General features: G+C 37.0%; 4 protein-coding genes and 2 pseudogenes across 6 annotated transcripts; 1 reads left to right on the top strand and 5 right to left on the bottom strand.

Moving 5' to 3' along the window:
- LOC132121900 (growth/differentiation factor 2-like) overlaps positions 1-590 on the bottom strand; it is a 649-nt pseudogene extending 59 nt beyond the window's left edge.
- Positions 591-1584: 994 nt separating this feature from the next.
- LOC132121910 (growth/differentiation factor 10-like) lies at positions 1585-6552 on the bottom strand. The gene is made up of 3 exons (XM_059531644.1): positions 6201-6552; positions 4670-5535; positions 1585-2132 (listed from the first exon to the last, which is right to left on the bottom strand). Exons 1-3 carry the CDS (start codon positions 6460-6462, stop codon positions 1941-1943), a joined length of 1320 nt encoding a protein of 439 aa, XP_059387627.1. The 5' UTR covers positions 6463-6552; the 3' UTR covers positions 1585-1940.
- Positions 6553-27796: 21244 nt separating this feature from the next.
- Positions 27797-42252, top strand: LOC132121911 (mitogen-activated protein kinase 8-like). 3 transcript variants are annotated; one of them, XM_059531646.1, is made up of 12 exons: positions 27797-27983; positions 31104-31283; positions 31384-31513; positions 31909-31967; positions 32087-32225; positions 32661-32826; positions 36662-36733; positions 38457-38639; positions 39326-39450; positions 39517-39580; positions 40185-40262; positions 42084-42252. In XM_059531646.1, exons 2-12 carry the CDS (start codon positions 31162-31164, stop codon positions 42197-42199), a joined length of 1254 nt encoding a protein of 417 aa, XP_059387629.1. In that variant the 5' UTR covers positions 27797-27983; positions 31104-31161; the 3' UTR covers positions 42200-42252. The 3 variants fall into 3 exon arrangements, with proteins under 3 accessions (XP_059387629.1, XP_059387628.1, XP_059387630.1); XM_059531645.1 differs by lacking the exon at positions 36662-36733 and adding an exon at positions 36949-37020 and having other exon boundaries at positions 27799-27983; XM_059531647.1 differs by lacking the exon at positions 36662-36733 and adding an exon at positions 36949-37020 and having other exon boundaries at positions 27799-27983; positions 42079-42229.
- A 4074-nt stretch (positions 42253-46326) lies between these two features.
- On the bottom strand, positions 46327-66627 carry LOC132122568 (rho GTPase-activating protein 22-like). Its single transcript, XM_059532945.1, has 10 exons — positions 66301-66627; positions 61372-61556; positions 57623-57710; positions 52467-52589; positions 51144-51351; positions 50929-51061; positions 50672-50745; positions 50472-50593; positions 48722-49430; positions 46327-46886 (listed from the first exon to the last, which is right to left on the bottom strand). Exons 1-10 carry the CDS (start codon positions 66341-66343, stop codon positions 46664-46666), a joined length of 1908 nt encoding a protein of 635 aa, XP_059388928.1. The 5' UTR covers positions 66344-66627; the 3' UTR covers positions 46327-46663.
- Positions 66628-73377: 6750 nt separating this feature from the next.
- LOC132122559 (leucine-rich repeat-containing protein 18-like) lies at positions 73378-74014 on the bottom strand (annotated as a pseudogene).
- A 6261-nt stretch (positions 74015-80275) lies between these two features.
- Positions 80276-96658, bottom strand: LOC132122569 (V-set and transmembrane domain-containing protein 4-like). Its single transcript, XM_059532946.1, has 8 exons — positions 96546-96658; positions 93140-93538; positions 82902-82955; positions 81846-81953; positions 81075-81108; positions 80869-80990; positions 80699-80763; positions 80276-80576 (listed from the first exon to the last, which is right to left on the bottom strand). The coding sequence occupies exons 1-8, from the start codon at positions 96604-96606 to the stop codon at positions 80460-80462; spliced, it is 960 nt and encodes a 319-aa protein (XP_059388929.1). The 5' UTR covers positions 96607-96658; the 3' UTR covers positions 80276-80459.
- Positions 96659-144179: the final 47521 nt, after the last annotated feature.

A 144179-nucleotide genomic window follows, 5' to 3' on the forward strand; every position in this document is an offset into this window, starting at 1 on the left:
TTACATTACTTCCCATAGAGTGAGTGAACAGCCTCAGCTGGACTGATGTGATCTCTTCATGATTTGGGATGGAAATGTTGAACAGCAGTCTGTGTTGGGTTTTGTTGCCCTGTCTAATGGAATAAAGAACATCTGCAGAGAACATGAAAGAGAGATTAATAAACGTTAATGAACAAGTCAAAAACATCATTTTTGGTATGGAAAAAGTCAATGATCTGGCTTTGGATACAGTCCCGACTCCTCGTCTTCCCAGAATCTAATGCATCTGCCTCAGAGATCGTAAGCTATGCACTTACCGTGTATGACGAAGCTTCGAATGACATCCGACCGAGGGATGGAAGTCTTGTCAGAAGCATATTTATTATAGAGCTCGATCATGAACTGAGGAGGCTGAACCTTTCGGTGTTCTTGCGGCATGCCTGATAAATTCAGCTTTCTCAAAATTCTTCCTTCATGAAGCCTAAATAGTTCTCCAATTTGGAGTTGAAGTCAATATTTCGCTCTTCTGCCATTGCATCTTCCAAACTGGCGATTTCGCCTAAAGATTTCCCCTCGCAAAGCCCAACTGAAGTAGCAAAATTCATGGACATCAGGAGGAACAAATATCCCAAACCCTGCATCCTCGTTTAGTTTCTAAAATGAATCATCTGACTTGCCTTTGTGGACGATCTTTTGAAATCGGGGTTCCTCAGGTGCACTCCCATATGTCCCACACTCTCTGGAAACCAAAATAGTAGCATAGCTATTCTTATCTTTGACACCGATGTCGTAGTTTGAGCCTAGTTATCTTGAGGAAGCTTGTAGTTAAAGAGGATTCTGTAAACACATACTTCTTAAAACCAATGCCTTATTCACAGGGTCATACTTAAGGCTGTTCTTACAAAAGCAACTCCATCATGTGCTTGTGTGTGTATTTAAGATGCTTCAGCTAATCATCCTCGGATGTGATAAATATTAACATTTTAGATTCCAGTGCTTCCTTCATTTATTCAGTCAAGCTCCCACTAAAATTCAAAAGCTGGGATCTGGTTGTGCAAGGGTTAATGGGTCTAAGTTGAACTTTGCTCTGTTGTTGCAAACAATCTACATTCCTAATACAACTCATTAAGTCTTTATTCACAAAAAGTCCTCCAGGATTTCAGAAAAAAAAAAGTTGTTTGCATAAAAAGTTGTAAACAATACAGTTTGGAAAATAAATAATTACAATCGACATGTAATTGCTTTGATAAAGTATCACAAATCATAACATCTGGGTTGTTATTTATTTTAAAACGTACTAATCTATCACTTAATTCCTTTTCTATAGACATGGCTAATCAATTTATCTCTTCTAATCTAAAAGGTCTGTCCTCGAAGGGGAAACTTTAATCACGGAGCACTAGATGGCAGCATTATGCTGAATTTCGTTCATATTCTCACAAATTACCAAAAAGTTTCTTTCCATTCAAGATTCCAGGTGTTTAATTCCTAGGTAGAAGTTTGGAAACTTTACAAAAATGTTTCATTTGTTAACATTAGTTAACTACTTTAGTTAACATTAAGTAACAATTTATTTATCTTAGTTCATTTATACATTGACTAACACGAACAAACTGTATTTTTATTAACAAAATATATTGCTCATAGTTCATGATGCCCAATGCATTAACTAATGTTAACAAATGATAGCTTAATGCAGAGTGTTACGGGATTTATTTACAGAAATGCATTATCAAAATGAAAACAGTTCTGCGTACTACATGTTACAATAAGGTTTATATACAATTCATTCAATAAGAAAGACTGGAAAGATGATACAATGTTTGTGTGCAAAGAGAAATCCTGTATAATTTGAGGTGTTCAGGTTTTATTCGCCGGGATTAGTTTTCTTTGAGTCACATCAACTTCAGCTGAGTGTGTTGTGATTTGCAGGGTGTGAATATTTATGTCCGTTAGCTGGTTCATCGACAGGCACAGGTCTCCACAGACATGCTGGGATAGATCTTCAGGACCATGTTCCTGCTGGAGTCCAGGAAGAGCACAGTCAGAGAGCTCATCTCATCCGGGACGCAGCACGGCTCAGGGACTCCAGGGACGATCCCTACGGCTCTCACTATACTCTGGATGGTGGCGTGATTGGATGGATTAACAACCTGCATTTCAATGTTGGAGAAAAACGGTTGCCTGTTAACAAGACAGTGCTACAATGACTGAATACCTTTCTTAAAGGGATAGTTCACCCAAAAATGAAAAGCTCTCGAGTTGGAAAGCTCTCTGATTTCATCAAAAGTATATTCATTTGTGTTCGGAAGATGAACGACGGGTTTGGAACGACATGAGGGTGAGTCATTAATTTTTGGGTGTACTATCTCTTTAAGGCTGATGATACACGGCTAGCGATTTCACCAAGTACAACATGTTCCTGGATCAACCTTCCAATCAACCAATCAGAATAGAGATATAACTTTTCAGGAAATATCTGTTTTAGACTTAAAATCAGAGTTAGGTGCTTCTACACCCTTGTATATCAGCTATCATTTCCCACTGATTTTAGGAATACATTATGGGTAGGGATTTGGTTAAGTCTATATTTTTGGACAATAATGTTGATCCAGGAACAAGTCTTACTTTGCAAAATCACGGCGACCGATGATACACAGGGTAACTTTTTGAGCACTTTTGACTGGGCACCCGTTGACAGTAACATTAACCTTGCAACATTGCTCAAAAACTTGCCCTGTCTATCATCCTAGGACCCATTGACAGCAGGAACGATCACTATAAAGAGAACTTTAACAATAAGCATATTAGTGACGACGCACAATAAGGTTCTGCTGCAGTTTTGTCATCTGCCACTATAAACGCTCGTTTTTAAAGTCTGGTGGATTCTGATTGGCTGGAAATTCATCAGCTGGAAAAGAAAACGATATTGTTTCTCTGTCTTTATTTGTCTTTCACTATTTTTAAGACACTGTGTCAAGTTAAAATTATTTAAACTTTTACAGGCAACACAACTCATCAATGTCAGTTCCAAAACAGTGGACCAATCAGAAGACACGGGAGGCGGGGCAAGCATTGCAAGTTGGCATGGCAACTGTTTTATTTGATTGCAACACAGTGGAGGAGGCGCTCTGTGCAGAACTAAAAAAAAAAAAAAAAAAGCATTCCTGAGCATTGCATCTTGCATTTTTAGATGCAAAGACACATTCTGTGTGAATTGCCAAAGAGGACCTGATCCCATTGGCTCAAATAACTTCTCAAATAACACTCTCTTTAAGGCCTGATTGCAATTCCTACTAAATCACCTTATGATATATGTCATCTAAAACTATGTCACGTTTCAGTTACCTTACATACTAGCATTGCACACAGATTTATGATTAGCCTGGTAGTGAATTCCCTTACGAATATTAACAATGGTATATGGTAATAAAAATAGTAATCATATTGCGCCAAAAAACATGGTTACTACAATAAAACCATACTTCATTTTTGGAAGGGTTAGCTTATTTGAATGTACAGAAAATGTAGTGACTGTATTCAGTGTAATTACAGGTGTTAAATGTCCAAATACTCTCTCATACGTGCATAATCATTTATTGATTATAGTGAAAAGTAATTTTAAGTGTTAAATGACCCGTCACAAAAACCTGTCCTCCTTAGTTACTGTTGCTATGTCTGACAAGCCATGCTGCTCTCACACTTCACATCATGTTCTCATGCAATAATAAATACATCGCGGAGCACAGAGGAAACTGACAACACACTGCCAGACAAGACAGAGCAGGTTACTTCTGGAATGAAACAAGGTCATATCATTCAAATTTGGTAACTGTTTACAGAAATTTAAACAATAAATATTGTCTTGTGTCTCTTTAATGTGTCGTGACAGATCACTGTATTGCCACATGTGAACTGATCATCTTTTCATATGTGACTCTGAAAGCTGAATATATCATCTCTCCATTGATGTCTGGTTTATTAGGAGGACAATATTTGTCTGAGATACAAAAAAAAAGTTCTCTTTTTCATTTGGTGTTTTGACACAAACCTCTCGTGGGGGCGGGGTTAACAGTGATCTACTCTGATTGGATAGTGAGCTCTTGATGGACAGGTGGTCTCTGACCGGGAAGTACAGACGTCACCCAGTGGTGCGCATATTAAGCTCTCGCGGTGATTAAATCTGGTCTCTACCGCAACAGATTCTTTTTCACAGATAAAGTGAAAGACATTTATTTTAAGCTCATACACAGGTTCTACCCTGTAAAGAAGTGTATACAAAGATTTAAATCTGACATTGATCTTACATGCTCTTTTTGTTCGAGTTCTGAAGAAACTGTAGGCTACACTTATTTTGGTCATGTCACTGCACTCAGAAACTTTGGGATGATATCGGTGTGTTTGTCAAGTGTAAGATTTTGCCAGGCTTCTCAGTACATATGAAAAACATTATATTTGGGTATTATGACTCTGACCCCACAAACGAAAATAACCGTTTTGTTATTAATTAAAAAAAATTCCTAAACAAATTGTTGTCTATTTCTACAAATATACCCGTGATACTGATGACTGCTTCTGTGCTGCAGGGACACTGATATACTTAATGCATGAAAAAAATTATTTCAACCGAGGAAAGACGGCAATGCTCACTAAGTTTTAGTTCTCCAAAGTTGATCTACAACACACTGACCTTCGGGATCGGGAATCCGCATGCTCCTGCGCAGTAGTAAGCATCAAATGCTTTCGGCGCCAATATCCATTCGCTCCAACCGATGTCTGCGAAGTCCACCCGCAGGTAACGGCGTGAACACACTCGAGGCTCACTCCACTGCTTGCGTCTGGCTTTTTTCATGGTCTTCTCGTCAAAGCTGAGCTCCCTCGGCCCTCTCAGTCCTCCGTGATTTTCCTGACCTTTGGACAAGGATTTGGGCTTTTTTACAAAGAAGACGCCGTCCCATATCTCCCTGCTCTTGAGATCATTATATGGGATGTCAGGTAGGTAGTTGCTCTGCAGGTGATCTGCTTCCCTTCTGATTCTAGAGTTTAATGAAGATGGAGATGCTTTGGTCCTGGTGTCCTCATGCACAGGAGATGGACTGTATCTCTGTAGACTCACAGCAACACTGTTGGGCTCCGTTATTGCCACGTCATCGGCGTATACAAGAATGAACGGCAGGCTGTGAGGAGACAAGCGATCCTGACGTCTCTGATGCTCAAACTCAACAGTAATCAAGAGCTCGCCGTTCACATGGGCTTGTTTGACAGCTGATGATACATCTGTAATCTGCCAAAGTCCCTTTCTGTTAGGAGACAACGTGATGTTGCTCAGCCTGGAGGGGACCGCAGCGTTTGGCGATGTTCCCTTCATGATGAGATGTGTGATGGTGGGGGACCGAAGGAGCTGGAGACGGCATGAAGCTCCTCGGGAACGCCGGCAGGCCCAAGGCCGTTGACGAGCTTGTTGGTCAAGAAAGTGTAGAGTTGACATCAGTATCACCTCCGAATCGGGGATAGAGGTCAGGTTGAACTGGAACACGAGCTTGTGGTGGGAGATCTCTGAAATACGACATTAAAACACGGAAATTGCTGCCCGTCAATGTAGCGTTGGTTTTACGCTCATGCATGCATGTGATTGACCAGTAAAGTTTCCAGACAACATCCTCATAAACAACACATTTTACACATTCTAGATTTAATATCCGACCACATTCTGTGGTTTACGAGGCAGTTTAATAAAAAGATAAACATGACTCCCGAATCAGTTTCTGGACATATGTTAGTGTTTAGTGAGCGATTCTCAAGGTCTCTTTCTTTCTTTTTTTCTGTTTCCACTAATACACTCTCAGTGTTTTAATAGTGCACTTCCAGTGGGAAAAATAATGGGAAAATACTTTCTGTGCATGCATTCACCTATGTTTATCATATATAATTGACTTTTAATCCAGATGCATTTATAGCATTATAGATTTATGTAATGCCGGATTAAAGGTCATCTTTTTTTTTAAGTCTAAGGGCTTGAAATATTATAATTAACTCACATAATGAATGCATAAAACCGAATTATATTATATTTGAATATATATATATATATATATATATATATATATATATATATATGCAGCACAAAATCCTGTTATATCAGTACAAACATTTCTATAATGTACATAGTTTTTTTAACAGCAGTCTCAGCGTTTCAAAGGTTTTTAGATCGTTTCTCTCACCTGGGACTCCTCTAAAGCTTCGGATTGTATTTATGTTCTGTTGTTGTTGTTGTTGTTGTTGTTGTTGATGATGATGGTGGTGCTTCTTGCTGTATTTATCATAAACTCTGTACATATTAACAGTCATCATGTCTCGAGCAGGACTGTGGAGTGAATGCTGGGTTGCAGGAATATCTCCGTTCAGTTCTGACGAGTTAACCAAGTAAACTCTGACGATGTTAAGATAAAGAAAAACGCGTGCCAGCGCATAAATTGATGCCATTTTCACACTTTATCCCCCGCGATAAACATGAGCTGAAGCGGAAGAGTGCTGCTAGCTCGGCTGTGATGCTGAAGTCCGTGTGTGTGTGTGTGTGTGTGTGTGTGTGTGTGTGTGTGCTCATACACTTGTTTCTCGCTGCTGAAGTGATGATGATGATGATGATGATGACAGATGCTTGATGACGCTGGCAGCCGAAGACAAGCGAAGCATCATCCAAACTCCTCCATCATTGCAATGGACTATTTACACATTTCCATTTAGACTTAATGTGGTTTCTATTTAATAATTTTAATAATAATAATAATCATAATTTTAAATGAACGCGATGCATAAATGATTGTTTAAACACAATATGCTATACATTGCGGCTATATAGACTAAGCAGCAAACAAATAATGATTTATAAAAAAATATTTGTTGTTTTGTCTTCCCTTTACACCACATAAATCCCATAGACAAGTTACTTCAAACTTAACAAGTAACTTACGCATTATTCAACTTACTTGTTTAAGGGGCGTGGCCATGTGTACCTTAAATGTGCGCGACTTCCGGTGACATTTTTTTATTTTATTATTATTATTAAACATAGATTACAAGAACTCATAAAGGTAACATAATAGAATAAAACCAAATAAACTAACCTTAAGGGGATCCACATTACATGTAGCCTAAGGCAAAGAAAAGAAAAACACTTCTGGTGACATATTTTGCTTTCAGATACTTCAGCTGTATACTCGTGGTGCTTTTTCTATGATGTTGCAAACTGGTATTTTTATTACAGTATTTTCATATATTGTCGTAAATAAAAACACACTGGTTTGTAGCGCAAACAGTTTTACATTTACTGCAGTTCTTGTTTTTGTTCTTTACCTAGCTGCTAATAAATCAGAAGTCTCGCACATTTACATAAAACACACACACACACACACACACACACACACACACACACACACACACACACACACACATGTTTGTTTCTGTGTAAAGTGTGTTCATCCCATAGGTTTAATGGTTTTTATACTGTACAAACTGTATATTCTCTGGCCCTACACCTAACCCTAACCCTCACAGGAAACTTTCTGCATTTTTACTTTCTCAAATATTGATCATAATCTTAGATAATAGATACATTTGGTTGCTCACAGTGAAAATACGTCCAGCTGCACTCTTCAGCACAGTTAGGGGTTTCCTTTCACACTGGGCTCTACATGCCCTCATTTTCTTCTTAAGTTTGCCCCTCAGTAAACGATGAAGCAAAATGGTTTGTGATTATATCTTACAACACCACATCTATTTCTGCACACCTTCACACGAGACGAAACAGGCTGAGATGCAGAGTATGGTAGACTTCATCCATTACTTCACCTGAAAAGAGCTATACATGCCATAGAAAAATGTTGTATAATGAAAAACATGTGTGACTTTATGCATCTTAAAAGAGCAAAACTCAAGTTTGCAAACTCAACTGAAAGGTTAAATAATATATCTGATATATTGATTTGCATTCATTCACTTTTCATGTTTAAATGATGTACAATGGAAAAACAAACAAACGCCCAGATCAAGAACGCTTCAAAGTAATAAATGGCTGCTAAACTATTCAATCTTTCCAGTGTTTTGGTCTGAAAATGACAAATGTGTCTGGTACCCTGCTGTAAACCTCTGCACTGAACGCTCGCTCGCTCTCATTATTGGGTTTTCTGCATTGAATGATCGTCTTAACTAAAAGATAGTGCAAGCCATGTTGATCTTGGACCCTCACCAACCTCCCACTTTTTTCATTTTGCTGGCTCCATCTAAATGACCATTCTGACCGATTCGGTCATGGATGTCCGTGGGCCATGAAAACCTCTGTGAACCGTCTCGCTTGTGCCAAGATCCATCAATGTTTGGCTTCGCCTCTCTTCTCTTGTGTGGTGCACATCAGCGGTCTGCTTTCTGACAGCTCCAGTCTCTTTTAGAAATATCGGGACGGTGACCAGTCATGTGCAATGGGTTGATGAATAAAGCTAAAATGAACTATACTTGCATTTTCTGAATTACTTACTAATGCCTGCATAGAAAAAAAGTGATTCATAATTCAGATCTGCCTTAAACTTGACTGTTGCCCCTGTATATAATTCATGATTCAAATATTAGTGCAGTCTTACCAAAAATGCACAAATGTACTTTTTGAGAGATTTCAAACTGAAAAAGCATAAACATTTCTAAATACCAAAAATAGATATCATATCTAATTCTAACTTGTTTCGAAAAATCTAATTAAATTAATTGTATTTGTTTATCGAAAATAAATCAAAAAATAAATTTCACAAACAAAGCTTAAGTCTATAGTCCCAGACTAAAGTCTGACTAAAGTCTGTAAGTCTGAGCTGTTTCAACTGAAACAAACTTGACTGATCTTAAAATATAGCAGTGCTTTTGTTTCATCTCAAAGTTGTAGTGTTATAAGAGATGTTTTATTATTTTGTCTTTTATTTGGTCACTACATAATTTTCGTACTTCCATGTTGCTTCAAAGTATTGAGTTAAATGGAGAACATTTAACAATTTAAGTCAATAGGAGATTTTAATCAGAAAACAAATACTACATTAAAATATAAATTTACATTACATTTACATTTACATTTATTCATTTAGCAGACGCTTTTATCCAAAGCGACTTACAGATGAGGACAGTGGAAGCAATCAAAAACAACAAAAAGAGCAATGATATATAAGTGCTATAACAAGTCTCAGTTAGGTTAACACAGTACACGTAGCATGGGATTTTAAATAATATAATAAATAAAAACAAAACAGATAGAATAGAAAAACAATAGAGCAAGCTAGTTTTAGAGGTCTTTACACACACACACACACACACACATATAAATATATATATATATAGACACAAACACACACACAAAATTTCAATGAAAAAAGAAAAGAAAATAGATTACAAAAAAAATATTTTTTTAAGAATAGAATTAGAACAGTGAGTGTTAAAGTTAGAGAATCAAATAAAGATGGAAGAAATGGGTTTTAAGCTGATTTAAATACAACTACAACAAATACAAATACAAATAAGATATATTTTTACTTTCTTTTTTGTTGTCTGAAGCACAGACGTACTATATTACTGTAATCTATTATGAGTTTATTCACCTTCATGTTTGTAGTCTTGAAGTTTAACACGATCTGTATGTTACAGGTTTGCTTTATAAAATACTTCCTTCAAAATAAGGGCTAAAGCACAAAAAATATCAGATAAACCGAACCAAAATTACATTTATGTACGTGTATATTTGTATATAGAGAAGGTTAACTGTGTCAAGGTCCCTTGTGTTTTTAATAAAAAATTGCAAGACACTTTTTGTCAGTTTTTGGATGTGATCAAATGGCTCAAGTGTATCACAGTTTTTGTGGAAAAAAGGGATATGCACTTGAATGCAATCTTTGGCTAGTAGATGTGTTTAATAGCAGATAGCTCTGATATGCTTTCTCTTGTAAGTCTGTAAATGATCATTATCATCTCCATTAGAAGTCTGTGGCTGTATAACAGCTGTTTCTGTGTCTTGTGGGAATGTAATGCCTTTCTCTGCACTCACTCACTCACTCACTCACTGCCAAAACTGTGAAATTATTTTCCCGTTTTTTTTCTTTTGCTGTTTGTTTCTGTGAGCAGTATAACTTCACAGGTTTTGGTAATGTAAAAAAGATGAAACACAGAGCTCTGTTTTCTTAGGGCTCAACAATTACCACAATATCTTGTTTTACCTGAATTATTTCTCTATTATCCTGTGGTATGTTGCCGCAGGCCTTTGCTGATTTCCAAGAATTATTGTGTGACCCTTGGATGAACCCTCAGCATTAAATCATTGAAACGTGAGCGTGGAGCGGCGACTGCTGCATTTGTCATTAAGCTGAAAGGTGCCGCACAGATTCAGTGCAGTTACTGTATGTTCCTGTTTCCCGGTGTCAAGAAACCATTCAGTGTTCAGGCTCCAGTACATTTTCCTGTAGCTGATCTCTTACAGCCTAAAATATCAGGAAGGGATATTAACATAATAATATTAGATAATATTAATTAGATAATATTAACAATTAATCTGATTCCTGCCACACTCTGTGGGAAACTCAGCTTCTCTTTTAATGACTTTTTAAAGTATTTTTTTCTAGGCTATTTAAAAAAATGTTTTATATTTAAAGAATAGTAGCTACTAAAAAAAAACAATGTTTAAAGACACAGTATGCGACTTCTTGCCCTCTAGCGGTTGAAGCATAAAACTACTAGAAACTTGCGGAGGAACATTGTTTTGTTCATTACGTGAGCTGTGCTTCGTCTGCGCTGTTCTTCGTGGATGAATCAAATGTTATGAATGTCACCGACCACATCAAAACTTTCCAAATATCCCTTACGAAAAAGAAGTTTATTCAAGTGTGCTATTAGTATACTTCTTTTAAACTACAAATAGGAAATTACGCTTTTAGTTTACTTTTTATGTACTCCTGTACTATGTGACCAAATAAAAGACAAAATAATAAAAATGTCTTTTATAACACTAAATATATTTGAGCTATACTTCAATGAATCTGTGTTTGCATTGTTATACAGTAGAGGGCGCTAGTACACATCTTCTGCACAGAATTTCCAAAAAAAATCACAAGTGAAGAAGAAAAAAGAAACACCGAATACTAACACATGCAATCTAACACGATCATCTGACATGAAACAGCATCAAAACTGTAACATTATGGAATAAAATAAGGTAATAATTTCAGTCAAGCTTTGGGGTGTTGATTGACTCCATCTACGTTTTTATTATCATTCTGAATCCAATTCATAGTCTTTTTTCAGCTTTTTGTTCAATTTTTTTTTTTAATGAAACTTACCCACATTAAAGTGTTTTAAAAAAGAATGCATGGAGCTAGAATACAATGTTTTTGTTTACACGCAGATACCCTGTTCTTTATTTTGATGTTTTGTATGTTCAGATATTCATATAAGAAAATATATACAAATTAAAACCTGAATAGGGACATAGTAGTATACTTAAAGTATGATGTAAAGTTCACTGAAAGAAAACTTATGAGTATACTTGCTGTATAAAACTACTAGAAAGTGGGCCAATTTAGTCCCAAGGAGTATTGAAACAGTACACTTACAAGTGTTCTACTAGAACACTGATGTTTGTATGCTTGCTACATGAAGTATACTTAAAAATACAGTTGAACTTAACTTAAGTATTCTTAGTAAAATAAACTTGAAGTATGCTACTTTTTGGTAAAGGATAACAAAGGTATATCTGACAAATATATACTGGTATGTGGCTTACACTGTTGTTTTGACTTGCTTAAATCAGTTTTCAGAAACTGAGTGACAAGTAATGATTTTGTGCAAAAGCAGTTACAGTTACAGAACAAAACACTGGTCACGAATTAGAAGCACAAAATGAGGATTAGTAAAGAAAAACGCTGGAGGATTTGGAAATAAGCCAAGAGGAGACTGGTTTTCTTTTGCTCCTATACATTTCCCAGAGGCTCACACGACCCATACGTCTTCCGTCTTCCTCCTAGACGTCTTCTGCATCCCAGAGTCAGCAGATGTTAAAAAAAGTGTGTATTATATTTGAAACCTGGATATTTATCTATCAAAAACGCATGGATTCGCTACAGGGGGACTTTATTCACCTAGCATGGTTATTTTTATTTAAACGCATGAAAATGCAAATCCTGTTGTAAACAATGGTGATTTTTGTTTTTCATCATTTCTAGACATTCAGCGCTCCTCCTCAACCTCATTCTCTCTTTCTCTTTCTTCTCCTGCTCTTTCTCCCTTTCCTCAATGAATTCTGTTGAATCGGAGGCCAGCAAAAGCAGAGGTCCAGCCAGCACATGTGAAGCTGATCAGACATTTGGGCAGAGATGATGAAGACTGTTGCTCTTCCCATTCAGCGGCTGTGAAATACAGTATGAATAGAAACACAGCACCTGATATATTTGATTATCATTACTTTTTGAGATTCCCCAGAAATCAGGCTCAGGTTCCCAACCACTGAGTCAGTCATTTATTTGTCTGGGGATGGATAACATTCCACTTCTTCATTTTCATATGGATGTCTGTTTCGCTTTTCCTTTTTCTTTCCTTCCCGATAAGCATGTAATATTCAGACATTCTCTTTCCTTCATATCTGCGTGGGTTGTGTGTGTTAACAGTGAAGTGTGAGATAAGTGATTGTTTAAACAGCTCTGGCGCTTCATCAGAGCGATGACAATGTTTGTGCAGCGGCCATCAGTCAAGTGCACTGACCAACTCAACCCAATCCAGTAAGCCATCCATCTCTTCAGCCAAAGCACGGACTGCTTTATTGCATCGTGAAATTTTTATGTGCAGAAAAATAACAAGACGGAAACCTGAGCGCTCTTTTTTTGTTTCAGGGGAGGTATTTAAACAAAAGGCTTCTGTTGTTACTAAATCAATGTTAATTTGTGACTTGGCAAATGTTCGGTCAGAGGATGCTTGTGGTTTTTCTTCACATAGCTATCTTGTGTCTTTCTGTAGTCCAAATGCTATACTTACAATCAACATGACCTTGTAGATATGAGAGGAAATGCTTGAAACGTATGTCATGGCATAGGTTTTATTAGATCGTGTTTCATAGCTAACAATGAAGTACAGACGAACATCATCATAACATCTGATGGTCTTTTCTGAACATAGGATCTTGAGGAGCTGCTAAAGATTATACAAGCGCTGCTGCCAAACACAGCTAGACAATACTAATAAAAATAACATTAAACAACAATTACTAAAACTAAAATTCTAATTCAAAATAAAAATAAAACTAAGCACATACATACTCTACTGTACTGTATTTATGTTTGGGTCCTTAAATGCATTTTTCAGGGACTCTTTCTGCAGTTCACATTGTTGCAATCCAAGATGGCGCCGCACATGGCTGCTTCAGTGCTTGGCTCTCCAGTGTTTGTACTGTTTTTGTTCGTTTTTCCTGTTTTTTGTTTAACAAACACGATCAGTTTCACCAGGGATGAACTGCTGAACATTCGGCAGAACACACCACATGATATTTTTCCGGATTTCTATTATACAGACGTTTTACTGAACATTGTTATCGGAGGAGCAGCGGCGCTGATCAAGCGCTTCAGGACGCGCAGACGGGGAAAGCGAGCGGGAGCGCTCGTCAGACTCAGGAAGCGCGGATTTCAAACACCGTTGCCTAGCATCCATCTCGCAAATCTCCGCTCTCTACCCAACAAAACGGACGAACTCCTTCTGCTTTCTCGGACAAATAAGGATTTCTCTCACTCTGCTGCTCTGTGTTTCACGGAAACCTGGCTGAATGACGCCATACCGGACAGCGCACTCCATCTGCCGGACTTTCAGCTGTTTAGAGCGGACCGCGACGCAGAATCAACGGGGAAATCGCGCGGCGGCGGGACATGCTTTTACATCAATGAACGGTGGTGTACAGATGTAACTGTGTTAAAGAAGATGTGCTGTCCTGATCTAGAAATGCAGTTTGTCAACTGCAAGCCGTTCTATTCGCCGCGGGAGTTTCACTCGTTCATTCTGGTTAGTGTTTACATCCCTCCGCAAGCGCAAGTAAGTCTGGCTTTACAGAAACTCGCTGAGCACATCACAGAGACAGAACAACAACACCCGGACTCTGTTTTAATCATTCTCGGGGACTTTAATAAAGCCAATCTCTCCTGTGAACTGCCAAAATACAGACAGCATGTTACCTGTCCCACCAGAGACAGTAATATACTGGATCACTGTTACACCACAATAAAGGATGCATATCACTCTGTTCCACGAGCAGCTTTGGGACGTTCTGATCACTGTCTGGTTCATCTTATACCGACCTACAAGCAGAAACTTAAATCTGCTAAACCTGTAGTAAAGACTGTGAAGAGATGGACCAGCGAAACAGAGCAGGATTTACAATCTTGTTTTGACATCACAGACTGGAGCGTTTTTGAAGCTGCTACCACCGATCTGGACGAACTCACGGAGACTGTAACATCCTATATTAGTTTCTGTGAGGATATATGCATTCCTACCAGGACTTATTTAACATTCAACAATGATAAGCCATGGTTTACAGTAAAACTCAGACACCTTCGTCAGGCCAAAGAGGATGCCTACAGAAATGGGGAGAGGGTCTTGTACAATCAGGCCAGGAACACACTGAACAAAGAGATTAGAGCGGCTAAAAAGACCTACGCTAAAAAGTTGGAAGACCAGTTTACTTCCAACGACTCTACTTCAGTTTGGAGAGGACTGAGAGCCATCACAAACTACAAGACACCATCCCCTTGCACTGAGGCTAATCAACGACTTGCTAACGACCTGAATGAGTTTTATTGTAGATTTGAAACCCCCAACACCCACTCTGACCATCTCCCTACACAACCATTAACACCTCCTGCAATCCCCCTCTCCATACCTCCTGCTCTTCAAATCTGTGAAGATGATGTGCGCCAGGTCTTCAAGAAAACAAGAAGAAAGGCACCAGGCCCAGATGGCATTACACCAGTCTGTCTGAAAATCTGTGCTGACCAGCTGGCCCCCATCTTTTCACAGATCTTCAACAGATCTCTGGAGTTGTGTGAAGTGCCTTCCTGCTTCAAACGCTCCACCATAATCCCCATTCCAAAGAAACCCAAGATAACAGGACTTAACGACTACAGACCTGTGGCTCTAACGTCTGTCGTCATGAAGTCGTTTGAAAAACTGGTTCTGGCTTATCTGAAGGACATCACTGGACCCTTACTGGACCCCCTGCAGTTTGCGTACCGAGCAAACAGGTCCGTGGATGATGCAATCAACATGGCATTGCACTTCATCCTGCAACATCTGGACAAAACAGGGACTTATGTGAGGATCCTGTTTGTGGACTTTAGTTCGGCTTTCAACACCATCATCCCAACAACCCTCCAGACCAAACTGACCCAGCTCTCTGTTCCTAGCTCTATCTGTCAGTGGATCACCAGCTTTCTGACAGATAGGCAACAGTTAGTGAGACTGGGGAAATTCATGTCAAACAGCTGCTCCACCAACACTGGTGCCCCTCAGGGATGTGTTCTCTCCCCTCTGCTCTTCTCCCTGTACACCAACGACTGCACCTCTAAAGACCCCTCTGTCAAGCTCCTGAAGTTTGCAGACGACACTACAGTCATCGGCCTCATCCAGGACGGTGACGAGTCTGCTTACAGACAGGAGGTTGAGCAGCTGGCTGTCTGGTGCAGTCTTAACAACCTGGAGCTGAACACGCTCAAAACAGTGGAGATGACTGTGGACTTCAGGAGAAACCCCCCTGCACTTTCCCCACTCACCATCATGAACAGCACTGTGACTGCAGTGGAGTCATTCAGATTCCTGGGAACCACCATCTCTCAGGACCTGAAGTGGGACAATCACATTGGCTCCATTGTGAAAAAAGCCCAACAAAGGTTGTACTTCCTTCGCCAGCTGAGGAAGTTTAACCTGCCACAGGAGCTGCTGAAACAGTTCTACTCAGCCGTCATTGAGTCAGTCCTGTGTACTTCAATTACTGTCTGGTTTGGTTCAGCTACAAAATCAGATATCAGAAGACTACAGAGAACTGTTCGGACTGCTGAAAGGATTATTGGTGCTCCCCTGCCCACCCTCCAAGAACTGTACACATCCAGAGTGAGGAAAAGGACTCAGAAAATCACTCTGGATCCCTCACATCCAAGTCACCCCATCTTTGAACTTTTGCCATCTGGCCGGCGCCTCAGAGCCGCAAATACAAGAACAGCAAGGCACAAGAATAGTTTCTTCCCCCAGGCAATCTACCTCATGAACAGTTAAATGTTTCCCACTTAAACTTATGCAAAAATGTGCAATATCCTTATATTTATTTGTTACCCCTCCATCCTAGAACATTCCTGCATCTCACTCAATCCTATTCCATTATCATTTATAGCACAATTGTTTATACACTTATTTATTTGCCAATTTGTAATTCTCCTGTAAATTTTTTTTTTTTTTTTTGTCTGTGTGTTGTTGTCTCTGTTTACTGGAAGCTTATGTCACTAAAACAAATTCCTTGTATGCGCAAGCATACTTGGCAATAAAGCTCTTTCTGATTCTGATTCTGATTCTGATAAAGCCATCAGGTGGAGACAAGTAAGATTCATTAGTCAATGAGTCAATGAACAATTCACTCAACTGATTCATTCAAAACACATTCAGGAAATAAAAAAGACGGCACTTATGAGTGAGTCATTGTATTATTCACTCAACCAATTTGTTCAAAAGCACTGATTTATTCAGGAACAAGAAGACTGGAGACATGTTGTAAAGGTTTTTTTGGGTCTGGTTTATTCAAGTGACAAACCTTGTTCAAATGGTTGTTCTTTTTTTCTGTTTTCTGTCCGTATTTTTATAATGTATTACTGAAAAAAAAACAGCTGATCTTCCGGTTTGTCTGCAAATCCCGTGTTAAACCAGCAAAGCTGACCAGACTAACCAGCTCTGGCAGTCTATAGGGAACCAGATTAATGTGGGTTTTCATAAGAGTAGCAGAAGTGTTGCCTTGTTTTTATTTATCTTCGTTTTTTTGAATCGCCATGACTGGGCTTCTTTAAGAGACAACATCTCAACATAAAAGATGCTAAATAAATATTGTAAGTCATCTCATCTTTAGTCTAGTTTGATCTGTTTTCTACATTTACTGCAAATCAGATATCGTCTTTAAACAGGAACATATGAGGTGAGTGTGAAAGAATCTGCGTTTATTTACAAATCCGTCAATACTTCTCTTTCTATCTCTCGTGCAATCCAATATACACATGTTAAATTAGCCCTAAAGGGAGTCTTACACTCCAAAACCCAGGTTTTGATTTCTGTGCTTTGACACAAATTGAAAGAGGCACAGTTCACTTTCCCAGTGATGGTGATCCAGAACATTGGTATTTCTTCACTCGGCTGTCTCACATCTGTCTCTGTCTTTATCCGAGTGATTTACTGCGGTGATGTTGACATCTGCAGATCCCATACGAACGAATCTAGCGTTTCATCACAGAAACAAGAATCAGTCAAGATGGGGTTCTTCAAAGCTGGAGACTGTGTGTTGTGAGAAAGCTTTCTGCCTGTAAATGGATGACTTCAGCTAGTCGATGGATGGAGGGAGTTGTGTCGTACAGTGGTCTGTATTTTGAGTTTTAGGAATTGTTTTGGAAGTGCTCGGCCAGTCTGCGCACATCTGGCGAGACGCGAGGGTTTTTCAAAAGCTTTGCAACAATTCCTGGCAGTAAATAACGGTGTGAGATTGTATGACGTGTCTCAGGCTGATATTCATGCTTAAGACATTAAACAGCTCTTTAAAGCAGAAAGCTGATGGACAAGCTTGTAATCAAATCTGCCTCATTACAACCACTCTTCCCCATCTCAAATCCATAACTGTCACATGATTTCAATAAAAAAGAGGATATTTTTTCCTGCTTTTTCCTTTTCCTTTGCAGTAGAGTTTTATGAGTTACAGTACTTGAACAAATGTTTCTTTGTTTGCAGGAAATGTCAGCCATACAGGCTATTCTCTGGCATTGTAAAACTGAAATAATTAAATGAAATTTGGCAACCCCTGCGTGACAGAATTATTTCTGTAAGTGTTTAGCACCAGTAATGAGCTAAAGATCAAAGCATGGTTGGATGGGAATGAACTCAATGTGAGGCTGAGGTTTTTCATAAAGATGTAGTACGGCGCAGCAGCTTGTTGTTGTCGTCAGTGTTACTTTGAACGAGTTTAGATGCATGAGTCAACACCTAAATGTAATTCTTAAAGAAAAAGTTCACCCCAAAATATAGATTTGCTGAAAATGTGTTCATCTTCAGGTCATTCAAGATCAGGATGAGTTTGTGTCTTCATCAGGTTTGTAGAAATGTAGCACTGCATCGGTGTCTCATCAATGGATGCTCTGCAGTGAATGGGTGCCGTCAGAATGAGAGTCTGATAAAAACCTCACAATAATCCACATATACACAGTAATCCATCCAGAATGAAGGCTGTAGGGAAGGCTGTTCCCATCAGGAAGCAGTTACACAGACACAGGGATATTCCTGTCCTCCTGTGAAGGTTTTATTAGTCAGTCTATGGGTGTGTGCAGGTTACAGTACTCACCCCTCACCACAAAACCAAACCAACCTATACGTGCTTGGATTGAAGCAGACATGGCGGTCCAACAAGCTTCTGTGATTAGACAATATCAGTGATAATATCAAGCTTTTAAAGCTCCGAAGAGCCTTGGATCAGTGCTGGTCTGTGGGTTTTTGGGGTCCAAGGTCAATTCATGAAACACAAGAAAAAAATAATAATAATTTGAGGTGGGGGGAAGATCCATTCAGCAGCGCATTGTGATTCTTTCTTTTATGATTCTAAAATGATCCACAAAATGTAACTTGGTTCATTTTCACTGGTTCTGCCACTAAAGATTAAGTTATTATTAATATTATTTTAAGCTATTATTTTTTATATTGGCTATACACTTTTTTTTAAGTTTACAAATTGTTTTATTCACTAATATTTTTTTCTTTACAAAAATAAAACAAGCTGAAAATTATGTAACTATGTATATAACTGTGTAAATTCATTCATGCACTTTTGCTGAAAAAATTATGTAAAACATTATTGATTATTGTGTAGTTTAACACATTCTTACCAATACTTTCAATCATTATTATTATTATTTTTCAAATTTAACAAAACCTAATCTATATTAAGATAACACCATATTTACAAGTAATTATTATTTTGATAAATCAATAGAATTTGGAGCCACAATGTAAACTTCGAACTAATACATCAGAATATAATAGCCCATATTTTCAGAAGACAGGTTTGCTGTTTTCAGCCAGTTTTTTTTATGAAGTGCCTGTAATATATGTTTATGAACACATATTTGTTTATCTGTCTGCAAGAGTAAGACAATAAGTAAATAAAATAACAATATTATGCATCATACAGCAATGCATTCCAGTGGTATTTAACCATAATAATCCTCCTCTCTCATTACTTTTGAGCCCGGTCTTAAGAAGTGCTTCTGTTGGTGCTTTTTTCAATTCTTTTACGTTACCTGACAACATCTGCATTATAAATATATACATAGACTCTATAAATGTTTAATGCAACAAAACCAGAGTTAACTAACAAGAACTGGTGCAGAATATGAGTTAAATCTAAAGTGTGTATTACTGATACTTTATTTGAATAGTCGTGGTTATTGTGATTTAATGTGATGTTTGACCGATTGCTACCGGTGTAGAAATGGGTGAAGTGTCTTGAAATATAAATCTTCACATTTACTGTGAATCATCTCCCGGGGCTCCAGGAGTCTGAACGTGGACGTGTTCGCTTCAAGCAAAGATTTAATAACTCAGAAGCAATGTATGGAGCATGTCTGTCATCCTTCCCCTCCTCTGTTATACTCCTGAATAATACTGCACGTACGGACAGACCGTTTTAGCCGTCGATGTGAATAACATGTGCTTGCTCTGACGTCAGCGAGAGGAAGCTGTATATTGAGTTGGCTGTAGAAACCAGTCAGGAGATTGAACCCTCCTCTCAACAAGCTCACACTCTCGCTAATCTGGAAAAACAAGGAGCGTATTTCTCGGCTTTTGAGTAAAGTCTGCTGTTAATAATGGCACACTGATGTGGTTTGGCTCCTTCACACTAATATGTCACTGTCTGGACGAGGCTTAACGGGTGTTTGTGGGTGACGAGTGGTGAAAACTAAGATCACTACTGAATCTCTTGGTGCTGCTTCTCTTACATGCCTAGATTTATCCTCTGAACTCAGCTTAGACCACCAGGTGAAGAAACAATAAGCCAAGTGTGAGATATTACGACGGGAAAGCTTCCAGAAACTCCCAGTTCACACCTACTCTGGATAATTTTCATGCGAGCTTGTTTGTCATTCTCTGTCTCGTATTTCCCCTCCCACATTATAGTTTTCAGTGTTGTGCTCTTTCTTTATGGCTTGACTTTGCTTTTGTAAAGTCTCTGTATTTTCTATTTCAGCACTGCTGCTGTTTAGTTTAGTGTTAGCTATTAAAATATACCACCAGTTATGCCAAAATCAAATCATTTCTATCAAATCAATCAAATTTATGGCTGGTATCACATCACTTGTGCTCAATCTCGAGTCTGTTCAGTGATATATGATATTTTTAATGCATGCATCAATTAAACTGCAGTCAATAAACAGGTGAGGGGCTACAAATACGCGTGCTTTTGGGTTGGGAGTTAATGCATTAGAAAATACACACAATATTTAAATATTTACTGAAGTCATGTGATGGAAAGACCAAAATGCAAGTTCTTGTTCATGTTTGCAAATGCTCCAAGTTTTATTTGCATTCGTGCTTAGATTAAAAATAGCATTGATTCTTGCATACAGTATGTTGCAGTTGATTGTGACATTCAGTCTTAACTTAGAGACTCCTTTTGGTCTTTTCCTCTTCAAAAAGTTATTGCTTGACTGCTGTCAATATGGACGTCCAGAAAGAGCATCACAGTAAGATCTCTGTAGCGGAGACAAAGCAGATGTCTCCCTGCTGGGAAGTTGTCAAGGCAGGAGCAGGAATTTGTCCCCAATCACTCTGTCATGTTGTCACTTCCCTCGCTGGGAATCAGAAGAGAAACAATACGGCAACTGTACTGGAACAAGTTTCAGCAACTACTACTTCAGATCTCCATTTCTGTCTTAAAGGGCCAGTTTACCCAACATATGAAAGCCTTTATAAACCTGTATGAAAAAGTGCAATGCAGTGAAAGACAATCAGGTTGTTTTGGACCCCAAACACAGAAGAAAGTCATACAGATTTGGAGCTATATGAGGGATATAAATCATCAAAGAGTTTTTATTTTGGGGGAAATACCACAAAAAGGAGTACACATTAGCATACATGTAAAAATATTACTTATTATGGAAGTAACAGAATATTAAGTGCAAAGTTCATATTTAAAGTTGTTGGGCACTTAACTGCAATTTAATTTTACAATTAAATGGAATGAAATCAGTTAAACTATTTTACCCACTTAAGTATGTTTATGCATTTATTGTACTAAAATATACTTAAGTGTCATGTTTAATTGAAACTACTATGCCATATTTAAATATATTTGTAATTAGTAATTATTTAGCAATTTAATTTAAACTATTTTAATTGTAAATGTTATATCAAATAACACTCAACAGTTAAAATTATGATCAAGTACTTTGGTATATTAGTCGACACGTCAACATATTATTAAAACATATTGATTTAAAGTGTCCTCTGTAGTACAACATTAGTTTGGAAATGATCTTAAAGTTTACTTTTTAAAAGTGCACTTAAGTGTGTTAATAAATCGTCATGCACGTGTGTTGTCCCCTTAAGTGATCTTTTTATATCATTAATATAATATTTTTTCAAACACAGTTTTAAATATATATATATATATATATATATATATATATATATATATATATATATATATATATATATATACTTTTAGGATTTGAAGTACGTCCAATACACTTAAGTGCATTCCCTTTAAGAGCAGTGTTAGCGGTCATTTTAATATGCCAAGAGATAAAAAGCAGTGACCAGAGAACCAGCTCCAGGTCATTGCTGTGTTTGCAGTAGAAGCAGTGATTAAAAAGCCCTTCAGTATATATTTAACATATCTCTGCACACAGAGAGAAGTGGACAAAGAAAGGCTTGTTTTCGTGAATCATTAAGAGCGATGCAGCTGGCATGTAAAAGTTGCTTTCTTCCTTTGCTTTGTCGCGTTATTCTGACAGTCTTGAGTCATAAAGTCTTGTCTCTTTTTTTGTCTTTACAAGCTTCTCTTCCCTCCTCCATTAAACCATCTCTCCTCTCCAGATCGTTCTGCTCGATCGGACATGAGCACAAAAGAGCCACGGTCGCATCGCTGCCTGCTTTCTTGCCTGTTGAAAGGTAGAGTTGGCTCTCAAAAGTTACAGTCGCTGTCATTCAGCTGTAAAGAGTAGATTTAGAAAGCGCCTGAATTTGCCTTGAAGTAGATTTATCATGTAGCCTAGGCTATAGTATATTTCACAAAGCAGCAACACATTTTTAAACAAAATTCAATCACTTCCGGCTTAGAAAATAACCAACGCCGTAACCTAAGTGGGATTTTTGAGAATAAACAAGAGAAAGAAAAACCACAGCATTACGTATTTATCTGTTTATGGGAAATCTGTAATGAATAACAGCGATCATGTGTTGCTGGGGAGTTGATTTTGCATGCATGAGTTTTTAGAAAGAGTTGATTCAGAGCCACAAACTGTTTGACGTTTGGCCAGAAGTCGCCTCAGGCTGGTTTTTTTTTCAATGAGAACTTGCATCGCCCATTAACTCGCAAAATTACACCCAAATTTGAGCATAATTGTTGTGATGGTGAGTGCATATTTTGTGCGCAGGATGCACACCTCGTGTTTACGGTTTCCCTCGTTGACGTGATGTTTTGTTTCTAAGCCGCCAGAGCACAGCTTGAGGAATGGAAGTGTGTAATGTAAAGACAAAGGCTGTTTCAGAGCTGTTTGTTTTTGGGGAGCAGCAGGGGTGTGTATGCGGCCCGGGAGTTTTCCTCTTGACCACCCACACCCACACAGAAGTGTTCCCCTGATAACACAGAGCAGCACTGCCATATCATGTGAATGTGTGGTGATGCAGTGCGTGCTTTTATTCTACTCATTTTTATTTTGCTGTTGTTTTTATTACTATTATTAATTACAAAAATATATATATTCGTTTTGTTTGTCCTTGCTGAATAAATGTATTGATGTCTTAATAATAAAACATCTTACTGACCCAGACTCACAGACTAAAGCCATAACACGAGGAGCCAGACGTACTGCTGTAGCTGCCATGTTTGACATGTTCTCACAATCTCTCAGATAACACAGTGACAGAGAGAAAGAAACCATCTCCTTTCTGTTTCTTCATTCAGGCGCTTATTAATGTTGTTCTTGGAGCTTTGGTCTTTTGAGAGCTTAAAGAACATCATGCTGGAACGAGGATGTTGCATTCATCATAACGTTCAGACTTTCATTGTGAAAGTTTATATATAGCCCAATGTGAGGAGAGATATTTGCATCAAGTTCAACCTGGAAATAATATGCTATTGACTTTCCTTCAACAAATCAAACGGTTGGGTTGACAGAAAAGTTCAATCAAGAAGTGGTAAACCTTTGGACTTATGAGAAACTCAAAAGAATATAAATATATCCTGGCAGCATTTTTACATTTAAAGGAGTAGTTTACTTAGCAATGAAAATTTACTGAAAACGTGCTCCCCTTCAGTTCATCCGAGATCAGGATGAGTTTGTTTCTTCATTAGGTTTGTAGAAATGTGTCACTGCATCAGTGTCTCATCAATGGATGCTCTGCAGTGAATGGGTGCCATCAGAATGAGAGTCTGATAAAAACATCACAATAATCCACAACACTCCAGTCCATCAGTGAACATCTGGAGAAGACAAAAGATGAAACACATCCAGCATTAAGATGTTTTTAACTAAAAGTCCATAATAACACTTCCTAACAATTCTTGAAATCATTCAATTTGCAATCCGAGCCTGTATGATTCAAGTATACTTTAGTGTAAATGTCACATGGTTTCTGTACATCTGTTAGCTGTCACCATCTGCTGGTAATTATCTGAACTCTAATCAGCTTCAGTTCCTCCTCACAGTGAATGCTTGTGTCCACAATAATAAAACGTGCATCCATGCTATAAGATCTGCAGGAAATGATTGTGAAAGTGTATTGTGTGTGATTTATTCCTCTGGGAATCTAGAGGATGAAACAAACCCACAGTGTCATCATGTAAGGCCTGTGAAGGAGCAGGAACACAGCTCGTGTTCACATGGAGCCACTGCGCTCTCAAGATGTGTGTTTACCTGTCTTTATACAGTCTATGGTGTTTACCAGCTGCATTCCCTCTAACTTCACACACCGTCTTCAAACATAGCACGTCTTGCATGAAAAGCTGAGAAAAAATTGGATATTTTGGTCAAATATTAAATGATTATTTTTTATTGTGATGTTAAAATGCATTAATAATTATTTTTATTTTTTTTGCAAATGTAAGTAAATTACCATTATTAAACATATAATAATAATAATAAAAAAACTTAAAATGCATTATTTAAATGATTTCCGATGCCGTCTAGTCTTACATATTGGAGAAATCACTCTGCCACCAAATAAAAATAGTATTATTAAATAGAAATGACCTAGTGTCTACATTTCTTGTGAATAAGTATAACAAGATTAGAGAAGCTAGTGCTAGTTTTTATGTGATTGAAAACAAGCAGTTAGTAAATGAATAGAGTGCAAGTCTAAAAGGGGCACGTTTTTTAATAGAATAGAATTAGAATAGAGCGTGTTAGAGTTAGAGGGTCAGATAAAGTAAGAAGCGATTTTTTTTAAGCGATTCTTGAAGATGGACTCAGCTCTTTTCCTCTGTCTGTCTATCATTCCTTCTACTGTCCATTCATTTGTTATATTCGTTTGTTATTAGTTTGTTATTTATATCTGTTGTTTTTTTTTCTATTGTCTGTTCATTTATTCGATTCATTGTTGTCATCCATTCAATTGTTCTATCATTTGTTTAGTTCTATCCATCATTTGTTACTTCTTTCTACTTTCTTCATTCATTCTTTCTGTCATTCCTTCTGTCATCTTTACTTTCATTCTCTATCTGTCTATATGTCTGTCTGTCTGTCGATCTATCTCTAAGATTAGGAACGATGTAGATATTGACTCTAATGTAACATTAACATTATTATAACATTTTCACTCTTTATTGCACACTTGAGGAACTGGTGGAAGCTGTAATACACACAGAACATACTTCACTAAAAAAAGGTATATCTGAAATTAGTAAAAGTGGTATTCTTATTATTTTGCAGCAAGACACCATAGAAATCATAGTTAAGGTGAATGTGTGGATCGCAGTGAGCTGACATCAGATTACATTACAGTAGTCAGTGTGCAGCAGGATTTAAAAAAAGAAAGGTTTTTAGCGTTTTGTTTTCATGAATGTTTTCTGGAGCTGTAGCGCCACCCTGTGGACACTTCCTGCTTCTTTGCCACAGCTTCAGCAGCTGTTGGGAAATAAAAGCAGGTTATTTTAACTAAAGCTTAATTATCAATTTAATTATTTATTCAGTCATTTAGAACTTTTTTTTTTTACTTAAAATAAACCTTAGCTTAGACATCGTAGCGTTGGTTGTAAGTGTAATTCTGCAGAATGAATTCAAATGCCTGTTTTGAATTTTTAAATGAGCTGAGCAGTTGAAGATGTTATAAAATTTGGCTTAGTTTTAGCTAAAAACCATTACCCTTAGAACAACAACAACACTATGCAAGTCAGAGGGGACAGCATTCCTCTAAAATGTCCAAACTCATTGAACATGCAGTGTAGACACCGATTTACCTGCTTTGACACATAACATGTCTTGATCTCAAAAACATGGTTCTCTTGTGAAATACCAATGGTTATATAATATGCATTCAAATAAACACTTGACTTGTATGTAAACATATACAAAAAAAAAAAGAAGAAAAAAAAAAACAACAACAAAAAAAAACCTTTCCACATGAATTTTAATATATAATGCAGGTTATACATAAATGTTGAAACAGAAATTTAAATGGCTGTAATAACTTGTTTTCAGGACAGATTTATTCTAACATATTAAAAGAGCATCTGAACAACAATTACTATTTGAATTATTCCATAAACTCATAATAATGCTTTCTTCATTGATTAAGTGGTGTGGTCTGTATCAGGAAAGAAATCAGTGCCAAGCTCTAAACAAATCTGTGTCTGGATTCTGATGTGAGAGACAACAGCAGATGCACTTTTTCACTGGAGGAAGTGTTATTATGGATTATAGACTCTATGTGTTTGAGTTAAAATCATCTTAATGCTGGATGTGTTTCATCTTTTGTCTTCTCCAGATGTTCACTGATGGACTGTAGTGCTGTGGATTATTGTGATGTTTTTATCAGACTCTCATTCTGACGGCACCCATTCACTGCAGAGCATCCATTGATGAGACACTGATGCAGTGACACATTTCTACAAACCTGATGAAGAAACAAACTCATCCTGATCTTGCAAGCCCTGAGGGGGAGCACATTTCAACCAAATTTTCATTTTTGTCTAAACTACTAACTTTGAGACATCATTAACCTAGGGGTTCACAAACTTTTTCTACCCGGCACTGTTAACGCTTCATTGTTTCTTCACACATCGTTTAAACATTTAAACAAAGTTGACCTTCCCATGTCAAACGTTTACTTCTGAAGAATATTGCTTCTCTGTTCTAAGACAGTGAAAGTTCAAGGATGATTATCTTTCTACACTGGAGATCTTGCTCTTTATCTCTCACTAACATACTGACAAACAAACTACTTTCATTCATTCATCAATATCAACATACACAGAAGTATTAGGCTACGGATAGAAGAGTTGCTTGAGTTTGAGATGTTAGAGAGCACACAACCACAATTAGGATAATTGTAAGGTAAATTTGACCCATCGCGATTACAATTATAGATGCCATTAATCGACTCAAAGTCCTCTCATGTTATTCTGCGTGCTGATGATGTGTTTTTTTCCTTCCTAAATGTTATCTTAAGGGTTTGTCCTATTATTAAAATATTGGTATAACATAGCCTAATACCATTCATATTTTTACTTTTTTATAAATTGAAGAAATCAATCAGATGTAGCTATAGTTGACATTTGAGGCTTAATACTATAGAAAAGCACTAAAGGGTTTTTAAAAAACAAACAAACAAAAAAAACATTTTTTTGTACTTTTAATTTATTAGTGAGGAAATATTTCTATCTGTATAATTCTCAAATTATTCTAATACGAGATTACGGGCGACAAAAAGGTAGGATTTTTTTTTATTAAAATAGGTCTAACTATAATTTCTAACCTTTTTTATAGAAATTTGGTAAAAGTTTTTACAGAAATAATTTGGTGGTCTCTATTGGTTCAGGAAAATAATCTTTTTAAGAGCGATTTCTGTCTCTCTCTCTCTCTCTCTCTCTCTCTCTCGCTCTCTCGCTCTCTCTCTCTCTCTCGCTCTCTCTCTCTCTCTCTCTCTCTCTCTTTAAATGCTTTATTAATGCAATGCCACAAGAACACGAGGTGTTACATATTGACATTATGAAATTAACATTCGGGTTAGATTTCTTGCGAGGTTCAATAATAAGCAACTCGACGTCATCGACACAACGCAGAAACTGCGCACGTCACTTCCACGCAACCACACGGTGACGTAGTACGCAAGTGTCCGCAGCTCAAGGCCTGTCAGTGGACGGAAGCTCACAGTGATCGAGCGCAGAGCTGGTGTCTTTAAGAGGGAAACAAGACGAACTCAGCAGACTCCTGATCTCCGAGACACCGGTGCGGCTCTGAAGCGGCTCTAGAGCTGGCTGTGTCTCTGTTGAGAGGGTGAGTGAGTGAACACTGACGGTTGAACCGCTGCTGTTTGAACGGCTCCGTGGGGGAGGGGCGCGCTCACCGTAAACACCGCTCACTCGCTGCGGATCATTAACATCTGCTGTTTAATACACATCTAGAGTTTAATACACATCTAGTGTTTAATACACATCTTCGTGTGTTAGAGTATTGTGTTTTAACACTCTGTTGTACAGTATACCATTTCGACAGGTCACATCGGCCGTTACTGCTGTTAGTAACGTTACTCTGGTACTCAGTTATACTAACACCATGGTACTGGATGAGGTTTCATGGGTCAAACCAAAAAGTATCCAAACAATAGATATAATTAGAATTTTTATATTTATTTATTTACTTGTTACTAGTGGGTGCAGGATACTATAATTAATGTAAGTGAGCAAAACAAAATAAAGTATTCTGTGACATATTATACCCAAATATTCTTCATACAGTGGACTAACAGTGAAATTTGGGATCAGAAATGATTCAGACACTTTGACCGGAGCATGTTTTGCTGAATTTATTTTTCTTTAATTACTAATGTGAACTTTTTTTTACACCACAGACTGAACATAATGAAGCATCTCTTGGTAATTGGTATTATCTAATTTTGTACTTTAAATTAACAGCTGAACAATTTTTGGTTGATTGTAATCCATTACGTACGTTTCCTTCAAAGTTATCTGACATTATCAAGATGATTCAACTTTCTGTTAACATGCTTGGATACAGCACTCTGTGAACAGCCAGCTTCTTTGGCAATGAATGTTTGTGTCTTTCCTACTTGTGAAGGAGGAACAAACACATTTGCAGGTGTTTTGAGTTGATTAGCTGATTGGCATGTCACCATATTCTAATTTGTTGAGACAGTGAATTGGTTTATTTTTGTTAAATGTGAGCCAAAATCATCACAATTAAAAGAACCAAAGACTTAAACTACTTCATTCTGTGTGCATTGAATTTATTTAATACACAAGTTTCCCAATTTGAGTTGAGTTACTAAAAAATAAATGAACTTTTCCATGACATTCTGATTCAAGGTTAAGATCCACGTCTAACATTTGCTTTGTCTCTAAACCTACAGATAGTCTTTCTTTAATTGGATTTTGGTTCAGTGTAAGAGAAGTTGAGGTCATTGGTGGATGGTGCTGTGAGATGTTGAGTTCAGGGCATTCTGGTGTGGTTCTCTTCATGTTATTTTAGGAGATGAGATTATTGGCGCTTTCCATTCACATTGATGCTAAGGAATGCAATATCTGAATTAAAACGTAATTAATTGCAAAGTCCTGAATCCCTCCTTAAACAGTTTGCTGAAATGGATTTAAATATAATTTAGTGCAGTGTAGGACTGCAACAATTAATCAATAAAAATCAGTAATGAAAATAATGACATGCACACTTTACGGTAGTGAAGTAAATATTTTTATTGACAAAATGCATCTGAAATATAGCGGAGGACACAAACTGAATGGTAGAAGTTAGTCTAAAGTTTAGTCTGGTAATCTGAAATATCATTTAACATTTAGTCTGTGCTTTTGTTTTCCTGTTTTAATAGATTTAATTAAAAATTAGTGATTTTTATTTTCCCTTACGTGATCCCTTTCCACCAAAAAAAAACAAAACAACATACAAATATTTAGGGATGCACCGGTTTACCGGCCATAAATCGGAACCGGACAGTTTTTGCTTAAAATACAGGATCGGCAATCGGCCAGTTTTTGGTCTTTTTTCGGCCGAATTTTGCAGAAGTGCGCCTGCGTGCACAGACTGCATTGTAATCAGTCGCCATCATGTCATTTGTGTGGAAGTATTTCGAAATCTGTGCGCAGGAGTTGGCTGAATGGATGAGAAAGGGAGGGAAGGGTGGGTTTGAGAGAACGAGACTAGCAGAGCGGTATGAGGTGGCCCGGTGTATATATGGAGGTTTTGGAAGTCAGGTGATCGTTTGAGGCGAGGCCCCGCTCCTGAACTTTAGTTAACATCAATTAACTCCATTTTAACATTTTGGAATAATATTTATATAGCATACTTTTATTTAGTCTCACTGGTAAAGACCTTGTTTTAAATTTAAAACCAAATTTAAAAACTAAAACACTGAATGCTGATGCTGAATGTGTGTTGATTGTGGTGTTTGGACTGTATGCAGTTACTGCCATTAATCTCAGATGGTTACCATTAATTGTTTTCAATAGCCAAAAGCCAGTTTGGCCTATTAAATACCATATAAACATCTTTTTTAATGCACACATTCCTTCTTTCTTGTTTTTTGCTTAAATATTTTTAAAAAATCAGAAATCGGTATCGGAATCGGCCATGAAAAATCATGATCGTGCATCCCTACAAATATTAAAATAATAGTAATTAAAATAACATAAAAAAATAAGTAAAACGATAAACATCAGGATAATGTACACATTTATGAGAAAACATTAATGTAACACATAAAATAAAAAAATAAATGCAATTCAAATGTCTGATATAATTTAATTAATTTTAACCTTAAAACGCTGAACTTTCTTTCTTTTTCTTTCTTTCTTTTTATTATTTCGTTCTTTCTTTCTTTCTTGCTTTGATTCATTCATGAAAAGGAGTTTATACTGTTTCTGAAATCTGAATTTCAGCTAAAATGCTTCAGTTTTCTAAACTCATGAGTGATGAAAGATCATGAAACTAGTCTAATAAATCAATCACCAAATATAAAGCACATTGCAAGATGCAAACTATTCCTCTATGTACAGTGGTGGCCAAAATGATTGAAACACTAGTATTGTAACCAGCTAAAGAATGGGTTTAAGTCTGTTATTTCTATATTTTGTTGTAGTGTGTCAGTGGGAAATATCAGCTTACATTTTTCCAAACATTAATTTTGCCATTAATTGTAATAACCCAGTGAGATTTCTGTGCTGCAAACAGAGATCTGATCATCATCTAAAATTAGATGAATATAATTTCTAGCTGCAATGCACTCTTGCATTATTTGACAAGTAGCCTAGGTTTTAACTCATAAATTAGCATTTATGCATATGACTTTAGTGAAAGTGTGTTTTTGGTTCTTTTTTTCAACTGCATCATCAAAACAAATGTAGGACATTTATTTCTTTGTCTCTTCAGATTTTTGAAGGGGAAGTTCTTCTTGAATGCCCAAGACACAGTCAGTACGGTTTTCAGCATGAACAGGAACAAGCGTGAGAAGGAATATTACAGCATAGATGTAGGAGACTCAACGTTTACCGTTTTGAAGCGCTATCAGAATCTGAGACCGATCGGGTCTGGAGCACAAGGCATCGTCTGGTGAGTCCAGTTGTGTTTCTGAGCCTGTGGAGTGTGATAGAAACAGATTATCATGGCGGATGACGAGCATGTGTTTGGCTTTTTCTGTTTGTTTTTGTAGCTCAGCGTATGATCACGTCCTCGAACGAAATGTTGCGATTAAGAAACTTAGCCGACCCTTTCAGAACCAAACCCACGCCAAACGAGCCTACAGAGAACTGGTCCTGATGAAGTGTGTCAACCACAAAAATGTAAGACATGTTCTTCTCTGTCTCTGTCTGTCTGGGTGTGTATGTCAAAAGAAGAAGAAGTGAGGTTTGTCATGTTTTTGGAGTCTGTTCTGCTCACTAACGCTGCTTGTATTTGATCGGAAGCACAGTAGTATTATAAAATATTATTACAATTTAAAATAACTGTTTTCTATGTGAATATATTTATTTCTGTGATGCTCCGCTGTATTTTCAGCATCATTCCTCCAGTCTTCAGTGTCACATGATCTTCAGAAATCAGAATAATATGATTTACTGCTCAAGAAACATTTCTGATTATTATCAATGTTGAACAGTTTATTTTTGTGGAAACCATCATGCACTTTATTTTTCAAGATTCACAGATATATATCTTTAAGTATGCTTTAATTTCACAGATAATTGGCTTATTACATGTGTTCACGCCACAGAAGACACTTGAAGAGTTCCAGGATGTGTAAGTTCTTTCTGCTGAGATTTTAATGGAAGTGGAAAATGATAGTAAGATGCAACTGAAAACCTGCATGAATCGCACGTCTCTGTGTGTTTATATGCTTGTTCATGTGTGTTTCTCAGGTATCTGGTGATGGAGCTGATGGATGCTAACCTGTGCCAGGTCATTCAGATGGAGCTGGACCACGAGAGACTCTCATATCTGCTTTATCAGATGCTCTGCGGCATCAAACACCTACACGCTGCTGGCATCATACACCGGGTACACACACACACACACACACACACACACACACACACACTGTATTGCTATATTTCAAAGCCTAATGAACTGGTTTGCTAGTGCAGGAGTTTTCAAATGTTTTGTGCCAATGACCCACAAAAAAGATGATCTCTTATGGTGGTTTATGTTTTATAGTTTATTTTCAAGTGTATAAACCCATTTATGTTCTTAAAACGAAAATAGTGCAGAAAAATAGCAGTCCATTTTTCTCACTCTCACATTATTTATTCGATATGGTAATAAAATATGACAAAAACTCATCGCTAAACTGTGTCAGAACAAATTCATCTTTGTAACGTCGGATAACTTTGATAGAAAGGTATGTAACAAAACATGGTCTTAATTCAATGCGTTCCTTGCCATTTCATTGTGATTTACCAGCAGTTTCTGACTCCTGACCTCTCCACTCCCCAGGATCTGAAGCCCAGTAACATAGTAGTGAAATCGGACTGTACACTGAAGATCCTGGACTTCGGTCTGGCCCGGACGGCTGCCACAGGTCTCCTCATGACTCCGTACGTGGTGACACGGTACTACCGAGCGCCCGAGGTCATTCTGGGCATGGGTTACCAAGCCAATGGTGAGTGCTGACCTGATGTCACTGCATGTAAAGCACATCTGACCTCGGGCTCACTGAGCCGCTGTGGTGCTTAAACATCAGACTGGGCCCTATGATTTCTGCCATGCGGACCTAATCACGGACTTGGTCAAAATTTCGAATGAATTAATCAAAAGTAGGTCATTAAACTTAAATTAAATCCCAATATGGACCATTATCTGTAAATTAGGGATGTAATGATGAACCGCTAGCCGGTTGAAATATGCGACGATTCCGATTGGTTGAGATACAAACAAATCGCAATACAGTTGGAGTAAGAGTTTATATGAATGTCTCTCTGAGGGAAACTGACTGTTATTAGAAAAGTTTAGATGGCAATATTTTGTAATCTTGCTGCTGAACGATGCATATTAAAGTAGTGTTCTTAAAGTGTTAGTTCAGCCAAAAATCACTGAGTAGTGATGTCCGGTTTGCAAACGAATCATTCGATGTAACCGGATCTTCTTGAACCAGTTCACCAAATCGAACTGAATCGTTTGAAACGGTTCGCGTCTCCAATACGCATTAATCCACAAATGACTTAAGCTGTTAACCTTTTTAATGTGGCTGACACTCCCTCTGAGTTCAAACAAACCAATATCCCGGAGTAATTCATTTACTCAAACAGTACACTGACTGAACTGCTGTGAAGAGAGAACTGAAGATGAACACCGAGCCGAACCAGATAATGACTCGTTCACGAATCAAGAATCGTTTCTGTCAGACGCGTCCGATTAGTGAACCGAGGAGCTGATGATACTGCGCATGTGTGATTCAGTGTGAAGCAGACCGACACACAGAGCGTCTGAACCGAACTGATTCTTTTGGTGATTGATTCTGAACTGATTCTGTGCTAGTGTTATGAGCGCGGGTAAACCGAAGGCTTGAAGCAAGGACAATCATCGCCAATGACACCATTTACGTTGAGCGCAAAAGAACCGGTGAACCGTTTTCTTCAACCGGTTTATTGAATCGAACTGTCCGAAAGAACTACTGGTGATCCGAAAACTGATGCAACTCTTGACTCGTGAACGAGTATCACTGCTGTTCATGAGAGCAGCTCTGCTTTGTTTACAGCGGTAACCAAGGAAACGCTGTATCACTGCTGTTCATGAGAGCAGCTCTGCTTTGTTTACAGCGGTAACCAAGGAAACGCTGTATCACTGCTGTTCATGAGAGCCGCTCTGCTTTGTTTACAGCGGTAACCAAGGAAACACTGTTTGTTTACAGCGGTAACCAAGGAAATGCTGTATCACAGCTGTTCATGAGAGCAGCTCTGCTTTGTTTACAGCGGTAACCAAGGAAACGCTGTATCACAGCTGTTCATGAGAGCAGCTCTGCTTTGTTTACAGCGGTAACCAAGGAAACGCTGTATCACTGCTGTTCATGAGAGCAGCTCTGCTTTGTTTACAGCGGTAACCAAGGAAACGCTGTATCACAGCTGTTCATGAGAGCAGCTCTGCTTTGTTTACAGCGGTAACCAAGGAAACGCTGTATCACAGCTGTTCATGAGAGCAGCTCTGTTTTGTTTACAGCGGTAACCAAGGAAACGCTGTATCACAGCTGTTCATGAGAGCAGCTCTGCTTTGTTTACAGCGGTAACCAAGGAAACGCTGTATCACAGCTGTTCATGAGAGCAGCTCTGCTTTGTTTACAGCGGTAACCAAGGAAACGCTGTATCACAGCTGTTCATGAGAGCAGCTCTGCTTTGTTTACAGCGGTAACCAAGGAAACGCTGTATCACAGCTGTTCATGAGAGCAGCTCTGCTTTGTTTACAGCGGTAACCAAGGAAACGCTGTATCACTGCTGTTCATGAGAGCAGCTCTGCTTTGTTTACAGCGGTAACCAAGGAAACGCTGTATCACTGCTGTTCATGAGAGCAGCTCTGCTTTGTTTACAGCGGTAACCAAGGAAACGCTGTATCACTCTTGTTCATGAGAGCAGCTCTGCTTTGTTTACAGCGGTAACCAAGGAAACGCTGTATCACTGCTGTTCAGAAGCACCACCTGCTGGCAGAGAGGGAATCTGTGTCTCATTCAGTTCATCTGCAGTCTCAATCAGATATGTTTCATGTATAGTCACAAAACTAAAGTCAGACCATTCTGTTTTTGCTTCATATTTCAAAATTATGCAGTCTATTTAAATTAAAAACTGCTCATGCTGCATCTTTGTTTGGATTGTGATTAAAATGCAGTGGTTGCCTCCAGTTTTAACTTAGTTTGTTCATATGAAGATATTTAAATCAGCTTATTTGATTTGGGGCTTGTTTTAAAATGTTAATTTAGTTTAATTTAGTTTTGTTATATTTCAGCTTCACAAAGAAACATGCAGCAATAGCCTAATAAAATGACACCAATGAATCGAACCATGAGTTGAGTGAATTGTTACAACCCTACTGTAAATATTAAGATGCAAAAATGCTTTAAATATGAATCTTCTCTGTCTCTATTAAAGGGGTCATATGATGCGCTTTCAGTAATTTTAAATAATTTCTTCAGTAATTTATAAAAATATTAAAAAAGGTTTGCTGTATGGTTAAAATAACCTACACTATAAAAAATAGTTTTTTAAAGAAAAAAAACACAAGTTGCTTATAAGATGCATTTTATTATTTAATCCAGAAATAGACTTAATGCTGTCGCGAAATGTTTACAAACTTTATAATAAACACTGTAAACATAGCTCTGCTATTTTAGTTCCCCTTACTCCACAACAAATCTTTTCAAACAACAGACATTTAAAAAAGAACAATGATTAAAAATATAAGAAGCTATAGCTATATAAACTACAAGCCAAAACGAATTCATTTAGCCTAAAACGAAACTGAAACCAATGTTTGGTCTCTCATTCGACACAAAATCATATGTTTCCATATTTGTGATGTATCTGAATGCCAAAATATTATTTAGGTTATTATGTATCCAGTAGCCCACTTCACTCACTTTCCAATATCCACGTAAAACTAAATTCTGTGCATAACGTTGAATGTTTGAACCTCGAATGCCAACCTACCGAACGAATTATCGAATATTCTAGTCCAGCCCTAATTATTACCTACAAAAGTGTACAGTATTTGAAAAATGATGTGTTTTTTGAACATTAAAGCATGTCAACATATTCTGTTACACCAAATACACCAAATAATGATCTTTAAAATAGCATCAAATCAAATGGAATAAACTATGTCAGAAATGTTATTGTATATAATACATTATTAAAAATTAATTTAGGAACCAATCACACAATGTTTTAATTTTAATAGTATTAAAATATTTTGCCAAAAACAAAATTTCTGCAAAAAAAAAAAAAATCTAAACATTTTATAGGGCTATTGTAAAATGTTTTAATGCATTCAAATAGTGCTTAAACACAGAATTTGTTTTTTGTTGTTAAACGTGTAATATATAGATGTTAAATTGTATAAGTTTCATGATTTTAATTAAGTAGACATGCTTTTTGATTAATACAATTTAATTTAACCGTTAAAATGGAGTCCAGAAAAATAAAAATGGAAAAAAATGAATTTTTGAGAGAGAAAAAAAAAAATCAAAGAGATTTCATAGGGCCCTAGTCAAAGTTCCTGGAGGTGTCCAGCTGAACGGTTTCTGCATGCACGAGCACACGGGATGTGTTTGTCTGTAGCACTGAGCATCTAGAAAGGAAACGCATTAGTCACCAATCACCAAAGTGGTACAAACATCGATTTGAAGGCCTAACACGCTGAGGTTTAGTCCTGGATGGTAGCGTGGAGGAAACATTTGGCCCTTTATGCTTTGCTTATGTTTTCTCTTTTTCCTCTATGCTACACTGGTATAGTGGATATTTGGGCTGTGGGCTGCATTATGGCAGAGATGGTGCGGCACAAAATCCTTTTTCCAGGGAGGGACTGTATCCTTGTTCGGCCTGTAGTGGATTCTGTGCTGTGCAGGCGAAGCCGTGTCTCTTTTACAGTTTCTGCCTGACGCTCAGACGTCTGCATGCACGTGTCACCTCTGTTGCATCCGCATCAACGCACCCTGTTCCTTGTGTGTGTGTGCTCGATTTTCAGTTTTTCATCTGTAAGATTTTTGTCATTTTAATTTGGCTGTCCCTTCATGTTTCAGTCGATGTCTGGTCTGTGGGCTGCATCATGGCAGAAATGGTCAGAGGTAGTGTGTTGTTTCCCGGCACTGACCGTATCCTTACCTGCTCGTGTGTGTGTGTGTGTGTGTGTGTGTGTGTGTGTTTCTTCTGTTGACTTATTTTACCCTGGATGTGTGTTTTGTCATTGATGTGCGAGACCTGATGAAAATAAGGTACGGTTTTTAATACAATAGTGTTAAGTGTCAAATATATACATTTCACCAAAGTAAACTCTCATTCCTCTAAAACTCCCACTCTACATTCATGTGTAGCTTTAAGAAGCATTTTTTTAGTTTATTGATGTTCATTTATTACAGATTTATACAGAGTACATAAAAAAAGATAATTGGAAAAGAAAGACTATTCATAATCATATGTACTACACAACCTCCATAACTGTTTAAGCAAACATATTTCATGTCATATTGATTTCCATATTTAATAATAAAAAAAAAAGGTTGCATTATACATATTTTTCCCTCCAGTGGATTATATGATTATTAATTCTGCCACTATTTCTAAAGGTTCATTTGCCATATTATAATTGAGAATGTATTAATATTTCTCAATTCTTTGATCAAATAAATGCAGTTTTGGTGAGCAAAAGAGAATGTTTAAACATCTTGATAATGTAAAAATTAAAAAGATCAAAAAGTAGTGCTGTATATAAATTTATATTTATAATTTTGAAGAAAATTGTAAACCAAATATATAATACAAATATATTTGCTATCTATCTATATATATATATATATATGCAAAAATATGTTTTAAAAACCTGTAAAATGTAAATGTTCTTGTCATGAACCAACAAACAAACTTTTTTATTATCAGTACTAATGATATATGTAGGCATATGTACACACACACACACACACCAGTTAATATAACATTTTCACTTTCAACTGGGACTGAACAAAAAGGCTTAACATCACTCCATATCAGGAACATCTTGTTTCATTCATAAATTTAATAAGAATTGAACTGCATTATTATAGCTCAAAGTGAAACCGTATCAGTGTCCTGCAGCACAGAAGCAGTCATCAGTAACACACGGATATCTGGAGAAATACACAACAATACACTGTATGAGTCACAATTACACATTTCTCTTTTATACCAAAAATCATTAGGATATTAAGTAAAGATCATGTTCCATGAAGATATTTAGTAAATATTACTACTGTAAATATATCAAAACTTCATGTTTGATTAGTAATATGCATTGCTAAGAACTTCATCTGAACAACTTTAAAGATGATTTTCTCAATATTTAGGTTTTTTTGCTCCCTCAGATTCCAGATTTACAAATAGTTGTATCTCAGACAAATATTGTCCTCCGAACAAACCACACATCAATGGAGAGATGATTTATTCAGCTTTCATATGATGCATACATCTCAATTTCTAAAAATTGACCCTTGTGACTGGTTTTGTGCTCCAGCCACCAAATCTCAGTCAGTAGTTTTCCTTAGCTTGTGCTCTGAAGACATTGACCAGTGGAACAAGGTGATCGAGCAGCTGGGCACACCGTCTCAGGAGTTCCTGCTGAAGCTCAACCAGTCTGTGAGGACGTATGTGGAGAACCGGCCTCGCTACGCTGGATACAGCTTTGAGAAGCTCTTCCCTGACGTGCTGTTCCCCGCAGACTCCGACCACAACAAACTGAAGGGTGAGGGAGGCTCAGGCCTGACATACAGCTTCCTGTAAATCTACAGTGTGGTCTCTTTAGAAATATTGATAATAGAAATGGATAGTTCTGATCGGATGAACCAGGTTCAAAGATGCACTTAGCAGATAAATGCCAACTTCTGATTCTGAAGGAGATAGGCTAATGATGCTAGGCTAGTGTGTTTCGTTTGCTGCAAATATTGTTTTTATTTATAATTGTGAATATTTATTAAACATGGTACGTTTTGGTATTTTACCGTTTTATAGATGAAAATGAAAATAAATGCATTTGATGTCACATTAACAGCTTTTCGACAAATCTTACTAAAAGTATTTAATTGGAAGGTGTAATTATTTTAAGGTAATAAATTATTTTTTAATTATTATTATTATTATTATTATTATTATTATTAATAATACCATTAATAGCAATAATAATAATAACAAATACCAAAAAGAAGAAAAAAAAACTAACAGAAAAAAAACTAAAGGAATACATAAATGTAAAAATACAATAGAGCGTAAATTATTTTAACAAACAACAATTACAGCACAACAAAAATGAAGAATAATTTGTTTTTTTTATTCTACAAATTCAATGTTAACATGCATATCAAAGCAGAATCTACTCTAAAATAAATAGTTTCCTCTCCGTTCAGTTTCTGATCGAAATGCAATCTTTTGCAGCGAGCCAGGCGCGAGACTTGTTGTCCCAAATGCTGGTGATCGATGCGTCTAAGCGGATCTCGGTGGACGAGGCCCTCCAGCACCCCTACATCAGCGTGTGGTTCGACCCGTCAGAAGTGGAAGCGGTGAGTTCAGATGATCAGGACTGATCCAGAGCGTGCTTCTCTTGATGTTTATCTGCTCTGTTTCAGCCACCGCCGGCCATCAACGACAAACAGCTGGACGAGAGAGAACACACGGTGGACGAGTGGAAAGGTAATTCATATTTAGTCTCTGTGAGATACAGGTTTAATATGGAAGCAAAATAATGCCATATGTGTTTGAAACAAAAAAAGCATGTTGAATAGCACTCACTGAAAAAAACAATGCATTGCATTAAAAGTGATGCATTTTATTGCCTTGGGTTTCCAGGGCTTGCATTTTACATTTTAAATGGTTCACCTCATACAGCTTTTTTCCCCTTAATAAATGCAATAATTATTTCAAAACTGCATTTTGTATTTACTTGGGTTATCTTTGTGGAATATTAAAATTAGTTTGATGATCTGAATCATTCAAGTGTGACAAATAAGCCAAAAAAAAGAAAAGACAAAGGAAGGGGGCAAAAATATATTGTGTGTGTGTGTATATAATATTAGTAAATGCACCAAACAAGTAAGTTTTATTCATTCATAAAAACTGTATTTATTAAATCACAATTTGATTATGCCTATTTTTTGGAATCCATTGATTGCAAGCTTTTTCATATGTATGATTATTTTCTCTTTTAATTTGGATCTTAATGGGTAAATATAAGACTGTCATCAGTGACTTGTTTCTTCATGTAGTTTTAGCTCTTCTGTATCTGTTCTCTGATCAGAGCTAATATATAAGGAAGTGATGGACTGGGAGGAACGAACGAAAAACGGGCTGATCCGAGGACCGCCGGCTTCACTAGGTGAGTTTCCTCTTCGATCTTTAGAAACCAGCTCTGGGTTAAACCACAGGTTAAGGGCCGCTTTAAATTATATTCACCTGTCAATCAGAATCATTTTCACATGCTGAATAAAGTATCAAACAAATGAATATAAAGTAGTTCATATAATGTCCAATCAAGCGTATCGACATCAGTTTACAAATGCATGTGATTCATTCATTTATACATTGTAGATTATATGAATTATTATTCATTTATCTTAATTTAAATATGTATTTCATGATCAGTGATTATTTATTCATTTTGAAAAGTCACCATTTATCAATTGATTGTGTGAGATATTAAGACTTCTTCTCATAGAATATGTCTTGTGTTAGAACGATTATTTTCCTTATCTCATGTTTTTGCCCTTGTTTTAAGCATATAGTGAGATTTATGCCTAAAACAGAAAAAAAACCTTTGCACAATCGTACTTGTGAAAAAAGACTATTTTACTAAGAGTTTATTATGCTGAAAACATTGCAAAATAACTTTATTCTCTGTATTCTCTAAAAACAAGAGTTAATATCGGAGTCTTTTTTTAGTAAATTGAATTATCAAGTTGTATTTATTAATTAAATCAGCCAATGTTTTTCTAGTAAATGTCTAAACATCTCTAATTCAAGATAAGTTTACTTGTACAGCAATATTATGTATATTAAGACTTGTTTTTAGAGAATTTGTCTTATTGTTTCAAGAAGAACTATAATGATTCCTTAATTCTATTCAAGTATTCGATTTAAAAAGAAATCCTCGATTAAATTTTGCTAGATCAAGTAATCGGCAAAATAACACAAGAATCCATGAAACACATTATTAGACCATTTTTGATACATTTATCTCATTTAAAGCATAAAGCTATTGTGAATTCACAAACACTACGATTCAATTTAAAATATATATACGATGCAGGTATAATATATGTGCTTTAATTATTTACATGCGTAAGTTAAGTATATCATTCACAGTAAATAAATGCTGCTCTGCACAAACATGCGTGGAGCGTCTTCGGATGTTGTTGTGTGTTTGACCATTTTTTTTTTGCTAATTATTATTGCATCATTGCTATTATATATGCATTTAAAATCATTTTAAAAGTAATTCTTTGCTTAGGTTTATTTTTATTAACACAAAATAAATAAATTAAAAAATGTAATAAAATGAATCGTCATAATAATCGACAGATTACTCTATTAACAAAAAAAAACATTAGTGACAGCTAGGGTTGAGAATTGAAAATCCATTCCAGTTCCAGAATCGGATGCTCGTTGTAAAATGTAAATTTCAGTTCCACCTCTCAGTTCCTGTGTGCATTTAGTTTTTTTTTAAGGGGCTGTTAAAAATGTACTTGTCTGTGAATCATTCATTTTAGAGATTCATTCAAAAACACGGATTCATCAGTTCATCCTGAGTGAGTCATTGAATCATTCCATACATTCCATGAGATATTGTTTAGTTGTCTAATGTTTTTTTTAGAATTGTGAGAGAACTACAAATTCTATTTATAACAAAAAGTCAATTTATCCAGAATTGTGCAGCTCTATTTAGCATACCTACAGCTCTTCATCGAGTCCAGTTTTTATGAAGCTAGCTCATTTTTGTTTACGGTATTCAGCAGCAATTAAATATTTTGCACAAAGAGACACAGAATAAAACATGATTGTAAAGCACTTTGAGTGTACAGCAATACACAAAGCGTTATAGAAATGCATCATTCATTCATTTATGACATCCCAGTTCTGAAGTGTGAAAGAGCGTCTGCAGTGCCTGTCTGATCAATATGGGATCTGTTTCTCAGCACAGGTGCAGCAGTGAGCAATGACTCCCATGAGTCCTCCACAAACGACGTCTCGTCCATGTCCACCGACACAGACAGCAGTCAGGAGACGAGCGCAGGACCGCTGCGCTGCTGCAGATGACTATCCTCCTCTTCCTCCTCCATCATCGTCATCATCATCCGCTCCCTGCTTCCATGCAAGCGTCACGTCAGTCCTCCTTTCTGTCTCAAACTGACACCTTCTTTTGAGTTGAGTGTAAGAGTTTTGGAGGGCATCTTCAAAACCAGCATTACTTCGAACGCTTTCGTTTTTGGCAGATTGAAGATACTGCTGCACCATTTTGCCATTTGGATGTGGACTGATTTGAGTTTATTTATATTATAAAGATGAATGGGGAATATATTTTTAAGGTGTTTAATTCTATTCTTTTTTTGAGAGAGAGAGAGTCACTAATAAGTGGATGTTCATTAAACGGCACATCTGTTTCCTGGATAAACGAGTGTTTCCTCACTGTTACTACTGCTTTGGAGTCAGTGGTGTATAAAATCGGCAGCAGACCTGATTTTAGTTGGACGTTTTGGACGTTTGTCTTACAGAAATATATTTTAAAGTGCTTTTAGGGTCTGTAAGCTACTCTTTTCTCTTTCTAAAGTCATTGCACACGATTGACTTCACGTAGTATTCTCTCTGTTAAAACATGTTTGGGATTTCAAATGTCTCTGTATGTAATCTAGTCTGTACATATTTCAGCTTTAAACACAGGAAACAGTAACCCAGTTTCCATTACACTTGAGGCAGATGTAAAGGTCTTGTTTGAACACTTTTTTTATTATGATCTGAAACTGAAATTGGGTATTTTGCTCATGCATATGAAGCGCTTATGATCTGTAATACTCAAACTGCATCAATCAGTGCGATCTTATTCATTACACTCAGAGAAAGTTTTTTTTATAATAATAATGTTGTTTCAGATGGAGCAATCATGCTAAATGAATGGAGACGTATTAGATCGGAGGTTCAGAATGATTCCCAAAGCAACTGCTGCATTTTATGTCTGTCTAACGCTAAAAAATAGCCCATAGGTATCAGATACTTTCCATCCTAATGCTTAGAAAAATGTAATTATGTGTTTACAGTCCTAGTGTATGTAGTGCAAACTCTGCTCCTCTTAAAACAGGAACATTACGAGCGATTGCTAAATTTGGAAATCTATACCTACGTTTTCGTTTAGCTTTCAAAATGGAGAAAGTGCCAGAGTGCAGCATTCATTCCTGAATGATTAGAAAGGTGAAGAAATTTAGGTGAGGTTTTTTCAAAAGTAACACCGCTCATATCATGTTGAGTGTCGTATTGGGCGTGTGTGATGTCGAGAGAAATGTTGAAAAGATGAGATGGAAAGGAAACTTTTTGGTACATGTTTATGGTTTGCAGCTTTATTTTGTTTATGAAAATATGCAAGATATTGCATCAAATGCTGTAGGTGGGAACTCCATTTCCCATGAGGCAGTGCGGTGGAATGTACATGTGGGATAGATGGGAGTTGTAAGAATTAAAGGTTTGAGTTTGCATAATGATTTTTTGGTTTGATTTTTTTTAAGTGCTCTTAATTTATTCTTCGCTCTCTTTAAGGGAAGTTAATGGATCTTAACTTTAGGTTTTATTTCATCTCTCAAAAATGTTATGATTCAGATCAAATAGGCTTCGATGAACTACCTCACTCTAAATTTCTACAGAATTCTGTTTTCTTTCTTCTCTGCGTGACGTAAGATGGATGTTAATACAGATTTCATTATTTATTTATTTCTGAAGTGAACTATTCTCAATAGTAGGCAAGGTATAGTTTTGTACATTATGTATACTTCACCTAGAAGTAAAAGAACTGAAATGTAAATTTGATCTTTTTGTTTAATTTGACTTTGTACTCCTTTTTTACAGTTCATGTGCAATACCCACTGCTGTCATGCTAGTTGTACTCGACAGACCTAGACTTATTAGTTTTATGAACCCAGAGGTAGAGATATGTCTGGTACTGTCAGATACATTCATGTTTTTGTCTTTTTAAATCTGGATTTTATTTTTATTTTATTTTTTCCATTTGGCTTATACTGTCAATGTTATATAACCCATCTTACCAAAAACAAAAATCTGTGGCTGATGTTAGCAAGTTGTTAAGTTTAGCCACTGGACTTTAATCAACCTGGTAAATATAGCTCTGATTCAAAGGCATCTGTAAAATATCTTCAGATAGTACCAACATGTTGAGGTTTGGTGCTGGTGTGTAATATTGGCTAGCAATGCCAGCCCTACGGTTAGATAGAAATTGCTAGCTCTGTGTGTGCTAAACAGCGTACAGACACGGAGAAGTGCACTACTACAAACAATGCACTGGGACCTTATGATACCAATTATATATGTACTGCAAATAAACACCAGTTTGAATCAGAACGGTCTCCTCCTTTGTCTCCTTGCCTTTACACCACAGTTTAATATACCAGACATTCACAGGGTCTCTCTCTGCAGGGAAGTTTAAAACCAATTAAATACAACTTAGGGAATAAACTTAATGAAAACAATACGTCTTTTAATTTTGTTTATATTTTCAGAGCACAAGACTTCATAACTTCAGTTTGCATCTCAAGTGCTGTTCATCTTTGACCAAAATATTTTACTACTTTTTTGGTTTTCATCATTACATATTTGGCACTTGCTTTGTGTGCACAAAAAACATAGAGATGATAGAAAAAGGTTCAATTGGTGCTACGCCTAGAGAAAACCTTACTGAGAGCTCCATTTTTATTTATTTTTTGGATCAACCTCAGGTTTGGATAACAGCTTGTTTAGATGTATGGCTAGAGCAAAACATGTATTTCATGTCATAGCATTTTAACTTCTCTTCAGCAATAATCTGCCAAGGCATTAAAAAGAGACCAAACTCAAGTCTGTGCTCTTACTATTAATAGTAATGTCACCGAACGATAAAAGACCAATCCAAACAAAATCCCCAGCACAGGAGGAGGAGCGAAACAAACAGTGAAACAGTTCTTTTCAGTTCGTTTAATTTAGTCCTTTGTGAATAATTACACACCACCACAGTGACACTTTTTAGCACAGCACAGTCTAATCGGGATGTATAACATCTTCACATACTCTAAATATGCATTGAAGTCCTTTGTAGAAGCTGCTGTTCTAGAGAAATCCAAATAATATCCAAATGGATTGATAACTAAACGTGTTGAGCAGCAGTGTCTCTTCTTCTTTAGATTGAACCTGAAACATTCATATCAGCAGCCTGGAAAGTGAACCATTAGGCTGATATATAATAAAACCCACTATGCGGTCAGAAAAGGAGTCTACAAAAGCTGACAGTATTTGACCACTCACATCCACAGAGCGTTTCTAGCCTTCCTATACACATTAACTGTGTAAAATAAATATACAATGAGATAAATTGATAAAAGTCACATTTAATCGTATTTATTTTTTTATTTTATTTTAATGAAAGTGGCACTAACGGTCACTTTGACAGTCTTGAACAAGCAAGAAAACGGTTTCTATGCCAAGATTTGGAGCTATTTTTGCCAAAATAGTTTTTCTGCTTAAAGGTACAGTTCACCCCAAAATGAAATTTTCTAAAAATGTGCTCCCCCTCAGGTCATCCAAGATTAGGATGAGTTTGTTTCTTCATCAGGTTTGTAGAAATGTAGCATTGCATCAGTGTCTCATCAATGGATGCTCTGCAGTGAATGGGTGCCGTCAGAATGAGAGTCTGATAAAAACATCACAATAATCCACAAGTAATTGTCATGAAGCAAAAAGATGCGTGTTTGTAAGAAACAAATCCAGTATTAAGAAATGTTTAACTCCAGACCATTGCTTCTGGCTAAAATAATAATATATAATAATGCTTCCTCCAGTGAAAAAGTTTATTCTGAGTTAGGAGAAAAATCTGCAATCTGCAACTGTTTACAAGACAAAGAAAGTCTAAAACAGCTCTTAACATATCCAACAGGAGATGGACTTTCCACTGGAAGAAGCGTTATTATGGATTATGGACCTATATTTTGACCATGAAGTGATTGTCTAAATTTAAAATTACTTTTTATCAGCTGTTTGGACTCTCATTCTGACGGCACCCATTCACTGCAGAGCAAGTGATGCAATGCTACATTTCTCCAAATCTGATGAAGAAACAAACTAGATGACCTTGGAGTAAATGTTCAGCTCATTTATGTGCCAAAGCCAATGACTCTGCTCTAATCGTCATTATTATCATTCAGACTGGGAACCCTGAACATGCAAAAGATTCATCTGAACTGATTTCAGGACAAGATCCAGACGTTCCATTTGTTTCTGTCACCTGAAGCTTCCGGAAAGAAATCGCCTTTAAAATGTCAAGAGTAAAATGGCTTTAGTAAATGCTACACTGCTGAAACGATGGGAACAATCTTCTTGGGAAAAGTAACCAGTAGATTTAGTGTGATAGTGGAAGGCCTTTTAAATGATTTAATGAACACTATATTTTGCATACTTAAAATTGTCCACATGATTTACGGAGACGCCCGAGTGCTCTGGTCCTCATGTCTTTGGGTGTGTTTATTTTTTGCGTTAAATGTCACTTGTCCGGCTTCCAAGAGCCAGATCCCCCAACGTGGAGAAGAAGTCTTCCATCTCCTTCTCAAGGAGGTGATTGCGGCTCTCTGCGTCCTCACGAGCACGTTCAGAGTTTCTCAGTTTGATCTCAAGCATTACTTTTCTTTTTCTCTCCTGTTCCATCTCTTGCTCGAGTCTCTCTATCTGTGACCACAGGGCTGAACTCGACTCTTGCAGCCTGCAGAGATGAACACAGATGTGTGAGTGTGTGAGTGAGTGGACAACACAGATATATCACAAGGCACAGGTACTTTTTTTCAGACTGGGCTTATGGGATCCTGAGGGGCCGCAGTTGGAGAGAGAAAAAATTATGTAAAAAAAAAAGAAAATACAATTTTGAACTTAAATTTTAATTTAAAGACATTTTCCAAAACTACACTGTTTGAAAAAGGAATTATTAATGGATGATAATGTTTCAGAGGACACCTAAATAAAAAAAATAAATAAAAAGTGAAAAAAAAAGTGAAAAAAAAAACAATAATGATATATATATATATATATATATATATATATATATATATATATATATATATAAAATATATAAAATGAGATTTTGATTGAAATTAAAAAACAGCATTTTTCCCACAAGAGTTGAGAAAAATATTACAGAAAAAAAAAAAAAAATTCTGTAATATTTTTCCCAACTCTTGTGGGAAAAATGCTGTTTTTTAATTTCAATCAAAATCTCAAGTACATTTTGTCTTCCTAATAGGACGTTTTCTCACACAGTAAAAATGGATCTTTATTCATGAAATTAATGTTTATAAATTATATATTTTATGAATGATGTTACCTTGTTTCGATTTTTAATGCCAATTATGCTAAACATAAAACAATTTCAGATTCAGTTATTGTAAGGATTCAACAATTAACCCCTAACCCTGATCCATCATTAAAAATAAGTTTTTGAAAGTACGAATTCTGCCAATAAATTAATTCTAGAGAGCCTCAGACAGGATTCATTTCAAAACAATATTTATTTTACAATTGTTAACAGAGTTTTTCTGTGATTTTTCGGAGGACCCCCAAATTATAATAAAAATAAAAATAATAATAATAATTTTTTTTCCCCAATTTTATTTTCTAAGGTTTTGGGAGAGAAAATCCCGTGTTTGATTCAAATTAAAATCACAAAATGTTGTCCTAATAATATGTTGCTTACATTTTTTCCCTACATAGTATAAATTAGTATTTCAACATTAAATTATGTACATGCAACATTCTTCAAAATATCTTATTTTGTGTTCAGCAGAAGAAGTAAACATATTGGTTTGGAACAACTTGATTTGAAATAAATTATGATTTTTTTTTTTTTTTTGTGCACTGCCACTTATTATATTAATATTTTTAGTACAAATTATGCTAAAATACAGATAATTTTTTATATTTCTATGAAACACAAATTTACCTGACCTCTACTCAAAGAAACAATAGTCCTACCCAATTTCAAGTTTTCCGTTGTGTTCGTTGTGTTACAAGCTGTTTGTGCAAAGATAAGATCCGATCCATAAAGTAGCAAACACTAAAGTTTCAAACACATAGAGATATTCTTTATAAAAGTTGCCTTGTCCACACCCTCCTAAAACATCTCGTTTAGACACGCCCCCTCATGTCTACATCACTGTGTGGGAAGATTTGCATAACGCTTTATTCTCGCTGTAGTATTGTTGTCATGGGGATGCTGTGTGTTTCCAAATATGGTAACATTTCCGTCACATGCTTGAGGTATTTGGCCACTGGATAGCTGGCCAATCAGAGCACACCTCGCTTTTCAGACTGATGAGCTTTGTAGAAATCAGTGCGTTTCAGAAAGACAGGGCAGAGAGGAGCGACAATAAAGTACGGTATGTGGAAAATAATTTAGTGTTTTTTTAACCTTAAACTGTGTCAACACATTACACCAAATACACAACATAATGCAATTTTTAGCATCGCCACATGACCCCTTTAATATAGGTGGCATTTTTAAAGAATTCCAGCCGCCCTTAGTAAAAAAAAAAACAACCGCCTTACTTTTCAATTCTAGATTCATAAGTCTGTTTCTGCTTCCTCAGCTCTTCTTTCAGTTCTGCCACGACGCTGAGCAGAGACGAAGGGCTTTCTTCTGCATCTCCGTCTTCATCTACAACTCTAATGACCGGTGTGATGCTTCCAGTGCCACTACAGAACAATCCGCTCGCACGCTTCTCCTCAGCATCCTCCTGCTGTTCCTCAGGCTTGACTTCCTCTTCGCTCCGTCTGTCTTCTGTCCCCAGCGGCTCGCTCGAGTCTGTGACGGAGATCTCACAGGACGAGCTGGACCACGGCATGCTGTCCACACTCAGACTCGATGAAGACGTGACGTTGTCATAAGAAGACAGTCTCTGAGAGGAGCCCGAGTCCCTGGAGCGTTCGCCAGACGAGGTTCGGCGGTGTCCCCTCAGTGAGGACAGACCGTTCATTAACCAGTTCCCACCGTCCACCGCGGAGCCTCTGAAGGTGTGCTTCCATCCTGGAAGCGTCTTGGTCTGCTTACTAGGGCTGACGGCTGTCTCTCCCTTTCCCTGAGGCGAGGTGTGGAGATCCTCCTCAGAGATCCAGTCCACCAGGTTGGACTGCTGAAGTTGCTGGTTTTGGTCCCTGAGCTCCGTCTGGTTCTGTGATGTTTCTGAGTGTTTCTCAGTGTACAGGTGCTCGTGATTGCTGATGAGCAGCGTCATGAGATGCTGAACAAGGGAGGTGCCTATAAACACACACACACACACACAGGATTCAGGTTTTTGCGCTTTCCATAGACCCCTATGTTGTCACGACAGAAAGGTAACGTCTTGTTCCCCGATGAAGGGAATGGAGACGTAATGTCCCCATGCCACAACCTCAAATCATCGCTGGTTGCCAGGGACATGTTCTCAGCTCCTCAGAGTAAAACCTGAGCAAAACCAGCATAAAACGCCTCTTATACCTGCATGCACGGGGAGTGGCTGAACATGCAAGATCCACTAGCAATTTTCATTAGCAATTTATACGGGCTCCCAGGACCCCTAATGTCATCACGACAAAACGTCTTCATCAGGGAACGAGGGTTACATACATAACCCAGACGTTGCACATTATAATGTTTACACATTTTCCAGACAAAAAGTTGCATTGGGTCAAAACTCCATTGTTGAGAGGAAAAACGTTGCATTGGTTTATAGGTGAAATTGTATTATTACATTTAGAAATAATGTAAAATGCACTGTAAAAACAATTTTTTGAAGTTCTAAATAAAACAAAAATGATTTGGAGTATCTTTACAAGATAATTCAGTATCTTTACTTGTTTCAGTCCTGCTACTTATAAAAAATTTCACGATTAATTTAGTGTTGTACTTGCCATTTCTTTGTAAATGCTTATACAATTTCGGTGTACAACTGATTTCTAACATATTTGACATGAAATAAAATAAATTTGGTATGCTTGACATTAATTTAATTGTCTTTGGAAAACAAGTCGCAGCACATTTCAGATGTAAAAAATATCCTGGATTTATTTTTTATTTTTTAATCCAAAAAGAAGCCTCCAAATTTAGAAACATACATAATCATGAAATAAAATAATTTGTATATTTAAATGTGTAAATAATATCAAGGAACTGTATCTTGCTGTACATTCTAAAATATTTAATAGTGTGTAGATTATAATTGCCTTTATGCCAGAAATTTAGGCTACATTTGGCACAGCTCGTCCTGCAGCTGTCTAGTTTTAAAGTGTTCAATGGAAATTCAACAATATAAGTGTTTACCTTCCATCATAGCTACTGGATCCTCCTTGTTGGGACGGAGGATATTTGGTCCAAACACGGTGGCCAGGTTCTGCACACCCATTTTATTTTCATTTGAGTGAGACTGCACCTCATCCAGAAATCTACAAAGACAGAGCTCACTTTCAGCAGCGAAGCATGCACACCCCTGACTGTGTCTGAAATGATCATGTTGGACATACTTGCATATATATTTCAGAAGGTTGTAATTGGCAGCTGGAAGGGTCTTCACTAGCTTCCCTAATTCTTGTATTCCCTGTGGAAACATGAAGTCATTGAAGCGATCAAAATGTCTCGTGGATCAAATTCAAGTGGAAATATCAATGGTTTATCTTATATTAAAGATTAAGCACCATTTGTAAAGAAGCATGTTTGACCAGAAGTGTTTCTTTAGCTGTTCTTCTGTACACTGCTGTTCAGATTCGGTGCAGTCACTAACCTCCTCCTCGTCTCTGGCCAGGAGCTGAGCACACGTGAGGAAGTCCTCATACTTGCAGAAGGGAACGACGGGCTCGGGAAGCTCCCTGAGATACAGCTTCAGCAGGGAAGACACGGTGTGGACATCCGTGTTACTAGAAATCACAATTATAGGGTTAGCATGAAGGGTTGGTAAGGGTTTAGTGATCCACGTGTGTGCTCGGAGTAGTCGTGTACCTGTCAAACTGAGGTTTATCTCCACAGTCAAAGGCCTCCTGAAGCTCCTTCACGAGGTTGGCTTGTCCTGGCATCCGGAACAAGCCTTCTTCATCGAGACCCTGTTCCCTGATGAAATCCACACACTGCTCCACGAAGAGAGGGGCGAGACGAGGACCAAACTTACTTTCAAATTGTGCAGTGTCCTCCAAACGCTGGCCAAATATGCCTGTAGAGACCAAACAGCTTATATCAGTCAAAAAAATGTTTTTTAAAAGTACAGTACAGTGATAATACTATTTGATCATTACCATAGAGATTTGCCTTTGATATTTACTCTACATTCTTAAAACAATAAATGTTAACCTCTACGGTTCCATGAAGAACATTCATGGACTCTTTCATTGCATATGAAAATATTCTTTAGATTAATAAACTGTTCTTCACACTAAGGAAAGGTGGTTATTTACTTTACTTATTTTGTTACTCTACATGTAATGAATCTGGAATATATGAAAGTTTCACTTTTTGAATTTTTTTAGATGCACCTGTATATGTACAATGTCAATGCTACAACTTATAAGCTGAAATTTACTTAAACATTTACTTAAAATTCACCACTGTTGTGAACAGAAGTTGTTTCATTATATATTTAATTATACAAAATTACCCTTACGTTTCTGACGGCCAGCTTTACTCCAAACGACAGTGCAGCAGCGGGAAGATTCACACTTACAGTGGACATCCAAGTATTTCAATCGTTTTATACAAGCATATTCTCTTTCCATTGATCTCCTGTCAGCGCATGTTTCTCATCCAGGTGCGAATCTTGTTTGTGGCAGAAATTTGAGCGTTTTAAATACTAATGACTAGAAGACCACAATCAGAGAATGTTTTGATGTGGACACAGTCCTTAGATGATGTCTTAGGCCAAGTTTTCTTAATAAAGTCAACCCAAACTTAACCGAAAAGTAGTCTCTAAAAAAATCCAGTAGATTGAATCTTCTGGCGTCAGTTGGCGTCGCTTTCATGACCACGGTAAGAAAATCTCTTTGGTGTTATAATTCATCTAAAGATAACGTCAGCAGGGCTTGTACAGTTCTAGCTGCTAATGGGAGTGGTGCTTTACTCTTGCTTTACATTGCTTGTTTGAACTTTCTATTAATAACATGACTTTGTAATTGAATCTGTGGATAGTGAGGCATACTCTGCTCAGTGATATTTTTGTGAGCGTAGACCGCTGACAACACTGGTGATATCATGTGAACATACTGTATATGATACATTCAGTGGAGGAGAGAAGTAATGACTATGGGTATATGCATTTTAATTTGGTGGATTTACCTCCTCCAAAAGGAGCCCAAATGACCCGTCTGATGGCCTTCACCCAGTCGTCCATGTCACTCTGGGAGTTGGCCATGAGTAGATAAGACTCATGGCTCATCGCAGCCTTGTCTTTCTCACCAGCTGAGACAGAAAACAAGAAGAAGAAAAAAAAAAGGGCTTGTGGTGAAAGAACAACAGATTGAGTGCAGGATTTTACAGATACACAATTATGTGCTCATCATGCTATTGTGTTTCATCTGTTTTATCTATGAATTTGGCAGTGGTTGTGTGCGTTCCTGGGACTTTGCACGACTGAAGACTGGACTGAAGAAGGTCGTTGAGCGTGATTTCACAAGTACAACATGTTCCCGGAACAACATTCCAATCAACCAATCAGAATTGAGGGATAACTTTTCAGGAAATATCTGTTTTAGGCTTAAAACCATGGTTAGGTGCTTCTTCACCCTTGTTGATCATTTCACACTGATTTTAGGAATACATTACGGGTAGGGTTAGGTTTTGGGTTAAGTTTATTTGGACAATAATGTTGATCCAGGAACATGTCTTGGCAAAATCAAGGCCATATATATACATATATCCATATAATGCATAGTGTTTTGTGTAAGGGCTAACTACTGTATTTCTGCTTTTCCATAAGTTTTTCCACCTCGTCTGTTGTTTTTGTTCAGACCAATGTTTATCATTTTATAAACTTTGTTTTTGTCAAAACTTTTATTATTTGAAATGTAAAGTTCTTTAAATCACAATTTGTACAGAAGTTATTTTATGAATTTTATATTACCATAGATATGATATTTTAAAAGAATGTTGCTGCCAACAACATGTAGCTCTATTCTAATTCTTCTGATTCTAATTATTTAGATATTTATTTTAGCTTGCAGGTATTTATATATCTAGTTACAAAAGTACAGTCGTGGCCAAAAGTTTTGAGAATTACATAAATATTGGAAATTGGAAAAGTTGCTGCTTAAGTTTTTATAATAGCAATTTGCATATACTCCAGAATGTTATGAAGAGTGATCAGATGAATTGCATAGTCCTTCTTTGCCATGAAAATTAACTTAATCCCAAAAAAACCTTTCCACTGCATTTGATTGCTGTCATTAAAGGACCTGCTGAGATCATTTCAGTAATCGTCTTGTTAACTCAGGTGAGAATGTTGACGAGCACAAGGCTGGACATCATTATGTCAGGCTGATTGGGTTAGAATGGCAGACTTGACATGTTAAAAGGAGGGTGATGCTTGAAATCATTGTTCTTCCATTGTTAACCATGGTGACCTGCAAAGAAACGCGCGCAGCCATCATTGCGTTGCATAAAAATGGCTTCACAGGCAAGGATATTGTGGATACTAAGATTGCACCTAAATCAACAATTTATAGGATCATCAAGAACTTCAAGGAAAGAGGTTCAATTCTTGTAAAGAAGGCTTCAGGGCATCCAAGAAAGTCCAGCAAGCGCCAGGATGGTCTCCTAAAGAGGATTGAGCTGCGGGATCGGAGTGCCACCAGTGCAGAGCTTGCTCAGGAACGGCAGCAGGCAGGTGTGAGCGCATCTGCACGCACAGTGAGGACAAGACTTCTGGAAGATGGCCTGGTGTCAAGAAGGGCAGCAAAGAAGCCACTTCTCTCCAAAAAAAAACATCAGGGACAGATTGATCTTCTGCAGAAAGTATAGTGAATGGACTGCTGAGGACTGGGGCAAAGTCATATTCTCAGATGAAGCCCCTTTCCGATTGTTTGGGGCATCTGGAAAAAGGCTTGTCCAGAGAAGAAAAGGTGAGCACTACCATCAGTCCTGTGTCATGCCAACAGTAAAGCATCCTGACACCATTCATGTGTGGGGTTGCTTCTCATCCAAGGGAGTGGGCTCACTCACAATTCTGCCCAAAAACACAGCCATGAATAAAGAATGGTACCAAAACACCCCCCAACAGCAACTTCTTCCAATAATCCAACAACAGTTTGGTGAAGAACATTGCATTTTCCAGCACGATGGAGCACCGTGCCATAAGGCAAAAGTTATAACTAAGTGGCTCGGGGACCAGAATGTTGAAATTTTGGGTCCATGGCCTGGAAACTCCCCAGATCTTAATCCCATTGAGAACTTGTGGTCAATCCTCAAGAGGCGGGTGGACAAACAAAAACCCACTAATTCTGACAAACTCCAAGAAGTGATTATGAAAGAATGTGTTGCTATCAGTCAGGATTTGGCCCAGAAGTTGATTGAGAGCATGCCCAGTCGAATTGCAGAGGTCCTGAAAAAGAAGGGCCAACACTGCAAATACTGACTCTTTGCATAAATGTCATGTAATTGTCGATAAAAGCCTTTGAAACGTATGAAGTGCTTGTAATTATATTTCAGTACATCACAGAAACAACTGAAACAAAGATCTAAAAGCAGTTTAGCAGCAAACTTTTTGAAAACTAATACTTATGTAATTCTCAAAACTTTTGGCCACAACTGTACTAACAAGTGCATCCATCTTATTTATCATATATCTAACAAGCTTCTATGTCCGGTTTTATTATTTACTAATTTTGAACACTTGAAAATGACATGCGGAGGGTGTCTCAGACATCATCTTGATTAGCAATATTACAAATAAAAATAACATTGCATAAACGTTACTGAGTGGGGGGAGTGCATGTACAGTTCTCTATTCACCTTCAATACCACGACTTAGGTGCCCTTGAGCAAGGCATCGAACCCCCAACTGCTCCCCGGGCGCCGCAGCATAAATGATGAACACTGCTCCGGGTGTGTGCTCACAGTGTGTGTGTGTGTGTTCACTGCTCTGTGTGTGTGTTCACAGTGTGTGTGTGTGTGTTCACTGCTCCGGGTGTGTGCTCACAGTGTGTGTGTGTGTTCACTGCTCTGTGTGTGTGCACTTCGGATGGGTTAAATGCAGAGCACAAATTCTGAGTATGGGTCACCATACTTGGCTGAATGTCACGTCACTTTCACTTTCACTTTCATTTCTAGGCTTTTATGTATTTATATTGCCCCCAACAACATTGTAACAAATCTTCATAATTCTAGAAAATCCTTGTCACTTGGATTTCTGCATGTAAGTGCATGAACACCCAGGTATTACCTTGGTTTAGGGTTGGTTTGTGCCTCGATGGCTTACAGCAGCCCTGTCCCATGATGCACCGAGGGATTGAGCCGGTACTAATGTTCTCCAACAGATTGGCCATTAACCCAAACACAGCTCAAGTAGTTCCCACACAACGCAGCATTCGTGCTGTAGATGTGTTTGCCTCAAACCATCACTTTCAGAAACAAATCTTAAGTCATTGTCATTTACATCTCAAGTTCATACTGTACTTCCCTGAAAACCAGCGAGTAGAAAATACTTCTGATATCTCAGTTCAGCTCAAGCAGCACCACTTGACTTCTGTTTCTCTCATTTCCACGGACTTCTCACGGGAGACTGACAGAAGGTCCTTAAGATAACTAACAGCTCACTCAGAGGACCCGATGCTTGGGGGAATCCTCCTCTCTAGCAGAAATCTCACTAAATATCACTACTTCGTATAGCAGGCATGGGTTAGCAGATCCAGAGGCTGCAAAGGACAATGCCTTGAAAACACAGAAGCGAGAAAATCTCCCAGCAATGCCACGCTTTTCCCATTTTTGTATCAGCGCTTGTCATTTATGTCCCTGCAATGAATGGTGGCATTGTTGGATTTTATTTTCCTGTTGTACACAATCTTCTTAATAAACTGAACATAAGGATAACTTTGATATTGTTTTTATTATTTGAAGATGAACACTTACTGGACTGTAACAGCTTAGTTTTACTTGATTATCCATGCATTTTTAGAAAAAAATCAGTGACTCTCAAATATGATCATCAGGCTTTTGAGGAACGTTTTTGTTTTGCTCATCTCTCAATCATCATTGCATTGCATTGCATTTAAGTGCATTTAATCATTTAATTCCATAATACTCAGACTTATTATTGTAGTGATATTTATATAATTTCATGTAAGCAGTCTGTTAAACTGTTATGAAGATCTCGCATTACATACTACCAGAATTTCATCTTTGTGGCCATATAAATATCAACATCTGCACCATTTTGCATTATTTTTATTCAGTTTGGGGCTTTGAATGTTTCTAAATGTCAGTTTTTCCTTGATACAGTTTCGAGACTGTGCACTGGTTAATCAAATATTTCCATTTCTTCATTGTTTGTGGAACTTCTTCATTTTCAGAGACACAATCAACAACAGGCCAGGCATCGGCAGACAAATGCCGCACTCGTTTTAAAGCTGAGAAGCACAAGGGAGCTCTGAAATCAGATTTTTTAATATTTTATTGTTTGCTTTGCATGAAAAAGGGACTTTGCTAATATGCTTGTTTGACTCACAGGAGCTGAAGCGTTGGTCAGATGGAGACTGTGGTTAAAGGTTCTTCTCTGTGTTTACTGATCTGACATGAGAAAGTGCTGTTGGGTGTAGCAAACTGATGCTAATGTCCTATGCTTTGTGTGTTTGGCTGTTTTATTTATTGTGTTTGGTGCATACTTAGGCTAACACCAAATTCAGTGATCTAAATGTTTATGATGCACTTTAGGGGTGAAAAATTGATTCACTGATGCATCCTGATATTTTATTTATTATATATTTAATTATTCTTGATCAGTCTACAAAAAATGCATCAGAATTTTTCATTAATTATATGAAAAACTATTCAGCGAATTGCTCTAATCACAGGAAAAATTATTTGTAATCTGGATCTGCACAGGTAGATTTTTTTCTTATTCTGCATTTTTCTTCTTTTTAGTGACATTGCTGTCTTTGGCTTGAGCAAACTCGGTCTGTATTTTCATAGATTTTCACCATTTGAATATCAATATTGTGTGCAAAAGAGAGAATTGAATATCTTGTAACCTCTGAATGGATTTGGATGTTGACTCCAGTTTTCTTTACTTTATTGTTTAGAAAAGGAAGCCCTGGTGGGTGTCACACTCATGTTCTTTACTTGTCATAAATAAAATATACACACAGTCAGCGTCAGTAAACAATTTTATTGCAAAATCTTTAATCAGTGTGTTCTGGAAAGCCTAATCAATTTGAAAAGCCATGCATGCTGGTTTCAGTTCAGGACATTGATTTGATGATTTGATTTGAAGATCTGCTCACCTGGCACAATCTCAAAAAGCTGTCGGCCGGGTTCTTCTGTGTTGGCTGTCAGTTCATTCACTTGGCTGCCCTTCAGTGAGATGCAGCCCTGCACAGACAAATAGTTAGAAATGCATCACATAACCATTACTGACCTATTAAATCAATCAGAATTAATTACCATGTAAACTTGGATATTATTCTTTAATCAGCATTAAGTCTCCTAGTCTTCTGGAAATGTGTTACCAGGGATTTTGAGCCTATTGTACAATCAAAAGCTTGAACATTTGGCTGTTTGCCATACTGCACAATTTCGAAATGCCTCCTTCAATTAGATAAACTGTCAACTGAATAAAGTTCGGAGATTATTCACCAGGACAGTCCAATCAATGAAGATTTGGGAGCTGAATCTGTTTAGCAGTACTCAAGACACTTTCCTTTAATTGGTTGTTGTTTTTTGAAATATTTTGAACAGACTGAATCTCAAAAAAATCTTCTTAAGAAAGAAATAAAGAGATTTCTTAGGATGAATTCCAAGAAGTTTGTAAGAATGCTCAATTCTTGAAAAATTGTTTAGGAAGTTAAAGAATATTTCATATTTAAATTTTTACTTACCTCTTACTTAAGAAGAAAATGACAAGCTTTGGTATTATCTGATTGTATAGATGGTCTTTGCATTGATCAACTTAAAAAAACCAACTCACACGTTTTTATTTAATTTTATTTATTGTTTTATTTTTGCGCTACCTCCATATTACTGTATAATAACTACAATTGTTTTTTTTTTTACTGTGTATGGACACTCACATATTTGCTAAAAAAAATCTAAAATTTAAAACAAGCTAATTATTTTTTTTAAATAGATCCTTTGTGGATTTAAGTCAAGTTGGAGGTTGTCTTAACTTTAAGAACTTTATTTATGATCAGTTTTAAGAACATTCTTTACAGGAATTCAAATTCTTCTCAAGTTTTGTTTTTAAAAAGTATATATATATATAAGCTAGCAGTTGAACTGAACAGAAACTGTAGCAGTTCATTTTATTCTTTTCACAAATCCAGTCCCAGCTCTACTTCTGAACAACTATCGAATACCCCAGATGATGATGCATGTGACATAATGCTCAATACAGCCCAGTCTCCACTGTCACCTTTTATCTCAGCGTGTGATTTGATATGATATTTTCCTACACAGGCCTTCCACTTTGTATTCCATTGATTAAAGGCAAGAAAAAGTGGGAGGGATTGACATTTTCCCACACATCTTGGCCAGCGCTGCATGGGCACCGATTAATGGTGCTTAGATGAGTATTGACAATCTCCTGTGAGAAATGCTTTTCATCTGAAGAACTCACCAAGGCTGGATTTTATTGATTGCTTAATATGAGATGGTCGAAACCTGCTAAAGGCAATATGCAGGCTCGGATTGTGGTGGAAATATGACACAACTGGGCATAAATGGAAGAGTTCACACTTACTAATAGCTCTATGCCACATAATGCTCTAACATAAAGTGCTGTCTAGAATCTAGAAAGTATGCTTTGGAGAGCATTCAACTGTTCATGAGGTAGATTGCCTGGGGGAAGAAACTGTTCTTGTGCCTGACTGTCCTGGTATTTGTGGCTCTGAAGCGCCGGCCAAATGGCACAAGTTTAAAGATGGGGTAACTTGGATGTGAGGGATCCAGAGTGATTTTCTAAATGCCCTTTTCCTCACTCTGGATGTGTACAGTTCTTGAAGGGTGGGCAGGGAAGCACCAATAATCCTTTCAGCAGTCCGAACAGTTCTCTGTAGTCTTCTCATGTCTAATTTTGTAGCTGAATCAAACCAGTTACAGTTATTGAAGTACACAGGACTGACTCAATGACGGCTGAGTAGAACTGTTTCAGCAGCTCCTGTGGCAGGTTAAACTTCCTCAGCTGTTGGGCCTTTTTAACAATGGAGTCCATGTGAATGTCCTACTTCAGGTCCTGAGAGATGTTGGTTCCCAGGATGGAGTCTTAATGACTCCACTGCTGCCAAGAGCAGAGGGGAGAGAACACATCCCTGAGGGGCACCAGTGTTGGTCGAGCAGCTGTTTGACATGAATTTCCCCAGTCTCACTAACTGTTGCCTATCTGTCAGAAAGCTGGTGATCCACTGACAGATAGAGCTAGGAACAGAGAGCTGGGCCAGTTTGGTCTGGAGGGCTGTTGGGATGATGGCGTTGAAAGCCGAACTAAAGTCCACAAATGTCACTATTCAAAATGTTTTGGGTTTAGGGAGTTTGGTAAGTTGAAACTGTATTTTATTTCTTTTGTTTTCTTTAATTTTGATTTAGGAAGTGTAGAGTGTTAACAAAAAGAGGATTTTTGTTTGTTATTTTGGCCTTGTCTGCCCCTGACGCTAAGCCTCAACTTGTAAATAAATTATTGTTATTCAACATCTCTCTGGTTGTGAGACTCTCTTCCTTTTCCTGTTACAGCTGACCCCTAGCAGTTGTAACAGAAATTGGGGGCTCGTCCGGGATATCTAGGTCAGGTGAAGAGGAGAACCAATCGCAGCCTCCAAGATGGGCAGCTCTCCAGGAACCGCCCATCTGAAACAATCATACACAAAGAGAACACAAGAGGACAGAATGGAAACAACCAACAAATGACTTGGGCTCATAACAAGGGCTCCTCACATAAGTCCCTGTTTTGTCCAGATGTTGCAGGATGAAGTGCAGTCCCATGTTAACTGCATCATCCACGGACCTGTTTGCTCGGTACGCAAACTGCAGGGGGTCCAGTAAGAGTCCATTGATGTCCTTCAGATAAGCCAGAACCAGCTTTTCAAAGGATTTCATGACAAAGGCGTTAGAGCCACAGGTCTGTAGTCGTTAAGTCCTGTTATTTTGAGTTTCTTTTGAACGGGGATGATGGTGGAGCGTTTGAATCAGGATGGAAATTCACACAACTCCAGAGATTGTGAAAAGATGGGGGCCAGCTGGTCAGCACAGATTTTCAGACAGGCTGGTGTAACGCCATCTGGGCCTGGTGCCTTTCTTCTTCTGTTCTTCCTGAAGACCTGGCGCACATCATCTTCACAGAGTTGAAGATCAGGAGGTGGGGAGAGGGGGATTGGAGGAAGTGTTAACGGTTGTGTAGGGAGATGGTCAGAATGGGTGTTGGGGGTTTCAAATCTACAATAAAACTTATTCAGGTCATTAGCAAGTCGTTGATTTGCCTCAATGCAGGGAGATGGTGTCTTGTAGTTTGTGATGGCTCTCAGCCCTTTCCACACTGAAGTAGAGTCGTTGGAAGCGAACTGATCGAAATGCCTATTTATGAACTATTCATTATTTATTAAATGTGCAATTTTTTTCAGTTTATATGACTTTTGAATTAATTACCCTTTAGATGTTATTATTATAATTTTTTTAGTGATTACAAAACACATTTACTGATATATTCGATTCCAAAATGAGTTGTTTCTTTTTGGAAGATCAAACAGCTCATTTTGCCAACAGTGCGAAAAAAGTGTTTATTACGTTTGAAATATTAAGAAAACAATTTTTAATATAACTCATCGAAAGAAGAAAGTCATATACACCTGTAGGATGCTTTGAGGGTGAGTAAAACACTGGTTAATTTTCATTTTTGGGTGAACTAACCCTTTAAGGCGTGCCTTTAGCCCTGTTGTACCCTACTTTAGATGTACTGTAGAAGCCTTAGGACAACCGTTCTCAGTAGTGCAGTGATGCAAATTCCTTTTAAAGCCATATTTCTGTACGTCTTCAAAGCTGAACATACCTGTGGTTTGGTCTCCTCTTCATCCTTGTAGAAGTAGAGGTGGTCAGCACGCAGCACAAACCAGCGCAGCTGCCAGTTCTTCATAATGCTCCTCTGCTTCTTCAGCCAGCCTGCCTTTAGCACTCCCTCCTGGAGACTCGGTGAGCCACGTGGTGCTTCTCCCATCACCATGCTCTTGGACCTGGCTGCAGGTGATGAGAAGAGACGTACATGTCAGTGATCAAAGACATCATCATCATCTTCATCATCATTTGTAGTCATGCATCATTTAAGGATGACAAGCACTTACAGTAGCAGAGGGGAAACTGTCATAATTTACACAAAAGCAGAACTGTAGGCTATTGTATGATTTCAGAAGACTTCATGAGTCATACCAACCACTTTTTATGAGACTTTGGCAGTGCATTTGAGTCTTTTTTGAAGCTTGACAGCTTCACTCTCCATTCATGGCATAAACTCATGGAAAAATTTATCTAAGCGATTTAAAGAAAATAATTGTTGTTTTCCACGGATGAAAGAAACTTCACCAAAAACTTGTAGCTTAGTGATAGGTGCTGTGTTTATCCTGTGAGCCAGTAATTTATACTAAATAATCAATGAATGATATACTTGATAATTCAAATATAATTTTAGTGTCATTGAGATATAGTTTTTATTTATTTATTTTTTATTTATTTTTTAATAATAGTATTTTACATTTTTGTATTTTCCATTTTCTATTTATTTTTAGTCAAGATGTTGGTAATTTAGTTGTGTTTCTTTCATTTTTATAAGTCATGTTATGCCTCTTGGTTCTAGACTCAAAATCAATGTGTTGCTTTCATAGAAAGAGAGGGAATTCAGTGTGTTTTTCTTATTTATTTTATTATATTAAATTATTTTCCCCTCCCAATCCACTAGTGAGCTTCAATATAGTTTCTATTATTTGTACTAGTTGATATAAAATGCACATATATTTAATTTTGTTTCAGTTAACATTTATTTTAAGTTGTAAAAATGAATTAGTTATAGCATTCTGTAATAACCCTGCTATAAGCCTTGCTTTGTGTGCTCCGATTCATCCTCTCTGGTCTGTACCACTTACCCTCTGGTAAATTAATGTGGGATCCTCCAGTATCTCTTTCCTAAAGGGAGTGAGTGCTCATGCTCTAATAGGATCTCCAGTGTAATTTAGTCAGAGGCTCACTTGATATAGAAGCTTCTGCAGTCTGCCATTTCATGTAGCTATGATGTTCAAGGACCACTTTTTCATGGACCAAAAGATTTTGGTTTGATTCACCTGATTTTGCTCTGACACAGGCCATGCAGGCTTAAATCTGGACTACTGTATGAACAATCTGTGTCACCATTGATAATTTATAAGAGTCTGTCTATGCCTCAGTCATCTTATGCCTCTGGGCTGCAGACTCAAAATCAATGCATGTGTGGCTTTCAGAGAAAGAAAAGAAATCAATGTGTCCTTCTCATTTATATTATTGTATTATGTTTCACTCCCAATCCACTGGTGAGCTGGACTGCTGACTGGTCTTTAAGTCTGTAATTCATATAGAGTGCAACAGTCCGGATCCGGAATTAAAATTCCATGTTTTCTCAATATAGAAAATGGGTTTGAATGGTAACTTATATAACCATTACTGTGAGCTAAGAGGTTGTTATCTTGTTTGCAGTATTAAAACAAGATAAATACAGCAAAATAACTATTTAGTGCTACTCCTATGAAGCACTACAAATGACCTCCCAATGCTCTAAAACTAACAGAAAAACGTAACAGAAACAGAGGATGGGCTGAATGAGACACAACTCACTCTCTGCCAGCAGGTGGCGCATATGGAACAGCAGATTTTCTTGGTTTCTGTAAACAAAGCAGTGCTGCGCTTATAAACACTGCTTTAATATGGATTATCCAGAGGCAAGGTGAAAAGAAAATACCAACTAAACGAATCTCGAACCGTGCTCTGTCTGCTATAATATTTTTCTCCTCTTTGTGTCCATCTTCAGCGTCTCTGGCCTCTAATAATGGCTGTTTGCAGACTTTGTAATATTTTCACACAAATTACATTTTTGAAAATTATTGCAATGCAGTTTGTTGCAATTCCGGAATAGAGATCGGCTGAAATAATCGTGTAAGTTCCAGGGGACTTTCTATCGCTAGAAAAAAATAATAAAAATTAATACAAAATGCTCATAGTGCAGGAACGGTATAATAGAAACCATGATTTATTTATTTTTTAAACTGCGATATATACCTTGAAACAGGTTATTCATATTCCGCAGCCCTAACTATGAACTTGCTAGTGGCAAATGAAAACATTAAGTTTCAATTTCTAACATGGTTCACTCATCAAATGTTTATTCTGACTTGGCGGGATGATTATTGCAGCCTTTGTTTCAGTTTTAAAGTTTATTTTTTATACATTTTTTGTGAACACTGTAGGTACCAATTTGCTCAAATAATTTTCCATTTTATTTGTGTGAGTATTCTGCAGTATAAACTAATAAAATATAAATCCTGCACACTACTTAAGTTTGGATCATCACAAAAATATTTTAATGAGCAGTGTTTTGGTCAATTGACTTTCCACAGGCTTACCAAACATGCAAAGTAGAAGCACATTTATAAACACATTTATAGTGAGTTCAATATGCTGTTCGTAATGATAACAGGCCAATTTGTCCAGTGTTCTTTATCCAGTGCACCTACAATTGGTTTGCTTGTGCGAGGCATTATATATATATATATATATATAGTGACTATTATAGCAGAAATGCAGACATTGAGTGTTTTAAAACTCCCTTAAAGCTGTACATTTGTGGAGCCCATGATGGAAATGTTTTCCCTGCACTCAGTTTTGAGTATTTTCAGTGCTGAAGTCAAATGGAACAGAGTGCAGACACCCAGTTTGCAAATCTCTCTACACGATGATTCATACCTTCCCACATTGTATTGGGCGTTTCTAGGATGTGGTCACCAAAACTGCCTGTTTTGGCACGTACAGGACCAACTCTGAGAATATTTGTCTCTAAAGTTGCAGTTAAAATATACTGGATAGAATGTTTTCAAGTTGTGCATGATGACAGTGACAGTACTGGAGCCATGATCGTGGCATATAAATTTGGCACCTTAGATAAAGTCCACCGCGATTAGCAACAGCAAGAAACAACCTAGAGCATTGGGTTTGCATACTTTAAGACATGAACTATATTACATATAGTACATATTATTACATATTATTTATTTTTCATTTTATTGGTTTTGATTCTCATTTTTGTTTTGTAGATTGTTTTTACTACATTTTACTTTTGAATTTTGTGAAGTTTTCATAATTTAGTAATTTCTGAAATCACACACACACACACACACACACACACACACACACACACACACACACACACACACATATATGGCAAAATATCCATCCATCCATCAAAAAAGTGTTTTATTATGCTTTTTCATAAATTAATTGGTTTGATTTTGTTATAAGACAAATCTAGTATTTCTCTATATCTAGTATTTGTTTTATTCTAGATATGTACATTTTTAAAAATTGTAGGACTCATTGTAGCAACATCAGAGTCGGATTAGGTTCAATTTCCGTTGAATGCATGAACTAAATAAATGTATACATTCGATGCAAAAAAAAAAAATATGCATGCATATGGTGTAATGTCCACTGGGAAATAAATAAGGTCTAATGTACAGTCAGCTGGCGATATCGCGGAACAAACCCCTTCAGGTTGATGTAAGACCCTGCCACTAAGCAGAGAGGTCTCAAATTGCCCTGAAGGGTTTATTTTGCGATAATGACCGACTGACTGCACATTATCCAGCATAGTGCATGTCTTCTGCCAAATAAATGACTGTAAATATTAATCTGAGCAAGAACTCTGTTACCTGGAAGGTCAGTTTTACAGCTAGAAACTCTTTATACAATAAATGTGAGTGCTGCAGAATGCTGTGACTGACCAATGAGAATCAAGCTTTCCAGAGAGAAATAAATAAATGCATGGATCATGGTTGAACATCTCCCAGCAGATGCCGTGATGCTCAGCAGGTAGCATAAGGCTGCTGGGGGAAGGGCAGGTTTGAGAGGACATAAAGAGATGAATTACTCAGCCTTTTACATGCATTGAGCTTTGCTTATTAACATGGCAGCATCCATCAAGTTGATGCATGATGAATGAAACCCTGTGCTCTGCCTGTATTTCACATCTCAGCTGAGCCTGAGCTACAGGCTGCTGATGAAGGACGATCGGCGCTCTGTGTGTAAAAGCCTCAGCGTGCTGCAGATTATAGCAGAATGTGTGTGACATGCATCGCTAGATGCTTGTGGTTGATCTTATGGTCAGCCATAACACAATGAGAGTAAAGAGATAAGACTTATTAAGTGTTTGTACATTCATATTTATCTGTTTAGCAGAATCAGACTTTTGATTGAGTAAATAGCTGAATAATCAGTCGGACATCTGTGTATCAGTCCTCGACTACTATGGGCGTTTATTTCCAAATATGGACATCTGGCAAATACTTTTCTCATTTATAATATAAGGTCAATACAATTTAATTACATCAGCTGGAATGTAAACATATACACTGAAACTATATTTTTTCATAATCAATAAAAAGCTGACATATAGTGGGAAACTTATGTATGCATATACATAAAATTAGTAGCAAAATATCATTTAAAATCATACAAAAAAAAGAATTTTTTTAATATATATATATATATATATATATATGACTAATATTTATCTATCTATCTATCTATATAAAACAATTATATTTATACTTGTCCATATATTAATAGAAATATTAAGTGGCATACTGGAGAAGATCCAGTGATGTGCGGAAGCAGCTGAAGCATAGACGCTGTGAGATGAAGCAGGTTCGGTGTGTGACAGATGAAACACAGATGCGGTGTACTGTACCTCTCCTGGTCTGTCTGATCTTTGGACTCAGCATGGCTGCCATCGATGGGCTGCGCTTCCTATGCTCTTCATATTCCTCCTCCTCAGATCTTCTCTCGGTACATTCTCCCTCCTGCTCCTCTCCTCCTCGCTCTCTCCTCTCTTCTCCGCTCGCTCGCTGACTTCATGTGGCAGGCTGGTTGGGGGCTGGGGGAGGGATTCCTCACACACACATGCTCGCTCTCCTTTTCTTACACACACACACACACGCTGGTCCACATCCACCAGGCGAAGATGCATTATTCAGCATCGCTCCTCTACATTGAGCAGTGTATGTATGGTTACAGCAGGCTGTCCTAAAGAGTAAAGCTGCCCGCCTCTTAATTGGTCTCAGGCATGTGTTCTTGCACTCCTCCGTCTCTGGAGATGTCTCACCCAGTCTGCCTCTTGTGCACACATATCTCCATCAGAGATGTGCACTACTGAAGCTGGCCACTCTGTAAAAAATGACATTAAATATAATGGTAAAAGACTGTAAAAATGCTTCAGTAAAAACCTGTTGAATGGTTAACGGTAAGTTAACCTACTATATGTGGTGAAAAAACATTTTTGGAAATGGAAAAAGAATGTATAATTTACAGTGATTAACCGTAAAACCAAAAATGTTGCTACCGTATTTTTACGGTAAAATTCCGGCATTTTACTGTAAATTTTACACTTCTTTTTTTTTCCCTTTTCTTTTCCAGTGAAGTACTTAATCTACAAGTAACTAGTCAACTTGTAAAATAGTACTCAAGCTATTCATGAATTGAACCTGTATGCACTTTCTCATTTAGGTGTTGATGTTATGGTCTAAAGCTGCATGTTTCATATCCTGAATATAACTGTTATGTTTTTGTTTCACATATATTACCATTATATTTCATTAATGCTTTTATTTGCTCTCACATAGGTGTGCAATAATGGCAAAAAAAAATTTTTCAATAAAAATATATAACTCTCTATACTAGCGTTAAAAAAAAAAATCAATAGTTGCCAGTCACTCTCAGCATTTTTTATCATTTTTACAAAAGTTTAATAGGAGTCAGAATATTTTGTTCATCATGTATCGCGTCAGCTATCGATTAGAAAACAAATCCATATAAAGCTAAATATGTGACGCTAAGCTTCAAATGCATCAGTTTTCAAATCTTACAGCATGCTAAAATTGTTTAGAAATCATAACATAATATTTTTTCAAGTAATTATGTGAAAATTAGGCTTTTTATTAAACGAAGCTGTGGACCTGCAAATCATACTTTGTGTGAAAAGGAATACAAGTTGTGGGAGTTTTACTGCCTCTAGTGTTCATTTCAACAGGAAACTGCACAAGTTCATTTTTGAGTTTTGCAGAAATGCAGGTAGAGGCACGTATTTATTTCCAATGAGCCTATGTTGGGTTTTAGAATGACATGAGACATCCTTAACATTTCTGCAATAATTTATTTATGTTTGAATTTATTTGAATTAATTCATTTATTTCTATATTTATAACAGAGATGCTTCCCATTAAAACAAAACATTCTGCTTTAAACTTTTAATTAGATACTTACACAATTATACATACAAATTTATCACTGAATATACATACATATAGTGAAAAAAAAAAAAGTGAAGTGACATTCAGCCAAGTATGGTGACCCATACTCGGAATTTGTGCTCTGCATTTAACCCATCCGAAATGCACACACACAGAGCAGTGAACACACACACACACACACACTGTGAGCACACACCCGGAGCAGTGGGCATCATTTATGCTGCGGCGCAGTTGGGGGTTTGATGCCTTGCTCAAGGGCTCCTCAGTCGTGGTATTGAAGGTGAATAGAGAACTGTACTTGCTCTCCCCCCACCCACAATTCCTGCCAGCCCGGGACTCGAACTCACAACCTTTCGATTGGGAGTCCAACTCTCTAACCATTAGGCCACGACTTCCCCCTCACTCACATATATAATATACAATGACTTTTTGGGTGGGTGAACTATCCCTTTAATGCTTTTAATCCCGTTATAATCTCATGAAATTAAGTTATTTTGAAACTGTTGAATCCAGGAAATGTAGTCTATAAGGTGTTTTTTGTATTTTTTGTATTTTTTTTTATACACAAATCAATTCTCATTTAGTATTGTCATTTAGTCTTGTCTTATAATCGTGTGTATGTTTTATATATATATATATATATATATATATATATATACACACACACACACACACACACACACACACACACACACACACACACACACACACACATATATATATATACACACACACACACACATATATATATATATATATATATATATATATATATATATATATTCATGTAATTCTGGTTTTTCCTGGGTTACTGGAGTGTTCAACCTCCAAATGACTCAAATTGCCCGTCTCAAATCTCCGTTTACTGTTCCCTCCGCCCCGTTTCTCATCCTGCCCTCGTCTTTCTTTTCTTCCCGTCTTTTTCTTAAGCCACCCCCAGTAGATAATAGCAGCAGCTCCATTCAATCCGCTCAGCCCTGTAGACCACAGCTGCTCCTCAGAAAAGATGCGGGTGGCAGGAGGCCTAAATGAGATAGCAACAAAAACCTATTTCAACTGCCTCTAACCACTGACCCGCCAGTCCCCAAATACACTCCACTCTTAAATAAAGCGCTTTGTTCTCTCCCAACACGTGTTTGTCCAGTCGTGCCCTTTCAGGATCTATTGTCATGTTTATGTTAAAGATTACATGCTGTGTTGATTTTATATATTCAGAATATCTTTTTGTAATTGCCGTCTAGCTAATCTGTCGTCTGCCCGGAAAAATGCCTTATGCATTTCCACAAAATGACTTCTTCCCATAAACATCCTCTTTGGCAGATGCTTTATGCATCTCTTTTGGAAATGCACATGTCCTAAACCACTTAGATGGGATGCACTTGACCGTCTGGGGATTTTATACCCACATGAGCTGGGTTGTTGATGATTTAGCTGTTTGTTCGAAATTGTTCTTTGTCCATTGTAAGTGGTCAGGATGTTTAGTCTCATCATTGCAGAATTCTTTGATCTTGAGATGAGTTTTTGAAATGGACGATGTCTTGTCTTTCAAAATATGCCTTTTATTATTATTATTATTATTATTAAATAACCTATTCTGCTCAGGCTTAAATGACACTTGAAGCTGTACTAAAAAGATTGGCTGATAAATGTCCTTGGTTGAAGCTTTCAGATAGCAGTGACTCAAACAACACGTAGTTCATATTGATAGAAAAAATGTTGTCTATCACATTAATGTTGCAGTTTCAAACCCTTCAATAGACCTTCAATCGTTCAGACGAATTCTGATTACTGCTTCTGTTGCTGTTGACTGAGATGTAATGTCACAAGATTTATTAATTTTGCAAGGTATTGATAATTCAGAAGGGCATCTCCAGAGACATCACAAGCGGGAATGGAGCAACAGGAGATGTTTATGCTAGATTTTCAAAATAATAATGGTGTAGACCTCATATTTGTACCACCAGAGTCAGAGATTGATATATATATAGAATATATAGAAAAGCCCTTTCCAAATTGCGTAGATGACCACTATTTTTCTTTCATCTCTTCTGACAAATTTTGTGTCAAATTGTTCTATGTGTGGTAGATCAGAGCCAGTTTCTTATTCACCTCATAACTTAGAAACTTATCTCTTATGTAGCCGAATTAGAGCCCTGCATTTCAGCCCGACGGTCCCTGACTTTTTAATTGGCTTCGGGCAAATTTTACGTCATAGTTCAGCTGAACAGTTTTGCATTCAAAATTCACGCAATAGGCTTAAGCTTGCCGCAAAACATCAGAAAACGTAATTGCACCAAATGTGTCAGGGAAAAACAGTAAAGAGATATTTGAATTATGTCTGTGAGGCATGTATTCACTGAGTTTTGGTTCATTTTTGTACTCCTGTTAAAGACGAGACAGCAGAAAGCGCATCATGCTTGTTTTCTTTACTTTATAAAAGCACAACGTTTTGTTGATATTGTGAGTGCACACAAAAAGTAGACCCTTCACAGTTCGAATTATGTATTACTCGAGTTTCACCTTTATGAGCATAAATGAAGGCATATCCACTGAAAAAATCATGCTGTCACCTCCTTGTTTTGAAGTGTCTTCGCACAAACTATTGGATATGGCGAACATTTGTCTAGGTTTAACGTTTAAACATTGTTATATGCTTGAACTTTTTATATCTATAGATTTTATTTTAGGCAAGATATGCTTCATGTGAAAATCGCCTGTCCAGTTCAGACAGCAGTGACCACACCACATTTTTATTCTTTGGCTTAAATGTCATAGATGTTAATTTAGCCTAAAATGTAGGCTATTTAATTTATCCACTAAAATAAAAAGATACTTTTTTCAAATAAAATGAGAAAATTTAAATTATTTAATTTTTATATTTTATTCATAGCTCAGAAAAAATTATTATTGGATCTCCTCTGGGGGGGGGGCAGTGCCTCACCCCAGTCCCCCCCCCCACCCCCAAACTCTGCTTGTGTATTCAAGTGACTTTCAAGTAATAATCGATTGCTGGTTGTTACTTGATTTCTTGTTTTTTTTTTTTACAGCTCTGAAACTCAAGCCACCAGAGTTGGAGACCAATGTTTGTGCTTGCATACTATTTTGACTCGACTTTGATCCACTTTAGCCTAATAGCAGTGTTGAGCCTTATTTACTTTGACTTCTGGTGGGAGTAATCGGATTAAAGACCTCATTCACATCACTCATTTAGAGATGTGGAGCACCAAATGACAATATTCCAAACTTATATGCTCTGGTTATAGGTGTTCATCCAGTTGGGAATAAGCATGGTTTGGTTTGCCAGTACTTAATTCTTTTAAATTACACAATGCATGGTGTCTAACACTTGTATACTGCACCAAAAGAAAAACAAATGTCACAAATCAATTTCATTTATCTCATATTACATACTACTCACAGATTTTGGTGTGAATTTTATCTTCTTTATATGCCATGTTAACTATAGATAAACAGAGAGACATATTTTTAGACACTTAAAATGTCACTTGTCATGTCATGAGCAGATTTTTAAAACATTGCCAATGTGGGAGAATCAATAGAATTGAGCCGAGTGATAATTAGAGAAGTGTTCCTCAAGAGAAATGAGAAAAAGAAGAAGAAAAATCAATATGGACATAATTAGATTCACCAGCACTTGTTCTTCACAACAAAAAGTAGATGATTGGGTAAGTAATGAATCTACTGCACTTGCTGAAGCTCTAGCATAAGCATTTAGAATGCATTGGTGACCTTACAATCTCTTATAAGTTTAATTCTGCCTATCTCTCTCCATTTACAGTCATTAAACTCATATTGGCATCTTCAAGGTGACCATTTTTTTTTGTTATTTCCTGAATGAATATTAGATTTTAGCTTAAAATAATTTACATCTTTATGTATGTATCCTAAAACTTCAGCAAATGCACATAGCAACATCCGGTGTGGTGTTACACTTTCCAGATGTGATTGTAATGTCACTGTAGCTGCTGAAGGGGGCAGCAGTGAGAACTGAGACCGTTTAGAGACTTGCTTCTCCCTGGTGATGCATAGAAGCTATTGCAAGAACAATCTACATGTCTTTCAACTGATTGATAGTTTTTACATTTTTAAGCAAAAAGCCTTTTAGTATAATTGTACAAAAATCCACCTGCAGGTCTTGGTACACATGTTTTTCTGCTGTGAAATCTTTAATCATTTTCATAATGTAAACAGCATATAAACAGAGCATCTGCATTAGTTTTTATTTTTTTCATCTGTTTGGACCTTTGCTTGCTAAGACCTAGACCCACCAACCTGGCAGACATTCTGTCATTTGAGACTTAATTAAAATAGTGTAAATAATGAATGGATGTTAAAAGTTTTTCGGTAGCACTTCATTTTACAGTCCTGTTCCTTATGTACATACTATGTACTTATTATTGTAATTACAATAACTATGTAATAACTATGTACTTACCATAAACCTACCCCTAAACCTAACCCTACCCCATGTAGTTAACTTGTATTACCAGAACTTTCTTAGATAAGTACTCTATACGTACACTATAAATACATGTAAGTACATGTACTGTAAAATAAAGTGCAACCAGTTTTTCATGGAACTTTTGATACCAAAACGTTTACAGCCTGGTACGGTTTTTTTTTTTTGGTCTATATAGCTAATTTTGCCCTTCATGATAATTGTTTAAATGTTTAAATTATATTAAGCCTTAAAGCTCTGCATTAAATAAGGGCGTGGCCACTTGAGTGACAGGTGGATTGCCGCTGCTGTCACTGCTGTTGTGCTAGGTGGGCGTGGCTTCAGCAGCCAGCTCCCGCCTTTTTGCCTATTTTTGATGATCCGGGAGTGATATGCTGCAAATATGGCGACGGCACACTCTGCCTATCTTCGGAAACCTATGGGTGCCGTCACGGACATTACATATCAAGCTGTTCACAGATTCTTGGCAGAGTGTCATAGTTCTGCACAGGTCCCTCCCATGATTGTTGTTTGACACTGGTGTTTTAGCATAGAGCCGCCCTGATTGAGCTGTAAACAGTCCACCACCGGAGCAGGAGTAGAACAGAATGGCTCCTAAGTGATTGAGGTGTTCTGTTGTTGGATGTAATAATGAACACAGCAGTCGCATTTACTCCCGAAATCTGAGCCTCTGAAGAAGCTAAGAATTATGTTTGTTTTTGAAGGGAATGCACCCCCGATCTACATAAATGTGTCTATGTTTGAGCGAATAATTTTTGATCCAACTTCACCTCCAGAAAAATATGAGTTAAAGGGGTTTTTATGAATCTTCTCAAATTGCCTTTCCTAATAATGTGTTAGTTAGCAGGTTCCTAAAGTTTACCGTCTCTCAGAGAACTGCTGCTCACTCTACAGAAGAGAGGGGCGGGGTCAGAAGAGCTCATTAGCATTTAAAGGGACGTGCAATGAAACGGCTCACTTTGAACAGAGCTGATTTTTGACAGGGTAAAAAGGATGTTGTTTTACACTAAAACTGAGAAATTTTAACCAAAGTATGTTTTTACTGGACTGTTTTTTTCCAGCACTTTCGTCTACACCTACTCAAAGCCTGGTTCTCCTGCACTACAGAGTTTGCCGTTATGAGCCCAGCAATCATGGACTTCTTTAGTGTAGAAGCGGCACCCATTCGACTGTCTAACGTCTCTCGTCCCTCCGTGCATCTCTTCAGACAATCGGTACACAGGCAGTCCTCCCATTGTTGAAGAGGTCCAGCTCCTGCAGATCTTTGAGAGCAGCCACAGATGGAGGCAGACTCTCCATGTGGTTCTTTCCCAGGTTGAGGGTCCTCAGGTTCCTCAGGAGCCCCAGCTGAGATGGTTGTTACACAGGTTGAGGCTGTCGAGGTTTTACAGGCAGCCGATAGCCGCAGGAACCTGCTCCAGATGATTGCTGTGCAGGTCCAGCAATTGGAGGTCCACGAACTTGTCGATGGCATCTGGGATCTTCTTGAGAAGGTTGCAGCTGAGGTCGAGCTCCTCTATGTTGCAGAGCTTCAGCATACACTTGGGAAATGTGTCAATCTCCATGTTGCTGAGGTCGAGGCGACTCTTGCCATCTAAAGTCACCTTCAGAGCATTCTTCTTGAGTATGATTTTTCTACCCGACGGTTTGTTTGATTTCTTCTTCTCCTTCACCATTGTATCTAGGAGCAATTCAACATTGGGTAAGTTTTTTAGAAACAACAGTAATTTGTGACCCTGGGCCACAAACCAGTTAAAAGGATTGATTGGGACACCTCATCTGAAAGCTGAATAAATAAGTTGTTTATGTTTGTTCAGAGGACAATATTTGGCTCAGATACAACTATTTGAATATCTGGAATCTAAGGGTCAAAAAAAAAAAAATAATAAAAATAAATTATTGAGAACATCACATTAAAAGTTGTCCAAAATTAAGTCATTAGCAATGCATATTAGTAATCAAAAATTAAGTTTGAATATATTTATAGTAGAAAATTTACAAAACATCTTAATGGAACATGATCTTCACTTAAAATCCTAAAGACTTTTGGCATAAAAGAAAAATGTATAATTGTGACTCATACAATGTATTGTTGTCTATTGCTACACATATATCTGTGCTACTGATTTTGTGCTCCAGGGACATACAGTAAATGTGTGGGCTATGCCCAGTGGGCAGCATTTTAACGCATTGTAGATGTTGTCCCATCAATCCAATAATGCACTGGCAAGTTATTTGAAGAAAGTCCAGCCAAAAAGGTGGATGAGGTGAGAGAAATTATGCTGAAATCAATAAATGTATCAATACAAACATTCCAATTAAAATAGAATTTTTGACCCAGTGTGCGTACTATAGGGTACAACAGGGCTACAGGCACACAGAAATGTAAATGTTTTATTATTATTATTATTATTATTATTATTATTCCTTTAGTGTATGACTGGAAAACAAAAACAAAACAAAAAAGAACATTATTGAAGCAAATAATTTTGCGGTAAAATAAATCATATAAGTAGGTTTATTTATTTATTTTATTTTATTGGAGACACATTTCAGACGTGTTGGACAGAGGTGACTGTCATGCTCCAGCGCTGCTGCTGAAGGACAGAGAACAGTGAAACGCTGGCCAAACTGCTGGCCAGGCGTGTGTTTCTGCATTACATCAATGTATGCCAGCACACGGCTCACTGCGCCTCACAGAACAGAAAACACACAACACCTTACTGTACATCAGTTAATGCATTAGAGATCTTCAACTAAAATCAATCAATGGTTACAGTTTGCTTTTAAAAATAATATTTTTTAATTGGTAATTCATCTTTATTCATGATAAATTAACTGATATTAATTTAAATATGCAACTTAATTTATTAATCTAAGTAAATGTTAAGATTTAAAATGCTATTTTTTGTTAAATCAAGTTTATTCATGATACATTAATGTTATTTCATTAAAACAACTTGAAATTTTACAAACGTGTTAGTATATGTAGAACATATCATTAATCAAGGTTAATAAATTGTGTAATTTGAGTATAATTCATCTTTATTTTAGGCAATTTTACAGTAATGTTTCACAGAAAAATCTATCCGTTATTTAAAACCAAATTCAGGCAATATTGATAACTATTTACAATAAGTTCCCATTAGTTCACACGCTAACTAACATAATGAGCGACACACTATATATATATACATAGTGTTATTAACTAATTCATAAAAATACAACCGTTCATTTTTAGATCATATTAGGAATAAATAATATTAACCTGAAGTTTAATTTGAATAAACTATTAAACTATTAATAAACTATTAGTAAATGTTGAAATTGAAATGTTTTATAAATGATAAATAACTGTTCATTCATGTTATCTATTATTTGCTAAATTAACAAATGGAAGCTTATTGTAAAGTGCTATATTAGTAAAACAAATAACATAAACATAATAGTTGCATCATTGTGCAACCTATAAAACAAGCACTTCAAATATATACTGCAGACTGCAGACAAGTGAACAGATATATCTGTGTATTCTAAATGGCAAGCAACATTATTACATTATTTTTATGCACAAATGTTAGTATGTATGTTTCAGCGTTGTTGTGGTTAGTTGTACCCTTTGAGATCAGTACCTGACAGAGAGCTAGTTAGAAATGGATGTACAGTAGTTTGGCTGAATTTTATGGTATACAATATTTATGGTATACTGTATACTCCACACTTTGTGTTTTACAATTAATACAAGGGTTTATTGTTGTATTTTTAAATTAAATTAAATTTAATTTAATTGTACTTTATTTTGTTTTTGTTTGACCTTATTTAAATTTATTTTATTAATTAAATGAGAAAACATTTTATTTTATTTATTTTTTATTTAACTTTTACATTTATTTAACTTTTTTAATTCATTTTATTTTGTTTAATTTATTTAATTTTTTATTTTAAATTAATGTTTATTTTATTTTATTTTATGTTGAAAGTGCCACCATTTCTTTGACAATAACCGATGGCCTGAAACAGTACAGTATTTTACATAGCATGACCTAGATCTTACAGTAAGTGGAGAGAATAGTTTTCTTTTAGATCAGAAGCAGGTATGTTTTGGTATCACCATACAAGAAATAGAATACATCTGACAGTAAATCACTACTAGATTTATTTTAGACCCATTTAGTATAACATTTCGCTTACATTGACGCAAAATATCAGTACAATATCAGTTTGGCGTTTTAAGACCAAGAGAGGGCAGCAAACTGCTTTGACGTCTATTTACCTGATACACGATGCATAGTATTTTAAAAGCATGCAACAAAAATCATGCAACGTGCACTACTGCAAAAATTATACCATTTTCTTGTTATCACTGGAAGAGAATGTATTTTTATCTTTTAAAATCTCCTGTTTTTCTGCAGCTCAGTCTCAGATGAGTCATGAGTAAAGATGGCCCACACATATGTTTAGGTGATTTCTGACTCACTCCTTTAGTGTATTTTGATCAGTAGGTGTTATCTAGGTCACTTACATCCCCTCATTCTGGTGAGTAGGGTGTTCTTCCCGGATCTTGTTAAGGTTTGGAACTGGCTGTGTTTGTTTGTTTGATGCAGATGTTGCTCCAGGAAGAGCAAAAATGATGATCCAGGAAGACGTGATGCTCTTCCAAATCATGGCCACGCACCCAGACTGCTGTCATTAACCGATAGATGCTCTTTTCACCAGAGGACAGCATTTGTTTAGTGATATGTTGCATACAGCTGTTTTTTTTTTAATTTTATTTGTTGAATTGTATTTGCATTTTTTCTTTTTTAAACCTTCTTGATTTTTTTTTGCACACTATAACGTACAAGATTATTTTATTTGCTTATTCATTTTTGCTTGGTTTTGTAATCATTTAAATATTTTGAAAGTTTTGCTGTGTTACATTATATTTACTTTTAAAATTGAAAAAATGTACACTAAAGTTTTGGGCTTAGAAATTGCTAATAACTTTTGCAGATAATAAAATGTTTATTTCAATAACTTTTATTTGTGTTAAATGACATCAAGAAACTGATAAACAAAGAACAATTCTCTGATTAATCATTGGTTTTGGTATTGGTTGAATGTTATGGTTAAATTATTGTTAAATAAATAACATAACATTAAAATAAAACATATACTTTAAAATATGTATATATACAGTATATATATATATATATATATATATATATATATATATATATATATATAAACTTTGAGATCTTATTGTTAACAAAACAAAAAATAAAAAGACTCTTTTTCTAATGGTCTTTGTCTTTCCGGAGGTAGTAGAATTGGTTGATTGATTGATTTCTTCCCAAAAAAAACAACACAATTTGTGGTCCTTATAACAAATTAAACAAATACTGTAATACTTAGGGTTAAAGTTATGATCAAAATATGAACAATAGCCTATTATTATGTTATGTTATGTTATGTTATTAAGTTCCTAGGATAGTCAAGTCCACTAAAGGAGGTAGAGCTTTCACATTTGGCTCCCAAACTCTGGAATAGCCTTCCTGATAATGTTCGGGGTTCAGACACACTCTCTCTGTTTAAATCTAGATTAAAAACACATCTCTTTCACCAAGCATTTGAATAATGTATCTCTTAAATTGTGAGTGTAGTTGCATCTGATCAAATGTGCATTCTTATTCTTTAGCTTGGGTTAAACTAATTAATTTTACTCTGTTGGATCAGCAGCTATGCTAATGATGTCTCTATTTGTTTCTCTGTTTCTGCTGGATCTTCATCCCGTGGTAACTAGGATTTACACAAGCTCCAGTCTGGATCCAGAACACCTGAGAAGAGATGATGCTGACCCTCAGAGGACCCCAGATGATGTTAACCCTGAATTAACAAACAGAACTAACAAATATTGCTACAAGTGTGACTGCATCCTATAATAATTGCTGTTAATAATGTTCATCGTCTGGCTGACTATGTCTTGTATTAATATTTTCTGAAAAATCCTGTCATACGCACACAAACTGACAGTCACCACTTATAAGCTACTACTAAATATTGTAGAAACGTAATTTTCTGTAAAGTTGCTTTGCAATGATTTGTATCGTAAAAAGCGATATACAAATACACTTCAAAGAAAGGAAGTTTCTTTGAATCAAGGATGTGGTTTTTGCTCAGTTTTAGGCCACGTGCAGACCTCAGCTGACCTACTTCATAAATGTTTATCTAGAAATCTTGTCTGAGACTCATCCGATGCTCAAGAAATAGAAACCTTTCTTATATGAGCTAATTCAAACCGTGTCTACTTTTAGTCGAACGTTTCACTGGCTTTGGTGTGTCTCCTCAGACGTATTTGAGGTTTTTTAGTGCAACACAAGCAGTGTTTTCTTTCCTAATTTGGTGAAATATTTAAGATGACTCATGAGCAAAGCCCTTGTAGAGATGGGTGTAAAGCATATTATGGACATACACAGTAAAAGCAGTCATGTTCTTTCACATAGAAATGTTTCATGTACACTTAGAAAACAGAAGAGAAAGACACGACAGACTGTATATTTCTGGCATGTGTTGAGCAGAGGGTCATTCACAGATGGGTCTTGTTAGTGGTGAAGGTGGTGGGCTTTCCGGACCCTCTACATTTCACAGTTAAATAACTTTCTTACACATCTGTGTGAGAGATTGTGTCTTATTTCTTCCTAAAGAGTCAGACACTGAAAGTTCAGATCGGTGGTGCCTGCACATCTGTTCCAGATACAGATACACCCTGATATTTCATTAGCTTTCCATTATTAAATCAAAACTGCTCTTCCATTAAAAGAAGTCATAAAAAGGAAAAGAAAAAAAGCAGGCTTCTTCAGCACCTCGACAGATTTAAAGGAATTTTCTGGGTTTAACACAAGTTGAGCTTCGGTGGCCTGCTTTCAAACCTTTACCACAGAAATATTTCAGGCTTGTGAAAACAATCAAACAGAAGTCACACTAACAGTAGTGTATCTGAACTGCAAACACATCTAGTACACAGATCTAAGTATGCGTAAATCCAGATACATTCACTTCAGAAGCAACATGACGGAAAAACATTTTAGGCTTAAAAAAAAAAAGTTTTCTCTTTGAATAAAGTGTTTTTTTTTCCTGACATTGCATAAAGCCTATATCCACTTAATTCTAATGCATTTCTCTCAAAAAAAGAAGAAAAAAAAATAATATCTAATGTAATTTTTGCTTTATAATTTGTAAGAATGTTTAGATATTTATTGTAGGAAACAATGCAAAAATACTGATTAGGAAAATCATTTTATGATTGTATAATGAAAGTTGTGCGCAAGATTAAATATTAAAATACTATTTCAAAACCAACAACATTTACATTATATTTAATATTAATTAATGCATCAATTGACTCAAAAAGAGTCAGGTGTGGAAAAGTCATTTATTAGCTTGTCTACTCAAAGTTATATGAAGTATTTCTTTACAATAATGTATAAAGCATTTAAACAAAGTTGACATAAAGGTATGAGATTGTACTTTGTAAAAAAAAAATAAAATGGGATATGCAAATTTGAAGTTCATCTGCCTAGAAAAATGGTCCATCACTAAACGGACGGTTTACACAACTTTACATCTCTAATAACATCATATCTGTTTACAGAATAATTAATATCAGCTGAAACACATCGAGTGCAGACCACAGAAGCTTTTCAGAGAGATGAATTTGCATTGAACCCAGAACATTCCTAAAAAGATTTCCATGTTTTTCATTTTTTTATTTGTGCAACATATCCTCATATAAATTATTAGTTTACTAACAGTTCAAATGGTTAATATTTGTTGGTGTAGTTACCTTAACATAATCTTTACATAGTGTCTCTGACAATGATTGGCTTACTGTGTTTATGTGCCTTTTAGTTACACAATGCAGTTTTCGGATGACAGTAATTTGGTTTTGCTAAATATTATTATTATTTATTTATTTATTTGGTCACAGATAGAACAACTTAGAAAGTAAAGAATATACATATACAATATGTGCAATTCACTTAATGTTGCATGTATAAAACATCAGAAGAATGGTGACGAATAAAATCAATGTTGTGTTATTATAAATAAAGTTTCCTCCAAGAAAATGTAATGCTACACAGGCTAGTCCTCAAAGAATATCTGAGCGTACACTGTTCCTGTCGTTGCAGTTTTGGCTTCAGGCAGCGGCTTCATCAGCTCCAGCTCAGCGTACATCAGACTCTCTTCTGTAATTTTGGGCTGTTGGTTCAAGACATCAGCAGAGTTACAGCTCCCATAACAAAAAAAAATATTAACTACAACAACTGGCAGTTCTGCAGTACAAATAATATCTTTCTGTGTATTTCATTTATGTAACTTACCAAAACCACTTTTCTGGGTTGAGGTTTTAAAAGCTTCGGCTTTCGCATTTTGTCTGCAATAGGGGCTGAGATGCAATATTGGAATATATTAGCTATTAAACTAAGATATAGACATATATAGAAATAATGAAAGGTGACACTTAGAGGTCATTTTGGGAATGTTACTCCACCTTTAGCCGGTATCTCTGGTGGCATGTCTGGCTGCTCCAAACTTTTATTTTTCTTATACTTTCTCATCTTCTTGGGAAGAGCTGGAGAGAGACTGACCACACTAGTGACCGTCTCGCCTGAACTGGACACACATGAACACAGTTTCAGTTTGTGAAGAAGGCTGTCCTTCTCATATGGAATTATACATGTTTTTATGTTTTCTCACCTGTTCTGTGGACTCTTGACCAAATGATAGTTTTCTGGCAAAAAGTAGCATATGAAAAGATGTTGATGAGCAGCTTATATGAACATTACAAGAGCATCATTAACATGCACACTGAAGGAATAGTTCATTTAATGCTGAAATATCCTCATTCTCAGGCCATACAAGATGTAGATGAGTTTGTTTCTTCATCAGGTTTGTAGAAATGTAGCACTGCATCAGTGTCTCATCAATGGATGCTCTGCAGTGAATGGGTGCCGTCAGAATGAGAGTCTGATAAAAACATCACAATAATCCACAAGTAATCCACAGAACTCCATCCATATTGAAAGCTGCATGTTTGTTAGAAACAAAAACTGTTTTTAAGACATTTTAACTATAGTCCTCTGTCCATAATATTGTCTCGTCTGAATCAGGAGAGAAATTTGCACAGATCGAGCACTGATTACAAGCCAAAACTGCTCTAAACGAATATATAATATGGATGTGTTTCATCTTTTGTCTTCTCCAGATGTTCACTGATGGACTGGAGTGCTGTGGATTATTGTGATGTTTTTATCAGACTCTCATTCTGACGGCACCCATTCACTGCAGAGCATCCACTGATGAGACACTGATGCAATGCTACATTTCTACAAACCTGATGAAGAAACAAACTCATTTATATTTTGGATAGCCTAAGGGTGAGTTAACCTTCAGTGAATTTAAATTTTTGGAATGAACTACTCCTTTAGTTATCAGACTATTTCATATCATCAGCAGTGAGAATCATACCTTTCAATCGTCTCTTCCTCGTCAGATACTGACAGCTCACAACTATAGTGAACATACACATGCACAAGAGCCCAACACAACACACCAACACAGCACATAGATACACATCTGAAACACACACACACACAAATACACTTAATGCAGCTGAAATGAATGCATACTGTATGTTTACTGCAGAGAAAATATACACATGACACAACAGTAACAACACATACAAACACCATTCTGTATAACCTTGTTGTATTGAGGTATTTACTCAGTTACCTCATGCCAATATAAGCCGGTTTGATGTCAAGAAACACAGAACAGCCAGTGACATTTAATCGCATAGATGCCAAACCTCAATTCAGATTTGGTGAATAATGGAAATTTTGTCATAAATAAGTTAATAATAGATCTGGACCAGTACAGTAAAATGAAAAACATTTTTCACTTTTAAATGAATCTCCAGATCACTAGTAGTTACTGAAGACTTGGTAATACTTGAGTAATTAGTAATTAAGATTTGTTGGGTTTAAGGGGGTTCAAGTAGCCACAAAAGTAGCGCAATGACCATATCCCAAATATCAAAACTAAAAATATGTTGTTTCCATACCCAAAATATATACATTTTACACCGTCACCATTCTGCAGTTTGTTCAAAATCACCACTAAATGGCTTCCTGCCAGTTTCTATCCTTCACAAAAGTTCACATCTACCACTGTTTTATCACAATGTTTCAATACAAGCATTTCAGTCAAATATAATCTATGCAATATTTCAAACCTTTAACCCACAGGAAACAATCAACCCTTCTCAACATTTATTTGGCAACCCTGAATCCAACATGGTGTGTGAATTTTTAATTCAATAATTGAATGTTTGTGGGAGCAGGCAGTAATGGTCAGAAATTCAGCGGGAGCGGGTTTTAGAAACCAGTACAAACATTTAAAACAAACAATACAGACATTTTTGGACATTCCTTCCATTTCTATTAGACTATTTACTGCATCTGAAACATGTTTAGTAACATTTTTTGGTCCAACACAATATGGTTGAACAGTTTTGTGGCTTACCTTCAAACAGACTCCACAGTTCCTCCTTTGGTTTGCCGGCTGGGATAACATGGACTGTGAGAGGAAGAAGAGAGAATTGCACACTCATCACTGTGGCTCCAGTCCCTCGTAATTACATGGCACATGCAGTTAAATCAAGTAAATTGCAGAGGCAGTAGTGTGTGGGATGACAGCAGTGAGGCTTTCCCTCTCTCTGGATATGGCCCTGGCTAACACCCACTGTGATGCCCTGAAATACCCATAACCACAGCAGCTGACGACAGTAAGGCTAGCTGGCCCAACAAACACAGCCACCTCGGCTACTGAGGCAGTTTAACCACCTATTTGGGTGTGCAACAGACCACTAAAGAGCAAATTTTATTTACTTGAATCAAACGAGTTGAATCTGGTGTGTTCTGTCAGCAGTGAAAGTGTAAATTAAGCAATAAAACTGGAAAGAAAAGCATTATTTTATATGTAATAATATTGTATATAACATACTGTAAATGTATCACATCCCAGTCACATTGGAAAACCGTACTTTAGCATTTTATTTATAGAGTAAGGCAAAAGAGAAGAGATGACATTTTGGGGAATCAGAAATTGTCTGATTATCTAACAGCTAGGCCACAGAAACAACAGGTCAGCTAGCTTATTTGAGTCATTAAGGTTAGTTTTCCCAAAAAATTAAAATAATCCCATGAATTACTCACCTTCAGGGCATCCTAGTGTATATGACTTTCTTGACGAATCCAATCGGAGTTATATTAAAAATGTTCTTTAAAAATTAACTGTTTAATGGCACTCAGCAGGTGGTGCAGTGCATCAGTGCAAAATAAGTGAAATAAAGCACATCCATTCACGATAAAAAGTGTCTCACATGGCTCCAGGGGGTGAACAAACGCCTCCTGTAGCAAACTGATGCATTATTGTGAGAAAAATATCCATATTCAAAACATAATAATCATGCTGACCTCATACGTCATCATCCTGGAACTGCTTCTGTGTACAACTGTTGATGCAAGCTAGATTAAAGTGATTATTAGGTTTTAAATATAGATATTTGTCTTACAAAAACACATCGATTTGCTAAAGGAGGTGTTTGTTCACCACCCGGAGTCGCGTGATACACTTTGTATTATAAATGGATGCACTTTATTTCACTTCTTTTGGACTGATGCACTGCAACACCCGCTGGGTGCCATTAAACAGCTCGGAAGATCAAAGACAATTTTTAATATAACTCAGTTTGGATTCGTCTGAAAAAAAGAAAGTCATATACTTATAGGATGACTTGAGGGAGAGTAATTCATAGGCAAATTTAAATTTTTGGAAGAAACCAACCCTTTAAGCTCATTTTGGTATTTATAAACTGCTATGTCGCATCTGACACAGAATAAGAATTTAGAACATGCACAGCATTTCCAATTGTCTTTGCATTCTTATTAACCACACTGCAAATGTCTTCTGCTTTTTCTGCTTGCACATGAACTATATTTATTTCTCTATTCATGGCTCCTGCAGAAATGTGCTTATTTTTGGAACTCTTGCTCATGCTTGACCGAACTGGCGAGGGACAAAAGCTCTATTGAGTCATATGGTTCAAGAAAGGAGCCAGATACAAAATCTCCAGTGATTTACTGAAGGCTTCTGTCACTGTACAGTCATTTGTTGAAGACCTCACAGATACATGAATAGAGATGCATGTTCCAATAGAGCAGCTGCATCAACTGACTTATTAATTATTTCATTGCACGACCTCAGCGCATTCAGCTATGAAAAGAAGTAGTGAATATATGAAAGTGTATTAAAAAAGTAGGGAATTTCAAGTCAGTAGCATTCTTCTCTGTCTTGGCAATATGAATGATCACACTGTGACATTTACTAAGCCTTGGTGGTTGGCGTGCCTTATATTCAATATGACAAGTTATTTGCCTTTGAGCAATGGAAACAAAAATGGCCACAACAAAACTGCATAAATAATACAACCCATTTAGGTCAAATCAATTTTTTTTCTTCATAGAAACAGCCTTCGGTAGACTTTATTGATTTGCATCACATCCTGACAAGACAAGAGCCATACAAAACGCGTCCCTACCGCATTGTAGAACCCACAAACACGGACAGTATTCCCTGCTCTCTCTGTTCTCTTGTGCATTTGAATCTGCACCACATCCTCCCTCACATGGCAGAGACACTCAATGGTTCTCCTTACAAACACTGTCAGTGGAAAATGTGATGATGCTTTAGAAAACAAAGTTTTGAGATTAGTGGTATGGCTTGGTTTTGGGACTACTTTACTTGGATATCTCATTGGTTGGTTGGAACACAAATTCTCATTTAACTGAGTTATTAGTTATGTTTATGTATGTTTAAGCATAAGCAACATAAGCAACTGGAGTATATAATCATTCCCTACTAAGTAGTTTTTGTGTAATTGTAAGGAATAGCTTAGCCAAAGATCTAGGGTTTCTATGCATATAGTAGTTACTGGATATGCAATTTTTGTTTTGCATGTCATTTCATCATTATACTCAATATCTGTTCATCCTCTTTTTCAAGAAATCCTCATTTTAAAGTTAACGTAATCAGAGTTGATCATATTTACTTTATTGATGCAAGTCTTGGTATTTATCATTTTTTGCAAAGAATTATGCCAAATAAAAAATGGTTTGTAATATTTTATTAAAATCGAACGACTGAAATGAAACAACCTTTCAGCAGAAGTCATGAATCTTTCTAACTTTTCAACCCATCTGCTTGGCTTTATTCTTGTTTGTAATTCTCAGATTTCTAATCAGATCAGTTCTTGATGAATAACATATCTTTCAATCACCAAATTACAGCAATAATAGAGTTTCACACTGACTTGTTGAAATGTTGCCTGAATTGCCAAAATTGAAGACCGCATGAAATGGCTTGGCAATCACCATGGTCTTCCATGTGTCGATTTATCATTGAAACTACGGCTTCTTGCATAATCTATCACACTCTAAAAGTGAAATGCCAAGTGAGTGGTGCTAAAAGCATGTTCAGATTTACCTGAAACAGAATTTGCCAACATTATGTGTGAAACATCCAGTGACTGGTGCTTAAAGGTTAATGCTCCATTACATTTGAAAATAATGTAGCAGCTACTCTAAACTCAGTTTAAACCTAACCAATAGTGCTAACAAAAGCAAGCATGAGATAACAAATTTGCTTAGGCAATCATGTAGAAGCAAGATAAAATGACAAGTCTTTGATCATTTGACTCTTTTATCGTGATTCGTTAAAACCAGTCAGTATCGTTCGAAAACCAGTCAGTATCTGGTGTGACGACCATTTGCCTCACGCAGTGCAACACATCTCCTTCACATAGAGTTGTTCAGGTTGTTGATTGTGGCCTGTGGGATGTTGGTCCACTCCTTTTCAATGGCTGTGTGAAGTTGCTGGATATTGGCAGGAAGTGGAACATACTGTCGTATATACGCCTATCCAGAGCATCCCAAATATGCTCAAGGGGTGAGTATGCTGGCCATGCAAGAAGTGGGATGTTTTCAGCTTCCAGGAATTGTGTACAGATCCTTGCAACATGGGGCCGTGCATTATCATGCTACAACATGAGGTGATGATCGTGGATGAATGGCACAACAATGGGCCTCAGGATCTCGTCACGGTATCTCGGTGCATTCAAAATGCCATCAGTAAAATGCACTTGTGTTCGTTGACTATAACACAAGCCTGCCCATACCATAACCCCACCACCACCATGGGCCACTCGATGCACAACACTGACATCAGCAAACCGCTCACCCACACAACACCATACACAATGTCTGTCATCTGCCCTGTACAGTGAAAACTGGGATTCATTCATGAAGAGAACACCTCTCCAAAGTGCCAGACGCACTTTAGTTATACAAACCAATTGTTGCAGCGGCTGTCGGGGTGGCTGGTCTTAGACGATCTTGGAGGTGAAGATGCTGGATGTGGAGGTCCTGGGCTGATGTGGTTACACGTGGTCTGCTGTTGTGAGGACGGTTGGATGTACTGCCAAATTCTCTGAAACACCGTTGGAGACGGCTTATGGTAGAGAAATGTTAATTCCACGCTCCCACAAAACTTGGGACATCTGTGGCATTGTGCTGTGTGATAAAAGTGCACATTTTAGAGTAGCCGTTTATTGTGGCCAGCCTAAGGCACACCTGTGCAATAATCATGCTGTCTAATCAGCATCTTGATATACCACACCTGTGAGGGGGATGGATTATCTCAGCAAAGGAGAAGTGCTCACTAACACAGATTTAGACAGATTTGTGAACATTATTTGAGAAAAATAGGCCTTTTGTGTACGTAAAAAAGTCTTAGATCTTTAAGTTCAGCTCATGAAAAGGGTTGCACTTAGAATTTTGTTTACTGTACATTAGTAAAGCCATACATGGTTATGTTATGCTAAAATCAAAATGTGCTTGTTCACAAATCATGCTAATAGCATTTTAATTATAGCATAGTATTGCCCAAGAAACCAAACAAGTTTTTAATAATCTGCACCATAATTATAGTTTGTGAGAAAAGTAAATAAAAGTTTTTGATGTTTTACTATCACTAGTGTTCATTTCAAATGGAAATGGCAGTGGATTGTATGTATAGGTAGCCTTTTCCAATGAGCACAATATTACATATACATATTATGTTGGATTTGCTACTTGCTATTGCTTGTTTTTGGTTGATTTGGCGAACATTTGTTTACAGGAGGAGTCGGCCCCCTTTAGTGTTACCTAAAGGGAGAAACTGCAATTTTTCAATGTTTGCTAAAAGTGAATTCTGCAGATGTTTGGCAGTGCACTCACATGTAGCAGGTCTCAAAGTTAACACACATGGACTTAAAGCCACAAACATCCAATTTTGATTTGGTGATGTCTTTAAGTAGGCCAGGCGACGCCCTCCCATAGTGAGCTCTGGCAGCCCTATTTTGGGAAACTCTGATTTAGTAGCCGAGTCCCTGACCCCATTTTTCCTCTTATTCTTGCAGCACTTTATACATATGGGCTTATTTTGTCCTGGATCCAGAGAGCGACAGCCTCTCCATCCTCTGTGCTGCTTGCGTGTCCGTCTGTCTGTACAGTAAGTTAGTAAAGGAAAACTGCACTCTGTAGGCAGTGTCAATAGCATTTGGCTGTTCTTACGCCAGTGTTCACTTTGTTGTCAACTCGGCTCTGACCGCCAAAAGACAGATATATAATGCATAAATATTAAATCACATTTCCACATGTTTTTAATGGAAAATCAAACACATACAACACCAAAGAATTTTCTCAAGATCTGTTGCTTTTAAGTACAGTATAGTGTCAGATGTTTCGAGTCTTGAGACAATTTAGTCAAAATGAGAGAAACTCTCAACAAACAGTCACTCAAAACGAGGATCAGATATGAGCTTTTCTGTATTTTATTATTGCCTTTTTAGCAATTATTAAATAAAGATTTTACATTGATTCGGTTAAAAGCACAAAAAACAAAGTGTTACTGTATTCAAACTGTTATTATTATTTAGGTTATTATTTTTTAACCCAATCACCCATTAATTTCTGAGTCTGCTCACAACAGCATATGGGCAAACCTTCTTTTTTATATTAAACATTTAAATACCTTAAACAACAACAACACTAAACCCAACCCTAAACCAATTCAATAATATTAGCAAAAACAAACATGAAGTCAGAATGAAGCAATCCTGTTATTTTATCTCGCTTCTACAAGTCTTTTATTGTAACCTGTGTTTGACAGGACTGATACCCGAGTGCTTCATATCACAAGTGCAATGCTGTTACCGGGTACGCTACCGAGCAAGTTTACTACATCAGAAAAGTGAAACATTTGGAGCTGATTGTGATGCAAACATCAAAATGTATCATGCACCATGGTAAAAGCATTACGAGGATAAAACATAGTGCTGTGGGGGGAACCACTCAAATCTAAGCTTTTATTCATAATCAAAGTAAATACGAATAAAAGTGGTTGGTGTTTTACTGCCACTAGTGCTCATTTCAGCTAAAACTATAGTGAATAGTAACTATAGGTAAGGTTTTTATTTATTTATTTATTTTGGTAACACTTTCTATGAAGCCCGTATTTATAATACATTATAAGTGTATTCTTAAGGCCTTATAATGAATGCATAATGCATTATAAACAAACGTATAATATGTTATATCAACTAATGAATAATCATAACAACAATTATAATACACCATAATACTTACGTATATGTGGTTATAAGTTTAAGAGTATGATTATTTATAACACACAATGAACATCATATTAAATCTACTTCAGTTAGAGTATAATGGACTGTATCATATTTTGACATTGTTTATTTAAGATCTGGACAGTATCTTACTACAGCGTGTGAGCGGTTAGATGTTGAGTGTTATTTGAGTGTTTCCTGTGGAGCTGATGTTAATTAATTGATTGAGCGAGCCTGTCCTCCAACAAAAAACGACCATATAGGTCGTTTGTGCAAGCACCTCATTACGACCTATATTTACGTTTTAAAGTTAAGCGCCCTCTAGCGGGCGTAAAAATAATGACAGTATCGCGTTGCGTCTGTCATCATGAAATGATGTATCACGTCATTACCAATCAAAACGTACGTTTATTTAAATGCAATGTGTGGGCTTTTTACACCAATCTCACAGTATTTCCTACACATTTTACTAGGTTGCTTATTCGTTCGAATGACCACACCTAACCCCACCCCTAAACCTAACCCTCACAGAAATCATGCTAAATTATGATTTATTGAGCATATACATTTTCGTGCATATCCGTTCCCTGGGATCGAACCCATGCTAGCATGATTACATATCAAGGTATAACGCAATAATCTACCAACTGAGCTACACGAAACACAAACCGGAGTGCAAATAAAAGAATACAAAACATTAATATGAAATGACGTTTTGCCGATAGGGGCGCAATTGTAGGATACGCTCTTATGGGTCGTATTTCAGGGATTTGTACAAACGACCTATACGAGCGTATTGGTTGGAGGACAGGTTGGATTGAGCTTAATACTGAAATGCAATGTTTTATATGTTTACATTTTATTTTGATGGTCCCCTTAATCAGTCGACTGTAAGCAACTTTGCAGATACATGCCAACTAACTCTCATTAGAGTATTAGTATGCTCTAGAATGGTTGAAACTAATAAGTTGACGTACTTGCAAAGACACTTATAGTCAGTTTATCTGTTGGTTGACCATCAAAATAAAGTGTTAGCATATATTTACAGTAGCAGACATGCTAATACTCCAATGACCACCAGGTGATATGTAGTTGCAGAGTTACTTCAACAGCTGTCTAAAGGGTACCATCAAAATAGTTATTACAACTATATTACAATAAAAATATTATTCTATTTTTTTAATATTATTATTACTAATATATTACTATATATTATAACTGATGTTACAATAAAAATGGTTCAAAGCAAATGTGTCATATTACACATTCAACGGATCTGATTTCCGATCTTATGGCTGTTCTAGAGAAAAAAATGTTATTATTATTATCATTGTTAATTCTTATAAGTGGTCTTTGACAGCTTTAAGTAAAGTAGCATCAGAAAAATGGCAAGAAATTAGACTTATAACACATTATAACTATGAGAAATATAATCCATTGTAAAAGTGGATGCAGCGTGTTCATCGTGTTATAAATCATCATACACTGTAAACCCTAATGTTGTCTTGACTTAAAAAATCAAGTAATGTTGACTAAACATTACTTAAGATTTTGCGTTTTGGCCCTGCCACTTAAAAATATGAGTTAATTTAACTAATTTACCTTCAAAATGCATAAACTTAAGATTTCAAGTGTTGTGAGCTCAAAATCATGAGTAATCCTTTGGAAAAACTCAACCCACTCTGTTCTTCCTTTAATGTGATTGGCCATGGGAGGAATTCTGCCTAGCAACAAGAGAACAAAAGCACTGATTGGTGGATTACAAAATTCGTCCTTTTGGTCTGTTTGGTTTGCTGAACTACATTTCAAGATGACGTTTTTTTTTTTAGTGTATTATGTTAGGTGAGTAAAGTTATGTAGATATAAAGTTGTTTTGCATGATTTCTACTAGTGAAATATGTTATCCTTGTGGTACGTGATTTTGATGTGGTATGATTATTGAAACGACAACTTATAGTATTTGATGAAGTGGCCCAATCGTTTTCCTTTGAGAGAAAGAACATGGCAGCTAGCGTTACTGCTTAACTCGTTAGACCAATACACTGAAAACCCTAATAAGTTGACTGAACTAAATTGATTGAGTAAACTCATTGCCTCAATTTAATTGAGTAATGGAGTCTCCCAAAACTTACATATTTAAGTTTATTTACCTTGACGGTTTTGTAGATTGTACTTAAATCACTCAGTTCACCAAACTTGGTGCTTATTTAATGTACTTAAATGATTATGTTCACTTAACTTGGTATTAATTTCAAGTGTACTTATATATTTAAGTTAACTCAACATGTAAATTTAACAGAAAATGATGTTCTTATTTTTGACCGCACACTTTTTGCACACTGAAGTAAAACAAATAACAGCATATTTAAACTTTGACCTTTTGACAAAATGTCACAATATTTATGAAAATACAGTAAACCCTATACTGCACTGTAAAAAAAAAAAGTTGTGTCAACTTAAAAAAAATAAGGCAACTTATCGCAAGCGCTTTTTTGAGTAAACAACAAAAAATTACTATGTTTGCGTATTTTAACATCAACCTAATCCATTGGGCAAAGTTACGTCCAGTGGACATCTTTTTATGTCTTTGCAGACGTTGAAAAGATGTCCACTGAGGAGGCAGAATGTTTTATGATGTCTTTTTTAAAATGTTTTTATGTCTTCTGTACGTCCGATATAGACGTTCACAGATCCTCCTTACAAGGTTTTCTGTGACTTTATTTCTGTCAGACATCTAGAGAAGCTCTTATTGAGAATTAACAGAGGTTTAAATGTTGATACTTGATTCATTTGAAGTCACCATTGTGGTGGAAAGTGTTTGGTTTAGTTGGGATCTTGGTCCAGTTACTTCTTGTGTAAGCTTGTCTTTTGCTGCTGTAACAGTGTATTTTAAAACACTGTTTTTGTGGCGAAGAAAGACAAACTTAAAAGAGCTCAGGTGTTATTAGCTCTTTATTGGTGTTAGCTTGTCTCTTGCTGCTGTAACTTGTGTGTTGTAAAACACTGTTATTGTGGCAATGAGAGTTGAGATCAGGCATGCACATCTTGCTTGTAATGGTGACAAGTTAAAATAAAATGTATTGCTGCAACTGTGGATTCACTTTTATGGATAGAAACCTAGTAGATAAAATAATGTACTTACTTTTTGAAAACAGATCACATCGTCACAAACAGACATCAAGATTTTGGATATGCATCACATCAATGGTGACAATCAGAACAAAAAAGACTGTAAAATAAGGATGAGTTTGTGCTATGGAGCTGTTTTGTTTGTCACCGTTGTTGTGATGCATATGCTAAATCTAGAAGTCTGTGTGTGTGAGTACTTGATTCTTTTACTCAAAATATTTCAAATGCATTCATTTTGTCCATCTTCAAAATAAGTATTTTGCTCTTGGTGCCTGTTAAAAATATCAAACAAAACTTATTTTATGATCTCAAATACGTATTATGTGATGACTTTCTCATCAACAAAAAACATCTGATAACACCTGAGCTCATTTAAATTTGTCTTTTTTCGCCACAAAAACAGCGTTTTAAAATACACCAACCCAGCAGCAACTGGACCAAGATCCCAACTAAACCAAACACTTACCACCACAATGGTGACTTCAAATGAATCAAGTATCAACATTTAAAACCTCTGAGTGATTTAGGTAGAGTCTGCAAAAGCGTCAAGTTAAATAAACTTAAATATGTAAGTTTTGGGAGACTCCATTACTCAATTAAAGTGAGGCAACGAGTTTACTCAATTTAGTTCAGTCAACTTATTAGGGTTTTCAGTGTACTCTTAAAAGCTATAACCACAAAGAAGTAAATATTATAATATATAAAAACTGTTCTTATAAATATTCATGAAATGATATAACATATTATAAGGTTTTTTATAATGCATTATGCATTCATTATTTTGCCTTAAGAATACCCTTTTTCAGAGGCACATTTTTCCAATGAGTGGCATTTTTGTTTATTTTGGTAGCATTTTTGCTCCAGTCCCCTGTTAATTTCTCACCCTGCTCACAACAGAACAAACCTTGGAGCTGCGTGGAGGCCGAGCTGTTGGTGGAAGCTTTCCATCGTTCCTGATGCTTCTTGAACTCTTGGACCCTGCAGCTGTAAAGACCCCTGTCCTTTTCGCTGATGTTCATGATGAGGAGGTTGAATATCTTGCCCTGTTTCACCACTGTCAGTTTCATTTTGGGCTTGCTGAAGCTCTTGGTGTAGTTTCCGTAGAACTTGGCTCTCTGCATGTTCACCCGCACCACCAGTGTCTCCTCTCCTCCTGACTGTGGCTGAAACATCCAGCGCACCACAGGCAGACTCGCTGACCGCCGCCGCCCGGTCACCTGACAGGTCAAGGTGATGTTTTCCCCCTCAGCCACCACAGTGAATGGAGATGGAGTGACTGTGACCTTGATAGCTGAGCACACATCTTAAACCAGAAAATACAAAGCAAATAAATATCTTTTTCACAGAGCTATGCACCATTTAAAAGAATAATTTCTTTTAATATGCTAATAATTTACTCGCCCTCAGGCTATGCAAGTATGTAGATGAGTTTGTTTCTTCATCAGGTTTGTAGAAATGTAGCACTGCATCAGTGTCTCATCAGTGGATGCTCTGCAGTGAATGGGTGCCGTCAGAATGAGAGTCTGATAAAAACATCACAATAATCCACAGCACTCCAGTCCATCAGTGAACATCTGGAGAAGACGAAAGCTACGTGTTTGTAAGAAACAAATCCATAGAGACCTTTTTAATTTAAAAATGTTGCTTCCAGTCCATAATCCACAATAACATCCTTTGGTGAAAAACTGGTCTGGTCTGAATCAGGAGAGAAATCTGCACAGATCAAGCCAAAACAGCTATAAACAAATATGTGGATGGGTTTTGATGTGAGGGACAACTGGAGATATCATTTTTATCTGAAGGAAGCATTATGGACACATTCATATTTTGGTCAGAAGCGAAGGTTTCAATTTAAACATCTTAATGCTGGATGTGTTTCATCTTTCGTCTTCTCCAGATGTTCACTGATGGACTGGAGTGCTGTGGATTATTGTGATGTTTTTATCAGACTCTCATTCTGACGGCACCCATTCACTGCAGAGCATCCATTGATGAGACACTGATGCAGTGCTACATTTCTACAAACCTGATGAAGAAACAAACTCATCTACATTTTGGATGGCCTGAAGGTGAGTAGATCTTCAGCAGATTTTCTTTTTGGGTAATGTATTGCTTTAAAAAAGCCACAATATTTAAGAAAAAAATGAATTTTAACTTGATAAATGATTATTAAAGACAAGTAATTTCTTATTCAGTGTCCCAGTTATGCAAGCCAGCAATTTGTCTGCAGACTTTAAAGAGAATAAAGCAATACACGCTGGGAAATTAAAAGTAAGAGTCTTTCCAGACTCTCTTGCTGCTGTTTAATGAGCCTTTTTGACAAGCCATCTGGATAACATTACATGGGTGGATCTCAAACAGACGTCCCCACAAATTGTCCAGCTCTGTATTACATTAAAATGGTATATATATATATATATATATATATATATATATATATATATAGAGTACAGACCAAAAGTTTGGAAACATTACTATTTTGAATGTTTTTGAAAGAAGTTTCTTCTGCTCATCAGGCCTGCATTTATTTGATCAAAAATACAGAAAAAACAATAATATTGTGAAATATTATTACAACTTAAAATAATAGTTTTCTATTTGAATATACTTAAAAAAATAATAATTTATTCCTGTGATGCAAAGCTGATTTTCAGCATCATTCCTCCAGCTTCAGTGTCACATGTAACATCAGTCGATCACATGATCATTTAGAAATCATTCTAATATTCTGATTTATTATGAGTGTTGGAAACAGTTCTGCTGTCTAATATATTTGATCAATAAAAGAACTGCATTTATTCAAAATAAAACAGAAATATAATAATATATATTCTAATAATACATTTTCTTTACTATCACTTTTTATCAATTTAACACATCCTTGCTAAATAAAAGTATTGATTTTATTTAAAAATGACTGACCCCAAATTACTGTCCAGTAGTGTATATTGTTACTACAAAATATTTATATTTTAAAAACATAGCTTCTTTTTTTTTTTTACTTTTTATTCATCAAAGTATCCTAAAAAAGTATCACATGTTCTGAAAAAATATTAAGCAGCAGAACTGTTTCCAACTTTGATAATGAAGCATCATATTAGAATGATTTCTAAAGGATCATGTGATAATGATCCTAAAAGTTCAGCTTTGCATAACAGACATAAATGATCATTTAAAGTATAATAAATTAAAAACAATTATTTTAAATTGTAATAATATATCACAATATTCAAATTTTTTTTCTGTATTTTTGATCAAATAAATGCAGGCTTGATGAGCAGAAGAAACTTCTTTCAAAAACATTAAAAATAGTAATGTTTCCAAACTTTTGGTCTGTACTGTATATATATACATTATATAGACATCTTGAGCAGCATATTAGAATGATTCCTGGAAGGTCATGTGACACTTAATGTTAACGGTAATCATGCTGAAAATTTATAATTTTACAATATATTCACATACAAAATGGTTATTTTCAATTATAATAATATTTCACAATATTCCTGTTTATACTCTATATATTTTTGGATCAAAGTGAGCGAAACAGAACCTTTTTTTCAAAAGCATTAAAATAATCTTAATTATTGCAAACGTTTGATATATTATTTTAATACAAGCAAGCATCACATTATTACACTATTTATACCTAATACTGCACATGTTTTTGACATAAAAAATGCCTACACTGTATAAAATGCTATATAAACATGACTGTTACATTAAAGCAGAATATCATATATTTGTATAAGTGTGTAATTATGGAATCAAGCATATTGTGTCGAATATGAATATGTTAATTTAAATACATAGTACTAAACCATGAAAATAAAGTTATAAATGCTGTAGATGCAAAATCTAAATCCACAAAATCTGCCACATTCACAATTTTCCACTGGTTTTAAATCATTTTCTTTTCTTTGTTTTTCTAAGGAAGAAAACTAACTGGTGTGTCATTTCTATCTGTGGACGTTGTGCTATTTATAAACTCAAAGTGACCGCATGTATGTATACACACACACACACACATAGGATTTAAGTTACATATACTAACGAAGGAGGAGTCAGAAACCACAACATACAACAGCCAGAGAGAGAGAGAGAAAATGAATCACCAGGAAAAAAGACAAACAATTTGAAGAGATATTTCCTACTGCTTGCTCTTATATGGAGACATTGTGCGTATGTCAGCTTGGACAATAACTTGAGCTTTATCTTCAAACAGGTTAAACAATTTAAAAAAACATTCATGCATTAAAAAAAGTCACTGACATGCTGAGATTTTCTAGCTTCAGACAGACCACACTTACTTCCACAGAGGAGGTTAGTCAGGAGAGCTGTTAGCACTGCAGAGATCTTCATGGGCTCCATGCGACTCCAGCTCAATCTCTTCACAAAAACTGAAGTCCTCCACTCTTTTTTTCTCTCCTTCTCCTATGTGTAACCCGAGACAAGGACACACTCTGTTTTTACTTAGTCTACACCCTCTGTCCTCCCCCTTTTTAAAGGACTAAACAAAGCAGATGTTATTTCCTGTTCAGAAAGCTAAAATGTAATTTTTGTTCAGTCCACTTGGAGAATATCAGTTATAAACAAGGTTTAGTGCCAGTATGTGTGTGTGTATATAAAATGATTGTATAACATTATACACTATACCATTCAAAAGCTTAGTCATTAAATGTTATTTTTGAAATTATAGAAATTATTATAATTATATTAATTATAGAAATGAATACATTTTATTAGCAAGGATGCTTTAAATTCATCCGAAGTGATGATAAAGACATTTATAATGTTAAAAACATTTCTATTTCAGGTAACTGCTGTTCTTCTGAACTTTGTATTCATTAAAGAAACCTGAAAAAAAAGAAAGATTATATATATATATATATATATATATACCATCTCAGCTGTTTTCTACATAATACTAATACAAATAAATGTTTCCTGAACAGCAAATCAGAACGTTAGAATGATTTCCGAAGGATCATCAAGTCAAGTCTGCTTTATTGTCAGTTCTTCCACATGTACAGTACATACATACAAAGAATCGAATTGTGTTACTCTCAGACCCCGCTGCACACAGATAACACTAACACGCTGATTTCATCACTGGTCTCGCTGCCAGTTGAGTCTGAAGAGTGCTGAAGATGATTCTCTGGCACATATTCAATGATGAACACTGTTGAGTGCAAATGCTCTGCCTGGATAAATCACACACCTTTACTTTGTTGCAGGACTGTTCTTTTCTGTGTGTTTGTGATGGAAATGTTTGTAAGCTGCTGTTATTTAAATGGTTGGTCTGTACTTCATCAGCAGTAAGCCACTGAAGGTGCTGACTGGGACCTGAAACCTTTTTCATCCCACTTGAAAGAAACTTACAGCTTTCCTCTCTGCCTTTTTGGTTATTGGTACTTCATGGGCATCAATCCAGAGACAGGCACAAACTCAGAGAAGCAGAGAGGACATATCAACCTGCATGTCTGTACACTGATCAGGAAACTCGTTGACTTTAAATAGATGTAAATCCAGTGTGTAAGCAATGTTCCAACACCAGAATGGACAAACCAGACTCTGGCTTTGTGATAAGGAAGTTAGATGTGGTCATGTAGTGAGATGATCCCTGAATATGTTCTGTTGTGTGTCCTGATTCAATGGAAAGAAGCATGATCATCTGTGTTTATGTGTTTATTTGAATTGAACATATCTTTCCAGTGTTATAGGTTATTGATGGGTTAAAGAAATCTAATTTAAAAATTACAGTATTTTATGATATATTACAGTTTTTCTCAGTCACTTTGGTGCATTTCTCAAATCAGAAATGAAATTCTCCAAACTACTTGTACAACCTCCACATCATCTAGTCATTTATACACATCACAAAACCAGTTTCTCATTCTTTTGAACAAGTTGCGATTGCTTTTGTACATTCATGCAATTGATTACGCACATTTATCAGCAGTTTCCTCCATTATCAGCTGCTAATGTCATGTTGCTCAAAATGTACTCTATAGTTTTCTGTGCAATAGTCTTACCCCTCAAAACATCTAGTCTTTGGTTCATCGTATAAGTCATTAAATGCAAAATGGTTCATCTAGTTGTCATAAGATGCCCAGCACATATCTTTTCTTTTCTTTTTTTACACATTATTAGTAGGACTAAATTTGGCATGAATTGTGCAAGTGAATCTTTTCTAATGAAGAGAATGTAGATGATAAACCGATGATAAACCATTTCTCTGAAACAGCTCAAAGGTTCATCTCATGAATCTTCAGTTGGAAAGCTTATACTGTACAGACAGAGGACAACACAAGAGTTACACATTCTGACAATTGACTTATTTTCATCTTTGTGCCCATATTTCATTTTCCTGTTCTATATCACAAAATCATTGTAAAGGATTTATTTTTGTATTTATTTATTTTTGGTCAGACCACTAGTAAAAGTGTAACTGTGAATTCTATCCAGTCTCTTTCAATCAATATCCCACATACAGTAATGTGTAAATGTACACTTTTGAAATGGATATATGGCATACATAAGCATATGGCATACTGTTCAATACAGTAGTTTACATCAGAACATACATCAGTTATATTGACAACATGACTAAGCAATTTGACTGTCTTATCCGTAAACTATGACACAAGGACTTCTTGTCATTCTGATGGCACTGACATGTTCATTGACACAGATATTTATTTTTGATGAAGAGATGAACTAAGGATTTTGAGCAAGAGACTGGCTTTTGCAGGTAATCCATGGTGATTTGCTATTTGTACGAGTTGTTTTGAGAAATGCACTTACTGTTTTGCAAATCTCAAGAATGATTTGAGAAATGTACCAAAGCGACTGAGAAAAACTGTAACAATACATTTTAAATTAAAAGTTTTTAATTAACAATTCATTTTAGAGTAAATTAAAAGCATATTACTGGCTACTGATTTGCAGTATTACTTCAGTTCACACTGTAATTCTACTGTAATTCTAATATCTGATGGCATTAACTTCACAGCTAAATCAGTAATTCTACAGGAGCATAGTATGGAATAAATACAGCGAGATCACAGTATACAGCTGTCAATTCACAATTACTTAGTGTGAAAATGTCATGATACAGTAATTTACAGTGAAAGTAATGTAACTAGTTTACAGATATTTACTGTGAATTTACATAAAGTAAATCATTGTGAAAGCCAGTAATTTACTGTGATTTACCCTAGTGTACCCCCTGGATCAAATGGTTCCAATTACTTATACATTTCGTTACAAAATGTAGTTATATAATTCCTTTTACACAAAGTGTTGTTACCAATGTCCTGTTACACATGTGTACCTACACAAACCATCCTGAGGCCTGTTACATGTGTGTAGTTACAGCTGTAGACACTATGTACCAATGTGTACTTACACTGGGATGTTACATACTACACACACATCTAGTTACTTTCTAAGCACACAGGTATTAGGGACAATATAAAGTGGGAAATAGAAAACAGTTATTTTAAATAGTATACATATAAAAATGATACTGTTTTTGCTGTCCTCTGGATCAAATAAATGCAGGCTTGGTGAGCAGAAGAGACTTTTAAAAAAAACATTTAAAATCTTAGTGTTCATAAACTTTCGACTGGTAGTGTAGAAGTACACACTCACACTCACACACTTCAATACTGAGCAAACAATACTTTCTGTCCTCTAACCCAAGCCTTACCCTAAACCTAGATAGATAGATAGATAGATAGATAGATAGATAGATAGATAGATAGATAGATAGATAGATAGATAGATAGATAGATAGATAGATAGATAGATAGATAGATAGATAGATAGATAGATAGATAGATAGATGAGAGTGGACACAGATGTGGAACAGCAGGAGAGAACTGGCTGCCCACCTCTGGATAAAGTGTGGCATTGCACGATACAGAAGGGTTTAAAGCTTGAAAACACAGAGAAACCTGAGAGATTCAAAACTGAGGATGAAAATAAGAAAGAAAATAGCAATCAATCAATAATAATAATAATAACAATAATAAATAAAAATGTTGGGATAGATAGTTAGCACTGTGAAGGACTGTGATTTTTTCACATAAGAAATTTAGTTCTAAAACAGTGAAAGTAGAGAGAAAAATTACACTTATGCGTGTTTCTGATAATGTAGATAAAGCATGAGGTATGCATTTTATATAAGTGACTCTTAATGTACTCAAAGCTGTTCATTTTTTTATTTACTTAACAATTGCAAATAAACAGTCATATTTGAACACACATAGAAATGTATATTTCATTGTCACAGACGATCAAAAGAAGAAAAACCTAACTGAAAAGACGAACTGGCTTAAATCTTTTCTGTTCTTGATACAAACTATGTCTCTGTTACAGTTACTGTAAATATATATTAACTCACATTATGGCTCAGAAAGCACAAAAAGGCCTCATGACAGAGTAATTGCACTGATCTGCTGAATTGTTTTACAGGTCTAAACTGGCCACTATTTAATAAATAAAACTGTATAAAATAGTCATAAAATGACGTAAAGGTTTGCATGAAATCATCCTCTGAAGACGGTTCATTCCCGCCTGCTCTCCACATCCCTTAAAAATAAAGGTCATCGTTTTATCAGATTCCAAACTTTTGTAACTATATCATCACAGTAATTTAGGTATAACAATATTCTCACCATGCAGATGCTCTTCTTAGTGACGTTTCTTTAGAAATATTAAAGCATTAAAAAGTGATTAAAGCTATGATGGTTAATGTTTGAATCAGATGTACAGGAAAAGACTTGCCTGATTGCTCGTGTTCAGTGTCAAGCGCCTGCTTCCTGATGATGTACAGTTTGATCAGCAGAAAGCAGATGGAGAGGAAAAGGCCAATTCCTGCTCCTATGACAGCGTATTTGATTTCTGAGACTCAGGAAAGAAACATGATGTAAATAGGACAGTTATCAGCTCTGAATGGGTGTTGAAGGGTTTGGATTGTGTGTTTGTACCTGGTTCATCACTGGAAGAGTCTTGTGCCTTTACCTGCGCCACCAACAAACAATCTGTAAGATATCAGTCAGATATCCTCAGATTATTAGATCATGTTGGCTTGAAGTAATATTCATAGTCATTTACTTGTAAAGCTTTTATCAATCATAATGTCCACATTTAAAGTTGTATCTCTTAATATTATTTAATGGACTTGAGCTTTCATGAACTTACAAAAGCTTGTAAAAATGTACATCCACCTAAAGGAATTTTAATTTTATTTATTTATTTATTTATTTATTTTTATTATTTGGGATATTGCACAAAAAAAAAAAAAAAAACACTGTCTGGTAAAACCAAGATGTGCATATAAAAATAAAATCTAAAATTTGATCTTCAAAAAGAAAAAATAAATAAATAAAACAATATTAAGTTATATTAATATTATACTATTAATATTATTAAGATTACTATGCTTTCTGTAAAGTTTCCATTGCATAAACTATGATCGAAAAACATATAGCAAAGAAATTCCTCAATGAACATCAAAAAAGTCATGTGACTTTCGTTCCCGAACATCGTCCGCCTCCAAACACAACACAACGTGACAATGTGTGTTATTGTGTTTGTGCAAGTTATTCATTATGTAGCTCTGAGCTTCACTATCATTGTCATTATTAATATTTTGCATCAGTTTCTTTGAAAGCGATTTTATTCTTTAACAAATAGAATATGCGTTATTCTAATTTTAAGTTAAATAGGCATATTTGGATAGAAACAGCTACTGAACAGTTTTATTAACTAATGTTAAAGATAAATAATGTGCTCATTTTTAATTAATAGCAACTAATGGGACTTCATTCTAAAGCATTCTTATGTTTTTTTGTCGTTTTATTCACATACAGCCTCAAAACTTTACTGTCTGCTATACTTTTGTTGTTGTTTTTATGCTCTGCTTTTAGCTTCATAACGTCATTAATTCAGAGACTCTGATCAGCTCTCTGGAAGCGCTTACACTCGAGATCTGTACCAGAGGAAGTGAGATTGTATCTGTGATCACTTCCTTCTGTTAATGCACCTGAAATCTCCTCAAAAATGAAGCAGAAAAACAATATTAAATATTTCTACTGTTTATCCGATTTGTTTGTCCACACATTCATCCGTAACTCAAACTCACACACTTGATACTAGAATAAGCAGTTTATCCATCTAAAGTAATCAGTTAGTTTCATATTCTTGGTCAAAATGGGCTTCTGTGTCTAACACACTCTTGCATTCAACATGCACAATTTCTTAAAATAATTGTTCATTGTCATTCAGTATTTTGTTCAAATTATTTTTTTTTTCATAATAATTTTATATTTGATGTCACAGCTTCAAATACCAATACAAACAATAACTTTAGCATCCCAGCTTCCATAAACAATGAAAATGACATACCGATGGTGAAGATAAAGCAGAAGGCAGAGCAGTATCTTGCGTGTTCAGACATTCTTAAGTCTTTTCATGTCTGTCTCTAACATTGGATGTTTTGTGCAAACATGCCGGTGCGCTGTTTTCGAAAATTGAACCATTTCCTGAACACTCACCAAATGATTTCTAGATAAGATGGGCTGATGATAATGTGTGCAGCTCTTCAGTGTGATTTACGTTAGGAGATAATTGTTGCTAAAAGGCAGCATGCCAGTGATTTTTTAACCGCAATGCAAGATTTGCCCATTCTGAAGAGCCTTATGGTCATTAAGCATCACTCTTGGTGTTAGTTATTAGGTTCATTCAGGGTCAAAACACTCCACCAGTCAGTGTTTTGAGACTGACATGCACTGCATGCATCTGAGATCTATTGCACCAATTTGTTTTGACACTAGAGCTCAGCAACTTGGTTATGTGATATCAGAATATTTGTGTTATTGGATGCATGCACAGACCACTAAATCAACCAGATTTTACCGCAACACACATTTGGGGTCGGTAAGAATTAGAAATTAGTACTTTTATTCACCAAGGCTGCATTAAATAGCTCAAACATTTATAATGTAACAAAAGATTTTTAGTCATCAGAGAATCCTGAAAAATAAAATGCATGACAGTTTGCACAAAAATATTGTTTTCAACATTGATAAAATCAGAAATGTTTCTTGAGCAGCAAATCATCATATGAAATGGATTTCTGAAGATCATGTGACACTGAAAACTGAAAAAATACAGCGCTGCGTCACTTGAACAAATGACATTTTACAATAAATTGAATTAAAAAATTGTATTGTATTAATATTTCACTATACTTTACTGTATTTTTGATTAAACAAATGCTGTCTCAGTGAGCATAAGAGACGACTTCCAAAATAAAATAAAAATCGTACTGACCCCGAATCTTTGAACGGTGTTGCATATTTACTTTCTATATTTTTTAATTATACATTATTACGTTGTTATCTAGGACATGCAAAATGAGAATATGTGTGCTGTTGCATGCACGACAAGACCCCCATCTGACCACAACACGGTTGCTAAAAGTGTCACCGCAGAGAGCACAGAGCTGTTATCGTGTTGCTCTATCTGAGAATAAAGGATCAGCACAGGTTTGAATAGTTTCTAACTGAATATTCTTGTTACGCAGTCAAAGGTCACAAACAACAGGGTTTTGCTGGAAGGAATGCAGACCCGCTCTACTGGGTGGTCAGCAGTGCTTGTCTGCTTTGGACAGACGCTAACAGGTTGGCACAACAAACACAGAGCAGTAATGGAGCATAGAGAAACCCAGGAACACACCACCTGTCCTAACGGTTGTCTTTGCAACAACTTCAGCCACTTGGCCTTCAAACAGACCAAGCTATGTGTTGTGTTATATACATACAGAGAAATATCACTCATTTATTTGTTGGGGGGAAAATTACAGTATCATTATATTAGGTATTGCAATTTATGGTCTGAATGATTAGAGTAATAATGGGCTTAAACAGGTTCTAGCTTTCAAAGCATTAATCTTTTAAACATCTGATGGGTCTTAGCACTGGTATTAGTGATGTGTTTGGAGGAGTGTTGTTACATAACTGCTATTTATATCACTGCTGAAAACCCAGAAATATTTGATGATTTTCAAGTCACTCTTTGTCTGAAAGAGCAATGCTGAGCTTGTCACTTCTTGTCTTTTCTTGAATGTCCAGAAATACTCACAGTCTGTCCAGCAGCTCATGGTAAACTGCAGCCTCTGTCCGACCCAAATGCTTCTCATAATCTCTTAAACCATAACATCACGAGTGTTCTTCGTCTGCTCTTTTCATATCTAATATTTGCAGTATGAGAAGTGCTGAGAGTGTAAAAGATCTTGTTTTTGTATTAGTAAACAATGTTTCTCTTGCAGTAGGACACACTGTTTTTTATCATACATATAATATTATATTTCTTTAGAGCGACATGCCACACAAAACAAATAACACAGGAGAAGTGTTATGTTCTGTGGTAAGCGTGAGAATGACAAAGCTTAAATGATTTTACAACACACCTCCATTGCTTGACTTTGAATGGGCAGAATGGGTATTTGTGCATCTTTAGACCTAATGATTGCATCACAGAACTGGCATATTGCAGTGTGATTTGTTTTCATCACAAGGCGATCTTGACAAGTCTGTCTCCAGATATTATTTCGTGGCAGCATTGAACAAGGCCGTGTCAAATTATTTGGGTCTTTTGCAATAAGTCAGTGGTGCAATGTCGTCTGTATGTTTCACAGCATGGCAGTCAATACAGTAACCGGAGCATCTCAGCAGCGGGTGCATGTCGAGGCCAGTCGATCAGACATGCTAGTATTTATTAGCAGCCATGATGCTCAAGCATTTTCCAGTGCAATGAATGATAGCTGGCCCATGTGTGGATGTCCATCACCTCTCCGCTGCCACCCCAGACGCCCCTGAGGGCCAAACGGTCTGGTTGTCCTAATATAGCTTTGCCTGCTTGCTCTCCAATAAGAGGTTGAGTGGAAATGGTGAGACTGGGTTGCTAAGGACAGAGACTCGTCTGCCCTCTCCCTGCGACCTTCCTCCCCTCGAGGTAACATTAGCAGATGGTAAGAGGGAAGCGCGCTCCAGTCGCATACAGCAGTCTGACTGCTGACACAGAGGCTTTCAGGTATTATTAGGGAGGGACTTTCCCCATACGACCCCATGAATCATGTACAGGAATAACTTAAGTCACTGTTTGCATGTGTCTGAGCTGATGGAGCAGCTACTCGTTTTTGTTGATATATTGATTTTGTTGACCCTGTCTTCTCCTAAAAAAAAATAATAATAATTGTTTCCTCAGTTAACTTAAAAAAGCTTACACGTCATAGCACACACTTTTAATTGTGGTTGAACATAAATAACAATTAAAATCTGGAAATAAATAAGTAAAAAGGTGAGAAAGAAAGAAAGAAAGAAAGCAAGAAAGCAAGAAAGAAAGAAAGAAAGAAAGAAAGAAAGAAAGAAAGAAAGAATTTGGCAAGCGCAAAGACAGAACGCGTCACCGAGATGAAACGGAGCTGCTCGTGTGCAAGCAAATAGATTCTAATTCTGATACATGTGAGACATGTAGGCATTTTTATATTTATGTAGTCTACACAATAATAATCTTTTTTATTTTAATCTTTCATTGTTTCATATTTTATGTTTGTGTGCTGCTGCACACTGCTGCGTCCCTATGTGTAAAAAGCAAAGTGAACACGGCGTTGTAGACCCGGCCAGAGGCAGATTTTCTACTAATGTGCTCTTTAAATAACAATAAATAAATAAATTCCTGCATTGACTTTAGACTTTAGAACAGGCTTGAGTTGGTCTATGGCACAGTCTATTTTCAGTTCCACAAAACAGAAACATGCCAACAATGTGCCTGAACACACCTCTTTTTTAGACCAGCATGTCCATGGGCACACACATGGGCACAAATGCATTTGTGCATTTTGCTTTATGTCATCTGCTGCTTTAAATATTCAGTGAATTCTGATTGGCTGTCAGTATTTTTTATCATTCACCACCTGGAAAAAGTAATTCCAAAAGTGATTCCAACAATATTGTTCCTACATAATAAAATTGTAGTTACAGTTAACGTCCTTATTCTAAATGGGCTTTTATTTTATGTGTACTTTTTATTTTCATAAATACTATTAATGTTCTTGACTCTTGGCCTGTATAAAGTGGAGAAACAGGTGCTGCTTTAACATGTGACAGATAAGCTGAGATATGAAAGGTGTGCCAGAAAGAAAGGCAGGCTATAACTGTATGAAATACAGGCGGCTTCAAATAGAGCCACTTAAATAACACAATCATGATGTGTAGGTGTGAAGAGCATAGCTAAATAGATAAAATTACATAATGAAGTATTAAGGCAAAGAGGATATGTTAGGATACAAATGCCTTTTATGGTATAAATCAGTCCGTGTTTCCATAATCACTTTCTCCAAAGTCCAGGAACTTCCAGCTTCTACTTTGTGAATAATATTTAAAAATAAAAAAGCCTAAGCATGGATGTTTTCCTCTTTCAGTCTGACCGGCTGGAGGCAGAAATACTAGAAAGACACAAGCATGATCTGCTTCAACTATGGGCAGTCTGTCCTGGTAATCAGACTCCTTTAGCCACTCATTCTACACTTTGAGTTTGGTGACACTGGGGTGGGGTGATGCAAGGTGCTATATTTGCCTCCGCTGTTTGTGAGACAAATGACTCTGGGGTGAATACTCACCCCAGCCACCATACAACAACATCCCATATGTCCAGCGTGGCTGTGTTAATGTGAAATGTGGTAGATTCTGTAGGATCGGAGAGGTAGACAGCTATGGTACTCAGGCTACTGGCACCAAAATAGCAGACCATTTGAATTTCATCTGTCGCACACTTGACACCAAAGAGTCGCTCAGATATTTGTACTTCCTGTGTTACAGCTCTGGCCTTGCCGGCCACTATTTCGGTGGGGTGTGTTCGGTTCCTTCTCCTTCAGTCTTTTCAAGCATTTACTTGAACATGGATTTCTACCATGAGCTTCAGGCTGTGTTCAGCACAGAGCATTTTTATAGTGTTCTTATATGGAGTAAAAGGAAAGTCTGACTTCACTTGGTGGCTAGTGTGAAATTTACCTTTAAGGATTCGTCTTTTTAATAATTTTTTAGCAAATGGTTTTGTCCAAGGACAAACTACAGAACTTCAAAAATAAAAAGGTAAGGAATAAACTTTGCCTGGCTTTTAATCTCTTACTGTCAAATTAATGTGGTATCTTTCCTGACAAAAGCTCTGTTTTAAATTTTCTTAGTGTAAATCCTTTCCTTTTGTTTTTGTTTTTTTAATTAAAAAGCTAAGATCCATTGAGAGCAGCTGCTCTTTGACATTTTCATAATGTTATGCTGAACAGTCTGTCTTTTTGGGATAATTTTCCTTGAGGGCCTTATCGCTGTACTGTAGATCTTCGTTTCACATAAATAAAAAAACACATGTTGGGAAATAACCCAGACTGCAAGTTGATATGGAATTATGATGGTGGAAAAATGTTGTGCTGTCCAAATCATCTTGGCCACTTAGTGCATGCCTTTAAATGCTCACAAATATATCTCAAGATTTGTTCTGGGTCAGCATTTGAGCTCTATGAGTTACAAAAATAATATAAAAAAATAAAAGTCTAATGATGCCATATTGTAGTACTTTTAAGGCACAATCCCCCTCCATAACAGACAGAAGCAGTGATGATTGCTGGTTAATGGATTTAGGTCAGAGGATAAATATGGGTTAATGAGTTATTCCCGGATCAACTACACAGAGCAGCAGCTGCAATGAAACAACTGAATGATGACTCATTTGTGTTCTATGTTGTGCAAATAATGCTGAAAAAAAATGTTGAATAGCTTGTTTGAGGAAGTTTAACAATATTGACATTTTAGGCTTAGAAGCATTTAGTTTTAAAATGCAGATCTGTTGAACAGGACACAGTGAAAAGTAGTCTGCTCGTTTTGAAATTCCCTTTGTTTTACCAAATGACTTCCAGGGGTTATGCAGCTGGCCTGTGTATGTGAAAGGGCAGAGAGATATCTGCCGCCTTCTAAAAATAGTTGGTGTTTGGCATGGTGTATCTTTCTTTACTGTACATAGTCACAGGCAGGATTACCAACCACCAGGTTGAGGTCAAAACAATAATGGTTTCAAATTTTATTGTAAAAGTTCGTAGATTTTAATTATATTGTTAAATATAAACAGTCTAAAACTGATATAATTTTTTTCTCTTTTGCAGGGAAATCACAATGTAATCTCCAATATGTGGTGTTGACAATGCAAGAAGTGTCAAACCAGGTCAATTCTGCATCAGACTGAAAGAACTGGAAATACGCATCCATCATGAGCAACCAAGAGAAGCGCCACAGATCAAGCATGCACAACCTCCGCTATCTTGAAAGCTTTATGGATGAAATAGACCGTGAGGTCATGAGCCTGACGGATCGAGCTTTTAAGAGTTTGTGCATTGGAGATGAAGCAATCTACAATGACTCAGAGTTTTCCCCCTCTCTAGTCAGCTGCCACAAGCCAATGGTGGAGGACGTCTCAAAAAAGACTCAACAGAGCTCATTTTCTGCTCTCAAAAAAATTAAGTCTTACCCCCTTAATGGAGGGAATGATCCATTGAGTAGATCAAATAAGTCATCCCAAGACATATTGCTTTTTGCAGCTTCAACAGCAAAAAAGAATGGTGAGAGCAGCAAGATGACAAATGGTGATTCATGGGACAAATCTGCTCTACTCAGCATCCAAAGGGAGCTCTCTGAGATTTCTTCAGATTATCATAGTTTAAGAGCGGGACATCTTTCCCAAGCCAAGAATAATCTTAAATCAGATGAAAAAGGGTCTGCCAAGAAATCAAGCAAGTTTGCTTCAAATCCACCAGGAAAATCTTCTAAAAGTAAACAAAGCAAAAACAATAAACTGAGAAAACTGAATTGCATAAACTTTTTCCTTCACAGCGAATTAAGCCCGTTTTTGTCATGGGGGGATTTCAATAAATTCTCCATCGGGCAGGAGCACATTTCGGAGATTGTGTTGAGCAACAGGCCACCTGAATGGTATGACTCGCCTCTTTTCAAAGAATTAACTGCAGCACATGGACACTATAAATTAAGCGTTCCCCCATCAGTTGAAAAAGAAGTTGAAATGTGTCCAAAACAAAGTGAGACTCATCCACTTAAACCACAGCTTGGTTCTGTACAAACAGCAGCACCTAATGTACCCCCAAAACCAGAGAAAGAGTATGGGCACATCCAACAAAATATTCCTACAAAGGCTCCTCCGCTAGTCGCTGAACAGAGATGCAATTCAGAAAGAGTGGAAGCTTGCATTCCCTGGCGAAAAAGCCGAAGTAGAGCAAAAAGTGCTGCTCCTGTGGGGCATTCCATCAATTTACCGGCCTGCGAAAAGACAAACGCTGGAGAAGGGGGTGCACCGGCATTTAAAAAAGAAGTCAAGACAATGGAGGACCAGAACTTCACTAGTTCAACTCCTTTCAGTATTTCACAGCTATTGACACCAGTGATACCCTCCAGACATGGGACAGAAACTTCAGAAATACTGCAAACTGTGCTCTCGCCCACTGCCCTGGAGATCCCAGCACTCTCTGAGAGAGAACTGCATCCCTCGCCAGAGATTAAGAGAGAAGGGTACAAATCCATAGCATCAAGCTTGTTGTACAATCTCAAGGACAACAGAAAACGGGTTAAGGTCACGTACAGTCCACCTAAGTTTAAAGGTTTGGACTCTACAAATCAAAGTAAAGAGTCTCCCCAGCTTGAAGTGTCAAAAGATGTGCTTGAAATACCAGATAATTCAGAAGCTAAAACAATTTCACCTGGTCATCACAAAGCCATTATCTCTCCAATGAGTCCCTTGTTCAAAACTGGAGACACTCAAACTGACTCTCCTGCGAATGGTGGAATGCCAGATGACTATTTGGCACTGAGTCTGCTTCAATCTGGACAATTAAAATCAAACAGGAGCCCTGCAACTAACAAGGCAAAATACCCATCATTACAACTTTACCAAAAAGCTAGTCCTGAGGAGATCAGTGAGAATGCTCAAACTGTGGTTGACGTCAGCTCTCAGGTTTCCACAGAAAAAGTCAGTAAAGATCATGACATGAAGCATAATTATCCAAGTAAATTGTTGAAAGGTGTAGAGTTGCGAAACAAAAATGATACCTTAGAGTCAATGCTAAATGCCAAAAAGCCCACTGAAGGTATAAATAGTGAAAGGACTATTGAAAACAAATCTGGAAAAAGCCCAGGTGTACGTTTAACAAAACTGGAAGAACAAGCCATTAGTGATGGTACAAATCAAATTAAGGACAGATTGGAAACTAGGGGAACAGTCAGTAAACAGAAAAGCCCTGTTAAAGAAAAAGAATCCAACAGAAAGGAGGCAGGAACAAAGCATGCATTTTCTGCACGACAGAACAATTACATTAAAAGTCAGAGATTTGTAAGTACAGATGATGATAAAAATCTTGATGATAGTTCTAATGCAGAAGAATGGCTGATGGATATAAAAATAAAAAATGTTACTGATAAGTGCTCCAGGCATTCCAAAAATACAAAAACGAAAGCGATAAGACAAGAGGAGCATAATGAAGGAATATGTAAAAATAAAGGACTAGTACAAACAACAGTGGATGGACCACTATTGAAAGAAAATGTTCATGTAAGTGGAGAGGCTACCACAGCTAAAGAACAGAGCAGTATTACATCAAAGAATGGGTTGGAAAGTCAAAGAGAGCAAAAAGTAAAAGATGGAACTTTCTCAGTGAAAGGAAACACTTTTGCAAAGAGAGCACTGTTTGCATCAATGGAACCGGTGCCAAATAAGGCAACTGCACCCTTAAAGAGAGATAATATTGTTATAGATAAGTATGACTTGGCCAAAATGGCTTTAGAGGAAGTAATTGCTGAACGAGAGCAAAGAACTTTGAAAAATAATGCATGTGGTTGTGAAAAACCTCAAGATGATCTTGAGTTACCCACCAGTGGAGAGGACAAGCTACCTAGTATGTTTATGCTGAATGAAATGGGGACAAGTACAAAATATGGCAAAGGTCTGAATAACATATCAACTTTTGAAACCAATTGGCAGACTGTGCAAACAAAGTCAGAAGACATGGCCAAACATGGTGAAAGTCATGTGCCTGAGGTAAAATTAGCCAGGCCCTGTAAGCAGGAAGCATCTAATGGGCAGTGGCAGCATGCAGAACCTATAAAATATAATGAGAGAGACAGAGTGTGCCTAGATCATCAAGAAAGCAACACAAATAATATCAGTAAGGGTGATAAAATACACCAAAAGAAAGAGTTAATGAATAAAAATATAAGTCATGCAATGAAATGCACAAAAATGGGAGGCAATTTGGAAAGTAGAGATATTTGTAGTGTGGGACAGTATGAGGAAGAGTTGGGTGTTGACAAAAGAGGTAGTTCTTATAAACCTGAGATACCCCCAAGAAGAGGGAGAAGTAATTCTCACAGTAATGACAGAGTAGGTGAAAAGACAGAAGGTAATTTGGACTTTAAAAGAGAAGGTGACACTACAGGCAAAACTGAGATAATAGAAAGTAGGGAAATAAGCAAAGTTCAGTCAAGTCAAAAAAAGAATCGAGGCCCAGTGAGAGGAAATGTATCAGCCCTGAAAGAGAAGTACAATAAAGAAATTAAGGTGAACCGCAAGGATTTTCAGAAAGGCCTGCCTGTTGAAGGTACATGTTCTGAAAAGTCTATGGAAGAGAGACCCATTGAAAAGGCCCCAAAAGACAAACTGAAACAGAATTTTTTTCCACCACAACTCACTGTCAGTGATACTGAAAGTGGCACTTATTCCATTATCTACAATCAGATGGTTTCAGAAAGTGAAATAATTTCCAACAGCTCTTCAAAAGAATCAGAAAGAGACGAGGAACATTTTAGTTCACAGAGGAAACACAGCCAAGTCACCCAAGACTTCCAAAAGGATGTAGGTGATCTCACAAACAACATAAATGAAGGAACGCAAGACAAGGCAAATGAGAAGGAAGAAGGTGCTGACAAGCAAAACAAATCCAAAGGTCCAAAAGTCTATGTGAAAGACTTCTTAAGTGGACTTCTTGGACTGTCAAGCTCAGAAAGGGTCAAAACAGTAGATGAACTTGAGGAGGAACTCTCTGAAACACTGTCCGCAGAGTCTTTCAAACCTGATAAAGTCAGAAAGGACAGTATCACAGTATATGATATCCTTGAACAGTCTCACTCTGTATCCTCGTTAAATGGCAAACAAACACATCACAGCAGTTGCTTTTCAAACTCAAGTGGACCCTCTCTATTGCACGAATCTGGACAGGGGGCACAACCAGAAGAGTTGTTAAGGAAAGCCGAAGTCTGCAACATGAAAGAAAAAGTAGATGAAAAGGTGAAGGCGACTTTCCAGAAACCATCAATAGATTCTTGCTCATTAAGCAACCATGAAAGTGAGTCAGATGTCTCTGACAGGGTAGTTTCTCCACCGAGTGATGTGGACAAGAGGGGATGGGTCCACAGCTTGATTGAGTCAGCTAGAAACTTAACACAAATACCACACAGTCATTCTTCCTCCAAGGATCAACAAGACAACTGTTTGAAAAGATCTGAGAAGGATGAGGAAGATCTGGACCTCTTCAAAGATCATTCTCAAGTTGAGATGCCTGTTGTATCAGTCAGGAGTCCCCAACCAAACCAACCAGCAATGCAGTTCTTGTCTGTTCCGGCTACTCACCTGGTCACAGTCAAAGACGGAAAGTCGTCAGTTGGAAGTGCCTCTGTGTCTGAGGAGGAGCGATGCTCTGCCGTGAGCACTTTATCTGAGGGAATTGATGGCTATGAAACAAGTAGAGGAGATACAATGGATGAGAACATATTTAACAATGCACCAAGAGAGGATACGGAGGCATCCAAGGCACCCAGCGAGAGATCTGCTTCAGCCAGTAGTGGAAACGACAGTCAGGGTCAGAACAAGCCACCTGTAGTACCTCCAAAAACCGAAAAGGCTCTACGCCGAGCCATGAAGCTCACCACACGGAGGATACAAAAAGCTGAAGCTAAAAGCAAATCTGAGCATAAAGGTGACAAAAGTGTCACTCACAAGGCTGAGAGGAGGCACCACTGCACTAACAAAGTACATGACAGATCAGAACACAGATCGCTTAGCAGTGACAGAATCAGCAGTAAGCAAAGCAAACCTCTCGATTACATGGTTGAGCACAAAGCTCAAAGAAGCGAGAAGCATGCTAGATGCCATAGTGGTCACAAGAGCCAAAATATAGAAGAGAATGATCCTAGTAAGAAAGTGCCACATGCAACCAAAGGCAAAAATATTGGTGACTCAAAGACCCATCACTATAAGAAACAACAAGAAGGCACATCAAACCATGGGGATAATTTGGAGAACGGCCAAATAAGCAATGACAGTGACAGACTTGGCCGAAGCAATGAGAAATACTTGCCCAAGAAACTAGAACGTAGAACTCAAAGTCTAGATAGATTTATAAGGGATAAGTCCGAAAACATATCGAGCAGTAGTGGGAAAACTGGTGTTGACGTTCATTCAACAGAAGGATCACAATGCTCTACTCAAAAAGGAATAACTTTACGCCGCAATAGCATTGAACATAATTATGCACCAGCCACTAAGCTTGTAACACAGTCCTTCCCGATCACCCAAAGGAAGCTTTTACAGGACCCTGACTCTGGAGAATACTTTCTGGTGGATATGCCTGTACAGGTCAAATCAAAAACTTTCTTTGACCCGGAAACAAAAAGTTATGTGCAACTTACAGTACAATCTCCTGAGGCTGCTGTGCGACAAGCTCCACCATTGGAAATTATGAACACGCCACCACTTATGCTGTATCATGGCTTTGTTCCAGTGCCCCTACCATCACATAAATCTGTTATGAGGACTGGAGGATCTATGATTCCTCCTGATAACCTGGAAGACTTTGAACCTAGCAGGAAACAGATGCAGGAAACCTTTTATAAAACGCATAATGAAGAGGTAAATCCTTACTCTGAGCCTGTGTATATTTCACAAGAACATACACCCGAAGATGAAATTGATAGTGTGAGATGAAAACATCCAGTATAAAGCAGTGGGTTTGTCCAGAGTTTGAATGTGACTGAAATCAGGGATTTGTGTTTTTTGTTTTAGGTTTGGTGTGCCATGGGAAAGAGTTTCTAGTATGTATGCTGTTCTTTGTTTATAGTGCACAAGACATGAATTGTAAATGTTTAATTATTATTAAAGTAAGGCCTAGTTCTCGTACCGTTAAAAGCACTATGTTTGTAACAGACTAAAAGTCTGTTTGAAACAAGGAGTTGAGATTTGCCTAATTGAAAGTAGTTTTGCTTTCATAAAAAAATTAGAAAGAGATTATTTTGATACATCTTGTATTTGAGTTTTGGAAGTGTTTAGTCCACAGTATTTTTCACAGCAGAAAAGTATTGTAAAAATCAAGAGATAGGTGTTTTATATGCTTAAAATTGTATATTTGACAAATGCTGATTGCATTCTGGGTGCATTTTGGAATGAATTAGTTTATTTAAATGGATTGTTGCTTCAGAAAAGAACCATTCCAATAAAAGCATCATCAATGAGCAATTGTTCAATTATTTCATTTTGATGATTGCACTACCTTTTATATGAAAAAGAATCACATGTTGTTTAGTCTTGGGAAAGCCAGACTTTATGAATTGCAGCATAAAGTGCAGTCCCCATTGCAGATTTTTCTGACAGATTATCTGATTGACACTGTATGGCACCAACCTGTTAGCAAAGCTGAAAATACAGCACATTAATATCTACTTAGCATGTTGTTATTAAGTGCCTCTAGCAAAACACTCAATGCCACTAACCTGGAGAAGCTTGAAAAATCAGTTCTTCCCACTTTGACTCATTGTTTTATCCTAATACTTTGATGATTTCAGTCAGTTTTAGCCATATTTGTCTGCAAAATGCATCAGACTACATCCCGCTTAGCCGTTAAAATGCCATTCTGCCTCCACCAAGTGGTGAATAGGAGATCTGCACGCGACTTATGACCTGCTAAAACAACTCTAAAGTTGGGTGGCAACATTATGTAGTATTTGTCATGACATGGATTTTTGGATAATGTTAAGGTAGTAACATTTTCAGATGTTAAAGGAACTCAAAATGACTCATCAGGGTCAAGTTGTCTGACAATAGGCATGTCTTTCCAAAGATGACTTACCTTTAACATAACAAGAAGCAATGTTGTGTGTCCCTGGTTATAATATTTTTAAAAGGGATAGGTTGGTGGGTAGAGGTGGGGGTATTATGTTTTATATTAAGGATAGTATTCAGTGTACTGAATTACAGTTAGCGTATAATTTTGATATTACATTTATAGTTGTATATGTTTCTTTTTCACCACAAATGTATTTTATAATTATTCCAGTTTATTGGCCACCTCCTGCAAAAAATGAATTTTGTGATAAATTATATAAGCTTCTTAAATTATGTGATTTTACTAAATAATTTATTCTGCTTGGAGAATTGTAAATTGGTTAGATAAAATGGGAATGAAGAAATTAAAACAGCTTGTAAGAAAGAATAACTAGATCGTCTGAAACACAAATTGACTTTGTTTTAATAAATTAAGAAATAGAGTAATAAACGAGATTAGGAAAGTAAATGTGTATATTTTTATAATAGAGCAGGGAAAAGGACATACTAAATTGGAAAAAATTGGGAAAATCTGAGAAATTTAATAGGAAAACATAAAAAAATCAGTGAGAAATATAGAACTTGAGTTAGAAGGAAAACAAATAAGCGATCATGCTATGATAGCAAATACTTTTAATAACTATTTTGTAGATGTAATAAGTGTTCTTACTAAGTCTATTTGTCCAGATATTCCAGGTATTGCATTGATGTATAGTGTCATGTCCAAGTTTACTCTTAAACCTCTTAACTGTCACCCCCCATTTTTAAATAGGCATTAAAGTGCACTATCCAAACTAAAATTGCTGTAATTTATGAACACTTTGGAATATAAACATAAGGTCGGTCTCTTTTTAAAGAAAAAAATTAGCATATGTTGGCAATTGTTTTTTCAAACAATTGAAGTATCAAAAATTTATAGAAGTTTAAATGTACTATAAATAATATGCACTATATTAATTTTTATTATATTTTATTTATTATAAATATTTTACATAACAGGTTTTACTCTAAAATTGGTATAAAATTAAAGCCTTGTGTCTAAATAAGTTATGTTATAAATTTGAAGTTGATATGAAAACAAATTAGGTTCCTGTGGGATTTTATTTAGGGCGTCATACCATACACAGCCACTGGGAGTCATCAAAACTATTTTGAATTTTGCTTAATTAATTTTTCTCTAGATTTCTCTGTGAATTTTACTTCTATCTCAAAATAACCACCAAATATGAAATCCTGAGACTCAGACCTTTCCAATGATATGTTTGTTGCAAAGATTATAAAAAGGTTTGGTTCTAGAAGACCGTAATGCATTATGTTTTATGACACTTGACCCTGCCCACTAAAGGGGAGGTGACCGCTATTAGATTTTAAAGTACCATTTCCATGGTAAAGCAATGTCCGATTTCAAAAGGATGTTTTCACAGGATGAATCTTGGGCTTCTAAGCTTTCAAATGATATATGATTTATGATGATTACTAAAAGATTTTATAGAGAAAAAGACAACAACAAAAAAGAGTGCCAAGCGTTATGACAGTTATGGGTTAAACAAGTGTCTAATAGAGAAGTTGATAGAGTAATTGGTTCACTTAAAAATTCAACAGCTAAAGATAAATATGGATTGGACACAATAAAAAAAAAATAATAATAAAATAAAAAATAAAAAAAATGTATAAAGAATTATTTACCGGACCCCTAACTCATATTATTTATTTATCGATAACACAAGGAACTTTTCCCTCCACTTGGAAATTTGGAGTAATTAGTCCTGTTCATAAATCTGGAAGTTGTACAGAAATTGGTAATTACAGAACAGTAAGAATTCTCCCTGTAATGTCGAAGCTTTATCCTATGTAATTTGGTTTTAGAAAAAAACAAACAAAAAAAAAACAATTATACATAAACAGCAAATTGTTTCATGTTGGAAAATATTAAATATTTTAAGGATAAAGGTGATATAGTTGGTGCTGTATTCCTGGATTTTAAGAAAACTTCTGAAACTGTAAATCATGATATTTTACTTTCTCGGTTATTCAATTTTAATTTTTCAACCGAGGCCGTTATGTGGTTTAAATCTTACTTAGAAAATAGAAAAAAATATGTGCACGTGTTATAAATGCGACATCTGATTACCTGAATTATAATATTGGAGTTCCACAAGGTTCTATTTTAGGCCCATTATTGTGTAGTAGTATGTAAATGATTTGATGATTATGATGTGAAAGCACATGTATTTGTCCAGTAACAAAAACTTGAGGAAGTACATGCATTTAAATATTTAGGATTATTATTGGATCCTCGACTTACTTTTAAAACACATGTTAAAAAAGTGGTTAATATATTGAAATTCAACTTCAATTCAAATTTTCAAATTTTCAAATTCAAATGACCAATGAAGCAGCAGTTCTATTCATGAATTCAATTATTATTCCTCATATTACATGTTGCATGACTACCTGGACTCAGACATGTAGGTCTTTTCTTAAACCAGTAGGAATTATTTATAAACAAACTCTTAAGGTCTTGGATAACAGTTTTCACCATTGTAGCATATTAACTAAGTTTTTTTTTTTTGTTTTTTTTTAAGTTGGGAACAATTGATTCAATTTGCTAAATTTGGTCCTATTTTTAAGATCTTAAATGGTTTTGCTCCACCTGTTATTAAGGATTACATAAATCAGATAACAGGATGGTGTACATGTGCCGGCATTAGAGGTGATTGTAACGTGCCAAAACTACCTTTGGTCAATTATATTTTGCTTATAGAGGAACATATGAGTGGAATAGACTCCCAGTAGAGTCTGAAAATCTAAAAAAGTAAATCTGAAAATATGGTTATTGACCCATCAAAATTGTGATTTATGGATGGTAGTCTGTAATTTTGTGTTACCATAGCCTTAGTTTATTTTTTCTTCTGCTTTACTGTTTTCTCCTTGTTCTTAATGTGGTGTATTAATATTCTTTGTTTATATTTTCTCCCTGTCCTCAACATCCACCTGCCAAAAGGGACTATGGATGAAAATTAGCCAGTATTGGCTAAATCTGGTGCATTTCACATATTTATGTATTATTAATATGCATTGTCCCTGATTTAAAAAAATACAAAAAACATATTCCATTTGTCAAATTGGCATGATTTTAAAAAAAAATTAAAAAGTAATGTTTTCTAGATTTGTGGTATCTGACCTCTATGGTTGGAGCTTCAATATGAAGCTTTCAAGCCTGAAAAGACATCTTCCACTCAAAGTTATGATAATCTGTTTTATAATATACTATACAAGATATTATCATATTTGTTGCATGAAACATCTTTAAATGGGATTAGACCTACAAATACCCATACAAATATCAACTAATGTTAATGCTATCTAAATTTACATTTGAAGTAAGGCACATACAAAATAAATAAACGACATTAAACATCAACAGAAACATTTACATCTTGTCATTCTGTATTTTAATGGCAGCACAACTGCCACCATGTCATCGTACTGCTTCAGAACAACGTTGTCCTCATTGTCGAAGGACAGGAGACTGATGGGGAGAAGCACATCTGGCACACAGCAGGGTCTCCCCACCTCCTGTGATAGTTTCAGTGCGTTCATGATGGATCTCACAGTAGCGTGATTCGTAGCCCGTACACATTCACTCAGCGGAAACTGACAGGAGCCTGTGCAACTGTATGTATTATAATCTCTGGGAGATATAATCCACCCTGACCAGCTGAGTTTAGTGAAGTCTATATAGAGGTTTGTTCTCTGGCAAGCAGAGGTTAATGCACACATACTCCTGAGGCTGCGCATTGTTGACGTCATTAAATTTGCTATAGGCTTGGTGAGTTTAAGGGGTGTGGTGATATTTTGTCCTAAAAAGAGAGTTAACAATGGCATCAAAACTTTCATAAAATTCATAAAACATAAAATCTATTCTTCCAAATGTCCCCACGGATAATAAAACCTGAAATTTGTGTATTCCCAGCTGCTGCTGAGATGGACTGCTGAGTGCATTCAAACCAACCACAAATTTACACCAAGATTTGCACAGGGCTTTGTATGCTCAACCTGCACTGATAAGAGTGAACAGACAGCCTTTCAAGCCAAACACCATGACTAAAGTTAAATAAACTGTCTGTCTCTTATTAATTAATCATGCTTATGCATCATCAAGGCTACCTATGAATAGAATTTATTTTCCTCTGACACTGTGTTTATAAAATTAAGAACTTTTGCAATTTTCGATAATAGCAATTTTAGCTTATGCATCTTCACTTTTATTAATGAATTCCATGGACATGTGTGTGTGTGTGTGTGTGTGTGTGTGTGTGTGTGTGTGTGTGTTTATACTTGTATGTGTCTTGAAGGGTAATGTTAGTATCATTGAGATAATACTGTAGTTTTTATTTAGTTTTTTTTCATAATCTTCATAATTTTTTTTATTTTAGGACTTTTTTTGTTAAAAAAGAAAAATAAACCTGTCCAGTAAACTTAATTCAAAGAGAAAATATGTTGTTTTATATACATATATATATGTTTGTATACATTTATTCACTTAGCTAACGCTTTTATCCAAAGCGACTTACAATTGCCACATATGTCAGAGGTCGCACACCTCTGGAGCAACTAGGGGTTAAGTGTCTTGCTCAGGGACACATTGGTGTCTCACAGTGGATTCGAAACCAGGTTTCTCACACCAAAGGCATGTGTCTTATCCACTGCGCTAGCACCACCCCCCATATCATTAAATGTATATTGTAATCTTTTAAATCTTTATCTAAGAATGTTATAAAACAATAATAAAATACTTTAGTTAAATTTTAAAGCTGAAAAATAGTTTGAACCAATCCTAGGGCATGGATTAATTTATTTAATGAATGAAAGCTACACATTTATAATATATGACACAGTATTCTTTTACTGCACTATGTACTGAGTGATAATACTTCAAATACAGTTTTATTTTAGTTTTGTTGGCTGTTATGTCCCAGTACTCAGAAATCAATAAATGGCATATAGCATGCTTGGGAGAACTGCTCTTTCGTTCTATGATCAACCATGCTATTTACATGTTGTCTAATTGTGCAATGGTGATACTAGTTAATTTTGGTGGCTTTGCTGTAATTAACCACAGTAAAGGATCAGTTCCTCTCCACTAGATGGTGGTGATGACTAAGGAAACAACTTTCATTTCATCACATCTGCAAGCGCTTGCTACTTGGCTGATGTTCTAAAGCAGAGAAGTGGAGTAGTCTGGACATTTTTTCGCTAAAAAATGTATTACTTAATACTTAATGCTTTATACATATATATCTGATCCACCTCACAATTCAGTAGTTATTAAGAACAGGTATTTTTGAATCCATGCATCTAGAGACTTCATGAGGTTTTTCCTTCATTGCACACAACAGAAGCACCTTGCTATTGCTATTGCCCATTAAATATATTGTTCAGCGTTTCAAATTCCATCTGCTAATTTTATACAGAATTACATAAACATTTTGACAACAGCCTTTAGGAGATATTCATAAAGATGAATGAGCTGTTCTGTGCATTTGAGAAAAGATTTTTCTTTCTGAAAGTATGAGGTGAAATTCTTGGTCCACTCGAGTCCAACCCTACAGGCTCTGTTGGCACTTCTGTAAACTGTATTCCTAATAATGGCCTCCCCCCCTTTTGTTCAACATCTCTTTGGGTCCAAAAGAGAACAGATGGAAGAAATTAAACAAGCAACAAGCCATTGCTGCTGTTCTATTAGATATCTGAAGAGAAAATACAATTATTGTTAAAGTGGAAACACACCGCTGGGGGATTACGGGAGGCCTAGTGTTTTATGTTTTCAGAATGATTGAATTTTGGTTGACCTGGGAGTGAAGTGTTTAGGGCTGTTTGGGTTAAAGATGAGGACAGTGAAGGGATAGTTTACAGGAGCTGCCGTTTCATTTCTCATATCTCTGCACTTAATTCTCATTTCCTCTTTTGCGAATCTGTTATGCTTAACAATTAGACCATTTGTTTTGCTTTCTTGGAAAATGTACAGGTTTAAACGAATAGTTTACCCAGAAATGAAAGAGAGCTATTCAACCTTAGGCCATCCGAGAATAGGATGAGTTTGTTTCTTCATTAAATTTTGAGAAATGTAGCATTGCATCACTGTCTCATCAATGGATGTTCTGCAGTGAATGGGTGTCATCAGAATGAGAGTCCACACGGCTGATAAAAAACATCACAATAATCCACAAGTAATCCACACCACTCCAGTCCAGTCCATCAGTTAACATGTTAAAAAGACATAAGCTTAAACAAGTCTTCTTGGTTACATATTGTTACTCTCGTTCCCTGATGGTTCGAACAGAGACATTATGTTGAGAGTACGGCACTAGTGGTCGCTCTTGGGAGCCCAAACACCTCTGACATCTTTGAGAAAAGACCAATGAAATTGGGTGTGCATAATTTGCATAGCTGGCCACGCCCTGGACATCCGGGTACAAATAGGCTAGAGTGGCATCTGCTCACTCATTCTGAGGAGTCGAGAAGTGTCTCAACACACTCAGAGGCAATTCGGGAGTTGTGGCATGAAGACACAATGTCTCCATTCTCTCCATCAGGGAACAAGAGTTACCATACGTTACCGAGATGTTCCCTTTCTGTTGTCCACTCCAACATTGTGGCAAGTGAATGACACTAGGGGTCCCTATACTAAACGCCACAACTGCCGAACTGCGCCACAAGTCAACGGGGGCCCATATGTTGAAGAGCAAACATGTCACAACCAAATGCACCTCTCCTCCTCGTAACCTTCCAACGCCCAAGACTTAAGACCTCACTCTCCAACATCCAGGAGAGCCGCCATAGAGGAAGAGGTCCCCTCAGCTAGAACCTTTTCCCATAGTAATACTCACCATAATATGACAGCTGAAAAGTCTTGGTTGTAACGTTGGTATTCTTATTACTCTTAGGGAAAAAAGCACTACTGAGATCACATCCTACCAGATGGGAAGGTGACATGTGAAGACCCATTTATGGACTTACAGAGGAAGTACCACTTAGGGAAGGTACTGGGGTGGGCTCCGCATAAGGGGAGATTCTCCTTCCCCTTCTGCTGTCCTTCAAAGCAGATTAAGAGCTGTTCAGAACATCTGAAACTCTGACTGCGATCTAGGTATGTGTGTAGGGCTCGCACACTGGACACAACAGAGACCACCTGGCCCCGAAAATGAGTGGTGGGAACCTTCGACACATATTCAGGCCGAGGTTTCAGGACAACGTTAGAGTCTGCTGGCCTGAACTCCAGGCATGATTTGTTAATGGAGAGGGCTTAGAGATCCCCCACCCCTTGACAGAAGTGAACGCAGTCAGGAGGGCCATCTTCATAGAGAGGGCACTGAACTCAGCTGACTGAAGAGGCTCAAATGGATCTCTCTGTAAGGCCTTCTAGGTTTAGGCCTCATTGAGGGGGCTCTGGCCTGAGTAATGGTATTCACCACTGCTGGTGAAACGTTTCTGAGTTCCTCCTTGTTGCGTCCAGGGACCAAACATGAAGGTTCCAGAGATTCAGGAGCAGATGCCAAATTGTGCCCTTCTCCTGGGAAAGGAGGTCATTACTCAGGGGAATTTGCCAGGGAGTAACTAATGCTATGAGCATGAGCTCAGAGAAAAAGATCCTGTTGGGCCAATAAGGGGCAGGAGCAGGAGGTGTTATCCGTCTTCCCTGACTTTGTACAGTGTCTGTGCAATGAGGCTCAATTGGGGAAATGCATACTTGAGTAGACCCCTTGAGTAGACCCCTGAGCACTCGTGCTCAGTGTTCTGAGCAGCACAGAGTGCAGTTCTCGTGTTGCAACAGTGGACAAACACCGTAAGATAATATGGTAGTGAGCGCATCATAGTGCAACCATGGCGTGAAACAACTACTCTTGAATGTTTTACTAACATCCCAAGCTTTCGTTGCATACATTTTGGATATAACGCAGGACTGAGTCATGCAGTTACTGAAGCAAAAGATCAGAAGAGTGATCTTGAATGTGAATTACTCGCGTATAACAAGCTTTTCTAAAACAATTTTATTGTTCAAATCTTTGTGTGTGTAAGAGAGAGAACATGCTGTCCAACAATTAATGCCATGGATCCCCAAATATAATCCCTTATAGTTTTGTATGTTAACTTCGTAGAGTATTAAACTGCTAGCAACTGTTAGGCTTTCAGAAGCACCCCATTATTAGCATAAGTCAGAATACTGTACGCTAAAACATTTAGCAGACAGATATTCACATGGATTTAGAGATTAGGTAGGGAGGGGCAGTAGAGGTCTTCACAGTGCACCCGAGACCCAATCGACTCGGGGCCCCGTACGGGTTCGGGTCTATATTTTAAATGATCAGCTGGGTTCGGGTCGTGTATGAATTTATTACTTCGGCTCCCGGGTCTGTTTAACATTGTATGTAATGCCCGTGCGATAGGAGTCATCAAACTCGGAGAACACCCAGTCGTGATCAGACACTGCTTGTGTTTTTTCTAACTTGCAACTTGTAAAATTAGGAAAAGAAAAGAGTGAGCCAAAAAAAAAACAAAAAAAAAAAACAAAGGCGATCTCTCTCTCTCTCTCTCTCTTTCTCTCTTTCTCTACCATTAGAAGCAGAGCACACAGACTCAGAGTTAATGCAAGTGCACGCACATTAATAATGCTTGCATACTTGACACACTCATATTTAATATATTTCAAATCAGCAACAAGATCTGAGGTGAACTGTCACATGAATGTTTTCTATGATGCTCAAATTGGGTTAAAAAGCATATTTTAGGTTGGTCCAGCTAGCACGCATGTGCAGTCTCAAGCGCGTTTCATGTTTCTATGGCAACCAGTGAGGGACACAATGACTTCAACCACCAAACCGCACTTTACATTTTCTCCTATTTTTATAATAATATAAATGAACCTTTTAATCTTACAGTTTTAGTGGTCAGATTCAGACTCGACACAGAGCAGAGAGCACAAATGATAGCAAATAAATAACGTCAGCGCCCATGGCATTGCACGATCGATCGTTATTATAGTTCAAAAGGGCAAACAGTCAAAGTTATTATGCAAGTTAACTCGAGTCAGAATGTTCATGTGCACAGTTACACTATTCATCTGTCACTGTGACATCAAGTGGATTTTTGAAGCTGAAATAATGAGTGAATTAAGCTTGGACTTGGAATAACGAAAGGAATAACATGGATGACTTTCTTGTCGGAGGATTGTAAATGCATCACAGGCAGTCAGGTACAAGGAAGAGAGACTACGGATCCTTAAATTAGGTAAGACAACAAGTTGTATTTCACGCAACAGGTTTATTGACTTGTTATAGCAATTTAAGGTGGAATATGTGAATATGTCGGGTCCAGCTTTCAAATAATAGACGTGTCCGGGTCAGGTCCGGGTAGGCATTTCTCGGATCTACACGGGTTCGGGTCCAGCTTTTGAAATAATAGACGGGTCCGGGTCTATTCAGTGTAGTACATTACGGGTCTCTTTCGGGTTGGGGCACGAATGTTTGGACCCATTAAGACCTCTAAGGGGGAGCACAAAAATTTGTAATGCAGTAGTGTGTTCTGTATTAGGATTTTTAAATACCGGGATTGTACTAATTTTTATAAATAGGCGAGCGCACGAGCGCTTCTTGCTCTCTCTCTCCCTCGTGCATATTAATCAAAATCATTAAACACGATAGAAAAACACCAAAGTTTCACGCGCGCTCGCGCACTCACAGTCTTCAAAACTACACAAGCGCTGTCTTGCTCTCTCTCTCTCTCTCTCTCTCTCTCTCTCTCTCTCTCTCTCTCCCTCGTGCATATTAACCAAAATAATTAGACATGAGTCACACGATAGAAAAAGGGCGGAACGCCAAAGTTTCACGTGGAGCATTCAGAGATTTTTTTTTTTCTCCATGACAGGCTGCTGGCTCTGTTAATTTTTTAAAAACTGTTAATTTTTTTTTTTTGGAAAAGCACTCTGTATTAGCTTAAAGCCCTCAAGTTTACATTGGTTACTGTATTCTTTCAATTGCTCTAAACAAGTATTTTGGGTGACCTTTTTTATTGAATGCTAGACATCAAGTTGTTATTTTCATCTGAAAGAAGAACTTTTTTCAGTAAGTTAGGCCCTATGTGTTCAGTAAGCTTGTTTCAGTAAGCTATGTGTTTTCAAGGCTTCAAGGTTTTATTGAATGCTATCTCTATACAAGTGCAAAGTAATGCATTCTTAGTCAGTCTTTTATTTTGTAATTTTAAGAGCAATAAACATATATTGCAATGTTAAGGAATTCATGTTTTTTCATTCAGATATGTAAATCAACATGTATAAATTGTTAGTAGTCAATTAATGGGGAGATAATCGTAACCAAATCGGTCTGAAAAAATTAATCGTTAGATTAATCGATGCATCGAAAAAAATAATCGCTAGATTAATCGTTTAAAAAAAAAAAAAAATCGTTTATCCCAGCCCTAGATGATAGTGAAATCTATCTAGTGCACATTTGTGTTTGCACCAGGGTTCGAAATGACTTGTGACTCTTGGGGGGTCCCCTAAAATTGTATTAATTAGCAAACAAATGTATGATCAAAAAAGAGAGAGGTAATCGAAGCCTTACTTACATCCCCGACCCACCCATATAGACACAGAGTAAAATGAAATTCTGAAAAACTATCTATCACTTCTTTTTGCTTTACTACTCCTTCCAATACTTCCCGAAAACAATTTCACCTGATGATTTGAGTAGCTCTTTTTGTAAAGTTCTAGGATGATTTGGGTAATTTTGTAAGGCAGGCCTAGAGCTTCTGCATAGAAAATAATAAAGTACAATATATATAAATGCAATAGAACAAAAATGCATGTGAAATAAAGCAGTGCTTTTGGTTTTTCAGGTAAATTAACTGTATTTAGTTACAGAAATCGAATAATCAAATGTAAAATAACACTGCATTCAATGTGTACATTAAAATATGATTCATATAATTAATACAGTTCATCTTTAGCTACAAAAGTGTATTTTCTCTTTCTCTTTTGTTGTTTGATTAACTTTGGTGACACAAACAACTGCAGGTATATTGGGTTGCTGTCCCTTTAAGATGAATGCATGTATCTAATACCGGTAATGACACGCATCTGTTTTCTTTCTCTGACTGCGTTTACGGGGAAACTTGTTGAGACGGGCACTTTGACTTCTTTTTTAGGACACATCGTTCTTTTTTTCAGTTCAAACACCGATAAGAAAGACAAGGGAATTCGGTGTTCACGAACTTCTGTCTGCGACTTTGTGGCTCTGTGCGCCGAGTGACCAGTCTACATTTGGATGTTTAACATAAATATATAGCCTACAGATACAGCAAAGACAATGTCGGCAGTATTGACACCAAAATAGGCTACAGCATATTTTGTTCTGTATTGACTGGGAATTTTTTAAAACAGAATTTGATGAGAATTTGATGCAGTTGCAGATACCATAGAAAGTAAAAGAAACACTAGGCGGGAGGTGCCGAAAAGCACGCTGTTTTTGCATCCCTGATATCTACAATTTCCCACAACAACAGCCATGTTATCACATAAGCACAATTTACCCTTGAAAAAAGTTGGTGATCTTGTCACGACCGGTGATACAAGGAAACCACGGAGAGAGAACCAATAGCAGGAAAGTCTTTTATTATAGGGTAATCCAAATAGAGTAAACAGTCCAGGCAGGGGTTCGAGACCAAAACATCCATCCAAACATAAACAAGACACGAACACAAGGCAAGGACAAGAGCATGAGGGACATGAATCAAACATTCAACAAGGACTCCGTGACACATACTCAGACAGACTGGGTATAAATACACAGAAGGTAATGAGGGAACTGGAGACAGGTGGGGACTAATCAATTAACCCAAACAAGGAAGGTGATCAAATAAGGGAACAGACAGGGAAAAGGAGGGACATCTAGTGGAAACCCAGGGATCACAACCCAGACACTGTGACAGTACCCACCCTCTACGGAGCGGCTCCCAGACATGACACAAAACAGAGACCAGGAGGGAGGCGGACAGGTGGAGGCTCAGGGGGAGGGACGGAGGGCCAGAAAGGAAACATGGGAAACAGACACCAGAAGTGTAAACACAAAACAGGGAGACCAGGAGGGAGGAGGACCGGAGGAGGTCCAGGGGGAGGGACGGAGGGCCAGGCTAACAGAGAGGAACAGGGACAGGAGTGAACACAAAAACAAAAAGCAAAAACAACATGAAGCCCCTCCAGGGCGGGGCAGAAGACCACCACGTCTGTGTGGTGGAGACTGGAGTCCCCCAGGGCGGAGCAGAGGACCACCACAACCGTGTGGTCAGGACGGACGCCCCCCAGGGCGGAGCAGAAGACCACCACAACCGTGTGGTCAGGGCGGAAGCCCCCCAGGGCGGAGCAGAAGACCACCACGTCCGTGTGGTGGAGACTGAAGTCCCCCAGGGCGGAGCAGAAGACCACCACAACCGTGTGGTCTGGGCGGTAGCCCCCCAGGGTGGAGCAGAAGACCACCATATCCGTGTGGCCAGACCAACGGGAGGACGAAACTCTGGTAATCCCGTGGTGTTTATACTGTATTCCAGAGGATCGGTGCTGACTTGACTCTGCTCATGAAGATTATTGGTGACTTGCATTTGTTCATGAAGATCCCCGGTGACTTGACTCAGTCCTTGAAGATCCCCGGTGACTTGACTCGGTCCTTGAAGATCACCGGTGACTTGACTCGGTCCTTGAAGATCACCGGTGACTTGACTCGGTCCTTGAAGATCACCGGTGACTTGACTCGGTCCTTGAAGATCACCGGTGACTTGACTCGGTCCTTGAAGATCACCGGTGACTTGACTCGGTCCTTGAAGATCACCGGTGACTTGACTCGGTCCTTGAAGATCACCGGTGACTTGACTCGGTCCTTGAAGATCACCGGTGACTTGACTCGGTCCTTGAAGATCACCGGTGACTTGACTCGGTCCTTGAAGATCACCAGTGACTTGACTCGGTCCTTGAAGATCACCAGTGACTTGACTCGGTCCTTGAAGATCACCAGTGACTTGACTCGGTCCTTGAAGATCACCAGTGACTTGACCCGACTCTGAAAGGTTCACGGTGACTAGCCTTGTCTCTGGAAAGTCCATGGTACCTAGCCCTGGCTCTGGAAGGTCATCAGTGACCAGCCCTGGCTCTGGAAGGTCATCGGTGACCAGCCCTGGCTCTGGAAGGTCACCGGTGACCAGCCCTGGCTCTGGAAGGTCAGCGGTGACCAGCCCTGGCTCTGGAAGGTCAGCGGTGACCAGCCCTGGCTCTGGAAGGTCAGCGGTGACCAGCCCTGGCTCTGGAAGGTCAGCGGTGACCAGCCCTGACTCTGGAAGGTCAGCGGTGACCAGCCCTGACTCTGGAAGGTCATCGGTGACTAGCCCTGACTCTGGAAGGTCATCGGTGACTAGCCCTGACTCTGGAAGGTCATCGGTGACTAGCCCTGACTCTGGAAGGTCATCGGTGACTAGCCCTGACTCTGAAGGGTCCATGAACACCTGACTCGACTCTGGAGAGTTCACTGGAACCTGACTCGACTCTGGAGAGTTCACTGGAACCTGACTCGACTCTGGAGGGTCAACAGGAACCTGACTCGACTCTGGGGGGTCAACAGGAACCTGACTAGACTCTGGAGAGTTCACTGGAACCTGACTCGACTCTGGGGGGTCAACAGGAACCTGACTAGACTCTGGAGAGTTCACTGGAACCTGACTCGACTCTGGAGAGTTCACTGGAACCTGACTCGACTCTGGAGAGTTCACTGGAACCTGACTCGACTCTGGAGAGTTCACTGGAACCTGACTCGACTCTGGAGGGTCAACAGGAACCTGACTCGACTCTGGGGGGTCAACAGGAACCTGACTCGACTCTGGGGGGTCAACAGGAACCTGACTCGACTCTGGGGGGTCAACAGGAACCTGACTCGACTCTGGGGGGTCAACAGGAACCTGACTCGACTCTGGGGGGTCAACAGGAACCTGACTCGACTCTGGGGGGTCAACAGGAACCTGACTCGACTCTGGGGGGTCAACAGGAACCTGACTCGACTCTGGGGGGTCAACAGGAACCTGACTCGACTCTGGGGGGTCAACAGGAACCTGACTCGACTCTGGGGGGTCAACAGGAACCTGACTCGACTCTGTGGGGTCAACAGGAACCTGACTCGACTCTGGAGAGTTCACTGGAACCTGACTCGACTCTGGAGAGTTCACTGGAACCTGACTCGACTCTGGAGAGTTCACTGGAACCTGACTCAACTCTGGAGAGTTCACTGGAACCTGACTCGACTCTGGAGAGTTCACTGGAACCTGACTCGACTTTGGAGAGTTCACTGGAACCTGACTCGACTCTGGAGAGTCAACTGGAACCTGACTCGACTCTGGAGAGTCAACTGTGACTGCAATCCCATGCAGCGGCGCTGGGCAAGCAGCCATCTGGTGCCATGACTCTGGACAGGTGGCCATCTCGTGCTGTGGTGCTGGGCTGGCGACCACCTGGTGTTGTGGCACTGGGTTAGTGGCCATCTTGTGCTGTGGCGCTGGGCTGACAGCCATCTTGTGCAGTGGCGCTGGATTGGCGGCCATCTTGGGCCGTGGCTCTGGACCGGTGGCCACCTTGGGCATCGGCGCTGGGTTAGCGGCCATCTTGTGCTGTGGTACTGGGCTGGCGACCACCTGGTTTTGTGGCGCTGGGCTGGCGGCCATCTTGGGCTGTGGCGCTGGGCTGACAGCCATCTTGGGTTGTGGCGCTGGACCGGTGGCCACTTTGGGCTGTGGCTCTGGGCTGGCGGCCATCTTGTCTCGTGACACTGGGCTGACGACCACCCCGCCGGAAGAGACAGGCGTGGCTGGGGCATCCCACAGGAGCCGATGCTGCACATAGTACATAAACTCCCAGAATTCCAGTGTCTCTAAATGTGCCATCTCCTCCTGAGACACTGGATCATCCAGCCCGCCGTTGAAGTAGTCCTTCAAAGCCGCATCATTGTACCCCATGCCCTCGGCCAGGGACCAGAACACCTGTGCCAGGGCACCCACCTCATTGCCTTCCTGGCGGAGGGCGGTTAACCGGAGATACCTTGCTCTCCGCTCCGCCATACTGGCTGGGGAACGGGAAAAAGACATCGCGCTGGTTCTTGCAGTGACGGAGTCCTTCTGTCACGTACGGTGTTACAGATTACACAGGAGAGGGAACCAATTGCAGGTAAGTCTTTTATCATAGGGTAATCCAAATAGAGTAAACAGTCCAGGCAGGGGTCGAGACCAAAACATCCATACAAACATAAACAAGACACGAACACAAGGCAAGGACAAGAGCTGACGGACATGAATCAAACATTCAACAAGGACTCCGTGACACATACTCAGACAGACTGGGTATAAATACACAGAAGGTAATGAGGGAACTGGAGACAGGTGGGGACTAATCAATTAACCCAAACAAGGAAGGTGACCAAATAAGGGAACAGACAGGGAAAAGGAGGACATCTAGTGGAAACCCAGGGAAAACAACCCAGACACTGTGACAGATCTTTCCTTTTCCTCTTTTTCTCTCCATGTGCAGGATGCTAAATTAAGAAAAATAATATTAGCTTCCCGGATTGCTTACCAAGCTCTCATGCGATTCATGCTCAAATCACATTCACTGTAATCAACTCACAGACTTGAATTAAGTCCTAATTATCTTTTGTAATCACTGACTGGACAAGTAACGTTAGGTTATCAAGCTAGCTTTGAATAACTAGTCTAGCTGCTTGGTCTGCTGTTAGCTGGCAGATCATTTGGCTTCATACACATAAGTTACAGCTAGCAAGAAACGTTGTCAAACGTACTCTTCTACATTACACTGGGTATCTCTAGTTAATGCAACTTTTGATATAGGATCTCGAACTCCTTATATTTTACTATAAGCAATTATGGAGATATAAACACAATCGAAGCACTTACAGGATTTAACTCTTTATGATGTCTCTTTTTGCCGCATTCATCTAGTATGTGTCTGCGGGAGCACCACAGTAATCTTTGATGCTGTATAGGAACTCACTCGGCTAATAGCCACACTGATTGCTGCCTCGCGCTAGGAAATCAATTAATTACCATTATAAATACAAAACGTCACTAAAACCTATAATTTTCACAATCAATTTTAATGATAAAATTTTTGTCGGGAACCCCCCAAAATCCAAAAATTAATTCTTATGGGGGGTCCCTAATGACTTATGGAGGGTCCGGGACCAACCCAGACCCCCCTCATTTCAAACCCTGGTTTGCACTCCGGAGAGCGTAACAGGTTTCCATTTACATTTAAACAGTGTTCAGCAGTGTGGCCAATCACATACATACCTGTTGATTTATCAAAAGCAATGACCAATCACCCACTGAATGCTTAAAACTCCAGAGCTTTTATCCAATCCTGAATAATGCAAGCTCGAGAACCATCTTATTAAAACGATGTAAATAAAAGATTAATTGAGCAGTACAGCACAGCTTCTTGGTATTTGTTTAAAGCCAAGAATTGTTATTATGGATTATGTACTTGCCCTTATGAAACAAAAATATATTGCAGTATATTGGAAAATATCATGCAATATATTAGGCATATATTCTTATATATGGGATTTAATATTTATTTTTTCCAATATATTGCAATATATTGAAAGCGGCAATCATTTGTATATTTTGCAATATATTATATAATATATGTATCATCAATATATTATTCAGTGTATTCAAATATATAATATATTAGAAAATAAAAAGGGAAAATAACATATTACAATATATCACAATATATTTTAAGAAATATATTGGTAAATATATTTTCCTTTCGTAAGGGTGGATTTTATGTAGAAGCAATGGTTTGAAGTTAAAAACTGCTTAATGGATTTGTTTTTTACAAACGTATCTTTTTGTCTACTCAAGATGTTCACTGATGGACTGGAGTGGTGTGGATTACTTGTGGATTATTGTGATGTTTTTATCAGCTGTTTGGACTCTCATTCTGATGGCACCCATTTACTGTAGGGGATCCTACATATTTCTCCAAATATGATGAAGAAACAAACTCACATCTTGGATGATCTCAGGCCGAGGACATTTTCAGCAAACGTTCATTTTTGGGTGAACTATTCCTTTCACATCTCTTTGAGGACAAACAGCTCTTGACAGATGAGAGTAAATTATATAAAACAATAATATTGTGTGGATAGAATGAGTCTAGGACTGATTTTGTCCAGATATTGCAAGCCAAAGCAGACACATTTCACGTTTAGGCATCTCCTAACTCATAAAATGATGCATTGAATCAGCTTTTTACAGTAAGATTATTTTAATGGACATAAAAATTCTTCTCTAAATCACAGTCAGAGTTGGAGGAATTGCATTCACCTTCTAAATGCATGTCTGAAATATCTAACATATTGTGTTAAGGCCAAACCAGAGATGCAGTCATTATTTTATAGATTACAACCACATATTGAGGGTTTTGTGTTTTTCTTGGATGTTTTATTGGCTTGACATTCTAAGCATGTAAGCTGAAATTAAAGAGTGTGGAGAGGACTGTTTATTGAGGAGGACAAAAGAAAGAGAGCTGTAAGTGAATGTGAGCATGTTAACTCACTGTTGGCAGATGAAGACTGAAGAATAAGCTTGGCTCTTTAGCATAATATTTTTCAGTGTTTGACAGCTTTATGACATACAAATGATGGGTGTTTGTTACGAGTAAACATAAGGATTGATTTAGGGTGAGAAGTGAAAAAATCATTTGAATTTTACCCTAAAAAGCCTACTGTAGTCTATCATAGATACACAAATTTCTAAGGCCCCTAAATGATTAAGATAATCATAACTTCGCTGAGAAACTCTGTACTCAATCTACTACTTGACATCTGTCATCTGATAGAGTTTTTAGCAATAACAGGCCTTAAGGTATAATTTTAAAAGCAACTACTTTCAGCTTGTGCATGAACTACTTTCAACATGTTGTTTTGCTGCTAAAACTTTACTTATTTTTAGAAACAAAACAGAATAACTTTGATACTATTAGTAATATTTCAAGATGAACATTTACTGAAACAACCGAGGCTTACTTGATGCTCCATCAAACTTTTCTTTTTTTTTTTTTTTGTGGAAAAATCAGTCTCAAATCTGATCATCCAGATCTCTTTTCAGAAGCTTTACTTTCACTATGGAGGAATGATCTTCCCAAGCCTCCAAAACAAAGTTTCAAGTTTAGTTTATTTCTAGAGCACATTTTAAAACAACAGTAGTTGACCAAAGTGCTGTACATAAAGGGTCATCATAAAACAAACTACAATAAGGTAATGTGCAATACAGATAAAATAAATAAATAAACAACAAAAGACAAAAAATAATAATAATAATAATAATAATAAATAAATAAAAAAACACAGCTCTCCATTTAAGGATTTATAAGCAAGCGCTAAAATCTTAAAATCAATTGTAAAACAGCCAATGTAGGGAAGCCAGTATGGGGGAAATATGTTCCTTTTTATGCATTCGAGCTGCAGCATTCTGCACTAACTGCAAGCAGTGAGACCAACATATAGGGCACTTAAACGAGATGAAATAAAAATATTTATACATCTTTCAGAATCATTAAATGACAAAAAAGTCATAACTTTAGAATGCGTCAGTTTTAGAAAATAACAAACTAAATATATATTCACAATGCAAGTCTTTGTTAATACAAGAGAGCTACATTACGTCTGTGTACAACATACAACTGGTACGATCATTATTCTTGTTCAGATGTTCAAGCCATCAGTTGGCTATAGAAATGGGCAGATGGAGTAAAACACCAGTTGCAGAAAGAATCTGTCCTTATTGTAATTTAACAAACATTTCTGTGATTGAAGACGAGAAGCACTTTTTGTATGTTTGTCCTTTGTATAGAGATTTACGCAAGAAATATTTTAGTGAACTCGTCCTTGTAGGTGATGTCTGCAAAGATGTGTCAAGTATTTGTGATACTGAGAATGCATGGAGATTAGCATTGTATATATATCAGGGAATGAAAAAGAGATTATTTGCCATGTCATGACATCTGTTGAACTATGGGCCGAGAGGCCATATAGTCCTGAAATAAAATTAAACTAAACTAAACTAAAAATAACTTTAGAAAAAAGCCTTTACTGATCAAAAAACTTGACTTTACTACAGAGTTTATCTGTTTGTCAAGTTTAAAATTCATATCCAAAATTACACCCAGGTTTTTAACAGTGGATGTAACATGTGGAAGCAAAGGGCCCAGATCAATGTTAGAGACCTTGTTAGTAAAATTTTGACCAAATATAATTTCAATCCAAAAAAACTAAAACAAGTGGTCATCCAATATTTAATGTCTCTGAGGCAATCAAATAGAAGTTGCAAAGAACTGGCATGTTCCCATTTCAGTGACCGATAAATTTGTGTTTCATCTGCATAATAGTGAAACCAAATGTTATATTTCCTGAGAATGGACCCTGATATACAGGAAAAACAACATAGGACCAAGAGACGAGCCTTGAGGGACTCCAAATGGAAGAGATGCTCATGAGGAAACAAAGACATCAAGGCGGAGAGAAAAAGCCCTATCTGTTAGAATAGACCTGAACCACTCCGAAATAGTACCCTTAATGCCGACAACATGTTCCAACCAGGAAAGTAGGATATTATAATCAATGGTATCAAATGCAGATGCCAGATCTAAAAGTATAAGAATGGCTAAATCTGTTAGAGTCAGTGACCAGTAAAAGGTCATTAAAAACCTTTAAAATTGCTGTTTCTGTGCTATGGAGGGCTTTAAAACCAGACTGATATACTTCTAAAAGTCTGTGGAAGTCTAAAAAATGATCTCAACTGTATACAGACATCTTTCTCTTATATTTTAGAGAGAAAGGAGAGTTTAGAGATTGGTCTATAATTGGAAAGAACTGTAATGTTAAGTTTATTCATTTATAAAGATTTAATTGATTTACATTACAAGCATCAGAATTCCATCACATAAATATCAACAAATTGCATATTTTCTCACAGTTTGGGCCACTGAATAAATTGAGTCCACCCCCCCATATGAAAGTGAAAGTTGTGTGACATACAGCCAAGTATGGTGACCCATATTCAGAATTCATGCTCTGTATTTAACCCATCCAAAGTACACACACACACACACACACACACAAACACACACACACACACACACACACACACACACACACACACACACACACACACACACACACACACACACACACAATATTCCTGTCTCTCATTTCATTTGTCAGGGTTTACAAGGTTAAGTAGATAGAGCTATACATTAACAATAGTGTACGACACAAATTAACATAAAACATAAGGAATTGTCTTGGTCTGCATTGTTCTCTCTCTCTCTCTCTCTCTCTCTCTCTCTCTCTCTCTGTGTCTCTCTCTCTCTGTGCGCATGCGTGAGTGCGGAGCATTTGGGATGATTGTATGAGCGACTGAGCGACTGACTGAGTGTTTGAGTGAGTTTCAAACTTTTCCCTTTTTTCTCTTTTTAGATTAGGTATTGGTTGAGCTTATTGAAACTACGGCAGTTTTTTAAAATTATTTACTGACTCTTGTCGGCAAAAGAGAGTAACAATGGGATCTAATTCTGATGGCTTTGCGTCTTTGACTGCACGCCACGGGTGCAAGTGTTTATCAGACGAAACTGTGTCAGTAGAAGATTGTTTAATTAATGTTAGCAATGCAGTTGGTGCTTTAAACATCTTGTCTGCATCGAGAATAAATAAGGCAGTTGTTATTTCTTTGGTAATTTTAAGAGTATTGAGATACTACCAGGGAGAATTTTACGAGTAGATGTTAATTTAGGTGACAAAGTTTTTTCCCTGTTTAAAGTATATGCTCCAATTGATGGTCGGGAACGTATTACTTTTTTTGAAAAATTATCAGATGCGTTATCGCACTGTCCCCAGGATAATATTATTATACTGGGGGGTGATTTTAATTGCACTTTAAATCAGCAATTGGATCGGAATCATAATGAACCACTTTCCCTTTCAGCAAATACTCTTAAAAGAATAGTTGATCAATATAATTTTGTTGATTTGTGGAGAGATACATTTCCTGGGCTTAGACAGTATACTTGGATGAAAGTGAACTCAAATAATATGTCTGGAGCAAGGCTTGATCGGTTTTAAACTGAAGCATGTAATAGGGGAAGATTTTTTAGAAATTCTATTTCGCCCACTTTTCTGTCAGATCATCATTATATTTCTATGGCTATTTCTGTTGAGTCCAACAAATCTTATAAATCACTCTGGCACTTTGATAATAGGTTACTTCAGGATCACGTTTTTATTCACTCTTTTCACCTTTTTGGGGATTCTTGGAGAAAGGAGAGAGTAAATTTCCAGTCTTTAAGTCAATAGTGGGACGTGGGCAAGATACAGATTAGAATTTTTTGTCAGCAGTTTACAGCACATAGCAGGGGTGCCTTACTAGAGAAAATGAAAGCTCTTGAAGAAGAAATACTTGGACAAAGTAGTCAAAGTACTACAAGCTCTACTTCCACTGATTCTTTTGAAAGGAATAAATTTCTTTTACGCAATTTAGTGGACAACTAGGTAAAAACAAGGTAAAACTGCCCTTTTAAGGGCAAAGTTCACTCGTCTAAATGATATGGACTCTCCTACTGCTTTTTTCTTCGGACTTGAAAAAAAAAACAACAGCACATAAGCATCTTCATCAACTGAAACTCCCAGATGGACGAGTATTGACAAGACAAATGGAAATTAATTATTTTGCTATGTCTTTTTATGAAGAGTTGTATCGTGCAGAGCCTTGTAATGGAGTAGAAGCAGACATACTTCTGACTGACTTGCCACAATTGTCAAACAAGGATAAGATGGATCTTGAGAGTCTTTTAACAATGGCTGAACTTTCAAGATCTGTTCAGGAATTGAATCCTGGAAAGTCACCTGGATTGGACGGTCTCTCAGCCGAGTTTTATAAGGCTTTTTGGAACTTAATTGGTCAGGACTTTTATGACGTTTTGATGGAAAGTATTGAAAAAGAGACCCTTCCTCTAAGCTGTCGGAGAGCAGTTTTAACTTTGATCCCAAAAAAAGGAGACCTTGGTTGTTTAAAGAACTGGCGCCCTGTCTCCTTGCTGTGTGTTGATCTTAAGATATTTTCAAAAGCCTTAACCAACAGATTGAAAAACTGTATAGAAACCGTCATTCACAATGACCAGTCTTATTGTATTCCTAACCGAACAATATTTGACAATGTTTTCTTGGTTAGAGACATTATTACAGTGGCAAAAAGGCATAACTTGGACATCGGCCTTCTTTCTCTGGACCAAGAAAAGGCCTTTGATAGGGTGGACCACTCTTATCTATTTAAGACACTTGAGGCTTTTGGATTTGGTCATAATTTTGTGTCCTGTATTAGGCTGATGTATAATGATATTTTTAGCATGTTAAGAGTTAATGGTACATTAACAAGACCCTTTTCAGTGACAAGAGGAATAAGACAAGGGTGTCCTCTATCGGGTTTACTCTACGCTATTTCTATTGAGCCTTTTTTAAGTCTGCTGAGAAAAAGACTGTGTGGTATTGGTGGTTCTGGCTGCCCTAAAGTTCCCCAAGTAAAATGTATAGCATATGCAGATGATGTAACTTTGATTATTAAGAATTCAAAAGGTGTTGATAATATTATTTCATGTTTGAATACTTTTCAGAAAGCTACCTCTGCATGTATAAATTGGGAAAAATGTACTTCTTTGTTGATGTGAGACTGGATGGTACAGGACCTCCTCAGTTGCCAAAACAGTGTAAATGGCCCCTTAATGGCTTAAAAGTTCTTGGCATTTATTTTGTAACTGACCAGTACATGGAGAAGATTTGGGAAGGAGTGGTTGACCGGGTTATTGATAAAATCCAGAAGTGGAAGTGGATTCTCCCACAGCTGTCCTTTAGAGGGAGATGCCTTATAATTAATAACCTGGCAGCTTCAATGCTGTGGCATAAGGTTACAGTGCTAAATCCCCATAAAGAACTATTACTAAAGGTTCAAAGGGCATTTGTTGAATTCTTTTGGAATGGCCATCATTGGCTTCCTCCTGGGGTTATCTATCTTCCTGTTTCAGAGGGAGGTCAAGGCCTTATACACGTTGAATCCAAAATTTCAGCAATGAGACTGCAAACATTGCAAAAACTGCTGTACTGTTCAGATGGAAAGCCATGGATTGATTATTGCTTGTATATTCTTAAAGATCTTGGAGGAACAGATCTTGACAGAGAGTTATTTTTAATTGAGAAGCCTTATGTTGAAAATGCGAATTGCTCTCTTTTGAAATTTTATGAATCCATTTTTCATTCATGGAGTTTGTTAAAATTCTCAAGAGTAGATGATGAAAATTATGGGTGTGCAGAACCTCTGTTTTTTAATCCTCTTTTGAAGACACAGTTTTCATTGTCAGGTTCTGTAATTAAAATGTTTCTGAATGCAGGAGTAACTAGAGTTATGGACCTGCTCGATACAACAAGAGGTCAGTGGCGAACGGATCAGTCACTTGCTGACCAGGTTGGGATAAGGTCAGTAAGAATGGTGGAAGGGATGGTTAAGAGCTTTAAAGCTTGTTTTCCCCAGTACTAACTTCACTTATAGATTCTGTTTTAATTGATGGTTTGGAATTTAAGACTTTTCCAGCATTAAAAGTTGTTCCAAAAAAATTGGAACTTGAAGAGAATACTAATAGTTTCTTGTTAAAGGGGTTTGAATTTTTGGATTTCCAAAGAATGGGGAAGAAAATAATTTATCATATTTGTGCTAAATCTACACACTTTGACCTACTGGAGGTAAGAATAGACACTAAGTGGAGAGCTTACCTTTCTGTGCCCAGAGATTTAATCCCTCGTGGAGGCTGTTGTACAAACCCCCAGTTCCTAAAAGATGTGGAGATCTACAGTGGAGAATACTTCACAATGTCTTGGCTACAAACAACTTTGTTTCCAAGTTCAATGAAATGGTTTTACCTGAATGTTCTTTTTGTAAGGCCTCTGACACTGTGTTTCATTTATTTTGTGAATATTCAAGACTGGCTCCACTTTTTGTACTTTTGGGAACACTAATTACGAAATTGGGATTTTCTTTTACAAATACCCTTTTTATCTTTGGTTGCAAGTATTAGCAATCATGTCGTGAAAGGTGTGTACTTACTAATTTTTTAATAGGACAGTTGGCAATCCTGAAAACACATCAATGTAAAAACGCGGGTCAAGATGTTGACTTGTTGCCTCTTTTTAAATCATTGGTAGAATTTAGGGTTGCTGTTGAATTCGCGTATTATAAACAAACTGATAATGTACTTTTTTTCAAAACAAGGTGGGGTGTGAGAGATGCTTTAGTGACAATGAGTGAGTTTGGAGACGTGGTTTTTAATTGGTAAAATTGTTCTGGTTTTATTTTTTGTTAGTTTTTGTATTAGCTTTGTAATGTTTTGAAAAAATGGTGTAAAATTAAAAGAAGTTTAAAAGTCAAAGTCTCTCTCTCTCTCTTTCTCTCTCTCTCCTGTATAACTGCATTATTCACATCTGTTCAGATGCTGCTGAGCTTTCATATGAGCGAATCTCCCACTGACAGAGAAAAAGTCCTCCGTTAAGCAAACCCTCACCTGATACTTCCTCTCTCCAAACACACATATACACACGTGTGATGCAGCATGTGTTGACTGATAGATGTGGCACACTGTAATCAAACAGCAGTGGCCCATGCTGACAGACAGTCACTGGGTGGGTGGTAAGACGCTTTTAGTTCCACAGTGATGATACTGTGATCAACCTGGGATTCAAACCATTCCTGACAGCTAAGGTAAAAGGTATATCGATGGAATTGCATTTTAGATACTAGTTACAGTTTACAGGAAAACTGGTAAAAAAGCTGTCACTTTGATTGTACCCTTTTCACATCTGTATCTTATTTACTCCTAAAGGATGCATATTAGTACATTATTACCTAAAGTATACACTGTATTAAATATTTCTGTGGGATTTATGTATTTGTCACTAAAAATTAAAAAAAAACATTTTACAAAATAATTTCAAAAAAGCTAAGTAACACAATGAACTAAACGTGAATTTTGAAACAAACTTCGTAAATTTCTTCGTAAAATCAAATTCTTTCACAGTGTGTTTGTGTATTAATCAGTTTCAAATTATTATATATTTATTTATTATAAGTATATCATTTATTATTATTATTACTATTAAAAACAGTAATTTCCTCCAAATTTGTAAATCTTTTCCCTAAATTTTTTTCTCCAAATTTATGTATCCTTTTTTACCCCCTTTTTCCATTTGGGTTCTGTGTGGATCTGGTATAAACCAGAATAAAGTCCAAATATTTAGACAATAATATTATAATACGCCTTTTTATGAACATACAATCATTACATTTTGAGATTAACTTTCATGAGAATTAAATATACTCAAAAGACAAAATCACATGAACAAGGTCGTAGCATTTTGAGTCATTATATTATGTGAATAAATAAGAATTATGTCTTTAATTATGAGAGGAATGTCCTCTATGGTGTTATTTTTATTACAACTTTAATTTCATAATGCTATGACTTTATTCTCATAAATCTTAATCTGTTTTAAAAACATTACTGCTTTAAAGATGTAATATTGTAACTCCATTCTCGTAAAGGGCCTACTATTAAATTATTCTCAAACCATTACGCGGTTATTTTTTAAATAGTCATACACATCTGCTATTTGCTGTGTCTCCTAAACTTTTCCAGCCTTATGATATTTTACTAGATATTGTTTTTACATTTAGTTTTTAATTTCACACACACACACACACACACACACACACACACACACACACACACACAGATAATGACTTTTGAATAACCTGCTGCCCCAGACAAGAATGTTGATGTTTTAGACAAAAGATCTGGTTAATTAGGCAGCAAACCCATCAATTACAATAAAATGGATACGGCATGTCAGGTTGAGCTCTTTTTTTTCAATTTATCTGTTTCTAAAGACAAAAGACAGATGAAAACTTATTTCAAATATTGATTTCAAAGCTGCACTTTAGACCTGCCAGGTTTACAAACATGCTAAAAAGCTCAAGTATAAGACTGCTATTACATAAGAAACACTTCCACGGGCCAAACTGGAGCTCCTCTCTCCATTCCATCTGTCTGTCTTTTTATTCATTTCTCTCACTCATCTTTTCCCAAACTGCCTGTGTTTCTGTATGTTACGGCTGTATTTTGCATCGCGTCTTTCAGTGTTAAATCAGTGTCAGCAGATCAAGACAACAGTGAAGTATTTCGCCAGTTTTGAGATGCTGACTAGATGTAAAATGGCACAGCAATGAATTAGATGATTCATTTAACCCAACAACAGATGTATTGGGGGAAGCAGTCTCATTAGAAGTCTATATATATATATATATATATATATATATATATATATATATATATATATATATATATATTTACTGCACCTTACAATAAGAATGGTACATTTATAATATATAAATGTTACAAAGTATGTGCAATATGGGTAAATGTTACCATATATATATATATATATATATATATATATATATATACAATTTTATATATATTAACATAAAACAACAACAACAAAACTAACATACAAATCACTTATTAAATGTATTTGTCTACTTATAATAATAATAATAATAATAATAATAATAATAATAAGAATAAGAATAATAATTATTATAATAATGATACACAACATTTACTTATAATAAAAACAACAACAACAATAATACTACTAATAAGACTATATATATATATATAACAAAAATTATGTGCAATATAGCTCTAGGGAAATGTAATCATAAACATGACAAAATATTAATAATCACCTATTCCATTTCTTATAATAATAATAATAATAATAATAATAATAATAATAATAATAATATTAATACATCACGTTTATTATTATTATTATTATTATTATTATTATTATTATTATTATTATTATTATTGTTAGTGTAGTTGTAGTGGTGGAATATAATTTTAACCCTACAAAAATATAGATTATATTACAAAACAACAACAACAAAAAACCCATAAACATAAATATATAATAATAATAACTGGATAAGAAGAGCCTGCAGTAGCATGGACTCTTTTATGTAATGCTTGCACGATGATGTTAGTGAATGGCACCCAATGTCATTATGTCACTTCAGTGACTGAATTTCCAGAACATGATAAACAAACTTCACATTTTTTTATCAGCCAGTTTACATGCATGCATCTGTCTTTCCAGTGAACATGTTACATTTATGGCCTTATTCCTGCAGGTCCCAATCCATTACATATGTGGAAGGGCTCATTTTTGAAACATAAATAGAAATACAGGAGGGCTGCTCCTTCAAAAAACAAGCAAGGTGCTCAGAAGAGGCATTCAGCATATTCCTCAGTGTTGAGCTAAAATAACAATGGGGTTTGGTTAGTGTAAGTGCTAAATGCAATGAGACACTGGAGCGCGATGCTGTGTATTTTTCATGAGTCAGCTGGCAGGCGTGGTATGAAACAAGAGTCCTGCAGCGATGGCCCTGTGAAAACAGCAAGCCATTCAGCTGAGAATAGAAGTAAATCAGGTCATAGTGCTTCAGTTTGGTGGAAAGGCTTCTAAATTTTCAACAGGTTACAGATTGTGTGGGATGTGGAATTTCTCTTTGAGTGCTCATTTAGAGTCATGATGATTAATAAGACAGTTTGTTTTGAACATTTATTCAAGAATGCATTAAAATGCAACTGCAATGATTAAAATACTGCATTAAACTAATTTATTTTATAGAAAGGACTCCTGCAAACTTACTCAAAAATTTGTACATGTATTTTCTATCGCCCTACACCAACCCTTCGCCTAAACCTAGTCCTCACAGAAAACTTTCAGCATTTTTAGATGTTAAAAAAACATAATTCTGTGTGATTTATAAGCTTGATTCCACACAGGGACCTAAAAAATGTCCCCACAAGGTCAACATATACTGGTATTACCATCCTTGTAGGGACATTTGGTCCCCATAAAGTGATAAATACCAGTTTTTTTTCTCTCCCTTTCTCTTTTCTCTCTCTGTGTGTGTGTGTGTGTGTGTATGTACAGTACCTGGTATTTATCCCGTTATGGGGACCAAATGTCCCCACAAGGATAGTACTACCAGGAAATGTTGACCTTGTGGGGACGTTTGGTCCCCCTCTGGAGTCGATTAACGCGGATACGCGTTTTGAGTCATTTTCTCCTGATAACCCCGAAAAGAACTTAAATTACACTTTCAGTTTTAATCGTACAGATAAGAGCAATACATCAATCAAATCTGTAAAGGGTCTTCTTTTTTTGGATACAGACATAATAACAACAAAACTTTATGCACTTATAAAATAAAGATAACAAACAAGGTGTGCTGTTTACCCATTTAGATATTTATAAGAAACTGAAAAAAACACAAATGTCAGGGCATGACAAAATTTCTCCAGGCCCCAAAAATACCCTTAGACTCCAGAGGGTTAATACCAGGTACACACACACACACACACACACACACACACACACACACACACACACACACACACACACACACACACACACACACACACACACACACACAGAGAGAGAAAAGAGAAGGAA

This window comes from Carassius carassius, chromosome 40 (assembly GCF_963082965.1).
Source record: "Carassius carassius chromosome 40, fCarCar2.1, whole genome shotgun sequence".
In the NCBI taxonomy this organism is placed as follows: domain Eukaryota; kingdom Metazoa; phylum Chordata; class Actinopteri; order Cypriniformes; family Cyprinidae; genus Carassius; species Carassius carassius.

Coding starts and splice junctions, on each gene's coding strand:
- LOC132122569 (XM_059532946.1), bottom strand. CDS start 96,606: ATGGAGCCCATGAAGATCTCTGCAGTGCTAACAGCTCTCCTGACTAAC. Junction 80,764..80,868: donor ACCAGAGATACCGGCTAAAG/GTGGAGTAACAT, acceptor ATTGCATCTCAG/CCCCTATTGCAGACAAAATG. Junction 80,577..80,698: donor AACCCAGAAAAGTGGTTTTG/GTAAGTTACATA, acceptor TTGAACCAACAG/CCCAAAATTACAGAAGAGAG.
- LOC132122568 (XM_059532945.1), bottom strand. CDS start 66,343: ATGGCAGCCATGCTGAGTCCAAAGATCAGACAGACCAGGAGAG. Junction 51,062..51,143: donor GATAAACCTCAGTTTGACAG/GTACACGACTAC, acceptor TGTGATTTCTAG/TAACACGGATGTCCACACCG. Junction 50,746..50,928: donor TGGCCAGAGACGAGGAGGAG/GTTAGTGACTGC, acceptor ATGTTTCCACAG/GGAATACAAGAATTAGGGAA.
- LOC132121911 (XM_059531646.1), top strand. CDS start 31,162: ATGAACAGGAACAAGCGTGAGAAGGAATATTACAGCATAGATGTAGGA. Junction 32,827..36,661: donor CATGGGTTACCAAGCCAATG/GTGAGTGCTGAC, acceptor ACACTGGTATAG/TGGATATTTGGGCTGTGGGC. Junction 39,451..39,516: donor ACCCGTCAGAAGTGGAAGCG/GTGAGTTCAGAT, acceptor GCTCTGTTTCAG/CCACCGCCGGCCATCAACGA.
- LOC132121910 (XM_059531644.1), bottom strand. CDS start 6,462: ATGGCATCAATTTATGCGCTGGCACGCGTTTTTCTTTATCTTAACATC. Junction 5,536..6,200: donor AAGCTTTAGAGGAGTCCCAG/GTGAGAGAAACG, acceptor GTCGTATTTCAG/AGATCTCCCACCACAAGCTC. Junction 2,133..4,669: donor GCGGATTCCCGATCCCGAAG/GTCAGTGTGTTG, acceptor ATTGAAATGCAG/GTTGTTAATCCATCCAATCA.